The sequence below is a fragment of the Lactuca sativa genome, chromosome 1 (assembly GCF_002870075.4).
Source record: "Lactuca sativa cultivar Salinas chromosome 1, Lsat_Salinas_v11, whole genome shotgun sequence".
NCBI classification, from domain to species: Eukaryota; Viridiplantae; Streptophyta; class Magnoliopsida; order Asterales; family Asteraceae; genus Lactuca; species Lactuca sativa.
Window position 1 is genome coordinate 66,189,511 of NC_056623.2, and position 144,179 is coordinate 66,333,689.

At 35.6% G+C, this 144,179-nt stretch overlaps 9 protein-coding genes across 14 annotated transcripts; 3 read left to right on the plus strand and 6 right to left on the minus strand.

The window, feature by feature from the left end:
• Positions 1-11,245: 11,245 nt before the first annotated feature.
• LOC111915215 (uncharacterized) lies at positions 11,246-12,963 on the minus strand. The gene has a single exon (XM_023910890.3). It carries the CDS (start codon positions 12,843-12,845, stop codon positions 11,460-11,462), a length of 1,386 nt encoding a protein of 461 aa, XP_023766658.1. The 5' UTR covers positions 12,846-12,963; the 3' UTR covers positions 11,246-11,459.
• A 43,371-nt stretch (positions 12,964-56,334) lies between these two features.
• Positions 56,335-57,587, plus strand: LOC122195975 (helicase protein MOM1-like). The gene is made up of 2 exons (XM_042898266.2): positions 56,335-56,948; positions 57,032-57,587. Exons 1-2 carry the CDS (start codon positions 56,478-56,480, stop codon positions 57,209-57,211), a joined length of 651 nt encoding a protein of 216 aa, XP_042754200.1. The 5' UTR covers positions 56,335-56,477; the 3' UTR covers positions 57,212-57,587.
• A 1,294-nt stretch (positions 57,588-58,881) lies between these two features.
• Positions 58,882-60,388, plus strand: LOC111915235 (uncharacterized). The gene is made up of 3 exons (XM_042896681.2): positions 58,882-59,498; positions 59,573-59,780; positions 59,853-60,388. The coding sequence occupies exons 1-3, from the start codon at positions 58,935-58,937 to the stop codon at positions 60,167-60,169; spliced, it is 1,089 nt and encodes a 362-aa protein (XP_042752615.2). The 5' UTR covers positions 58,882-58,934; the 3' UTR covers positions 60,170-60,388.
• A 713-nt stretch (positions 60,389-61,101) lies between these two features.
• LOC128127443 (uncharacterized) lies at positions 61,102-61,803 on the minus strand. The gene has a single exon (XM_052765914.1). It carries the CDS (start codon positions 61,801-61,803, stop codon positions 61,102-61,104), a length of 702 nt encoding a protein of 233 aa, XP_052621874.1.
• A 78-nt stretch (positions 61,804-61,881) lies between these two features.
• On the minus strand, positions 61,882-62,346 carry LOC128127444 (uncharacterized). Its single transcript, XM_052765916.1, has one exon. It carries the CDS (start codon positions 62,344-62,346, stop codon positions 61,882-61,884), a length of 465 nt encoding a protein of 154 aa, XP_052621876.1.
• A 1,410-nt stretch (positions 62,347-63,756) lies between these two features.
• Positions 63,757-65,438, plus strand: LOC111915214 (protein NUCLEAR FUSION DEFECTIVE 6, mitochondrial). 3 transcript variants are annotated; one of them, XR_002858104.3, is made up of 4 exons: positions 63,757-63,951; positions 64,237-64,358; positions 64,633-64,692; positions 64,879-65,102. XR_002858104.3 is itself a non-coding variant. In XM_023910888.3 (3 exons), exons 1-3 carry the CDS (start codon positions 63,806-63,808, stop codon positions 65,226-65,228), a joined length of 288 nt encoding a protein of 95 aa, XP_023766656.1. In that variant the 5' UTR covers positions 63,757-63,805; the 3' UTR covers positions 65,229-65,438. The 3 variants fall into 3 exon arrangements, 2 of the variants coding, with proteins under 2 accessions (XP_023766656.1, XP_023766657.1); XM_023910888.3 differs by lacking the exons at positions 64,633-64,692; positions 64,879-65,102 and adding an exon at positions 65,209-65,438; XM_023910889.3 differs by lacking the exon at positions 64,633-64,692.
• Positions 65,439-65,664: 226 nt separating this feature from the next.
• On the minus strand, positions 65,665-67,961 carry LOC111915213 (isocitrate dehydrogenase [NAD] catalytic subunit 5, mitochondrial). The gene is made up of 6 exons (XM_023910886.3): positions 67,638-67,961; positions 66,878-67,198; positions 66,619-66,780; positions 66,448-66,522; positions 66,181-66,363; positions 65,665-66,102 (listed from the first exon to the last, which is right to left on the minus strand). The coding sequence occupies exons 1-6, from the start codon at positions 67,827-67,829 to the stop codon at positions 65,911-65,913; spliced, it is 1,125 nt and encodes a 374-aa protein (XP_023766654.1). The 5' UTR covers positions 67,830-67,961; the 3' UTR covers positions 65,665-65,910.
• A 23,331-nt stretch (positions 67,962-91,292) lies between these two features.
• LOC111915212 (helicase protein MOM1) lies at positions 91,293-97,368 on the minus strand. 4 transcript variants are annotated; one of them, XM_023910885.3, is made up of 13 exons: positions 97,171-97,361; positions 96,910-97,053; positions 95,672-95,964; positions 95,440-95,506; positions 95,180-95,344; positions 94,826-95,083; positions 94,609-94,749; positions 94,121-94,417; positions 93,874-94,038; positions 92,364-93,300; positions 92,032-92,264; positions 91,755-91,947; positions 91,293-91,674 (listed from the first exon to the last, which is right to left on the minus strand). In XM_023910885.3, the coding sequence occupies exons 3-13, from the start codon at positions 95,926-95,928 to the stop codon at positions 91,508-91,510; spliced, it is 2,880 nt and encodes a 959-aa protein (XP_023766653.2). In that variant the 5' UTR covers positions 95,929-95,964; positions 96,910-97,053; positions 97,171-97,361; the 3' UTR covers positions 91,293-91,507. The 4 variants fall into 4 exon arrangements, with proteins under 4 accessions (XP_023766653.2, XP_042757137.2, XP_042757136.2 ...); XM_042901203.2 differs by having other exon boundaries at positions 94,826-95,344; positions 97,248-97,368; XM_042901202.2 differs by having other exon boundaries at positions 94,826-95,344; positions 96,929-97,053.
• Positions 97,369-101,037: 3,669 nt separating this feature from the next.
• Positions 101,038-107,189, minus strand: LOC111915211 (ethylene-insensitive protein 2). The gene is made up of 8 exons (XM_023910884.3): positions 106,941-107,189; positions 105,717-106,164; positions 105,544-105,630; positions 105,107-105,217; positions 104,799-105,011; positions 104,506-104,691; positions 101,896-104,397; positions 101,038-101,820 (listed from the first exon to the last, which is right to left on the minus strand). The coding sequence occupies exons 2-8, from the start codon at positions 105,966-105,968 to the stop codon at positions 101,479-101,481; spliced, it is 3,693 nt and encodes a 1,230-aa protein (XP_023766652.1). The 5' UTR covers positions 105,969-106,164; positions 106,941-107,189; the 3' UTR covers positions 101,038-101,478.
• Positions 107,190-144,179: the final 36,990 nt, after the last annotated feature.

The window sequence follows — 144,179 nt, forward strand, 5'->3', positions numbered from 1 at the left end:
TGCTCCACTAACGACTTTGAGAATGCAAATATTACAATTGCTATCTAGTTAAAATCTACTTAGTGAAAGTGTTTCCTCACCATCATTTCCATGAATCGAAGAGAAACCTTATGAAACTTAGATTTTATGGTGTATGTTTTCTTATCTATGTGAATTTGTCAAAACCATAATCAAAAGACATGGTTAATGACAAATCCAAACTCATGTGGACTGAACTCAATCTGAATTTCTTGCCACCTGGCAGCTCAGGGGCCTGCCATTGCTTTTAAGTTTCTATGCAACCAATTGAGAACTCTAAGAACTCATATGCAAAGCCAACTTTAACTGGAATGGGCACAGAAATAGAAATATGTCAACACGGTAGGTTATAAACCTCACGTCGTGTGCTAGTGTTAAACTACAGGTTTTTTTATTCTTGATTAGATCTTGAAATTCTTTTCAGGATCTTTAAGACTCCCACTTTCCTCTTGACATATAAGACTATCTTGCCAAATATTCAAGAGATAGTACAACGGATTCTTTATCAAGACAAACACTTCACACAATTGGCCTAAGTTGGTCTTTGTTTTATCCAAAACATCACAACTTACCAATTTCAAATATACAAGAGTATGACACTTTTACTCTTACATTTGACAAGTGTTTTAAACCTTTCTTTAAGATATGTCACTCAACTTACAGTCTTGGAGTATGACTCTAAGACTTGTTTTGGAACGAAGTATGACCGATCTTCTTAATTTAACCATTCCAACAATTCAAGATTCCTCTTCTTAGTCATAAGAATGCACTAAGATTTCCTTAGAGGACTAATTATGATATGATTTCCAAATCATTAAGATGATCACAAAACCTGATACTAAAGTACTCTCCCATCTTTTCAGATTTGAGAAACTTTTATCCTTCTGCCTAATTTGATTCTTCTCATTCGTTCTGCCATACATTGAAATTTTTCCAATGCTTCAGAATTATACTTAAGCCTATAAGTATAACCATATTTTGTGGTGGACTTGACCAGTGCACAAGAATGTGTACTCGATCCCTTAGTCCTTTACTTGACTCACATATGCATGTGAACAAGGAACTAGTCTTAATTTTCCAAAGCTGAAAGTTCTCATTCATCATACTATACAACTTGTATGATTCCAAGTTTCTATCCAACTGAAAACTTGGGTGATGAGAAGCTTTCCTTATTTGGTAAATTTAGACACTACCACAATTGAAAGGATCAAATTCATATTTTCAATATTGCTAGAAACATACAAACACCAAGTTTTCATAAATGCCATTAAAAGGAGATATAAAATAAAGTAAAACAAACTTTTATTTATTTATAAAATGCGGGAAAAAACTTTTCCTTACAATGAAAATTTAAATGAAAACTATGTTATTACATGTTTCCTAACAATCTATCATAACTCCTAAGAGTAGCTCAGGAATCCGATCTTCAATCAAGCGATAGAAATCCATCTTCGCGGTCAGATTCAACATACTCTTTCTTTAAGTTTCCTTCACTTTTCCTTTGATTCTTAAAACATCAACATGTGACCCAGTCACATCATGTAATAAGAATCTCATAATAGAAACTTAATTGAGTTAGATAGTAGACTTTACCTGAAGTAGAGTCAAACTTATTGACTTTACCAACCTAATGATCTTTCAGGTAAATTTGGCAGCTTCGCAACCAATGCCCTTTCCTTTTGTCAATAGAACCATATGGACCCTTTGGGAATGGTGCATGGGACAATCTCAGACTTAGCCTTTCTCTTTACCATTTGGTCAACCGAGTTGACTATGGCCAATCCCTTTCCATTGGGAAGAGAAAGCTTTTACTAGGTATCCAATGCAACCATTGTCAATGTCCATTGAAGGTTTGGAAAGTTGATCTTCTAATCAAATTTGCTTTTCTAGTTCTCAAATCATTTCTTATTCAGCAGCACCAAGCAAATAGATAAGATCATTAAGGGTCATGGCATAGTCTATTTCATAGTAGTCCCAAAGGTAACTCACTATGTGACTTAAAAAGTGATTGAACAACCAACTTTCTTAAGACTTTGACACCCAACTCTCCCGGCTTGTCAATATGTGACTTCATCTCCAAGATGTGAGCATACATAGACCTTGATTTCCATATGGGGCTAGAGTGACCTTGAGCTTGTGGGTTAAGGAGAATAATTGGAGGGGGTGGAGGAAGTGAAGTTCCAAGAGATTTGGAAGATCATAGATGTCTGAACCAGACATCTTTCGGGAGATATTCAAGATAGTTGATTTAAAGTCCTTAATATAACACCCAATATGAAATATTAAGGCTAAGACCCAACATAATACTTTTATAACTTGGAAGATGGATGCTATAATCCAAGCTATAAAATATTTGAAGGTAGGCGAATGACGATTCACCAATTTCCACCATGAAAACGAAATAAATTATTAGGTTTTTTAATTGGATTTGAAACTCCTAGATCTTTTGAGATTCATTGAACTGTTCAATGGCATGTTTCAATCTCGAGTGTGCCCTTTAGGTTTTGTGACTGGGATGCCAAGGATCACAAAACAAGGTGTGAAGTAACCATGCAAATTACTTGGTACCCTTAATATTTACCCCTCAATCGATGTGCCGGTTAACCACACGCGCTCCACCGATACTATGATAAACATTAAGTTACCCTTTGCCGACCTTGTTAAATCAAGCTAGTGTGTCGGTTAACCACACACGCTCCACTAGCCGACTTAAGCAAAGTGCAAAGTGTAATTTCATGGGTTAGCACCAAATTCACATTTTCCTAAGTAACTAAGATTGGGTATTAGTAAGAGTTTAGTTACTTAGTATTTATCATTAACACTTTTAATGAAGGGAGAATTATAGTCCTAGTCCTATCCGTTCGGATAACGACCCTCCACCAGTCAAGGAAGCGGTGGGTGAGAGTGGACACCCATTAAACTACCATTTTATAGGCGGTAACCTTATACCCCCTTATAGACCGGCTTCGTGAATTAGGCCTACTAATGGTAAGACGACTTGCTCTTATACATATATATAAATATTATTAGCTTATAATATTATAAAGTATAAGGGTTGAATTTTAACTTTTAAAATTCTAAGGGCTTAACTTGGAATTAAGTATTCATACGGGAAAACTCTTAGAATTCCAAAACTTGAGGGCAAGTTTTGAAACTATTCAAAACTATTCAATTCCATAACTTATGTGTTTAAAGTAGTTTTAATCCAAAAACTCTTCAAGTTCCTTAACTTGAGGACAAGTTATGGAAGACTTTAAACTATTAAAAGAATGTGACTTTTCTTTATTCATAACCTATGGAAATATTTATGAGTTTTATGAATCTTAAATATGACTTTTCATATAGCTTGAGGACAAGTTACAAAAACACATTTTAGAATCAACTCTTAGATTAATTTGGATTGAAAACAACAATTTCACATAACTTTTCCTATTAATCTAAGCAACTCATAAGAACAAGATAATTCAAATCAAACTTTTTCATGTAATTAGTCTAATCCTTAAACTAATACAAAACATGAATCTATTGACAATTATCTTTGAAATTGGATTAGAATGAACATTACCACATCAAAAACAGGTTTATAAGTTGAAAACATCTTAGGGTAATGTTTCTAGTCCAATTCCAGCCAAAAACATCAAACAGCAAGCTGTCAGCACCCAAAACTCATCGAGTTCTTTGAGGAACTCATCGATTTCATGCCCAAAATGATGAACTCGTCGAGTTTTTTGCATAAACTCGTCGAGTTTTATGGTCTGGACAGTTTCAGCTTTGGAAAAACAAGTTTGCATCAAGTATAAGAGAAAACAAGCCTAGGCTCTGATACCACTGTTGGGTTATGAGCATTCTAACACTCCTAAGTGTACATGCAACCCTAAATACCTTGGATCTATGTTTTCTCTATTATACATGCAAATATAAATATTCAAAGGTATTACCCTAACTAGCATACAATCTTTTGATACTTGGGTAATAAAGTGGATAGAATACATACCTTGTTGATGTAGCTTGACTCCATGAAGCTTGAGAGCCTAGTCCCCCAAATGTGACACCTCAAATGGTTCACACAACATCACCAACACATGGAATAACCATGAGGATAAGACACTCCATGCTCAAATCGGCTAGCCCTCACATATGTATCACTAGTGCCAATTTCTTGAGCTAATGAGGTCCTTATATAGTGTGCACATTAGGGTTACACCATGTAACCCATGACTTTACCCATTCCTTATGCTCCATGGGTTTTAACCTCCATGGAGTATCCATGGGTCACCACATGGGTTAAACCCAACGTAAGGAATCTTGGATCATAAGCCCACATATATAAGAATGAATGATTTACACAATCAATCCCCATATATTTAATTAGTTTCTTTTGATCACTAAATTAAGTCTAAATTAATTCTTGATCAATACTAATTAAATAACATGATTTCATATTAATATATTAGAACTTATAATATATTAATATGTCACAAACGTCCTCTTCTCACAAACGGTCTATCCAAATGTTTCGATGCCATGCAACCCAAATGGACCATGCTGATTCGAGTCAAGTACATACCAAATATAATTATGGACTTAGACACTAATCCAACAAATAGATGATTGTAACATTGAGGGCAACATGTACATTTGCATGGTTATTCATACCCTCTTTGTGATCCTCGGCATCCCAGTCACAAACTTGAGGGGTATATCGAGATTTGCACATGTAACTGATCAATGAATCTCAAAAGATCTAGGAGTTTTCAATACATTTAAAACTTAGCTTTAATTTGTTTTTCATGGTGGAAAATTAGTGAATCGTCATTCACTTACCTTCAAATTATTTACTTGTTAGATTACGGCATCCCTCTTCTAATTTGTAAATAATGTTGTTGGATCCTAGCCCTAATTTATCATTTGGGTGTTTAATTGGGGATTCATTTCTAATCAAACTTTGTTCTTTTTCCTTTTCAGATGTCGAACGTCAACAACAACGCTTCCGGCTCAAATTCCTTCGGCTCGTTCTCACTCATGAACTTGTGTGGGAGAGTGGTATTCATAACAATTTACATGTGTGCTACTTAAGGAAGTTTACAGGAGAAGTTCCCGATATAATTCCAATTTCAGAGTTAAGGATGGATGAAAATAAGAGGCTAATCAAAGAGCCTGAGGCAATTGTTGACTGTAAGACTAAGAAGTTGTGACGCAAGATGATCGACTTAGTGCTTGTGCGATGGAAACATACGAATGGGCTAAACCTCACCTAGGAAATAGAGAGTGACATCATGAGTTGCTATCCACATATGTTTGTTGATGCAAGATTCTCTGACGGAATCATCCTAAAATTGAGAGAATTGTAATGCTCGTGTTTCTAGACTAAGCATTAGTATAAGGGTATAATAGTTAGGGCCAACAATTATAACCTACTTTGAAGTAATAAAGAGAAATTATTTGAATATTATGTGATTTTATGTGATTTTATGTGCACTATACTTATTTATAAGATATAATAAGTTAAGACTAAAAATAAGCACCAAAAATAAACTAATATGTAGACCCAATATCTATGAAGAAAGTTGTAGTGGTTGGGACAAGGATTCTGAAGATATAAAGAACGCCGAAATCTGAGTTCTAACGAAGAAGTTATACCTATCAAAGTTTCGCAATAAAACCGACACGATACCGGGAATCGTAAAAAGTGAGTTTATGATAAAGTATTTTTTAGCCTTAGTGATCTAAATGAAAGTTTTAGAGTACGTCTCCACCTATGCGTGGATAAAAAGAACGTTAAAAACAGAGTACGTATGCAAAAGTTATGAGTTTCCGAAGATGTAGCTGTCTGAGGGCATGACACGTGGTAGAAAGCCTAGCCACCTTAAGTCCACGACGTGAAACTAGTCAAGGAAACAAATCGAGGCTAGAAAACACGTGCTAAGGCTACGGGATTACTCATGGAAACTCACAACGTGAACCTATCATGTTCACGACGTGAAAATGTCATCTGGACACCTTTCGAAGCTAGAACGTAGATGGCAAGTCTACGAAGTGATGCAGCCATGCTTCACGGCGTGAAAATTTCATGTCCACGACGTGAACTTTCGCTGGACACCCTATAAATAGCAAGTTCGACTCTTTCCTTCCTTACACCAAACCTTCTTTCTTTCTCTCGTTTGTTGAAGGCGTTCCTTATCCCGAGCCTGACAATCATGAACCACTGACTGTTTCTACTTAGATTCTATCAAATCGCGCTACTAAAGTGAGTGCATAGTTACTTTCATCTTACACATAAATATGAAGTATTTATTATAAATTACATGCTATGTGTACATATTATCCGTGTTCTTGATATCTATGTTGTGTGAACGATTTATACATGTTTTAAATGATTTAAACTGTATATGTCTTTTATATCTATGAAAATGTTGGGTAAAACATGGGTAGATGAAATAGTCGATGTGTGATAAAATAAGGAGAGGCCTCGATGTTGACAATGATCCATTCATCTAGCGGAGTATAGATGATGACCACGGACTATTCTAGACAGTCTAGTGGAACGCTAGCAGGCTCGCAACCTGTAGGTGTTTGTGAACGATGTGTTCACTGGTGTAATCCATCCCCTCATGGTTGCTTTATGGACATATATCGTTGAGGAATCCCCTTAGTAGTAGTGTCCATCCCGATGAAAATCCTTAGGCTAGGTCCCTTGAATTAGATGCTTTAGGGACAGAAAGTGAGGATAACGGGAATAGGTAACTGGGTTGATTGACTTGAAGAAACTAATAAACTATTTATTGTGGGTTGAAAACCCTATGTGCTCACCAGGCTCCCAAACCTTACCCACTCAGTTTCTTGTATTACAGGTAGTGGCACAAGTGCATAGATGTGATAACTTGATGAGGGATTATGGATTATAGGCCAGTAGATATAAATAAATGTTGTAAGGCCTATGTTGTTCTGTTTATGCTTTTGATATGTATTGGAAATAACATCCCGAGGTTTTAATATAATGAAATACATTTCTTCTGAAATGCTTTGATAAAATCTTTATCATATTTTTTGGAATAAATTCTGCAACATATTTCTTTAAAAGATACTTTGACTTTCAAAATAAAGCATAAACAAATCGGTATTTTCTCGTCGTGATAATGGGGATGTCACAAGTAACGAACTCAAGTCAACTTGATGATTATCCTATATAGTTATATGGTATTTGATGCGACATCGCATCCGACCACCTGCTATGAGGATGTGCTTCTACGCTAGAGACAGATCTGCGAGGTCACAACAGAGAGACGCATTTGAGCCGCCCCAGGGACTGTGCCCCGGGAGCAGGCTCCGACGGTCAAGTTAGATCATCTGGTAGATCTGATACGGTTCTATTTAGCTAGAGAGAACCACCTTGGTGCTGGTGGTGGTGTATGGTGGCTGACGGCGGTGGGTGGCGGTTGAGCCACCCGACCAGAGTATAGAGTGGCGGCTGAGCCAAGGGGAAGATCCCCCTCCATGGAGGAGATACTATTCATTATATAGGGGACAATTAGGTCAAGGGGAATTAGGTCAGGCCTTGGGTCGGCCCAATTCGGGCCCAGCTAGCAAGGAGCTGGGTGAGGCCGCCCGGAGGCGTCGGGCGAGGCTGGCGGCGAACACCAGGAGAGGCTGGCAAGGAAGCGCCAGGCCGGGCCAGCGGGAGAGTCCCCAGGAAGGTTGGCAAGGGAGTCCCCAACAAGGCTGGCAAGGGAGAGCCAGGACAAGGAGCGTCAGGCCGAGATGACGGGAGAACCCTAGCAAGGCTGGCAAGGGAAGGCCAGGCAGGGCTGGCGGGAGCGCACCAGGCAAGGATGGAACGCTAGAGCATTCTGGACCATACATCATCAAGCCCCCCCCCCCCCCCCGGTCCGATGTTATTGGTACGCGGCCAATGACATTGGACTGGACTATGTGTCATCAAGTCCCCCTAGTCCAATCGGACTAGACAAAGCACCAATATATCAAAGAATGGAAAGAAATGACCGAACCTTTCCCACGAGCACCGTGGGGATGCGCAATGAGCCAAATGGTGCTGGCTGAATGACCTTTCCTTGTTAGTTATGATTAAATGAAGTCAAACAATTAGTAGGTAATCGTAAGGGTTATAGGTAATGTTAGATATGACTCGAGCATTTTGAGCATTCTCATGGAGCTTTTGGAGCACTTAGAACTAAATGGGGCACTTGAGTTTCATGGAGCATGTGACAAAAGAACGGATCATATGAGATGGATTTGGATCATCTGACAAAGGAACAGGTCATCTAAAAGGGGGCTTGGAGAAACTTGGAGTGGCTTGGACCATCTTGGAGTGACTTGGAGCAACATGGTCCAACATGTTGAGCCATGAAGATGTTGAGCCAAGTGAAGATATTGAGCCAAGTGAAGATGTTGAGCCACGTAAAGATGTTGGACCAACATGGAGAAGTTGAGGCATCATGCAGAAGTTGCACCACCTGTGGGAGATGTTGAGCCAAACATGAAGGATGTTGCGCCATCCTTGCACAAGATGGGCCAACACCATACATGTTGCGACATCTTGGTGCAAGATGCGTCATCTTGGTTTCTTGATGAGCCATGATATTTTTGATGATCCACGTATACTATAAAGTCTTATATAATGCTCAGAACTTGGTGATGCTTAAGGAATACACCATGTTGTGCCACCATGATGGATGTTGGGCCACTAGTGTTCATGTTGTACCACTATGGATCAAGGTGCTCCATCATGTGTGTTGTTGATGCTCATGGGTTGTATAACATGGATGAATGTTCCATAAGATGATGCATGGCGGAATATGATTGGTTGTCACCTTTCATGGGCCTGTCGACAAATGGGCTTGACCCATTAGGGTTTTAGGTCTAATCCCTCAAGTATAAATATGGATGCATGCTAAGTCATTTGGTGTCTTTTGTATCCTTAGTGAGTAGCATGAATCTCTGGTGAATTATACTTGTAACCTCTGTTTGAGAACTCTAGAATAAAGAATACTCCCCTTCTGCCTGTGGACGTAGGTTATTTTGACCGAACAACATAAATATTATGTCTTGTGTGCTTTTGGTTTTGTTTGTTATTCCCATTACTTCCTAACAAAGAGTCATCATAACTTGGAAAGTGGCATCAGATTTGTTCTGAGTCTTGACAAGTATCGTCTAAGTTCCTAACAGGCAATTTATTCTTTACAATTGTTGCTTAGTTGAGAAATTTAGTAGAAAGTTGTTTCAATAGAGTTGTATAATTAAGGGATTAGTTAGTGTTAGAGTCATTCATTGATTGTATTAGAGTTAAATTTAGGAGAGACCAAGAACTCATTTATATTGCATCATTACAAGTTGTAGTTAGTATCAGATGGTATCATGGTATCACAGCAGTTTCAAACCATGGGAACTTGTTCATCAGCTAACTAAATACATGAAAGGACGAATTGCATTACAAGTTGCAATCAATATCAAATGGCATAAAAAAGTTTCAAACCATGGGAACTCGTTTAGCAGGTACCAATTGCACAAGCCCGATTTTAATCAAATTGTGAATCAATGGAAGGATGCCTTCAAGCAATTATATCCTCTCTAATAAATAAATGTTTTTTTTATCACATGTCATTTTTTTCTTTTATTTGGATACATGACATTTTTTAGAATTTTTAAATTTTTTATTTTCCACTTTTCATTTTATTGTATTTTTTATTTTATTAAATTAAAATTTCACATTTAATATGTAAGGTAATATATATGTAAAATATTTATTAGAAATGGTTTATATATGTAATGTATTCAATAAATTAAAGTCTCATTAATTTTAATAATTCAAAAAATTTCTCATTTTTCTTATAAATTTAAACTTTTCAAATTGTTAAAATTTCATATTTATTATTTTTAATTAAACTCATGTAATACATGGGTCTCACACCTAGTGCAACAACAAACCAAATTATCAAAAATCCAAGAAGATGTAGGAAAGAAAATGATTATGTTAGTGTTAGACAAGTGTGTCAACAAACATTCAGAATCAACTTTATTTTGTGTCATTAAACTAACAATCAACAAATTTTGTGTCATTAACCTAGCAGAATTCTAAAATCAAATTCCATTAAACTTAACAGAATTCATGTTTCACCGATAGAATTCATGGTTCACTATAAACGTCAACAAGAAGAATATGGCAATTATGAGTCAAAAAAAAAAAGACATAATTTCTTTCAAACGGAAACAAAATTTGAGTCTCTAAAGAATATAACGACATTATTATAGATCAAATCAGTTCTTAGCTTGAAATGTTTCTAACAGTGAAACATGAATTCTAAAGTCAAATTCCAAAAAAAATAAATGAGTTTTTTTGGAAAAAAAAGAATATTGAGGGTTTTTCCAAAAAAATATTATTCTAAAACAGGAAGATAAACTTATTAAAATCCTCCGTAATAAATGAAGATTTTTTTGTCACATGTCATCTTCTCCTTTATTTTGACATTTGTCATTTTGTGAGAATTTTAAAAATTTTATTTTCCATTTGTCATTTTTTAGGGATTTCCAATTTTTAAAATAAAATTCCATAAAATTGTAATGGGTTCTATAAGGAAATAAAATCATCCAATTAATTTGGTAATAAATTCTCATAAATAATTCAAACGATTTAGTTTCTTTTGCAAATCTTCAGAAGATTACATTATTATGTAAAATATTACATTATAAAATATTTCATATTTATATATTGATATTAAATTTTATTTTTAATAAACCCGCGTATACACGGGTCTCACACCTAGTTGCCAAATAAAAAACACACACACAAATTAGGGGGAAAAATTGGGGTTTAATCCTTAAAAAAACAATATATAAGGTTTTTTTATGATACTAATCCAACCATTTTGTAATCAATTATTGGAGGTAAAACAGATGATACGGTGAGGTGAGAAGAAGAAGAAATAAGAATCGGAAATCAAGATCAAACTTAGGAAACAAATTTGGTATCACCAATCTTCATTTCTTTCGGGGTGAAGACTGCATTTACTGTGTATGCCATAAACATTATATTTGAAGCTATAGGAAAATAAAGATCGATATTATAAGGCTAATTCTTCCTTGGTTATCAAAGGGCATCGATTGGAGATGACAACTTTCAGTAATGTTCAAGAAATACTAAAACAGATGTAAAAAAGCTAAGATAAGAATAAGATAGAATCGATGGGACATATCACATATGTACAACACAAGATGGCATAAATTACCACTGCAAGGGAGTGTAAAATATACACATGTTATATCTGCCTCATGATAAAAGTACATATGATACAAAACATCAAGATGGTGTCACAAAAACAATGGCAGTGCTAATGCTAAATCACATTTTTTTTTTCTGAAATACAATCAACACACAAAGCACTGAAGAAAATTACCGATTCAAAAGAATTTTTCAGCAAGCATCATCATCATCTAACATCTTCAAGCAACCCTTCAAGCTCTCTTTCACCAAATGGTGTTCCATTTGAATTTGCATCTTTTGATTTAACAGATAAATAGTATAGAAGCCATGCCACCATAAAGTATACCTCCATGAAAGACTGAAATGCAGAAGCAAATAACTTCCCAAAGAATCTTGAAAGCACCCATCTTGCAAATGACCCACAAATAATACCTTCCAAACACTTGAGATTGATTGCAGGATGCAGCATTAAAGATAGCAAATGACACCCTTCTTTTACAACTTCTTTCACGCTCTTTCTGGTGTCCACCATTGCAATCCAAGCATCCACAGCAAAAACGAATGACACTAATGTGTCGAGCAAGAACCAGGATAACAGAAAGCCATAGATTTCTCTCTCAAACCCTTTTACCCAAGGGGATACGATTGAAAATGGCATTAGTTTTAACCTAACGAAGATCTTGAAGAACAGATATTGATCTTCGATTTCTCCAAAGAACCAAACGCCTAGGAGTTGAGTCAATGCATCCCTTACAGCCCATCTCATAACAATGTAGCCTGATAACCTTTTCAAACCTAGATTTGATCCATCCCAGAGAGTTCGAAGAAATGATTTGTGCCCTTTTAACAAATCATTCATGACTACTACAAAAATAATCCCGAGAACCCAAGCGTAAGTAACAACAAATCCAAGAATCGCAAAACCGTATGAAGCAGATAACACGCCGAGAAGAAATAATAAGGCAGTCATTTCATGATGTTCTAGTTCAAACCTCTTGAGAAAAAGCTGCAGATCATCAATGGTATCACTCTCATTTTCTTTAATCATTGGAGGAGAGTTGGTATTACCGGTATCTGTCTTTTCTTCTTTCTCGATTGCCTCGACTGATTTGAAAGAAACCTTAGCATGAGAACGCACAATCTCTGAAACCCTAATTCCATTATCGGATATGAAATTAGAGAACCCTCGTTGGGGATCAAAGAAGTCAACTATGAATGAGGTGGCATTCAGTTGTGGTCTGGGCAGGGTTCCGAAGAATCGGTGATCAAGCTCTTCATCTCCGGAGAAGAAATCATCATCTAGGGTTCCAACACGGGTGAGCTGGAGGAAAGGCCGGCGGCGATGGCGGTGGGTGATGGCGGGTGGGGAGGCGGGATTAGAGGAGATGTGGAGGCGAGAGAGGAGTGATTTTATGGAAGGGTCATGGTCGATGAAGGAAGTAAGGGAGTGAGTGGCGGTTTCGACGTTGGAACGGAGGGAGAGGATGAGAAATGAGAGGAGGATGAAGATGAGGAGGTGGTGGTGGATGGAGAAGATGGTAGTGGTTTGTTTGAGGATCTGAGTGGTGGTACGGAGGTGAATCAGGGGAGGCGGCGGAGAACGGCCGTCCATGGTGGTGAATTTTGCAACGGCGGATCTTGGATTTGTGTACTTTTATTTTTGTTCTTCGACGAAATAATCCCCGGCACAATTGGTTAGACTTGGATGGAGTTGCATATGAACAACATGGTTAGAAAATGAATTTAATTACTAAACTAACCCCAAAAGTAGTTTAACAAAAATTGGGGGCAAAATTGGAACACTAGGTATTACCATAGAAATGTTTTTTAAAATGATTTATTAAAAGTCAATAAATTTAAAAATTATTTGGTAAAAACTAACTTTTTAGACAAAAAAAATATATACATTTTTCCAAAAAGTCACTAAAAAAATTAAAAAGCACTCTCAAACACACCCGAAGAGGATGTTATTCCCAAAACCACGGTTTAAAAGACTAACTCAAAATCACCAAAGAATTCTCCATAAACATAGTTAAAAACACATGTTTAGGACACTAGGTGAATCATTGCGTGTTGCACGAATATAACTATTTAATTAAAATAATAACTTTTAATAAATTGGGGTTTAATATTTATAAATGAAAACCAATGTTAGTAGCAAAACAAAAAAATTATAGTTAACCTGTTAGTTTTATTATATGTAATAATCTTATATCATTGGTTATTTATACTATTAATTGATGATTTTATAGATTGTTTTATTTGTGTAATTTGTATATCAAATGTACGTTGATTTATATATATAACAAATGCAAAGTAGTAAGAAAAAAATAAATACTACAAATTTTGATGATTTGTTAGACCGCTTTAAGTTGTGTATATTTTATATAAAATTTAAGTTGATTTGTATATGAAACAAATAACAAATAGTATTGAAAAATACAACTTTTAATAACATAAAAACACTACAACATCTATTATAACGTTTACATCAAATGAAACTTATTAAACACTTATAGATCATTCAAAATGAATATTTAGAAATCAACATACCATGATATATATAAACATTGTTATTAAAAAAAGACGTTGAAATAACCGTTGATGGGATATAACTCATATTGTAACACCCATAAAAATCACAAGAAATTTTAAGCTTTTAAAGTCAACCCAATTCATAAATTGTTTACAAATCATAGTTTTCAAAACATTTTTCCAAACATCAGAGTCTCCCAAAATCATAAGTCATAAATAAGAGTATGTGTACGGTCACGCCTTTGCCTTTCTGCGGTCATCCGAAGTACTTGAAACGTAACTCAAAACTGTAAGTCAACGCTTAGTGAGTTCCCCCAAAGTACCAACACATAAACGGATAACATATACAATAACAGCATGTCGGGTTCAATCAACCATCGGGTTGGAATACCCTAGGCTCAATCAACCATCGGGTTGAAATGCCAATATATTATGGGTCCAGTCAACCATCGAGTTGGAATACCCCAGGCCCAATCAACCATCGGGTTGGAATGTCAATATACAACGGGTCCTATCATCCTCGGGATGGAATACCCTCGGGCCTAATCAACCATCGGGTTAGAATGCCCTCGGCCTATTGGCTCACGCACAAAGCAATAAAGCCTCAACCACCAACCAAATATGTACACATATAACAAATAAACATATAATAAGTCTACAGACAGTCAGAGATCTACAGATCACTAAGCATAGCATCATCCTATCTACCAAGATACAAATCATAGTAACATACTATCACATAACGAATATCTAATCCAATAGGCAGACCTTGGTGCCTTCGACCCGTAAGTACAGTGAGGGAAAACTTACCTCACAAATTGGACATGTTGACGAGGTCCTGACTCTGAATCTCAGGCCCAACCGAAACCTATCCATCCAAATGACCAATCACAATCAAAATCCCAAAATACCCTTAGGTCAAACTTGGTCAAAGTCAAAGTAAAACTGGTCAAATCAACTGAGTCAACCCAGCCGAGTCCACCCAACCGATTCAACTCTACCGAGTCACCACAAAGTGAGTATGTGGGGCGTACTCCCTATGTACGTTGGGCGTACTCGCATGTTGACCACCAACGGGGTGGTTGACCTCATATGCAGGGCGTACTCCTAAAAGCCCAAAAATCTCAGTAAGTGCTTAATAGCTTAAGCACTCACATCTATTTTTCAGATCCATGGCTAATATACCCTTAAGAATCATAAAGTTTCCAACTTTATGACTCTGCATGTCCATTAAGTGCTTAACTCAACTTCTTAATCCCTTAAGACCTTCTAAATGTTGCATGGAGCAAAACCAACCATTTGGAACCCATTTTTATAACTTAAGACCCTTCCAAGGGTCTGAAAGGACAACTTAATGGGTCAAGAACATGCTATGTTCATGAATCATCATCTTGGGACCAAAAAGTGACTTAAAAGAGCAAAAACCTGGATCTACAAGATGGAGTGGTAGAGATGCAAACTTTATACCTTCAAGATGTTGCAGACCAAGAAGAAATCACAGATCCAAAGTGCTCCCAACTCCAAGATCTTCTCACCACCTTCTTCTTTCTTCAAAACCACCCCAAAACTCTCTTAGAAGCTCAAAATTTACTCTCTCTTGATTTAAAGTTGCTTGAGGGTCGATCTCACAGAAGGAGGCTAGATAAGAAAAGGATATGAGTCCATAAGGATGCTTATATATGAGCCAAATCCCTAAAATTAGGGTTTGCATGCTTTCCACGCACGCTCTGTGTACGAAGTGTACGCCCAACGTACTAAGGAACGCCTTAATATGCTTAGCATACATACGTACGCACATCGTACTCCTCAATTTCAATTTTAACAAAATGCCACTAAGGGTCCTTTTGCACTCTTTCTTACACTTAAGGACTAAAATTCAATATAATTCAATTATAGTGTCAAATTTAGAAGTACCTCATCATCAAGATGTTACAATTCTCCCCCACTTGAACTAGACTTCGTCCTCGAAGTCGACTGAGGCGAATAACTCGGGATAATTCTCCCGCATCTCAGCCTCCTGCTCCCAAGTCCACTCGGAGCCTCTCAGATGCTGCCACTGCACATTTACCAAAGGTATCTCCTTGTTGTGTATGACCTTCATCATTCTTTCCAAAATAACCATCGGTCTCTCGACATATTTTAGGTGCTCATCGACCTGAATATCATCCAACGGAACCACTATCTCATTTTTTTTAACACACACTTCTGCAACTGAGAGACATGGAAACTGTTGTGGATCTGACTGAGCTCGTGTAACGCCCGTGGATTCACGTTAGTCAATTTAGAGATAATAGGGGTCGAAAATGACTTTTTGACAAAACATTATTTAGAATAAATAATCTTAACCAAGTTGTAGAATACGTCTCAAGCGTTCCGTACATATAAAGAACGCCGAAATCCGAGTTATAACGAAGAAGTTATGGTCCGTCGAAGTTTTACGGCAAAACCGGCACGACACCGGGAGACGTAAATAGTGAATTTACGATGGAGGACTTTTTAGCCTTAGAAATATAAACAAAAGTTTTAGTATACGTTAAACCAAGAACATACAAAAAAGAACACCCAAATCTGACTTCGTATGAGGAAGTTATGAATTTTCTAAGATTTGGCTTAGCAGTGCACAGCCCGAAACTCGAATTTTAGATCAAGCGGTTTTTGGCCTAGATGACCTAAATGATAATTGAATATCTCATTAATAGGAACTCAACGGTAAAAAGACGGACGAAAACAGATTCCGTATGTAGAAGTTATGAATTTTACGCGGACATTTAACAGTATAATCTCCTCGTACTGTTAAATTTAAGATCGGTCGAGAATTAGCCGATGGAGTGAAAATAAAAGTTGTAGATATTAGTTTTACCTACGTGTGGATATAAAGAATGTCAAAAACTGAGGTCGTATGTGAAAGTTACGGATTTTAGAAGTCGAAAGTGTGATGTGCGAAAATGGGTGATGTGGCACAATCTTGGCCATTGCTTTCTCCCCAAGTCTTGTCACTAGATGGTGACATGTGGCACAAAGTTCAGCCATTTTCACCCTATATATAGAACCTCTCCCACCCTATTTTCTTCACACCTTTCTCATTCTTTCTTCTCTTTACTCTCTCTATAGAACCTCTCTCTAGCCCCGAACCCTCCCCCCCCCCCCCCCCCCCGAAAAGCCTAGGGAACCTCCCTAACACAAGGCAGAAGCCCCGGAGTGCTCGACGGCTTCGAGAAGGAGAGCTTTTCACCTCGGGAACACTGCTCCAAGCAAAACCTGGTTTTCTATAAAACCCGCTGTAAGTGAGCTACGCCTACGTTATTTTTAATATAGCTTTTATTTAATTATAGTAACGTTATTAGGAACTTATAATATGTACTTGGGCTATTATTATGGGTTATATAAGTATTGTTTAATGCTTATATAATATTAATAATAGCTAGACTATTAATTAGTCTCGGCGAATAATAGACTAAACTCTAGTGATAATAATACTAGGTTTCGTCGAAGGAAATTATTTTTTTTAAGAAGCGAAGCGCTGTCTGAGTTCGGAATCACCACCTTTTCAGGTGAGTGCATGGTCCTTTTCATCTTACACATAGATATGAAGTATTTTATATAAACTACTTGTTATGTGTGCATATTATCTGTATACTTGCTATATATGCTGTATGAACGATTTTATACAAGTTGTATATGATTTAAACTATATATGTATTTATATCTACATAATATGTTGGGTAAAACATGGGTAGATGAAATATGAGTTGGATGATGAGTTCAGAGGTGATATAGACCATGAGGTAAGGGTGAGAGGTGGACGATGTGAGAAGCCTTGTTCTCAAATGCTGGGCCCGTCATCTAGCAGAGTATGGATGACAACCACAGACTATTCTAGACAGTCCAGTGGAACACTACCAGGCTCGCAACCTGTAGGTGTTGTGAACGATGTGTTCACCGGTGTACTCTAAAAACCCATTGACATGTATTGCGAGTGGACTCTCGCAAAAGATACTGTCAATAAACGAGATAACCATAGCAGTTGTGCTCAAAGGACGATACTGGTAGTTGCGCCTCATATAGAATGTCACAATTCTGGCAGCTGCGCCTAAGTGATAAAACTAGCAGTTGTGCTTGACATCTGTGTCATTGACAACGATGGACTTCCTACCTATTCCTTAGGATAATCCTTAGGAATGAATGAATGAGAAACAGGTGATTCTTAGGGTAGACCCTTAAGAGTAAAGAAGATAATGGGGATGGGTAATTGGGTTAACTGTTTGATGATTAAACATAATAATTATATTATTGTGGGTTGAAAACCCTATTTACTCACCAGGTTTCCCAACCTGACCCACTCAGATTATTTATATGAAGTCACGTTACACTGAGAGATTAAGGAGATATAAATCACTAGTGATAATGAATGTAAGTTCTGTTTATGCTTATGTTTCTGTATTGACGATGACATCCCAAATGTTTTAAAATGATTAAAAATACTTTTCTTCGGAAATGCCTTGATAACGCATTTATTGTGTTTTACTGGGAACAAATTCCACAACACCTTTATGAAAAATATTACTCTGATTTTCAAACAAGCATAAACAAAATCGGTCTTTTCTGGCCATGAAAATGGGGATGTAACAGTTCGCTCGGAAAATCCAACCTGTAAGAAACCTTGCCAACCATGGAAATCATCCGAAAAGGTCCAATAAACCAGGGACCCAATTTCCCCCCTCTTCCTAAAGCGTATCACACCCTTACATGGTGAGACCTTCAAGAGCACCATATCGCCGACCTAAAACTCCAACTCTGATCGACACCAGTCGACATAGCTCTTCTGTCGACTCTGAGCGATCTGCAGTCTCTACCTGATCTACTGAATAAGCTTCGTGGTTTGAAGGACTACTTCGGTCCTTCCCATGACCCTATGACCAACCTCTCCCCAACAAACCGGGGTACGACGTCTCCGACCGTATAAGAGCTCAAATGGTGGTGCACTAATGCAAGAAATTTAAGCTTTTAAAATCAACCCAATTCATAAATTGTTTACAAATCATAGTTTTCAAAACATTTTTCCAAATATCAGAGTCTCCCAAAATCATAAGTCATAAACAAGAGGATGTGTATGGTCACGCCTTCGCCTTCCCGTGGTCATCCGAAGTACCTGAAACATAACCCAAAACTATAATCCAACACTTAGCGAGTTCTCCCAAAGTACCAACACATAAATAGATAACATATACAATAACAACATTTCGGTCCAATTAACCATCAGGTTGGAACACCCCATGCCCAATCAACCATCGGGTTGAAATGCCAATATACTATGGTTCCAGTCAACCATCGGGTTGGAATACCCCAGGCCTAATCAACCATCGAGTTGGGATGCAAATATACAACGGGTCCTATCATCCTCGGGATGGAATACCCTCGGGCCCAATCAACCATCGGGTTGGAATGCCCCCGGCCTATTGGCTCATGCACAACGCAGTAAAGCCTCAACCACCAACCAAATATGTGCACATATAACATATAAACATATAATCAGTCTACAGATAGTTAGGCAGATCTACAGATCACTAAGAATAACATTATCCTATCTACCAGGATACAGATCATGATAACATATTATCACATAACGGATATCTAATCCAATGGATCGGCCTTGGTACCTTCGACCCATAAGTACAGTGAGGTCCCGAATCTGAATCTCAGCCCCAACGGACACCTATCCAGCCAAATGACCAATCACAATCAAAATCCCAAAATAACCTTAGGTCAAAATTGGTCAAAATCAAAGTCAAACTGGTCAAATCAATCGAGTCAACTGAGTCAACCCGGCCGAGTCACCATAGAGTGAGTATGCGGGGCGTACTTCCTATGTACGTTGGGCGTACTTGCATGTTGATCACTATCGGCGTGGTTGACCTTATATGCAGAGCATACTCTTGGTACGCGGGGCGTACTCCCAGAAGCTCAAAAATCTCATTAAGTGCTTAATGGCTTAAGCACTCACGTCCATTTTTCAGATCCATGGCTAAAATACCCGCAAGAGTCATAAAGTTTCCAACCTTATGACTTTTCTTGTCCATTAAGTGCTTTACTCAACTTCTTAATCCATTAAGAACTTCTAAATGTTGCATGGAGCAAAACCAACCATTTGGAACCCATTTTTATGACTTAAGACTCTTCCAAGGATCTGAAAGGACAATTTAATGGGTCAAGAACATGCTATGTTTATGAATAATCATCTTGGGACCAAAAAATGACTTAAAAGAGCAAAAACCTAGATCTACAAGATGGAGTGGTAAAGATGCAACCTTTATACCTTCAAGATGTTGCAAACCAAGAAGAAATCCTAGATCCAAATTGCTCTCAATTCCAAGATCTTCTCGCCACTCTCTTCTTTCTTTAAAACCACTCAAAAACTCTCTTCGAAGCTCAAAATTTACTCTCTCTTGATTTAGGGTTGCTTGAGGGTCGATCTCACAGAAGGAGACTAGATAAGAAGAGGATATAAGTCCATAAGGATGCTTATATATGAGCCAAACCCCTAAAATTAGGGTTTGCATGTTTTCCACATACGCCCTACGTACAAAGTGTACGCTTAGCGTACTCCTCATTCCAAAATTTACTAAAATGCCACTAAGGGTCCTTTTGCACTCTTCCTTATATTTAGGGACCAAAATGCAATATAATTCAATTATAGGGTCAAATTTAGAAGTACCTCATCATCGGGATATTATACATAGTTTCAACTCTTTCATATTAGAATCACAAACCTTTTCAAACATATGATTTTATTTATCAAAACATACTTATATACTACTAATATAGCTACAATGTGTATAAATAAATGGAAAATAAAAAGGAATTGCATATTAATAACCATAAGTTAAACAAATTCTTGAATGTAGTGGAAATAAAAAGGCATGACTAATGACATTAAATTTGAAATCATAACTATATTTAAATTAGAAAACTCTTGAGATGTAATGAGAGTTTCGAACTCTTCAGTTGTGCACAATAATGTAATATGAATACTGATAATTATATGTTATAATAACAATATTATCGGCATTTATCATTGAAATAATGATTTTTATACTAAGTTCAGTAAGTTGAACCTAATACTATAATTTTAAGTATACAATAAGATAAACATAATAAGTAGTGTTTGAATTGAATTAAATAAAGTTTTTGATTTAACATATTTTTATTATAAGTATTATAATTAATTTAGAAATAATTTATTTGAATATTTTTTATTTCATTCAGTATTATTATATTATTTCAAATAACAATCATTTTTAATATAATATAATCTATTTTTTTAGTTTTATGTTATCTTAAACTATTATTATTTCTACTTAATTAAAAACTACATGTTTTAAAAATTTTCATTATTATATTAAAAAAAAACTATCGATTTTAGTATTGTATTTTTATTTTTTGTCCTTAAATCTTTGAATTATTAAAAGAGAATAAATGGTCGGAGTAAAATGATGATTTGAATTTCAAAGCTATAGTATTTTTTAAGTACTAAGACCAATATTTTAAAAAAATTAAAAAATAATTTTAAAAATTTTAAAAATAAAAATAAAAATGTTAAAAGTGGGTTAGGGAAAGGGGAAGTGTTACATTTGTTTTATATTTTTATCACTTTATATTTTTTCTTATGAAAGTATTAATATTTTCTTTATTTTACTTTTTTTTATGGTGAAAAAATAATAGGGAAAAATGAAATTGACAAATATAATAAGATATAAAATATCATTTATTTTTATTACTATAAAAACATTTAAAAAATGGATACATCAATATTAGTTTTGCGAGAATATAAAGAATGTATTTTATTAACACATAAATAATCTTTGGTTTTCAACAATAAAGTCATATCATATTTTACTTATGCTTTACGATGAAAAACAAATAAGAAAAAAATGAAATTGACAAATGTAATAAGATATAGTAGATTACTTATTTTTATTACTACAAAAATATTTAAAAAATGGGTAAATCCATATTAGTTTTGCGAGCACATAAAGAATGTATTTTTATAAAACATAAAATAATCATTGATGTTCAACAATAAAGTCATATCATATTTAGAATCATCCGTTTTAATTAGTCCTTATCACCAATAATTTGGAATAATAATTTTAAACTCCTTTTATCAAAATCAATTATCAAAAATTATATCGATGTTATTTACAACAAAATAAACGATAGAATCTAACATAACATGTAATTAATAGCATAAAATACATTTTGAATAATGTTATCTTGGATAAAAAACTAGATTGTCTTAATATAAAGAGAAAGACAACATAATTATACATATATGTTAACAACGTTAATTGTTCTAACCGATAAATAGTTGCAATTTCTCTTTACATGCACCCAACTTGAATTTACTTGTATTTACATTTGGAAAAGTTACAATTGCTCTCTTACATCCATGGAAGCACTCACACAACTTTTCAAACCCTACCAAAATAATTAATCATTTTATGTTGACATACACACAATGTGAAAGCTACAATGTTCTTATATAGGCTAAATATTTCACTTAACGCATCAATTAAATACAATGATTTGAAGAGTTTTGGGAGTTATAAATCACAACATTTCAATTAATCATAAATTAAATTGTATAAGTTGAATAGTGTTAGGAGTTTCAGACGCATGAGGTTCAAGAAAAAATGTTTGCTTTATAAGATACTAGGCGAATGTCCGCGCGTTGCACATAACCAACTTATAATAATTATTAAAAAGAAATTGAAAAGTCATGGGAGTTTCAAATGAATGTGGTGAAAGGAAAAAATTCATGAGAGTTTCAAATGAATGTGGTTCAAGAAAAAATGCAAGATTTATAAGTATATAATGACTAGGCGAATGTCCGCACGTTGCGTAGAAATACATATATAGTTGAAATCTTTATAAATATATGTTTTTTTAAATATAACAATAACATTGTTGTTAAATTTGATATAATAATTTGTATACTAAATTGATATAATATATTGACTATTTTGAATTATATGATAATATATACATCTATTATAACTATATAATCACAATCGTTTGAATGACATCTACCTGCGAGTTACTCATGAATAAATTTAAATATAATATATGGTTCAATGTTATTTATAGTTGTTGTTATTGTTAATTAATTTTTAAAATTTATTTGTTTAACGTTTTAATTTCTATCATTACAATTATTTAAAACATCAAACATTGTTTTTATTTATTTATTTAAAGGTAACAATATAATCATTTATATAGAGTTATTTTTAACTATTGTTATTATAAGTTATTTTAAGCTACTTATTTGAAAACTTTTAACGATTATCAAAATATCTTTAGGAAATATTTTAATTAAATTGAGATTACAATTTAGTTTTTGCATTTAGCACTACAATTTATCACTTTTAACTATTACATAATATTCATTGGTTTTTTAAGTGGAATTGAAATTTATATTTAAATCGACACTATAATGTTATATTTAAATTAACAATTTAAGTATTTTGTCCAAATTATTTAAAAGTTGTAGCCTTAAACTGGAAATAGTTTACATACAATAACATATTAAATTTAATAAAATAAGTATACTATGTTAGAAGTTAAAGTCATAAATTTATAAGTAGAAGTAAATATATTATTTTAATATTGAAATTTAGTTTATTTATCGTTATACTTTAGGTTTGATATTTATTTAACCTTATCAATCAAATTATAATCATTATTAGAAAGAAATTACAATTTATCACTTTTAATTATTTACAAAATATTTTTTGGGTTGTTTAACTTAAACTAAAATTTATATTTAAGTTGACCATGTAATATGATATTTAAATTAATAATTTAAGTAATTTATGCAAATTAAGGTTAACCAAATTATAATAATTATTAGAAAGACATTACAATTTATCACTTTTAATTATTTACAAAATATTTGTTGGGTTGTTTAAGTTAAACTAAAATTTATATTTAAGTTGACCATGTAATATGATATTTAAGTTAATAATTTAAGTATTTTATGAAAATTGTTCAAAATTTATAGCTTTAAAATGATAATGGTTTACATCCAACAATATATTAAAATTAATAAATTAAGTATAATATGTTAAAAGTTAAAAAACATAACTTTATATGTAGAAGTAAGATTTTTTTTAATATTGAAGTTTAGTTTATATATGATTACACTTTAGGTTTGATATTTATTTAACCTTATTAACCAATTTATAATCATTATTATAAAGAAATTGGAAATTCATGGGAGTTTCAAATGAATGTGGTGAAATGAAAAATGTTTCATTTATAGTATACTATGATATGATATAGATATATAGATATAGACAGATAGATACTAGGCGAATGTCCGCACGTTCGCAGAAACACCTATATAGTTGAAATCTTTACAAATATATGTTTTCTTAAATATAACAATAACGTTCTTGTTAAATTTGATATAATAATTTGTATATTAAGTTGATATAATATTTGAATTATATGAAAATATATACATCTATTAAAATTGCATAATCTCGATCGTTTGAGTGACCTTTACCCACGGGTTACTCATAAATGAAAATAAAAGATAATATATGGTTTAATGTTATTTGTTATTGTTAATTGATATAATATATTGATTATTTTGAATTAGATGATAATATATACATAATCTCAATCTTTTCAATGATCTCTAGCCATTTGTTACTCATGAATAAAATTAAATATAATATATGGTTTAATGTTATTTATAGTTGTTATTATTTTTAATTAATTTTTAAAAATTTGTTTGCTTAACGCTTTAATTTCTATCATTATAATTATTTAAATCATCAAACATTGTTTTTTAATTTTAGAGTTAACAATATAATCATTTATATAAAGTTATTTTTTAACAATTATTATTGTAAGTTATTTTAAGCTACTTATTTGAAAATTTTTAACGATTATAAAAATATATTTAGGAAATATTTTAGTTAAATTCATATTACAATTTAGTTTTTGCATTTAGCACTATAATTTATGTGACAATCCAAAAAAATTTCTGTCACTGTATCCTGTTCCCGTCAGTAAAACCGTTTGTCTTGCAATTTTTCCATTAACATTTTGGATTAGGTCATTTAATTTAAGACTTTTATTATGACCTCGTGAGTATCCAAACCCGTTAGAAACACATGAAAACGCCCCAAATTATTATTTGGAAAAATTTTAGTTTTATTCCATCGGGTTACAAACAATTAAATCAGATACGACCAAAAGCCTCGTTTAACGTCAGTATCGGGTAGATTTCCACCGGGCCACAAACTCAAAACTTATATAAAGGATGAGTGAACTTCATTTTAGCTTTTTACCACCACCTCATAACTTTCTCTCTCTACTCTCTCTCATCAAATCCAAGTTTTGATCCAAAATCATCCATTTCAAGCTCCAAATTGGTAAGAAATCCATCCTAGCTCATAGTATAACATGTTTGGCCTTCAAATTTGTGTTTAAATCATGAAAAAGGACCAAAGACTTGTTTTTACGGTCCAGGAACCTCCCCAAACCGTGAACACCTATAAATGGGGTTTTGGAGCCCCAAAACCCTTCCAAATCACTTCTAGTGCTTAGATAAGGCTTAAGGACTTGCAAGTACGAGATTTGAACACCAAAATCTTACCATTCGAGGAGTAAACATGAGTTTACGGCCCAAGAACATGCTTGGACCGTAAACCCTCCTTCATAGACCATAAACACCTTTTAAGGTGTTAAATTGCCCCTTAAACACCTCCAAAAGCTTCCATGAGCTTCCATGAATGCATAGAACCTTATATTCCTTCATGAGATGCACCAAAACATACAAAAATGAGTCACACTTGAGTTTACGGATTGGGAAGGTCTCCCAAAACCGTAAACACCCCTTCTTAGACCTTAAACACCTCCAAAGGGTGTTAAAGTGCCCTTAACACCTTGTATGGCTTAGAATTGGACCTAGAACTTTGTATGCTTAACCTACAACCACCAAAACACATGATTCATGGACAAACATGAGTTTACTGCCGTAAAATCATGTGTTTAAGGTAGTAAACTCACCAAGAACATCTTTATAAACCGTAAACTCCTTAAATGGTCCATATGTTGATCAAGTCCCCTTCCAATGCCTTAGAACTAAGCCTAGCATCATCCCACAAGTGTTGTAAGACCATTTAGCAACCAAGAACACACCACCCATGATTTTACGGCCGTAAACTCATGGGGATATGGTCATTGGACCGTAAACTCTCCTAAGGTCTTACTCTTGAAGAGTAAACTCCTTATCTAGGCCCTACACCCCCTTTAGATGCTACCCGAATCACTCCTAACACTTGAAATGAAGTGTTTTCGTGCCACAGAGTGTATTCTATTCTAAATAGTAGTTAAAAGTCTAATTAGATACAATTATGTATCTCTCCGTATTACATAGGAACCTCGCAAGTGTTCAAGCCCCGAACGGACACTTAGCATCCAGCCGACACATTTCTCGACCAGTGAGTTCATACCCCTATACATTTTTCTGTGTTTTTCAATGTTTTTAGGGGGAATACAAGCGAAAGTACAAGGATATCTTGTACTCGAACTTATTATTTCTTTTGAAATGTTTCATATTTCGTATGCTTTTAACATTGAAACTGTATTGACCAACCGTTTAACTTGCAGAGTTAGCTTTCAGATTAATTGTAGATCTCTTTATAAAATGTTATAATTTATGTTATATTTTATAAATTACGAAGGATTCATGCTAATCATAAATTAGGATTATTACTAATAAAACACGCCTTTGGATAGTACCAGAACTTCGAAAATATAGCTAGTGCACGCCTTTGGATGGCACCAAAACTTCGAAAATACAGCTAGTGTACGTCTTTGAGTGTCACCAAAGTTTCAGAAATAATTCGAAAGTACGCCTTTGGATATCGACAGAGTTTCGAAAATACGTCTAATATACGCCTTTGGATATCGACAGAGTTCCGGAAATACGTCTAAAACACGCCTTTGGATGTCACCAGAACTTCGAATATACAGCTAGTGTACGTCTCTGAGTGTCTCCAAAGATTCGAAATTTCGGATAGGTATAGTAGATATTCGACATACGTGTATAGGATAATCAGGCCTTCAGAATACTTATCTAATACTACAAGAATGGTAGATACTAGTACATTGCATTTCGAACCCAAGAACTAACCACGACTTTTAGGAAAATAAGGGTTTTTCCTAGGATAACATAACTACTCTTAACCAAACTGTGTAACAAATGGATAACAAAACTTTTCTTATAAGAAAATATGGGATTTTCTTGGATAACGACTTTTTCAGAAAATCAAAGGAAACTTGTTCTTCTACGAAAACAGACCGCTTATGAACTCACCAGCTTTATGCAGATTTTCAAACTGCTTGTATTCTCAGGTTCGCATTAGACAGGTACCCTACGATCTTTTGGAGAAGACGGAGCGTATAGAAGACTCGTCTTAGCTTTTGTTCATATGATATATATGTATAACACTTGTAACACTTTGTTTTCAGACAATGTAAATATTTTTATGTAATGTAATGGTTGTGTTTACTATGCTTACTATGTACATTGGTTGCGATACTACATGACGTCGTCCGCCACAGAACGTTTTCGCCATCGGTTTCGGGGTGTGACAATCTATCACTTTTAACTATTCCCAAAATATTCTTTGGGTTTGTCCAGTGGAATTGAAATTTATATTTAAGTTGACGCTGCAATGTTATATTTAAATTAACAATTTAAGTAATTTGTCCAAATTGTTCAAAAGTTGTAGCTTTAAACTGATAATGGTTTACATACAACAACATATTAAATCTAATAAATTAAGTATGATATGTTAAAAGTTAAAGACATAAATTTATAAGTAGAAGTAAAAAAAATATTTTAATATTGAATTTTAGTTTATTTATTATTACACTTTAAGTTTGATACTTATTTAACCTTATTAACCAACTTATAATCATTATTAGAAAGAGACTACAATTTATTACTTTTAACTATTTACAAGATATTATTTAGGTTGTTTAAGTTGAACTAAAATTTATATTTAAGTTGATTTGATAAGGTTATATTTAAATTAACAATTTAAGTATTTTATACAAATTGTTCAAAAGTTGTAAATTTAAAAGGATAATGGTTTACATACAACAACATATTAGACCTAATAAATTAAGTATAATATGTGAAAAGTTCAAAAACATAACTTTATAAGTAGAAGAAAATATATTCTTTTAATATTGAAATTTAGTTTATATATGATTACACTTTAGCTTTTATATTTATTTAACCTTATTAACCAACTTATAATCATTATTATAAAGAAATTGAAAAGTCATGGAAGTTTCAAATGAATGTAGTGAAAGGAAAAATGAATTGGAGTTTCAAATGAATGTGGTGAAAGGAAAAATGCTTCCTTTATAAGTATATAATGAAATGATAATGATATCTATATTTGTATATCTTCTATGTATATCTATATCTATATCTATATATACTTATAAAGTAAGCAATTTTCCTTTCACTAGATTCAATTGAAACTCTCATAATTTTTCAATTTCTCTCTAATAATGATTATAAGTTGGTTGATAAGGTTAAATAAATATCTAACCTAAAGTGTAATCATATATAAACTAAATTCCAATGTTAAAATAATATCTTTATTTTTACTTATAAAGTTATGTCTTCAACTTTTAACATATTATACCTAATTTATTAGTTTTAAAATGTTGTTGTATGTAAACTATTATCATTTTAAAGCTAAAGTTTTTGAACAGTTTAGATAAAATACTTAACTTTTAATTTAAATTTAATATTATAGGGTCAACTTAAATATAAATTTTACTTCAACTTAATCAACCAAAGAATATTTTCTAAATAGTTAAAGGTGATAAATTCTAGTGTCTTCCCATTAATGATTATAAGTTAATTAATAAGGATTAATAAATATCAAACCTAAAGTGTAATCATAAATAAACTAAAATTTAATATTAAAATAATATCGTTACTTCTACTCATAAAGTTATGTGTTTAACTTTTAACATATTATATTTAATTTAATAGATTTAATATGCTATTGTATGTAAACTATTATCGGTTTAAAGCTATAGTTTTTGAATAGTTTGAATAAAATACTTAAATTGTTAATTTAAATATAACATTACACATTCAACTTAAAATACGTAGTATAAATTTCAGTTCCACTTAAAAAAAACCCAAAGAATATTTTGTGAATGGCTAAAAGAGATAAATTGTAGTGCTAAATGCAAAAACTAAATTGTAATATCAATTTAACTAAAATATTTCCTAAAGATATTTTTATAATTATTAAAAAATTTCAAATAAATAGCTTACAATAACAATAGTTAAAAATAACGTTATATAAGTGATTATGTTGTTACTTTTAAAAACAAAAACAATGTTTGATATTTTAAATAATTATAATGATAGAAATTAAAATGTTAAGCTAATAAATTTTAAAAAATTAATTAACAATAACAACAACTATAAATAACATTAAACCATATTTTTTTTCATTCATGAGTAACCCACCGGTAGAGTTCATTCAGACGACGTTATTCAAAATAGTCAATATATTATATCAACTTAGCATACGAATTATTATATCAAATTTAACAACTACGTTATTGTTATATTTAATAAAACATATATTTATAAAGATTTCAACTATATGGGTGTTTCTACACAACACGTGGGCATTCGCCTATAGTGTGTGTGTGTATATATATATATATATATATATATATATATATATATATATATATATATATATATATATATATATATATATATATATATATATATATAGTAGAGTGGACAAAAACAACTTATTTGATTGCTTTGAGCATCTAATTGATTTTCGTTCGATCCCTTTCATCTATTTATTTCTCTTCCATTTACATACTCTCGACAGCATGGACAACATATATTTTTCACCAACTTTGATAACATAAAATTAAAAAATATCTATGAATTTATTCACGTAGTTGTTGTCACATATTTAGACAAAAATACTATAACATACACAATTTAGGGTTAGAAGTTTTACTATTTAAGTATAATATCTTATAAATAAATTAATTTTGAGTTTAAAACTAAATAACAATAATTGATTAAAATTCCAAATATAGTGAATTTAAAATAAATAGATTATAACTTTATTTAATTGTTTTGATAGAATTAAAGACAAAATCTTTTGGGATTAGGAGTTCACTTTTTAACATTATGAATAAAATATGATATTTAACTTAATTTGTTTAGCTAGATTTTGGACCTAATCTATCGTAATATTAACATTTTAAGGTAAGATATAAATAATCATATTAATAATGTTAAACGTAATGCTATCTTGGAAGTTAATTTAAGATTAATGAGTCGAGGAGCCATTCTTGTTTATAAGAGAAAGATTAAATATAAAAGGCCTCAAACTATTTTCTCTTCTTTATTTAGAGTGATCTATATGGGAGATCTCCGATTTAAATGGAGAAATTAAATTCATAAGAGCATTGATAATTCCTTTCTAGTTCTAGCCTTCATTTTACTTGACGAATCATTTAAGATCATATATTTGTTTCTCAAACCTTGAATTTGTATTCTAGTTATGGGAAATCATATAACTGCCCCCAACTATGTTGATTTTGTGGATATAATCAATGATTTGTGTGGCTTGGGGTTGGATTCTAGTGTTTCATACCTATTACATTGAAGTAAAATCATTATGGTGGTTAATGGTGAAGTTATGAAGCTCCTATTGGAGTTTTTTGAGTTCCTTTAATGATAAATTATCCTTGATCCACCTAAATTCAAAATTAGCCATGTAATTGTTGATCATGTGTGGTTTGACATAGTTTATGACTAGTAGTTCCAGTTATGGTTGAAATCCATTCAATTGGCCGTTTTATGAGTTATTGAGTTTTAATGATGAATATGATATGTATCCTCCTATTTGATGATGTTAGTTATGATGTAAATTTATGTTTGAATAAAGTTTTGAACTTTATATATGCACTTTAAGTCATTATAATTCGAATTTTAAGGTTTAAAGTCGAATTATATGAGCTAAGTGGTCATTTTTTATGTTTTTGCTTGTAAGTGTTGATTTGAACAAAGGTGTTTGTCGTGTTTTTCATGCTTAAAAGGAACGAGTTGCATTTTCTTCTGTGTATTTTCATAGCCTTTTCTATTTTTACCATGGGGGATTGAGTGATCATTTAGTTACTCCTATTGATTCCATATGATTATATATTAAGTCTGTTGTTTGTAAACCTGGTTGCCATATCGTAAAGTTAATTAGTCTTAATTATTGTGATCACATATGTGTTTGATATTGCTTCTATAGCTTATAAGAATCCATTGCAAGATAACTTTTGCAATTTTTATGAGTACATCACCATAAAGCATATGTCCCATATTATGATATTGTACTTTGATATGATTTATAGTTCTTGTAATACCATATGTATATACTTGTTTGTAATACTATATGTATTTGTTGATGCATTCATACATTCAATGTCTAAATAAAAGAGTATTTAAAACAGGACAACTTATTAATGGTTCTTTAACCTTTTCAAAACATTTTGAGTTAAATCATCATCATGTGCACCTATTTTGTGGGATTAATACTTATAAGGTCCAAACACTTTTGAAGACTTATTGATAACTTGGATTCCAGTAATTTCCAATCTGGATATCCATTTTACATATGTTTGTGAATGGTATTCTGGAATGCATTCAAATGTGTCAGGTTTTACAATCATGCACATGGTTCATGTTTGATGGTCACATGTACCTTATATTTTTTGTAGACGATATGAAGTAGGACCTCCATTATATGTAGCATTATTTGTGTTTATTACAATATAAAGGTCATGGAAAACATAATATGTATCCATCGGGTTTACCTAAGGAATTCCCTCAAAGATGAGGGGCGACACTTGTAAGTTGCAGATAAATAGGGTTTAAGGTTTTGATTTTGTATCATATATTTCATTTTTACATTGTTTGGTTTCCTTTATTGAGTTTTTTTAGATTACAATAGTGTACCTTGTGTTTTGTAATGGTTTCCTAACATAATTATTGATAAGTATTAAAGAAGTTTTTAAAAAATGTTATTATGAATTTTGTGTTGTTATATTTGCATTTAAATATTTTTTTAATTGATATATTAATTGTTCTTATAATGTCTAACATCGATATGATTCATTAAGGTTCCAAGCCTAACTTACTATTTGGCATGTGCTATAGTTTCCTAAATGAGTTCTTAGTAATATTACAAACATCAAGGAGCTTGAGGATATTTATAAGATTTTGAAATATTAGGTTTGAATTAGTTTGTACACTTTACCTTATATCGTTTATTGATTGTTATGATATAATATAAATTTTTTAACCAAAAAATTGTTTGTTAAATGAATTTAAATTTTGGGAACTTTTCAACAGATTATCATATAAATGGTTTTCAAAATTATTTGAATTTTAACTTAACAATCTATTTCAGACTACATATACAATGAGTGTCTCAAAATGGTATCAGACTTTTGTTTTATATGGACTAGGTACTCAGTCGTGCTTAGAATTAAATCACAAAGCTTGGGTTATGGACTTGATAATAGATGGATGGTTGGCATTTAGGTTATTATCTAACATTGTTCACATACATGCCTTATGCTTAAAGCATGCAATTTAGTGTGAAATGCATTGTATAATGGGAAGTCGAGATATATTGGTCTCCTGTACAATTATGCATGGAAATTTATTGAAATTGGTATCATCAAAGATGTATTCGTAAAGCCAAGTAAAAGCATGCATGATACCTTTACCAGATATCCTAAGATATGTTGTTAGAGCCATTGTAAGAGACGTGGTCTAAAACCATATTAGATTCACTTAAATTTGGAACCCAACTTGATTTAGTGCTCCTAACTCTAAAGTTTAATTGCTAATAACATGCCAATAAACTAATACAAGGTACTATCAGTTTGGTGGATCCATATAAGATAAATATAGTACACCATTTCCCCAAAAAAAATTGAATTCAAACACATAACAAAGTTTTGGAGATGTCTAAACATCGAAAATGTTGTATAAGTTTGTGTATATGAGATAGATATGGCGTTGCCTCAAATGAAGAACAATGTGTTATCCCCAAAGGGTCATGAGAAGGATTTACAATGCATGTTCATAATGATGTTTGACATGTGATATGTCTAGGCAAGTCAAAGACGTCACTAGGCTTTGAGTTTAAATCCATATGATACCACTAAATCAATTCTAATTTTCAAAATTTTTGAACATCAACATTGTTGAAGGCTTTTCTAAACATATATACATGAAAATTAGGTAACATAAGCAATTAAACAAAATCCTAAGTGTACATGCACCATAGCTCTAGGTTTTACGATTATGCCAATATACTTTCAAAACTAGAAATATAAACTAAAGAGAGGGATTGATTTACTAACATTTTGACAAAATAGAATTTGTCACTTAACCACTTGAAGATTTTGAGTTCCTTTTGTTGCTCTTGGAAAGCCTAGCACCCAAACTAGAATGTCTCTAATAGCGCACACCCAAAAGTGTAACAACCCGAAGTTGTTCATCGCCGAAAACCCATTCTACCCGTATAACTCGTCGGAAATCGAAAAGTCCCGATATCGTTTTTGGGTTTAGTTAACTAAAATCATATGTTTATTATCATCCAATGTGGGTCCAAATCATTTAGGAACTCATGAATTTAGCCCAAATAATTTATTTCATAAGTTTTAGAAATATCCTCGTCGGGTGACGGAAACTCAATCGGGTGCGACCTAAAGCTTCGTTTAAAGCCGTTATCGGGTAGAATTCCACCGTGTCCAAGTTTTAGGAACTATATAAACGTGTTTAACCCCTCATTTGAAGCTTTTTCCTTCTCTCTCTACTCTCTCTCTAACCTCTCTCCTAAATCCAAAGATTAAGGGTCCAAAACTCAATTTTAAGGCCTCAAATCCCTAAGGTACCTTCCTAGCCTTAATCTATAGCATATTTGGCTTTCAAATTCGACATTTAATCATGAAATAGGACAACATAAGTGAGTTTACGGCCCAGGAAGCCACCTAGGCCGTAAACACCAAGTTGAAGGGTTTTTAGCCCTTAAATCCCTTCCTAAACTCAATTGGACCCTAGATATGGCTAAAGGACTTCATGATATGGACATAGAACATTTAAAACATGAATTTTGAAGGCTTTGAAGGAGTTTACGGCCAAGCCTCATGCTTGGGCCGTAAACTCATATAATGGGGTTTTCTTGACCTTAAACCCTTCCAAATCACTAATATGGCTTATATATGATTTATAGAATATTGGTTTTAGCATTTGGACACTTGAAACATGATTTTTGGGGGATTTAAGTGAGTTTACGGCCAAGGCATGTGCTTGGGCCGTAAACTCCACAAAACATGGCATAAATTCAATTCTAAGGTGTTAGAAAGCCATCCAACACCACCACAAGCCTTGGAATAAATCATAGGACCAACCAAAAATAGTTTAAGGACCTTAAACACATTATTTGTGGGATTTCTAAGAGTTTACGGACAAGGCTTGTTCTTGGGCCGTAAACTCCTTGATTCATGGTGTTAGAATGCTAACTAAACACCCCTAAAGCCTTTAGATGAATTTTAGAAGCCCTTCCATGCAAGTTTTAGGCCTTGAAACACTTTGTATCACCCTATAGAAGAGTTTACAGCCATGAGGGGGGTCTCATGGGCCGTAAACTCCATAAACCCCTCAAATGTCCCTTGCAAACTCATGTTAGGCCTTGGAAAAATTCTATTAATCACATGTGATTTGTTCTAGCACCATTTAACACCATTTTCATGGAAAAATAGGAGTTTACGGCCATGAAGCCATGCTAGGCCGTAAACTCCCATAAGTGGGTCTATTTTATGTTTTAAAATCATTTCAAGTCTTTAAACCAAGTCTAGAAATTATCCCTTAAGTGTTTGAAGTCATTTAGCACCATAAACCACCCCCACCATGAGTTTACGGCCGTAAACTCATGGGGATTGGGTGTTTTAGACCAAAACTCTTATATTAGTTTACTCATGGGGAGTAAACTCAAGTCCCAAGTCCCTAGTGTCATTTCACGTCCTTAAACGCCACCCGGGTCCCTCCAAACACTTGTATCGGAGTGTTTTCGCGACTTGAAACAAGTGTCCCTAACATATAAATAAACTAAGTCCTAATTAGATACAAATGTGTATATTTACATTATAATTAGGAACCTCGTGTATTTACAAGCCCCGGATCAACCCTTAGCGTCCAAATCGTCATACTTCTCGTCCGGTGAGTTCATACCCCTACCCTTTTTCACTGTTTTTAACTGTTTTCAGGGGGGAATACAAGCAAACCATATATGTTTTCAAATCATAATACTAATATGTTTCATATAATATCTGGCAATTTTATAAATACTTTTACTCCTTATGTATTATGTTGAGCATAAGGAATGATTTATCAATTACAGCTAAATGGATTTTAGTTAAGAAATAACCAAACTAATCAAATTATTATGGGAATAATTTAGGGTTCTATAATGCTTGTTTTATATCTATATAAAGTTATTAGATAAACTATGTCTGATTCAGTTTATCTCTGTATTATTTGAATATATTGTCAGATAATCTCATTGTATGTATCTATTTTCATTGTATCATGTTTCACAATCTTTGTATGTTTGGTATTGTATGAGAATTCTGTGAATAGTTTAATACTAATTTGTGAGATAGTCACTACCCTTTATGAATGATAAGTAAATCCTCTCCGGAAGTGTAACCAGAGTCTCCTGGAGGGAGAGCGAGGAGTTTGTGATTAGATCTATTCGGGACTGACAATCCCACACCATAACTGTTAGCTACAGTTAGGCGGGCACGCCTGGGGTGACAAATTATGTATATCGTCCGACGTCTGACTAACGTCAAGGAGGTCTCGTTGTCGTATCAGCATGGTTACCCGACTCACAATATGTATTAATATAAAATTATTCACAGCTAGGATTTTGTTTTGTATCTATATCTTGTTCGGGATAATAATCCCATGGTTTTGTATCTATATCTTGTTCGGGATAATAATCCCATGGTTTTGTATCTATATCTTGTTCGGGATAATAATCTCATGGTTTTGAATCTATATCTTGTACGGGATGATAGTCCCATGATTTTATCAATCTATCTTATATCAAATTCGGGATAGTGATCCCATGGTTTTATCAAACAATCTTATACGGGTTAGTAGTCCCATGGTTTTTAATCTATATTTTCTAATATATCAAACTATCTTGTAACTGGTTCGGGATGTTAGTCCCAAGGTTTTCAAACTATTTTCTATTTACAATTTATGAATATTAAAGTATTTCATATTTTATTTCGGGATAATAATCCCATGATCTTCAATATATAGTTTTGGGTATTAAACTATACTCTGTGTTATTAAATCGGTCTTGTAATTAGGAAAATATGGGATTTTCCTGGGGTTAACTTATAACGTATAATTGAACTGTAACGAAAGATAACTAAACTAACTATCTAATATAAGAAAATATGGGATTTTCTTGGATATCAAATCTTTTTGGAAAAACTAAAGGAAACTGGTACATTTTCACAAAACAAAAACCACTTATGAACTCACCAGCTTTATGATGATTTTCAAACTGCTTGTATTCTCAGGTCCTCGTTAGACAGGTACCCGGCGTTATCTTTTGATGAAGATGGAGTACTCAGAAGACTCGTCTCTACTTTTGATTATATGATATATGTATAACTTTTGAACAACTTACTTTTGAACCGAATGTAAACTTTCATATATATGTAATGTAATGGTTGTTTACTATGATTACTATGTACATTGGATTTGATACTCAACGTGGAGTCAACACCGGGAACGTTTCCGCCTTTGGTTTTCGGGGTGTGACAAAAAGACTAAAACTTTAGAAGTTTAAGAGAGATAAAGAGGAGAAAGGATGAGAAATCCAAAATTATAGCTTTGGGAGAGAAAATTCGGTCTTTCTAAACCTGATTTGAATTAATTAAATAATCAAATCTAATCCCGATTCAGATCTTTATCATTAATATTTGTTACCCGAAAGATCCTCGAAGCCTTCTGGATGTCCTCCAGAACCATCCACTCTTATGTACTTCCAGAATATGTGTGTTTCTTAACTATTGAACAATTAACATTCAGACCCTATATCTTTTAAATAGATCGAAATTAATTTCAGTTAATCCCATTATAATAAAACATATTTCAGAAACTGTTTCGTTTTATTAAAATATCTTTATTTAAATATGTTGTTTCAAAATACAAAAACTCTAAGGATGTCATAATCAATACATAACATTGTTACGGTGTAAAGACCTAATGGTCTTGAACACTATTACATGTTGTCTCTTAATCATTCGACATCCTAAACAAGTTCCAACGGCTTTAACCTTGTTACATGTGATACATAAAATTTGAGTGACTCGGGTTGGGAAACCTATGAGACACATAGGGTTTTCAATCCCACAATATTATTATGATAATAATTTATAATTATCAAACCTGCCAAACGAATTATTATATATATCATTTAAATTGGATATCTATAAAACATTACACCCATACATACCCATCCCAATCCATTCTCATAAATCCTAGTCCACGATTATCAATTCGCTTGATGAATCGTTTAGAGCAATAATTTAACTACACAACTAGGGGCTTCCTTGGTTGGTATAAGTCATAAAGGCACTTGAGCCATCAGAGTATTTAATGAATATTGTATCTCATTTCATCTATGTATGTGGCTTATAAGCCCACACTAGCAACGTAATTAATAAGACCGTCTAGAATGATCAAGTCTTGTTATCTTACTCTGGGAGATAACCAGACATACCGTTACAATTTCCTAATCTGGACCCACCATATCTGGTCATCTAAAAGAATACTTTATCATACTCCGGTATGTATTTCATACCATTAACACACGATAGTGTCATAGGCCAAAGTTCTAATATTCGTTCATATCGCACACACCCTTAATATGATGCTACCCAAAATTCAAACTTAGTTGAACTAAGCATCGCCTTTAAGTCCTAGTGTATATCTAGACAAGATTACAAAGCCTGTAATCAACACAATTTCTTGTCTATATAATATTTTTATAATACAAGATGTAACTAAACACTATTTTCATTTAACTCGAACTAAGCATCTTTTATAAATCTTATTTTATTACCAGGTAAGACTATAATGCTTATAATGGATTTCCAAACCATTTTCATATTTATATTATACTATCGCAAAATAGTATGTGGCTATTCTTTTATCCAACTTAACTTGATTTAAATATTTTTTTATATGTCTTAGTTTTAAACTTATACAACATTACAATTCTTGCAATCAACTTCCAATACTAACTTTGTTTAGACAACACTATCCTAATTCAGTGTATATGTAACGTCCCAAAATTTAAGATTAAAAATTTCTTTTAGTAAAACAATACTTTAAGCAAATTCATCATTTCAAAACATAAGCAGAGTATTAGTTTCCAAAATACATGTTCGTTATTAGAGTAAACATTCCCATGCTGTCTAATCTATGGTGTGTGCCATGCGATCACCCCGAGCTCTTCCTTCCGCTACCGGAAGTACCTGAAACCAAAACTGAAAACCGTAAGCACGAAGCTTGGTGAGTTCCCCACCCTACCACATACCATGCATAACCATATACTGCACATACTGGGCCACGCCCACTATCCTGGGTGCTACAACGGCCCCGCCGCTCCAGGCCCCGCCTGGCTTCGAGCCCCGCTCGGATACATATCTGTTTCACTTAGGCCTCGCTTGTCACAGGGCCTTGCTCACTAACATATAATAGCACATAAACATATCACATCACATCACATAATCTAAACACATACTAACGGATCTTGTCCTAAGGCCTCGCCTATCTCTGGGCCCCGCCCTTGTCCTGCTACTGATGAGTCATGGAACCTCGTCCATACTCCTGCTGATAGTGAGGTACGGGCCATTCCCACCCTCAATCCTTCCCTAACTTGGGCCTCGCCCCTGCTCTGCTGCTACTGAGATTTGGAACACCATCCGCACTCTACTATTGGTGAGATACGGGACCTCACCCACACTCACCTCCCTACCAGGCTCATACAAGTATCACACAGACAACAAGTATAAACTATCACATAAACCATTCCTTGGGCACCCGCCCTCTATCATTGGACCTCGTCCCGAATATCATACTAGCATACTATGCCTAGGGCTAACCCCCTGGGTCTTCTACTCATAACTACATGGGCCGGCATTGTGGCCGTAGACCCATTCATACAAAGGAAAACTCACCTGCATTGGCTGAACTGGCTGATGAACCCACAAGCTGCTTCCCGGCAACTCTCTGAACTCCTGCTCCACTCGCTCCCCGAGCTACCAATATCAATGCAACACTGAGTCTAACCGACCCCCGAAAGACAACCAAGTCAACTCTGGTTAAAGTCAAGGTCCTGGTCAAAGTCAACCTTCCAGGTCATCCCTACTCGCCGAAACACCCTATTGACTCGCCGAGTTCATATGTTCAGAGTCCTTCTATTCGCGACTCGACTCGCCGAGTTAGTCCATGACTCGCCGAGTCTACCGATTACCGAGTCCTGGCCTGTCCAACTCACCGAGTCTCCATTCGACTCACTGATTCGAGTCTCAACTCGAAGGGTTTGGGGTTTCGCGACCTGACTCACCGAGTCCAAGAACAGACTCGCCGAGTCCAAGACAACCTTCAACAGACTCGCCGAGTTGTTCATCCAACTCGCCAAGTTCCTGCCCAACTTCATCTGACTCAACGAGCTGTTCATCCCACTCGTCAAGTTCCTCCTCATCTTCATGCTACTCGCCGAGTCCACTCAAAGGACTCGCCGAGTCCATTCAGATCTCTATACATGCAGAGGACTTTTGAGTCATGCATGGGCTCCAAACTGTAGATCTACCCTTCCCAAGCCTATTCCTCACGTAAAGTTGCAAACTTTACGTGTAGAGAAGGAGATCTAGGCAAAATACACCATAAACTAGGGTTTAAGGCAAAGAGGCTCCATAATCAACTAAAAGGCTGATACTTTATGCTTTCCAAGACCAAAATATACTTAGATCTGAAGTAGCAACTCCAGATCCGGCTTCTAACTCCAATGGATCACTACTCATGGCTAAAAGCCCCAAAACTCACAACCGAAATAGATCTAAAGGAAGGGAAACGACTTAATACCTTCAAATGCTCAGGAGTATCTTCCCAATCCCAGATCTATAGCCCCCTCCTTGCACCTTCAAGATCCCTCTTCCTTCTCCAAGCTTTAAAGCACTCTTCAAGACAACAATTGGCTCAATCAATGGATATGGCGGCTAGGGTTTGGCATTCTGGGTTAAAGAGGCAGTAAAGGAACCCTAGGGAAGAGAATGAGGCGCTTAAATAGGCCCCAAGTCCCGAATTTAGGGTTTTCTTCGAACAGACCTGACTCGCCGGGTCTCCTTGGCCGACTCGCCGAGTCGGTCACTTACTCCTCGACCCGGATTCCACTTGGACTCGCCGAGTCCCCCCCCCCCCTTAAAGTTAGGGTTTTCTTTCCTTTCTTGGCCTTCAAAACTTTGGGTGTTACAGTATATTTTTAACGTAGGGTATCAGGTATTTGAATATACATTAATCGTTTAAGTAATAATACTTATTTTTAAGATTATCGTGTAATACCATCATATACTCATTTAACACATAATTAACCATATCTAGTTCACACATTATATGTTATCAAATATACATTTAACAATTATTCCATATAATAAACAATTAATTCACAAATAAACTTTCAACATATAGTATTTTTAAATAGGTACTTTGTATTAAATCATGTTTTTGAAAATAACTATGCACTCACCCGGGTTAGGTGGATGACTCGAGGGAAAGTCAAATCTTTGACTGACACTTCGAATTCCCTTTTTAAAACGACCCAAACACGAATATTACTAAGCCTTAGTATTCGTTCGTATTTATAAAGTTCTAATCGTTATAAAGTTTTTATCAGATTTATCAATAATCCCAAAATAACACTGACATATAGTTGATAAGAAGTAACCATGTAAGATCATATTAGAGGTAGGATCCGTTTGGTATATAAAGATATATTGTTTAGAAAAACCACTTGAAACGCCTCACTAATATAGCCTTGTCATCATTCCTGTAAGTAGATCATTCAGTATAACGACTTGTATTACTGATGAACCTTATTTGTCATCATTCCTGTAAGTAGATCATTCAGTATAACGACTTGTATTACTGATGAACCTTATTTATAAGTTCATAGTAACGTTTATGAACTAAAATATAAGTTATACTTAAAGTATGGTAGGCATAACTCAACTTAGAGGTTGTTTGACGAAAATAGGACATTACGCTGGCAGAATTTTGAAACCGAAAGCTCTTTTTTTTCGGGGTTCTCTGGCACTCTAGAACTTCGCTACTAACACCTAAGAAAACTAGAACCGGGCCTCGAGACCTTGGGAGAGTTTGGGAAAGTTTTAGAGTGAATTGGTACACAAAAGAGTAAGAAATCGACCCTATTGATAGCAATTAAGGAGGGTCACGTCATGCCTGGTGATGTGGCGGCCTCTCGTTAAGCGGTTAAGCCACATGTCAGTGTTTAGTTCAAAGGATTGGGGAAGAAGGGTGGCCTGAGATCGTTCCACGTGTTAATCATCCGACGGTCGGATTTTATTATTTTTCTAAAAATCATAACTTTTGCATACATACTCTATTTTCAACGGTCTTAATATCCACGCTTAGCTATTGATGAGTACTACAACTTTCAATTAGACATCATCAGCTAACTCTCATTTTATTTTCCGTGTTTCAGTTCAAGGATGCCTTGACTGTAAATATCGCTGTGAAATTCATAACTTCTTCACACGAACTCCGTTTTCAACGTTCTTTATATCATTGACTTTTTATCGATGAGTACTACAACTTTCATTTAGACTCCGTCGATCAATTCTCATTCTATTTCTATCTTACAAAGTTGAACAAATTTTGCCGCGTTTCGAAACTTAGGTACCAAGTTTCGCTTATATATTTCACATACAAGCTCCGTTCTCGATTGTCTTTATATTGAAAGATTCATATTTATGAGAGCCATAACTCTTGTTTACATTGTTTTGGCTAACAACCAAACAATTTTCATTTCGATTTATGTGTCGCACTCGAAACTTTGAAAAATCGACGCGTTCCTATTTACGAGTATTACGACTTTCGTTTAGATCATTTAGGCTAATAAGCAACCTATCTCCGATTCACTTTTTATGACACACATTATCGTATCGATTTAAACGCGAAACCTAGATAAATCATAACTTTCTCATACAAAGTCAGATTTGATTGTTCTTGATATCCACATAATTATCATTCCGTCTACTACAACATTCGTTAAGATTATTTATCTTAAATAATCTTTTATTTTTAATCTTTATTTTATCGTTTAAATGATAAATTTTATTTTAAGGTTTTCTACAAATATTGCGTAGCCCTAATATTTGTCGACTTAATGTGTATACGATAAATATTTATTAGTTTGCAACACATATGAAGATTTATTCTAATTAACGATTTTAATTATTCGATAAAATTTATAAAGCATAATTATTGAGATAATATATTATAAACATTTAGCCCGAAATTGCAGACATTACAGAACACATATTTCCAACAATTGTATCAACGACTTACAAACCCTAATCTCTTTATTGTTCGTGGTTATGTAAAAGTGGAATTCGTGAAAAGAAGTCGAGTTGTTTAGGAACTTTAATAGTTTTAATTTTATTTATACAATTTATTTGTATTTATAATTTTGTTTTTTCAAACTTTAGAATACTATTGGAGTTTTTAACTTATTTAAGTAGGTGAAATCTTTTTTATTTTATTTTGATACATTTTAAATTTTAAATGAATAATAAACCCATTTATTTTACATGTTGGTTGAGAAAAAAATAATTATGTCAATTGCGTTAACTATCTATTTTTTTTATTGTTTTTATTATTAACGACATGATAACTGAATATCAATATGACTGGATAATTATCTTTTGGATTAATAATTATATCTTCAACCCTTCCTACATTAGTACATTTTGTATAAATTACATCGAGTCTAAACAACCTTACATTCACAACCAACTAAAGTCTCGATATAGTTTCAATATTTTATTCATGTCTGTTTAATTCTGTTTTAAATTTAAATCGTAACAATATTAAGGTAATTCAAGTGAATAATGTTAGAAATTCAAGGTAATAAAAGGCTTCGAAATTTTGAAAATCGTGTGTACACTTTCAGATTAAAGTATTTGGGAGGTACTCCCAACCTTTATTCGGATAAGACTCAGAAGAGTTTCAAAAACAGAGAATATGCAATTATGATTTTCGTAATTTGGGAGGTACTCCTAACCTTTAATCGGATAAGGCAGTTTTCTTTGTCCAAAAACTATTCAAACTGTCAAAACAGATAAACTATCATTAAAATTGAATTATTAATAAGGATCAAAATGAAATCAAAACGGGTTCATTTACAAAAATATTAGATTTCTAATGCATTTTTTATATAGCAACATAGCTCATATAAAAAATTTATGCGCTAACCTGCCAGCTTGACTCCAACCAGGGGTTCGGGCCCTTGGATCCCGTCAGGGGCAGCCGCCCTTTAGACCCCGCTCCCAGGGGTGCTGCCTCTGGATCTCCGTTCGTTTAGGGGTTTCGTCATAAATGACAGTCTACTTTGAATCTTTTAATGAACTTAAATAAGTGTATATTCCGCACATTTCTTGCTTGTTTAATATTCATCAAGATTGATTTTTGATCAACAAATTAATACATTACACAAATACATATTGATAAATCATGTTACAATATCACAAACAATAAGAATTTATGATGAGAAATAGATAAAAACAACACAGCTAGGCGTTGGCCGATATCCATGGCAGATAACCGGCAGTACTCTCGGAATGGAAACGAAGCCTGCAAGCCTGGAGGGCAGTTGTACTAAAAGTTAATTTAGTTTTGAAAAGACTAAACTGCACAAATGGTCCCTGTGGTTTGCTTAAAATTGTTACTTTGGTCCAAAAATGTTTGGACTAGCACCACAGGTCCAAAGTTTTCGTTTTGTTGCAAGTTTGATACAAAATTTTCAAAATTTTTTTTAAAGACAGATTTTCCCTTGGTATTTTGCCTTTTTCCTTTTTTAACTATTTGACAATTTTTCTATTGTGTTCTTTTAATTTTTTGATTGAACAAATTGAAAAAAAAATACAAGCCTCTCTCTCTCTCTCTCTCTCTCTCTCTAATTTTCACATAGAGAAATCACCACCGACCAGAGTTATAAACGCCAACTACCGATCAGTACCACCACTGCCTTCAGCCCCACCGTCGATCTGGGTTACATCTCCTGACCATCGCCGGAGAATCATAACGTCGCCGCCATATGCCTCAGCAAACCCATTTCACGTCACCTTCTCAGGCGACCATCTTCCTCAACAAACCCTTCGATTCCGATGATGACCTGGTGGGTGTTGCAGATCTGTAGGGAGGGAGGCCACGAGGCAACAACGGTTTCAAGGTGTACATAACATAAGGACGATGGGACTGAGAAAGATGGTGATGCCATTGTTCGATAAAAGTGATCTTACCAGATCTAAAGTCCGGCGAACAGATCTGGACTTATGTGATTGATGAAATGTTGGAAATGTAGAACAATGAAGGCGATGATGAGCTAGGGTTTGCTGACAAAGATGGAAATAATGGTGTTCCGATGACATATGTCGGTGACGAACATATCTGATGGCTGAAATCCAAATCGATGAAGATGACGACGCTAAGGTTTTTGACGACCACCATTGACGATCCAGCTCTGATACTAGGGGTTTCAAGATCTGGAAGGGAAAATCACCATGTGTGTTCTTGGTGCAAACTAGACCTGGCAATTCGTGTATTCGTGTCATGAAAACGTGTCAGCCATGAATTTGACACGATACGATTACATGATGAAAAATAAGCTTTATCTCAAATTTTAAGATGTATCTGTGTCGTGTATTCGTGTCATGTCGTGTCTCTCACGGATTCGTGTCTTCGTGTCTGAAATTGCCAGGTCTAGTGCAAACCAAAATCCGATTTTCTGTTGCTGCTTAACGATAAACCCATCTATCATTCTGCAAAATTAGGGGAGATTAGGATAAAAAAATCTGAAGGTGGATGTACAAGGTGATGGGTGGTGCTTTTTGACAGATGATGATGCTTTCCGGCAAATAATGGTGGTTCCTGACTAGTGACGGTGGTTTCCGGTTGGTGGCGGTTGTTTCCGACGACAATGGCAGGTGGTCGGCGATGCTTTCCTGCAGATATTGTAGGGAGAAAGATGGAGCGGTGTTTGTGAAAGAGGAATAGGAGGGGGTGGAATAATATTTTACCTTTTCTTTTTTGTTTAATTGTTGCAAGAAAATAAAAAATAAAAAACAAATTAAAGTGGACAAAACTGCAAATATAAAACATATTAAAGTAATTAAATAAATAAATAAAATAAAATAATAGGGGTAAAATTGTCATTATAAAAAATTTCAAAACAAACTGGACCAAACTCACAACAAAAATGAAAAGTTTGGACCTATGGTGCTGGTCCAAACATTTTTGGACCAAAGTGGCAATTTTTAGTAAACCAGGGACCATTTGTGCAGTTTAGTCTTTTGAAAAATTGGACCCCTATTCATTATTACTCCATTTTGTTTGTTATACATAAAAGGTATAGGTATATGTTACTTTATTTTAACATCTACTAAATTTAAATATTATAAATATGAAAAGGGAAAATGACTCTCGAGGGTAATTAACTTTTGCGTTTGTACTCATTTGGTCCCTTTTCTTTTTTTTGTATTCAATATACCATCGAACTTGTTGTCGGTGTTTACCATAGCCCTTTTGACCGGCTTTTGACCTGTGATAGCCGGTCAAAGGGCTATGGTAAACACCAACAACAAGTTTGATGGTATATTGAATACAAAAAAAAAAAAAAGGGACCAAATGAGAAGAAACGCAACAGTTGGTTACCCTCCTGATTCATTTTCCCTTTACTCATTTACAACAAATCCCACATCATCTCCTACTGATATTAATAGCTTTTATGAGATTCATTCTTGCTTCTCTTCAAAACATAACCTACGAAAGGACATTATTCATACATGTAAAACTTTGTAATGCACTTGAATATTTATTAGGGGAATCTTGACTAAGCAGGCGCATTTCATGACTACATTTACATTTCAATCAAATGATTTATCGTATCATGGATTCTAGACAAGTCTACAAACGAGTGGAATCATAAGTGCTATGATTTTTGAGTTTACTTAGCTTTAAGATCGAACTCATGGGATAAGATACAACATCAATATGTACAATACACCATAATATTGTACATATTGATATTGTATCTTATCCCATAAGTTCGATCTTAAAGCTAAATAAACTCAAAAATCATAGCACTTGTGATTCCACTCGTTTGTAGACTTGTTTAGAATCCATGATATGATAAATCATTTGATTGGATATGTAAATGTAGTCATGAAATGCGCTCGCTTAGTCAAGATTCCCCTAATAAATATTCAAGTGCATTACAAAGTTATACATGTATGAATAATGTCCTTTCGTAGGTTATGTTTTGAAGAGAAGCAAGAATAAATCTCATAAAAGTCATTAATATCAGTAGGAGATGATATGAGATTTGTTGTAAATGAGTAAAGGGAAAATGAATCAGGAGGGTAACCAACTGTTGCGTTTGTTCTCATTTGGTCCCTTTCCTTTTTTTTGTACTCAATATACCATCGAACTTATTGTCTGTGTTCACCATAACCCTTTGACCGGCTATCACAGGTCAAAAGCCGGTCAAAAGGGCTATGGTAAACACCAACAACAAGTTCGATGGTATATTGAATACAAAAAAAAAATGACCAAATGAGTACAAACGCAAAAGTTAATTACCCTCAAGAGTCATTTTCCCATATGAAAAATATGAAATAACATTATTAAAAGCCACTATTCGACAAGTTGGCATATACCATATACATATTTTTTTTTATGAAAATTATATTTGGTCGTTTTAAAAGTTCATAGGAAAATTCAAAATGTTTATTTTACAAGTTAAATTTTAAGTTTGTGGATGTCTTCATTATGTCTAACTGATCGAAAATCACCAACTTCTTTACGGTTTTAGTTACGAATGTTATATGTATTAAAAAAAATCAAGTGGTTCTTAAAGGGCATTAAAGGTATAGTTGGACATCATTTCAATTACTAATATTTACGTGATTTAATTTTGTATGATCATTGAGCTAATACATAGGTTCTCAAAAAGATTTTGATAATTAATGACCTATGACGACATATATAATTAATATAACAAATTATTAGATTTTTATTTTATTATTATGTATTGTGTTTTTATAACAATGGTTTAAAAATATCATATTTCATATAGAGAACAAAGTTTGGAATAACTCTTGTTGCAAAGACCTTGATGAAAAGGTGTGTTCACATCACATCGACCAACTACTGTATTGCAGGCCCGTCCCAGAGGATGGGTGATAGGGGCGACCGTCAGGGGCCCATCATTTAAAGGGGCCCAATTTTTTTATGGAAATTGTTATATTTAGAAGATAATACAAATAATTTTCTTTTAATTATTGATTTATTATAAAATTTTTGATCACATTTGTGTTTTTTAAGGACCCATTTTTTTCTCTCGCCCCGGACCCAAAATATGTTTGAAACGGCCCTAGTGTCAGGAAACTGTGGATCATGTATGGGTGATGTGCATTTTTGTTCGAATGGTACAAGATTTGAGGGTGTTTGGGATTACTTTTTGAATAGAAATGTCCTTTTAAAGATTTTTTTTCAAAAGATTTAGTTTAAAAAGTGTTTGAGATTTTTTTTTTGTTTTTTCAGTCTCAAATCTTCAAAAAGACAAAAAATCACGTAAGTGTAACTTTTGAAAATGCTACTTTTTGTGTTTTGCTAGAAGTTTGTTTGAAAAGTTCTTTTCCATTTACCAAACAACCTTTGGACTTTTCTAACTTTTTGAAAAAGTTAAAAGTCAAAAAGTTGATTTAAAAGGAAAAACAAACACCCTCTTGGATCCTAAGATGGTGCGGGATTTCTCAAAGACAATTCATAGATTTGGTTGAGTTTCTCAACTTTGCAATAAGGTGGGGCAACTATCCAAAAAAATGTAAGCTTCTCTTAACTATCTTATATGGAGTCTTATGGCGAACGATGTAATTTAATGGGTGCACATTGTATAAACATAGGGAAAAGAACAATGTATGTAGATGGACTCATTGATGTTGCTCTCATTTCCTTTGTTTGTAATCTATATTTGTTAGCATCGATTTTTGCCCTGGTCTAGTTCCTTGTATGTGGGCTTTTATTTAATTGATATTCGTTATTTCGAAAAAAAAAAGTTGGATTTTTATGGAATATTCAGGCCGAAGTTTATTGTTTTGTGGTTTAATATGACAATTAAGTTTACTTTTGTGTTGTCATATGGTTAACGTAAGTATCAATGAGGGAGCGTAAACAAGAGTAGTAAATCACGGGGAAAAATATATAAAAATTTTTAAATAGGTTTTTAGTTATGATAGATCACAAGTCTAAACAAGAAAATACATATGCAACATTATTACTGTTGGAGATATGTCGCTGCCCACAACATAAATATTGCATACATCCTAATGGGTCGCATGCAAAGTCCAAACAATATATACAAGATATAATATCTAGTTTGTTAACATCAAGTTAATGGTTAATTTGAAACTATAAATTAAAAGATGAACTATTCTAGTCATATATGATTAGTTAAAGATGTGACTTGTAACTAATCAAACATGAGGGAGCTTAGTGTAATGTTTGCATGTCATAATGAGAATCTTGACTTTGTTGGAGGAATCCTAGAAGTTTACTTGCACACACTTCACTAAAATTAAGTAGAAGAGGTGAAATGCTTACATAAGATTCAACAATCTCTCTCTCTCTCTCTTTATATATATATATATATATATATATATATATATATATATATATATATATATATATATATATATGAAAGCATCCCCTATCTCTTTAATTCCCTCCAAAACACACACTAGGTGTTCTTGAAGAATTTAAGAAGAGAAAATAAGTCTTGCATCAACTTTGGAGCTTTGGGTGTACACTTGATAGAGATGTTTTACTTTGGATCCTCCAACACAAGAAGAAGATACATTTCTTATTCTTCCCTTAATGTTTTATTTAGTTCCTAACTCTTTTGTACATGGATCATCTAGCGAAAAAAGAAGACATACATGTTTGTTTTTATGTATAAGCTTTTGTTACATGTTTATTTTGTGAAAGTGTTCATCTTCCAACAGTGGTATCAAAGCCACTTGTACAACATTTTAACTTCATCTTCTTCTTAAAATCGAGTATGAGTAAGTTGTTGCACTAAATTTAGGAAAATAATGATAAAAGTGCAAAGCAAGAAATAATAGACAATTAAGTTTACTATTATGTTGTCATATGGATCAACTAAATATCAACTTAGGGACCCAAACAAGAATAGTAAAACACGGTGCAAAATTATATAAAAAATTTTAATATGTTTTTAGATATGATATATCAAAAGTCTAAACAAGAAAATCTGTATGTAATATTATTACATCACTAGTCAAAAATGAAACTTGCCAATTATATGTATTTGAATCTTGTAAAATCATTCCTAACTCTTTTGTACATGGATCATCTGGTGGAAGAAGAAGACATACATGTTTGTTTTTATGTATAAGCTTCTGTTACATGTTTATTTTGTGAAAGTGTTCATCTTCCAATAGTGGTACCAAAGCCACTTATACAACGTTTTAACTTCATCTTCTTCTTAAAATTGAGTATGAGTAAGTTGTTGTACTAAGTTTAGGAAAATAATGATAAAAGCGCAAAGCAAGAAATAATAGACAATTAAGTTTACTATTATGTTGTCATATGGATCAACTAAAATGTCAACTGAGGGACCCGAACAAGAGTAGTAAAACACGGTGCAAAATTATATAAAGAATTTAAATAGGTTTTTAGTTATGATATATCAAAAGTCTAAACAAGAAAATCTGTATGCAATATTATTACATCACTAGTAAAAAATGAAACTTGCCAATTATATGTATTTGAATCTTGCAAAATCACATCACCATATAACAAAATTAGCCAACAATTAGTAAATTAGAAAATAAAATAAAATTGATAGATACCTTTTTTTTACAATACACTACGCATTCTAATAATATAAAAGATAAATTAGGGTTCTTACTCATCTTCTTCATCTCAATGATTTAAGCATGGATTTCACTTATAACACTTGTAATCATGATTACTAAACACACAACAAAATCACCATCATGTTTTCTTTCCATGAAAGCATACAATATTAGAGGTTTCGTTATCCATCAATCTTTACCATGAAAACACCAACCAAGATTAGCAGGAAGATGAAGTTTACCTTTAATCCAATACATGGTGTTTGATTCTTGATTGCTTGCAACTAGATTCTTCCTTAATGGTCTGGCTCAGCAATATCGCCCCTAGTAGCTCTCTAAGAGGTTTATAAATGAAATAAAAAGAAAATGACCGATTTAAGCTCTAAAAATTGTTTTTACTGGTCGAACGCACGATACGACATATGTCTTACTTAAAAAGCTTTAGAATAACAATTTACTTTAAAATAATGTCTTTGGGGTGTTAGGAGCTCACACATAGCCTGTGTCCAAGGGGACACACCCCGTGTCTACCTTGCTCTTTTCTCATTTTAGCAACACACTTAACTTCTCAACTTCAAATAGACATGACTTCTTCATTCGTGCTTGGATTTTGATGATCTTTATATCCATGGATTCGTATTCAAGTTAGCTACAATTTTCTGTTAGATTAATTTAGCTAAAATGGATTATATTTTTACTTATGTGTGTGTGTGTATATATATATATATATATATATATATATATATATATATATATATATATATATATATATATATATATATATCAAACATCAAGTAGGAAACATCATTCAAACATCAAGTGTGAAAATAAGATATGGACGTGTACCTTTTATAAACTCACCTTAAAACTTGGCAATAAACAACACCTTCTTTAAAGCTTGATTTCCTTAAATCACCAGCTATTCATTTAAATATATATTACTAATTAAGCAAAACACACACACACACACACACACATATATATATATATATATATATATACATATATATGCTGTAAAAGCCTATTACTTTTCATTCCATCAATGCAATCATTAGTTTTAAATCCCAAGTTATACAACCTGTCAATAACATCTAATTTATCGAGTTATTTTAGATTCATGGAGTTCCCTTGTCTTAGAGTCAACATCATTATTTCAAATGAATTTACATGAACTTCATGACATTTATATCATCCATGAGTTACTTGAACCTAATTTGTCAACAATTCACTTTGGAATGCATAATTTCTATTACTAAGCCTTACCCCATCATACGTAATGACTTTTAGCTTCCAATTTGGGATTTATGCAATAAGAAATCAAGCTAAAACATAATCCATGATTAAAAAAATACATTTAGAGTTCAAACTACATGTTATATGTGTGTACAACTCATACATGAGATTTAGGTTTGAACGACCAACTACCACAACTGATTATGAAATTCTAACCATTTATTGACCAATTGGCAACCTCATGATTTTATAGAATACATTACAAACAATATAATAAACTAATAACAGTTAAATTAATACATAATTCAGATTTTGAAAGCTAGTGTTTGGATCTACCCAAAAACCTCACCTAAACTCCAAATCAAACAACTACATGGTAAGTTGATGAAGTAATGATAAAGATATGGAATATCAATAAAAAACTGTAATGATTCACAAAATAAGACTCAGAAATCGGATTTGAGATTCACACAAAACCCTAACTCATAAACAAGGATGCAACTAAAGAGATTTCACCTTCAAAGCTTCAATAATCGAGCTTTAAATCTTCACTTTACCTTTAATTTTTAACTCTATATATTTTTCAAAATCCCCAAATCGCCATTTGAGAGTTTTCCTTCCTTTCAACCACGTTTTTGTTTCTCTCCAAATGGAGAGAACACTAATTACTTACTCACAAACTTTCATCATCTGGCAAACATGATCCCTTATGTCTTCTAATGCTATAAGTTGACACCATCTGACTAGTCTCTTTTAGAGATGGAAATAGGGTCGGGGAGTATTGGGAACCCCAATCCCCATCCACACCCTTAACACGTAATATAAATGAATCTTCATCCCCACCCCTAACGAAGACTGAGGACCGCAACGGGGAATCGAGTATTTATTTTTTATTTTAATATAAAAACTTGAATGTAAATAAAAACTCTAAATTTTAGTTTTACCAACATAAATTTAAATATTTTTAAAAACATAAAATATTCATAGATTACATAAAAACTATAAACTGTTTTTCTATCCAAATTTAAATACATACATAGAAAATCAAGTTACTTTAGATATAACAAGTTGTTTAATATCATTGAATATATTATAACATGAACATATTATTAAATGAGAATTTTCAACACATGTAAAATGATTTTTTTTTATTATATATGCTACAACATAAACATATGACTGATGTGAGGTTAAGTATTTGATATTCCTTTTTTGAGAGCACAAACTTGGTTAAATTAGTAGGAACCGAACTTTTGACATTAACAAAATAAATAGGAAAAGTAATAAAGAATGAACACTAGATAGAATATCATAGTGATATTTGAGGTAAAATAGATTACTCAAGGATAGATTTTTTATAGGAGGTTAAATTAGATAAACGAAGAAGGAAAAGTATAATTTCAACCAAGTAATTACTAATAAGTAGGAATACTTGGATCATATTTTAGGCATTGTAAATTTTATTATAATTATATGTTTTCTATTATTTTATATATTAACATCTAATGGAGACAAATACAGGATCGGAGACTAGATGTATCCCCATCCCAACTTTTTTATTTGGGGATTCCCGATCTCGATCCTCATCCCCATCCCTGGTCAACTTGAGAATTCTCTAGTCAAATTAGGTCGAGTTGCGAGTTTCTTATCGGGTCTGGTTTTTTAGAACTTATCATTTTCACACAATTTTCCAAAAGTATTAACTTTATAGCCAACAAGTCCAAAACATTTTTAATTTTAGTCCTCAAGTTTGACCAACTTGTCAAATCTAGTCTATCCTTATTTATTTTCGATTTTTAAATCCAAATTGACCACTTTCTTTAAATATTTGATATAAACCTTTTATTAATTCATTTACTTATCATTTATTTCAAGTTTATTATTTTATTAGTTATTTTACTTTATTTAAAAAAATATATTTTCACTATAAAGAGAAAAAACTCTAACCCCTTAGTGAGGATGTTACATCTTATGTTATATAATTATGAATTTGTTAAATTTATTACAAATAATAATTAGAATAATTTGGGTTCAATTTTGCAGAACTAATTGAAAAAACCAATAAATAATTAATAGGGGGAAATAAACAAAGGAAGATGAGTTATTTGTTTGTTTTCAAAAACAAAGTGGAAACTCCCCTGGGTAGATGGTGGGACGGAGATGAAAATATAAAAAGGGGTTACATGTTTGCTTCTTAAAAAAAACTGGAAAAGCTATGAGGATCATGAAAATAAAGAAAATTTCAAAAACTTCTATGAGGATGAAAAAAAACCTACTTGAGCTCTCAATGCAATAAACTTGAATGTAAAACGGAAGTGCTACGAGGATCAAGGAAATAAAGAACGTTTCAAAATGATATGAGGATGAAGGAAACTTATGATATGGTTTAATGTAAAAAAAAGAGAATAAGAGAAGACGAAGATGAAGAATAAGGTAATGTTGTTGAATTTAGGCCTTTAAAAGTCTTACAAACACTAAGAAATAATGACAGCCCCAACCCTAAACACCCATGTACACCATACAATTACAATGCTATATATGGTTTATGGTTTAGTGGTTAGCGAAAGTAGGAAATGGCATAGAAAGTGGTTACCAATCGTGGGATGTGAGGGAGGGAGAGTTTACCAAAAGTGAGTGACGGGGGAGGTGTAGTTACCAATCGTTGGAGGTGAGAAAGGGATGGTTATCTATCGTGGGATTGAGGGAAGACGAAGAACATAAGTCTGATAATGGTATAGTGGAAGTTACAACCAAAAAGGGAAGTTACAATAACCATAAATATCGAAGGTAAGAGGTGAGAGGAGATGATGGTTATCGATCACTGAAAATGGGGGGAATGGCGGTTACTGATCATGGGAGGTTGAGAAAATGGTAGTTATCCATCATAGGAGATGGGGGAGTGGGTGGTTAGTGACCATGGGAAGTGGAAAAAATAGTGTTTACCTATCATGGGGGGGGGGGGGTGTTTAGCTTTGATTTGTTAAGTAAGGCTGTGTATGGGTCGGTTTGGGACCCAAACCCAACCCAACCCATAAATGGTCAGTTTCTGGTTTTCAGAACCCAATAGGATCGATTTCTCGTCGGTTTGGTTTCTCGGGTTCTGAGGTCAGTTTAGACGGTTTATTGGTTTCTTGGGTTCAACCCATACACTCACGGGTTTTGGGTTTAAACCCATGGATTTTAGGTTTTAACCAATTTTCCAGAAATGAAGCAAGAAGTTAAATACTTCAAAAAACACCAAATTGAAGTTAAATACTTCAAAAAACATGAGTCTTACAACCAAATAGTCTATTACAAGTAGCAACCAAAGCATGAAATAGTCTATTATAACCAAAACACAATCAAGTATGAGTCGGTTTCTCGGGTTAGATGAGTTTGTTTCTTGGGGTAGTTTGTTAGTTTTAAGTATGAGTCGGTTCCCCGGGTTGGATGGGTCTGTTTCTTGGGGTAGTTTGTCAGTTTTAAGTATGAGTCGGTTCCTCGGGTTGGATGAGTCGGTTTCTGGGTAAAAACCGAAACCAAACCCGATTTTTCGGTTTTAAAAAATTCAAACCCTAACCTTAGGTTTAAAAAAAATTCAAACCCTAACCTTAGGTTTTGCTTCGGTTTTGGTTTTTTCGGTTTTGGTTTCGTCCGTTTTAGTCGATTTCTCGGTTTGTTTGTTTAGGTTTGCTCACCCCTAGTCTTAAGGATCATTGTTCCTTTTAAAAGTTGAAGGACATAATTAGGGATGAGCATAGGCGGGTACCCGCCTCATTTGGCGAGAACCGAAACCGGAACCGGCGGTTCTTAGAAAGTTAAAACCGGAACCGGAATCGCTCTAGGCAGTTCTTAAATTTGTGTAACCAGTCCTGGAACCGGCGGTTTCAGTTCCAGGAGCGGGTAACCCAGGTACATTAAATTTGTTAACTTTTGTCGATAAAACCACAACTTCGTTCGATCCAAATCGAATAAATTCGGACCAAAGAGGGACAAAATCGGACCAATATATTTTAAATCAGTCTAAGTAACACAAACATATTTATATGAAATACTAATGTGTGTGTGTGTATATATATATACACACACACACACACCAATTTTGTCAGGTACTCAGCGGATAGCTGTTCCGAAAAAATGAAAACCGGAACCGCTTAAGACAGTTCCAGTTCCAAAACCAGCAATTCCGAGACGGTTCCGATTCCAAAAGCGGATTTCAATGCTCATCCTAGACATAATATTGCATATTTCATATTTGCATTCTTGAAAAAAAAAAAACAAAATGTTGTTGCAACCCAAAAATAAAAACTTTACACCTGACAACGACAAAGACTGGCAAATGTACGTGAAAATGGAGAACCCTCGAGGCCACAACGAATTTCTTCGACAGTGACAGGCTCTCTCCATTGTCCGTAAAGCTGAAAATGACCCTTTCATCTCCTTAATCAAATGAATCAATGAAATAGTTTGTTCTAAAAGGTAAAAAAAAAATCCTAAAAACACCTCCAGCATTTCGATTTTTCAGGTGAGTAAGGAAGCTGCCTTTAAAATGGACTTGAAAATGGGAACTAATCTGAACTTAATGCTTCATCTTTTTAGCAAGAAAGCAAATAACACACTGATACATGCATTTCGTCTTCTCTGATCTTTTTTCATTTTTCATTTTGCATATGCTCTGTTTTCAAGAGTTTTGTGTTTTTTGATCACCCTGTCATTTTGCATATTAGGGCTTAAAAGGAGCATATACTTTTCTTAATCACTGTAACTTTACACATACGTGTGTATTTTTTGCACGTATGTGTTAATTTAAGGATTATGTACACATACCTGTGTACATATCTTCTCTATGTATACACCAAAAACCCTAATTTTAACACTTTATTTCATATGTGTTTAGGGTTTTTGATGTTTCTTGGTTTACCCCTTTTTGTGGAAACTATTATGCATGTTTTCACATTCATGTATCTTGTTATATATATATGAGTTGTATATATGTATGTATCTTCATCTATAGTTTTGTAGGTTGAAGAAGACCCAACAGAGCAAATCGAAGAGGGTTCCCTGGAAAATTACTCAAATGAACGAAGACAAATCTTTTTCGAATCTTTCAATGTCAGAGAAAAGAAAGAGGCTTATGGCGATGGTGGATACGAGGAAAAATTCAAAGAGGAAAAAGCTTGAGATGCCTTACATGCTTGAAAAGGGGGAAAAGACAAATAGCAAGAAACCCATCAATGGAGGTACTAAAATGACGAAATCAAACTCAAGCACATTAAAAAAAAAGCTCCAAAATAGCAGGCGGAAAGTGAAGAAGACGAAGAAGGTATCTCAAGTAGGTGATCATAATCATGTTGCTGCATCTGCATCTGATGCTTCAAATGAGCGCAAGTTTAATTCATCTGAAATCGAAGAATATTGGGTCCCAGTTCATCTTTCTCATACGCAAATGGAACAATATTGTTCCTTGTTAAATTCCAACTTTGAGTCACTTTCATCATCTTTAAGGGACAATTCTTCGCTCAATGGCATTCTCACACAAACCCAAAAGGTTTGAATTTCTATTGTGTTATTTGGTAAAAATGATTTTAATTTAATTTTTTATTTTATTTTAATTTTTTATTTTTGTTGCAGTGCTGTGATCACCCGTATCTTGTGGACCCCACTTTACGTGAATCGTTGAAAAAAAATCTTCTCGTTGACCAATTGGATGCTGAAATCAGTGTGAGCGGGAAACTACAGCTTCTTGACAAGCTTTTGTTAAAGATTAAAGAATGTGGTTTGAGAGTAATTGTTCTATTTCAGGTAGCCTAACTTTGTAATTTTTGTATACTTAAAACTTTAAATAAGGATTATAATGTTAAAAATAAGTAAATAACACTTTTTTTGGTAACATATTACAGTCAGTGGTTAGTTCTAAAACTATATCGATTGGAGACATTTTGGATGATCTTGTTGATAAAAGATTTGGTCAAGATTCTTACATACGTATCCATGGAAAGATTCTTTACAACCACGAACGTGAAAAGAGAAAACAAGATTTGAAATTGTTCAACAATTTAGAAAAGGGATATATACAGTAAAGTCCCAATATTTTCATCGATTTGACAAGAAAGTCCTAAACTTTATTTTTTTGACAGTAAAGTCCAAATTACCGGCAGTTTTTGACACTTTTACCCTTTTTCCCCGGTTAGCCGGTAATTAGGACTTTTTTGTCAACCAAATAAAGTTTAGGACTTTCTTGTCAAATCGTCAATTAGGACTTTACTGTCAAAAAAAAATAAACTTTAGGACTTTTTTGTCAAATCGTTCAAAATATTGGGACTTTAGTGAATATATAATTTTTTTTGTTAGAAATTTAATGGTATGATACTCTTTAAGCATAAGAGTTATTGAAACATTCTCTAATCAGCTAGATCCTATTGAAATCCTTTACGTTTGCTTCTTGTTAAATCGTTTTTTTAATCTCAACAAACCGACATTGAAAAAAATTGAGATAATCAAGAAAGAAAGAAAGAACCAGGGTTGTGTTGGCTTTTTGTAGTCTCAAAAATGGAGAAATTAGAAACCTAAAAAAACGAAATTACCCTAGCTTTATACAAACACAAACAACACATGCCTAGTCAAAAGGGTGTGAATGTGGAGAAGGGAAAGAAGGGCAATTTCGTTTTTTCGGTTTCTTATTTCTCCATTTTTGAGACTGCAAAAAGCCAACACAACCCTGATTCTTTCTTTCTTTCTTGATTATCTCAATTTTTTTCAATGTCGGTTTGTTGAGATTAAAAAAACGATTTAACAAGAAGCAAACGTAAAGGATTTCAATAGGATCTAGCTGATTAGAGAATGTTTCAATAACTCTTATGCTTAAAGAGTATCATACCATTAAATTTCTAACAAAAAAAATTATATATTCACTAAAGTCCCAATATTTTGAACGATTTGACAAAAAAGTCCTAAAGTTTATTTTTTTTGACAGTAAAGTCCTAATTGACGATTTGACAAGAAAGTCCTAAACTTTATTTGGTTGACAAAAAAGTCCTAATTACCGGCTAACCGGGGAAAAAGGGTAAAAGTGTCAAAAACTGCCGGTAATTTGGACTTTACTGTCAAAAAAATAAAGTTTAGGACTTTCTTGTCAAATCGATGAAAATATTAGGACTTTACTGTATATATCCCTTTAGAAAATGGAAAATTTGTTTGCTTACTAGATTATCGCACGTGTCATTCCACCATTAGGCTTTCATCTATAGATGTGGTGATACTTTTCAACAGTGATTGGAACCCGTCAAATGACATAAAAGCCCTTCGAAAGCTCACCCTCGATTCAAACCGGTTACGAGTTTTGAGGTTATATTCGTCATTCACCATTGAAGAAAAAGCGCTGATTCTTTCTAAGAAAGGTTCGATTTATGACCACAATTCGGCTGGTATTAATTACAATAATTGCCACCGGTTGTTAGCATGGGGTGCAGCTTATTTGTTAAAAAAGCTCTCTGAAGATCCAAAGTCAAAGTCAAAATCAGAAAACACTTGTTTCATGGATGATTTGGTTGATGAGTTGTCATCTCTATTGAACAAGAATGGGGATACTGAATGTTTAAAAGGCTCGATGATATCAAAAGCACAGATTCACAAAGGAGTTTATTCTAAAAATATGTTGTTGTTGGGTGAAAGTGAAGCACACATGAAGGAAAGTTGTTCATACTTGATTGAAAATGGAGCACTTTTGTTTTGGACGAATTTGTTAAAAGAAACTCCATGGGAGAATTCATGTAGCAGGTTATCTCGAAGGGTACAAAAGTCATTTCGACATGAACCTGAAAACGAAAGTGATTTGGAAAATTTTCAGATCAATACAACAATTACTCCTCCTTCTGTGAGAACAAGGGTGAGAAGTAAAAGAAGAGTGTGTACTCAAGTCGAGCAAAGTACAAGTTCTGCTGCAGAATGTACAAACAATCAACCTCAACCTCAACAACCACAAAATCCGCCTGTAGTACCATCGGTTTCCGATCAATCTTGTAACGATGCCCCTTTAGAAACGGAATTAGAAAACATCAAGAAAGAGCGAGAAAAAATCAAGAAATTACATGAAGAAAAGGTAATATATGATTATATATTATATATTGCTTTCTGCATTATTTAATGATAACGATTATCTTGTTGATTTTGTAGAAATCGATGCTAATTTCTGAATGTGAAAAGGAGATTTTAGAGGTACGGAAGAAGTACGATGGATTAATTGATGAATCTGAGATGTGTTTAACGAAGAAGATGAATGTTCTTGAACAATATTATGATCTTGTGTATGCGAATAAAGTATTGGCTGACACTTTGACACGTACATGTGATGATACTTTTGATGAAGAGAACTGTGATAAAGGTATGCAAGTTGAAATCTTTCTGCCATTTTTATTCATCTCATCTTTCAAGGTCTTTCTTTTTTTTATTGCAGAAATTGGTGTGATGAGAGTTCTTGAAATCCCTGCATCAACTCTTATACAATCAGTGAACCGATGTACAAGTACAACCAGCATTCCAACTTTACGTGCTCCAGCCCCTCATTTAAGGTCAAGTTCTTCATTGTTTCCATCATTGCCCACTTTGTCAACTCCCCAAACACAAACAGAATTGAACAATGTGGATTATCAAGTAAACACTGAAAAGCTTCCTGTGTTTCAATCTTCAAACTTATGGCCTGAGTTGCTTGTGGAATTTGACACTTTTTATGATATGGGTTTTCCAAGTTTGCCATTTTTGGATTCAAATTAGGGGAGATCTTGATCTTGTAAGTGTTGAAGTTCTAGTTTAAAAGGGGTTCATGGTGACATTTTTGGAGGTAAGGTTTGTGTTCATATGAAGTAGTTGGAAGCGTATAGACACGTAGTATGTGTAAAGAAATTTAGGATAGAAACATATCATGTGAACATCAGTATTTGTTGATCTAGCATGGTGAAAAAAATCACCAAGTGATTGATATCGTCTCAAAAATGGTTTTGTAGGTCTTAGATTGAATGTTATATTTATATATATTGTTCAAGTAGTTACCTATAAAGGTTCAAATTTAAAAAGAAAAAGAAATTTTGTTTGCGTACTTGAATCTCAAACTTAATCATTAAATACACAAATAACCAAAAAAAATGGATTAGGGTTTTAAGTTGGTTGAGAACTAATAATATACTTCTCTCACTACTCATATGCCCAATGTACATTAATCTTTTACTCATAATAGCAACCTAAGTATGTCTTTACACCCACGTTTGTGGATAATTACAAAGTAGTCTTATGGCTAAAAGAATATAAGGCTAAACGGAAAAAATAACAATATAAGACCATCCGTTATACCCACCACATACCACATATGTGGTGGGTGCCACATCAGCACCACATTCCATTACCACTAACATGGGATACTTACCACTAACACACCACTCCACATCATTATTTTTATTTTTATTTTAATTCAAAAATACAATAAAATAACTTTTTTTTTTTTAATTCAAAAATACAATAACATTACTTTTTTTTAATCCAAAAATTAAAATAAAATTACAATTTTTAAAAGTAAAAAGCATTTATTTTTTTAAAACTATTTTTTCATTAATTATAAAAATAAAATAACAATTTTAAACTACATTACTTAGTTAATCTAGAAAACAAACATTACATTAATAAGAAAACGAACAAACATACATATAAAAATCCTAATCGTCGTTCATGCTATGTTGGTACAAATGTTCCGCGACATCTTCTCGAAGATTGAAACACGTTTCATTGTTATGGATTTCGACAACTCGCTCCAAAAAAGCATTCGTTCCGGGTACGAACTCCTCAATTGGAACGACAACGTCGTTCGGATCATACGTGCAAATCGCTCGACCTTCATTTTCAATAATCATATTATGCATTATAATACATGCTAGGACCATTCGCTTAATTCTTTCTTTATCCCAAAGTCGTGTAGCATATTTCACTACATGCCATGTTTGCTTAAGGACTCCAAATGCCCTCTCGATATCCTTTCTCGCTGATTCCTGTTTTTTTGTAAACAATTTTGCTTTTTCACTTCGAGGAACTGAGTATGCCTTCATCAATGTAGAATAATCCGGGTATATCCCATCACTAAGGTAGTAACCATATTTGTACGCGTGCCCGTTTACCGTGAACGTCATATAAGGTGCTTTGCCGGTCCAAATATCGTTGAAAAGTGGAGACTGACCAAGAACATTAAGGTCGCTGTTGGACCCCGCTACTCCAAAAAAGGCATGCCATATCCACAAATCTTGAGATGCAACAGCTTCTAGGATGATAGTTGGTTCACCTATATCTCCTCGAGTGAACTGACCACGCCATGCAGTTGGACATTTTTCCCAAGCCACATGCGTACAATCTAGACTGCCAAGCATACCGGGAAATACATGCCTCTCTTCATGAGCCGAATATAATCTCTCAATATCACGTTGAGTAGGTTTACGCAAATATTCTTAGTGAAAAACCTCATAAACACATGCAGAAAACCAATCTACACATTCAACCGCGGTCCTCTCAGATATTTTCAAGTATTCGTCAGATGCATCAAATGCTATACCGTATCCCAAATACCTAAGAGCAGCCGCACATTTTTGTATACTACTAAAACCCATTCTTCCTCTAGCGTCGGGTTTTTGTTTGAAAAAATCATAACGAGATTCTAAAGCATTACTAATACGTAAAAATATAGCCTTATTCAGACGAAAACGACGTTCGAACGAGTCGTCATTATAAAGACAATTATCGGCAAAATAATCACGTACCAATAAGTCGTGTGCGGCTTGGCGATCACGATTGACGACCGTCCTTGTACGCGCTGCATTCGAACTTTCTTCGGCGTGAACGTGTTGCACAACATTGAAGAATGTCTCGACAAATTCTACGTCGTCATCCGAGTCAAAACTTTTTAAAAATTCCATATTTATCGAGGGATCCATAGGTGTAATTGAGTGTAGAATGTATATGTATGTGTATGTGTTTTGGTATTGAGTTTTGTAATTGAGTTTTTATAATTGAGTTTGAAAAAAAAAAAAAAAGGAACGGCCACAAAATAGCCGTTCAACGGCTCAAAATATTCGACCAATAGCAATCCTCGTTTCATTTCGTTGTCCCGAGCACATTTTGCAACGACCACGGTCGACCACGAACCACCGGGACGGTGTGCACGTCCGTGGTTCGTGGCCAACTAGACCACGGACGTATCCGTGATACCCACACCGGTTGGCCTAAGAGAATATACATTTGTATAAGGCTAGTTTGATCTAAGAGCATCTTTAATGGTTAACTCATGCTAAGACTCAAAAAAATTGCTAACTCATCATTCCTATAATTTTTAAGCTATAATAAAATAACATTTCCAATGGTCGACCCCTTTTAATAATTTTTTTTTCTTAAATGAACTAATATATCCTTATCTATCTAAAATATTCTATAACCACCCTCAATTAAATAGACGTTTTTTAAACACGCATTATATCCAAAATGTCACAAACATAAAAACATATAAATACAATTATGTCGGGTGTTTATTTTATATACATAAAATATGAAAAAAAATATTATGTTATAGTTATAAAAAATAAAAAATGCTTTAAAAACATTATAGATATAAATTTTATATTTTGTAAATAAATTTATATTATAAATAATATAATGAATTATTTAGTAAACAAATAACAAATATTTAAAACTAAAATATATTTAAGGGATAAAATGAAATACTACTAACGGATAACGACTTAGATGTAGGAAGTGGAAAAATATATTGATCATTCAATATATATAGAACAGTCAATAAAAAAACCAAATAAGCTATGTTATCCAATGATATCGACCACTTAATTAAAAAAAGTAAATAATAATAAGCTAAAAAAAACTCACATTAAAGATGATTTAAGACAAAATGTGTCAGGAATGAAAAATTGTTGTTAGTGATCAAGCATCATCGAGTGATGATGATATTTGTTGTGAACTGTTTAAAACCATCTTATAATGGTTCTAAATTAACATCATGATACTTTTCCGTTTTGGATGTTTTCACTAGTATATATCTGATTAACATGAAGAAATACAATTTTTATCAAGTTCAGACGATTGTTGAACTCCAGATTTGCTTGTCTCTTCTGGTATACACAAATTCTCGACACATAATATAATCCCAAAATACTTCATTTGTACAACTAATACATATAGAATGTCTTAAACAAGGAATAATTTAAAAATATAATGTTGTATTCATATAAAATAAAAGGATAATGTTATAATAAAAAAAATAAGTACATTGCTATTTGTTGAATACATATTTTGGTTTTAAACCCTTGGAAGTTGGAAGGCACATAAATTAGGCAAAAACCGTAAAACCCTCACATACGCACAGAAATGGCGACTGCAGCGGCCGCAGCTCGATCTGCTTTCCGATCAACTTCTCTCCGTAACGTGGCGGCGAGGGCAGCATCCCAGCCCAAAGCTGCGCCCTCTGCGTTTCGCATCCCTAGTCGGAATTCTCTATCTCAACGCATTTTCCGGTAATTTGTTATACGCATTCCCTCTCATATACGCTCCTCCGCTCCCATGGATATGCTACTTTTCAAGTCCAAATTGATTTGAGTTTTGAAACTTTTGGTAAAAACAAACTTGCCAAATGAATTGAATTTCTGTTCGCTTTTCAGTTAAATCGATATTCACTTTGTGTATACAAAGTACTAGATCCAAGTGTATCCGGAATGGAAAAAACTTTGTGCATACATACATAATTACTTCATCCGTTCATGTATGTAATGATTGGAACTGTTATTGGCGATGTATTGCAGTTGTCCAGTAGAAATGAGTGCTTGTTTGGAGTCAATGCAACCTTTCCACACTGCTACTGCTTCGGCCTTGATGACATCCATGCTTACCCTTTCTCAAAACGGCTATGGTTGGCTCCCCGAAGGTGATAATTCAGTTCCTATTTATGTGCTTATTTACATTGTTTAGCCTACAAATTCATTCATATCCTGTTAAAGTCAGATTGTTGTTAGTATGTGTTTCTGTATGAGGTGCTGAGTGATGGGATATGTTGTTGTGGGTTTTGCAAATTTCATGCTATTTTCGACTTCCTTTTCCAAGATTGGATGGGTAGTTTTAGGGTTCATCGATCCAAAAGCTCCTCCTCTAAAGTCTTCTCCTAATCATTTGGATATATTTTTTTTTTTCTTATTGATTAGGTATCTAACGAAGCTTCATAGGTCCCTCAATGTTGTTACCTCTTACCTCATGAGTTTTAGGTAAGTTTATGGAAATGGATAGACCTTATTGAACCCTAGAAGCAACATTCTTATATTCATTTTTCTTACCAAAACTTCCCAATACCTTTTCCATACCCTATTTTTACACCCATCACAAAATCTCTGTGTCTTGATAAATACAAGTTCATTTTCCTTAATAAAGTGGTGTACATGCTTCATTTGTAGGCGTTGACAAGACGAGATGAAGATGGAGAGAAGCAAAGATGGAATGAGTTGGACTTGTCTTTTTTTTTTTTTTTTTTTTGAGTAGGGAACATTTAGGTCCATTAGAGTTATATTTCTTGAACCAATAATGAAATATAAACTTTTGAAATGAGTTTACTAGTTTGATATTGTGTTGAATTTTATGACATGGCTCACATTGATATTGTAGTTTTCAAATTCAAGTATACCATTATACGCGTTAAATATATGCATGAATGAATGTAGTTGTTTATACACAATTTGGTTTAGAGAGTGTGAAAAACAGACACTAATTTACTGTGTGTTGATCAGCTTGCAACAATGATGCATGATGGTTGAAGGAAGTTGAGAAAAGAATGGAAATGAAGAAAGACAGATTGGAATTGGATGGATGGATAAAGTTGTTATTTAGGTTCTGAAAGATATGAACGATTTAAGGTTGTGAGAGATGCATGCCATTGCTATTTGATCTTGCAATATATACAGACAGACTTACACTGTTTTTATGGCTTTCAATCCAATGATTTTGAATCTTTTAGTCATGGGTTGACAATTTATGCAAGTTGGACTTCATTTTGCTCTTTGGTAACTATTTATGATACTTGTGTTAAAAAGAATTAGCGTGGTTAAATTGGGGAATTACTAAATGAAGATCCAAAAAAATCCAATTCTAATATGACCTTGTTTTTAAAGTAAAGAAAGAAATGAAATAAAAAAGCAAACATGATCGATCCATCCATCAAGTGAAAGTGAAAGTGATGATGAGACTTATTGATAAGTTACAAGTAATAATACCAAGGAATAAAATCATGCCAGCTAGTACAGCTTTCTCTTTTGAGTTTTGAGCAGTATGTTTGTATCTTTATCGCTCAAATAAAATCTTCACAAAAAAAAAAAAAAAAAAAAGAAAAATCTTGTTCTGGGTGGGTCTAATTCATTCCCTCCTTACAAGTTACAACTCCAAATGTTTACATATATAAATGCAAAATTGGTGTTATTGTAAGAAAAAAAAAATCAAAGATGATCAATGATAGCTTTAGTGAAGTCAGTGGTTGTTGATGATCCCCCAAGATCACCAGTCCTGTACTTCCCTTCTGCAATTGTTTTCAAGACAGCCTCCTGAATCTGATCAGCTTTTTCATTCAGATCCAAATGGTGAAGCATCGACACAGCACTCAGTAACAATGCAGTTGGGTTTGCCAAATTCTATAATAAATTATATAACCATAAGTCAATAATAATATTATTAAGTCAAAGTCAAACACAAAGTCAACCAATACCAACCTTTCCAGCAATATCAGGAGCTGAACCATGAACAGCCTCAGCAAGAGCAATACCACCCTCTCCAATGTTCAAACTTGGTGTTAACCCTAATCCTCCAATTAGCCCAGCACAAAGATCACTTATGATGTCACCATAAAGATTTGGCATCACTAAAACATCAAACAGTGTTGGATTCTTCACTAGCTGTCATCATTTATAATGTTAATGTCATATTTGAGCAATGAAATATATATTTTTAAATAAAGAGATAAGAGGTTATATTCATACCATCATACAACAATTGTCAATGACAACTTCCTCGTATTTAATCTCAGGGTATTTCTCAGCAACTTCACGACAACACTACAAGTGATACAAAAAAAAATCAGTATAATCCACTGTAAAAATAATTAAGTTTTTTTTTTTTTTTATATATAATTTATTGGAAAATAGTAATACCTTCAAGAACAGACCATCAGACATCTGCATGATGTTAGCTTTGTGTACAGCAGATACTCTCTCCCTTCCATGGGCTTTAGCATAATAAAAAGCATATTCAGCCACCCTTAAACTTGCTTGACGTGTGATGATTTTAAGACTTTCAACAACTCCTCTCACCACCTATTAAAATCAAAAGGTTTTGTAAATAAATGGGAATAATCTACTTTTGAACTCATTTTATTATGATGATGAAATGAATCAAATCATATATGCTTACTTGATGTTCAAGACCACTGTATTCTCCTTCTGTGTTTTCACGAATAGTGACAAGATTTACATCATCATAACGAGTCTTGTAACCAGGTAGACTGTAGCATGGTCTAACATTGGCATATAAGTTGAGTTCTTTTCTTAGGGTGAGGTTTAATGAACGATGACCTTTACCAATTGGTGTAGCCATTGGTCCTTTTAACCCCACTTTGTTTTGTCTTACTGATTCTAGACTTTCCCATGTAACAAAACTTTGAGTTCTTGGATCAACTTCTGTCCCCACGAAATGCTCTTCCCATTCGATTGGGACATCTGCAGCTGTGAATACCTGCAAATTGTTGAAAGGAAAAACTTAACATCACTATAGAGTTAACATTCTTTGTTGTTGAATCGAATTTGTAGCCATTTCACCCCATGAATTTAACAGGTTCATAAGTCTCACCTGGTGTAAACATACAAAATATGGTTTTCCTTTTTGTAGTTTGAAGCAAACTAGATATTGGCGTAAAGTTCCATTGTTAGCTAGAACTATATCAATTGGTACAAAAGGGATCTAAAACAGTTATTAACTTTTGTGGAATCCACAAAGAAAACAACGTAAAAGTGTAAAACATTGAAACGCTTAAACCCTAAGCATAATAATATAACTATAGAGAAAGACAAATGACACGATGGAATCCTAAACAGAAAAAAGTCAAAACATCACAACAGTTCTACATATATAAGCAATAATCTGAGCATGAAATAGAACTGTTTGAAGTTTGGACCTGTTTCACGGATTCGGCGATCTCGGGACCGATACCGTCGCCGGGGAAGAGAGTGGCGCGGATCAGATTGGAGCTGGAAGAATAGTTCCGATCGATCGATGAGAAAAGTCCTAAGCTAGGGCTTCTCGACATCGTGAAGACTTCATTTGTTGCGCGGCTGCGAAGGAGGCGTTTCGCAATTTGAAAAGCCATCGTTAACAACTCGCTGACTGAAAACAAGATCGGAGGTGACAAACTCAAATTACAGAGATTTTGAAGAATTGAGATGAAAAGAAAAGGAGGAATATAATTGCATTATTGGGGGAAGAAGGGTCTAATATGCTGCAATCGGGTCCACTGTTAAAATATTGTAATTGGGTGTTTAGATATTTGTTTTCAAAATTCCAGTTTTAGGAAACTACATCTGTCTAAAAGGTAACTGCGATTTCTTTATGATTCAATCATTTAATTTCAGTTTTATTCATTTGCCAACAAAGATTTATTTACAGGATATGGACAAGGTTGATTGGTGCTTTACATATTTCATTATTATTTAATAAGTTTATGAAATTGTGAGGAAAATCAAATATATATATTTTTTTCATATTGACATATTATATTTTGTCACATAACCATTAGAAGACAATAACCATCAACATACATTTTGGATTTTGAATGGATACGAGAATTATGTATGGATCTTACATGTTTCCTTTTCACACATTTGAGGAGTTGTGTTTCAATGTTGGATAGACAACTTTAAAATTGATTAAATGCAAAATGGCAAAAAAATATAAAATGTATATGAAAATTCAACATGTATTTATATAATTTGCATTTGATGGTTTTGGTTATCTATGTAGATCCTTAATAGAATTCAGCAGGTGATGCATATTAATCTCAGACTCAAGATCTATGAATGTAGTTTTTAAAAGAATTATTTTTACGACCTATAAAAAATTAACAACACAACTTGTTGTCTATTTTTCTTTCATCTCTATGAAATTAGGTTCATTACAAAATATTATCTTCTTAGGATGATTTAATTTCTATTTTGATGTTTGTGTGGAAATAATTAATCCCATTAGGCCCAATTTTTTGTTGGAGACGAGATGTTAAGTTTGGGTGTCTTGATCCCTTAAAGGTGAGTCTTCACTCTTGACTACGAACATTCTAGTTACATACACCCAAACTTTGAACCTAGTCAAATTTTGGTCTTAATAAGTTTTTTCCCTATAATTTGGACCAGATTTCATGTTAATGAATCCACACTATCTTTGATGGATCTTGTTCCTTTAAAGGGTAGGCCTATAACAAGTCCTAACCAAGCTTATGGCTTCGTTTTTTCCTATTGTTTTATTTATTTTCCAATTTACACTTCCCTAGTAATTTAGTAGAAAAGATATATGTATCTTTAAGAGGCCATCTTAGAACGATCGGATATGTGTTTGTATAATATCACTTGTGCTTTAGAATAGTCAAATATATACAAATATGAGTACATACAATAAGCCATGTGCCTTTGTGCACATGGAAACATATGTATATACAATTACATAGAGTATTTGTTACTCTTTTTTTTTTAAAGAGGTTTGCTACTCTTATTATTCATAAAAATGATTTGACTTGACCTGCAGACTTGCCATTAGTTAAAAAAATAAAATTGAACCAATCTTAAATCCCTAGAAATTGGTGACTTGTAGTTTGACAATTTGTCCATGAGTCCAAACTAATTTGACCCTTATATAATGTGTGAAAATCAGATAATTCTAGTGGGAATAGGGTTGAAAACTACTTCTTTCTTTGGTTCTTGAAGAAAAGGGCATTTCCAAAATATCAAATTGACGATATAGTTGTAAGAACAACCACATCAAAACCTTTCTTTTTCAATGTAATAAACCATAAATCAATTGTCTGACAAATAAATCTCCAGCCAGTTCAAAAGACGAAAATCAACCCCCCAACAAATCCAATCTTCAACTAGTTCAAAAGAAGACGAAACTTGAGGTCGCCATTTTGGCGCAATTGAAACTATTTTTTTTCTTTTTTATTGAAAAATAAGATTTGAAACGTAAATCCAATTAGACGAGTGAAATATAGTATTTATTAAATAAATGAGTTAAATATAGAAAACACATTTAATAAATAACAAATAACAAGTGGATGGTATAAAAAGCAAAATAAACTATGTTTTTCAATAATAATAACACAAGGTTATTTCAAATAGTAATTAATAGTAAAATGAGGCCCGATTAAAAATGATCTAAGGTAGTTAATGCATTAGAATGTATAACTATCCAGGGTCAGACTATTTAGTTATTGTATTAGAATGCATAATCAATGGCCATTTTGACTTTTACCCTTAAATATATGTCAAAGGTCAAACTTGACTTTTACCCTTAAATATATGTCAAAGGTCAAACTGATTAGTTTATATAGTGCCTCTTTAAGGTTTAAAAAACTATACTCGAGATTACGACATTATACATATTCAATAAAAATTAACTCATATATATAATAATTGAAAATCAAAGGCTATTATATTATTATCGGCAGTCGGCACCATCAAACCATACATTATTCTTAATCAATTTATAAGGTGATATAATAATTAATGCGTCACAAATCTATAAAAACGATCGAACAAGCCTTCCAACATGCAGGATCCATAACCCATAAAGATAAAAACTATTGTAGTGTGAATTTTCATCTAATAAGGGCTAGCGATCGGCTGAGGAGGTGGAGAGAGTTTAGTGGTGGCCGGAGCCCGAAGGAGGTGGAGATTGAGGTGGTGGTGGAGGTTTTTGTGGTGATGGTGTTGGCGGTTATGGTGGTGTCATAGTGGGGCTAGCTAGGGAACGGGAAAAGGGAGTGTGGGTACCGGAAAGTTGAATGGACTGATCATGTCGGCGTGAACTTCATCGGTGTCAGAAAATAAGAGTGCAATAAGTAGGAAAGAAAAGACGACTAGCTTTTTTTGGTGTTAGGTATCCGATAGATCTTATCCCTATTGCGATGGGAGATATCTTTGTGATGTATGGATTGGTTGAGCCGGTTTGGTGGCTCTAATTGACTGTGAACGGAAGATGGTGACGGTTCGAGATCCTAATGGGGGAGTGCTGACCATTTTCGACAAAGGAACTAGGTCAGGATCAACTTTTTGTTCAGCCGTCAGGGCGAGGCAGAGTTTACATCATGGGTGTATGGGTTATTTGGCATATGTAGTGCATACCCGGGTTGATAAGAAGATATATGTTTCCATTTCTGATTTTCCTGTTGTGCAAGAGTTCCTTGAGGAATTGCTTGGTGTGCCTCCTAAGAGGCAAGTGGAGTTCCGGATCGATCTGATCCCGGGTGCAGTGCTGATTGGCAAGGTACCGTATCGTCTTGCACCTCCTGAGATACAAGATTTATCCTCTCAGTTTCAGGAGTTGTTAGGAAAGGAGTTTATTTTCCAGAGCAATTCTCCATGGGGAGCACCGATCCTTTTTGTCAAGAAGAAGGATGACATCTTGGTCTATTCGAAGACCAAAGAGCAGCATGAGGAGCATTTGCGAGAGATTCTCGGAGTTTTGAGGATAGAGAGGCTCTATGCCAAGTTCTCCAAGTGTGACTTCTAGTTGCACGAGGTTCAGTTTTTGGGACACCTTGTCAACCAGAATAGTATCTTGGTCGATCCAGCCAAGATAGATTTGATGATGCGGTAGGAAGCGCCGAAGTCTCCATACGAGATTCAGAGCTTCCTCAGTTTGGAGGGATATTATCAGAGATTCATTCGAGACTTCTCCAAGATTATTGGTCCTCTCACTTAGTTGACGAGGAAGGATGTTGTGTTCCGTTGGGGGCCTGAGCAGTAGGCATCATTCGAGACTCGTCGTTAGAGACTTTGTGTGGCACCTGTACTTGTCCTCCATAAGGGACTTGAGGATTTTTTGGTCTACTACGATGCATCCATTGTAGGGTTGGGTGTTGTGTTGATGCAAAGGGGGCATGTGATTGCATACGCTTCGGGGCAGCTGAAGCCTCATGAAGCGAAGTATCCCAATCATGATTTGGAATTGGGGGCAGTGGTTTTCGCTCTCAAGATTTGGCGTCACTATCTTTGTGGTGTAGGGTGTACCATTTACACGGACCATAAGAGCCTGAGATATCTTATGGATCAGCCTAACCTGAATATGAGGTAGCAGAGGTGGTTAGATGTAGTGAAAGATTATGACTGTGAGATTCTGTATCACCCAGGCAAGGCCAATATGGTGGCCGACACCTTGAGCCGGAGGATGGTCAGTACCCCGATTCAGGATGTGTGTATGAGGATGAGTGTGATGGCCTAAGTGTTGGAAACGATCAAAGAAGCACGATTGGATGCCATAAAGGAAGAAAATCAGAAAAGTAAGCGGGTGATTGGTCAGATTTCAACATTTTATATCGACATCAGGGGGCTTTTGACTCTTCACGGGCGGGTGTGGGTGTGTTATGTTGGTGGGGATCGACGGGTATTGATGGAGGCGGCCCACAACTCGAGATTTTTCATTCATCAAGGGGCTATCAAGATGTATCTTAACCTGAAGCATAATTACTGGTGGTCGTGTATAAAGAGGGATGTGGCCTAGTTTGTAGAGCGACGTTTGACCTTCCGAAAGGTCAACACTGAGCACCATCACTCTCATGACAAGTTGCAGCCCTTAGAGGTTCCACTGTGGAAGTGGGAGCAGATCGCAATGGATTTTATTACAAAATTACCAAAGACTGCGAGAGGTTTTGATGCTATGTGGGTGATAATGGATCGTCTGATGAAGTGTGCTCACTTCCTAGCCATAAGCGAGGGCTCTTCTGCAGAGAAGTTTGTTGAGATTTATGTCCGAGAGGTGGTGGCTCGGCATGGGGTGTCGGCTTCCATTGTATCAAACCGATATGTTCATTTCACTTCCAAGTTTTGGAAAAGGTTTCATGAGGAGTTAGGTACCCAGTTACATTTCAGTATTGCATATCATCCGCATATCGACAGGCAGAGCGAGCGGACTATTCAGACACTCGAGGATATGTTGCTGCATCATTAACATTGGTGGGAGCTAGGACTTCTATCTCCAGTTGGTTGGGTTTTCTTATAACAACAACCATCATGCCAACATTGGCATGCCTCCCTTTGAGCTTCTGTATGGGACGAGGTGTCAGACTCTTATTTATTGGGGTGAGATCGGCCAGAGAGTCATGGGGAGCACGGAAGATAGTGTTCAAGACGGCCGAGCTTATCCAGCAAGCTAGACAGGGATTGCTGATGGCCCAAATCTGTCAGAAAAGTTATATGGATCGGCTACGCTCTGAGCTAGAGTTTAAGGTGAGAGATTTGGTGCTTCTGAAGGTATCACCCTAGAAGGGTGTTATCCGCTTCAGGAAGCGGGGCAAGCTTGGCCTCAGGTAACGACGTCTGGCGCCACTCTGGCCTCCTCTACCGATTTAAATAACACAAGAGCAGGCAAAGAATTCACTAAGAATGTACCTATCAGAAACATGAACACAAGCATATCATAATATAATCGACAGAATAATAAATGGAAACATACCAGTAACAACGTCTGGCGCCACCCTGGCCTCCTCTGCCGTGAGCTGAAAAATGCGGTCTCGAGCCCTCAGGGGCTCCGCACTACCCTGTCGCCCATCGGTGATCCTCAAAGTAGCTAGTGCTAGAGCCTGCACCGGTCCTGTCGTGAGCAAAGGACAGTTGGACTTAATATGGCCAACCTGCTCATAATGATAAGAGATCCTGATGGTCGATGTGGGGACATGCTAGCGACAGTCCTTGGCATAATGCCCATCCTTGCCACATTTTTGGCATCTAGATGTAGATCGACAAGAACCCTCATGAAACTTGCCACACTTGCCACAAGTGCAACCCCTTTGACTCTTAGAACCTACTGAGTGGTCACCATACTAAAAATAAACCATGAAAACTATCAGAAAACACTCGAAAGTTCCACATTCTACAAGCTTCTTAGTGTCATCGCGACTTCCCTGGTCTCGAGTATGGATCTTAAGCTTTCATATTACGAACCCAATATTACATTCCACACATATCCGTACCTTCCTCAAAGATCACCCAGAATCCTCTAAGTTACTTCCTTACTACCAAATACTTGCCCATCCGGCTAAACAGTACGCTCGACATGCTAACATATTATTGAATTATGGTGTCTAAGCTCATAACTAAATTGGTATAAACTTGAAAATAGAAGCAAAATCATTTTTGGGTTGTCATCATAACCAGAAATAGATAAAAATGATTTTAGAAAAGAGAGATAATGTAACACTTCAAAAATCACAATAAATTTAAATTTTTTAAAACCAACCATGAATCAATATTGTTTACAAAAAGATTCATTGTTTTAAAGCATTATTTCAAATCAGAGTTTTCCCAAAACATGAAAACTGAAAGTTGTTTACGATTATGCCTTCGCTTTTTTCACAAAAAACTTTATAAAAATAATTCACGAGTTGTAAAAAAAAAATACAGTTTTGAATGATTCAATTTTGTTAAGTGCAGATTTCAAATAAATGGACAAAACATCAAAAAGTTAAGATTAAATAATACAAATGAACATAACGTCAAAAAGTTTAAAAAAAACAAACAAAATGTCAAAAAAAATAAATAAATAATAACATTAAATCTACATATTCGAATAAAACGACAAGAATTTTTTTTTTAAAAAAAATTGTAAAATAAAGATAAAGAAAATAATAAATCATAATATTAATAAATAATTATTATTTTAGATAATTAATTAAATGATATTAAATAAGTTGATCGTTTATTTTTTGCTAATTAAAATCTCAAAATATAAAAAGAGATATAACAAACAATAAAAATAAGACACATATCTTAAGAGAAGAAAAAAATAGAAAATGGCAAAGAAAAAAAAAGAAGAAAAGAGGTAGCAAACGGGTTTACAAAAAAAAGTATATACTTATTTATAGTTTGTGTATAGTAGAAAGTAATGATTTTGTACATAATTTTCAAGATTTAACTATTTAAAAAAATAGATCAGTGTGTGATAGGGTGGTGTGTAAAAAAATACTCTTGTATTGTTAATCCTTCATCTTTTTGACTTCTATTGGAAATGATGATTATAATTGGTTCCATGATTTGTTGAAAATTCATTCTGATCAACTGAAACGTCAGTTGTATTTTCAGGACACTATTTTGTAAAATTTGGACAAATACCTAATGGTGTTCACTCATATTATTAAAAAAAAAAAGATAAAGATTTATCTTGAAGTAGACTGATTTGTAATTTATATATATAGAGCTAGGTTTAAATGTGGATGACCATCTATTGTGCGGACGTGTGGACAATGGTATTCTGTGAGAATGACAAAGAAAATATGTTGTTTGATAATATGAATACGTTCAATTTTACATAAATATTATCATTATCACACATTCTCACTAATTAAATTGTCTATAAGGTTATTATAGACTTTTTATTATTATTCTCATTTTGTCAAAATGTTGTCAGAATGTTTATTGAGTCTTGTTCTGTCAGAATGAAAATGAAAGAAAAACGATTGTGAGAACAAAAATGAATAAGAATTAATAAGAATGCATGAAAATGATGATATTTTTGTAAGGTTAACGTATTCGCATTACTAAACAACTTATTCTCCTAGTAATTCTCATAGAATCGCACTGTCCACACGTCCGCACAATAATTGTCCATCTACATTATAACCTATCCCTATATATATATATATATATATATATATATATATATATATAAATATATATATATATATATATATAGAGAGAGAGAGAGTTAGGTTCAGGTATTCAAAGTAATTATTGTGTTATTGTTTGCATAAATGTGGGTCAATCAAAATTTAAAATAAAATAAAATAATTAAATAAATAAATAAGGGTAAATAGGTAATTTGATAATTAGTTTCCACAAATAATATCCTATAATTATGGTAACCATTGACTTCAGCTACCTAGGTTTTCTACATCCATCGTCGGCTTTTTAAAACCACCACTTATTCGATCCCAACACCATTACTGCCGAGGTTGAAGGGCACATCTGACAGCACCCAGCCATCGGGGCATCACTATCAACCGGTGATGATCTACCACCGCCACAACCTATCTCCGTGGCAACCCGGAATTTCTATTATGTACAACATGTCAATTCAATAGAAGTCAAATCAGTTGTGAAAACTTTCAAGCTTTTTGGAATAAGTTTGAGTAATTTAGGATTAACACTTTAGGAGATATCAGGAGAGAGGATGACCTAGGGTTTATTATGCAATAATAAAGTCCCGCCACATCAAAAGTTTAGAGGTTACGGCCTAAACAAGGAGTTTACAGCCGTAAACCCTAAGGAAAGAGGTATAAAAGTGACACTTAGTCATTTTTACCATTTTTCCACATTTTCAAGAACAAAGCTCAAACTCTCTCAAGTATCATCCAAAAACTTCTTCAAGATCTTCAACTAGTAAGTGTTTCTAGCCCTTTTAAGTTGATACATGCCTTAAACTAGTGATCTAACACCCTTCTATCCGTGAAATCATTCCAAAAGGTTAGATCTTCAAGTTTCACCAAGAACACACACTAGTGTTCTTGGCCTTTTGGTACCTTTTCAAGCTTCTAACTAGTAAGTACTCCTACCCTAGTGTATTCTAAGCCTTGTTACACTTCCATATATCAAGAAAACACAAAGAAACACCAAGATCAAGGTGTTTACGGCCCAAGATGTTCTTGGACCGTAAACCCTACAAATGGTGCCAAGATGTCCCTAGTCCTTTCCTATGCCTTGGTAACTATCATGGATCCCTTCATTGATATGTTTAGGACTTGAAAACATCAAAAATACCATAATCCATAGGGGTTTACAACCGTAAACCCAACGGGAAATGGTCTTAGGACCATAAACTCCATTTAGGAGTGAAATGGTGCCCTAATCCCTTCCATAGGCTTAAACATGAAGAGGGAATACTTCTAATGGCTTGTAGAGCTTCAAAACAACAAATGGTCAAAAGAACATGAGTTTAAGACCGTAAAATCATGTCTTTACGACTGTAAACCCATGGGGTTATGGTCACAAAACCATAAACTCCAAAGGAGTTTACCCTTGAACCCCAAACACAGTAGCAAGGTCCTACCACCTTTAGATGCAATCCTTATGACTTATAGCACTTAAATCAAGTGTTTTACATGTCTTAGGATGTCTTAAACTTGGTAATTTAGTTGTTAAATGTCTAATTGGATACATATATGTGTGATTATATGTTAACTAGGATCATTGAGTGTGTACAAGTCTTCACTTGACACCTAGCAATCCTACATCCTTCAGTTCATCCAAACCACCATCTACAGGTGAGTTCATACACCTTAATCAATCTTTTAACTGTTTTTAAATGCTTTAATGGGGGATAATACAAGTAAGAAACAGGAAGTTATAGAATCAATCACATGTGATTTATAACTGTGTTTTCCATCAACTGATTTCACATACTTCAAAATGTGTTAATCACAATGGTTTTAAGTTGTTTTTATACTGTGTTATCAAATGACTTACTTTGAAATGGTTTTATAAAAGACATCAAGTCATGGTTATTTATTGTTCAAAACTCTTAAAATGTTTTACAAAACCTCTTTCATTCTTCCTTCAGTTCCAACACTCTTGGGTAGCAAGGGTGTATAAACCTTCTTAGACATCAATTACACTCTAGTAAACTATTATAGGAATAGTTTAGGGGATACAAAACATTATTCCTATTACAAGGAATTACACCAGAGTCAGTTCATTCATGAGTCTATACTAAATGCTATATTAAGAGATACACTTACATGAATCCTCTTACATGGATACACTTACATGGATACACTTACTGTCACACCCCAAAACCAAGAACGGCGGAATACGTTCTGGGGTGGAGGACGTCATGTACAGTATCATAACAATTGCATAATAGTAAAAACAAGCGACAACAACCATTGTATTAATATAGTAATTGTAAATACAAGCGTGTTCTGAACAATTTGTTAGACACCAAAAGTATAATAAAAAATAAAGAGGAGTCTTGTATTCGCTCCGTCTTCTCAAAACTGCATCTGTACCTGTCTAATTCTGACCTGAGAATACAAGTTATTTTGAAAACGAGTATCAGCATAAAGCTGGTGAGTTCATAAGAATTTATTGTCGTTGCTTGTATAAAAGTGTTTACAATCATGTAATGTAAAGCTGTGATTAATGTTTGAAAATAGTAAAATCCCTTGAAAATCCTATATTTTCCAGATGTGCATATTTGTAAGTTTGATCCTTTAAGTGCGTAAAAGTTTTCCCATTGAGACTGTTAGTCAAGAAAATAAGATTATAGACTTCATTCATGTAAAGTAAATGAGAAAAGATAATATCTTATTTTAGCAGTTTTACTGCCGGCTGGATATAGTAGTATTACAAACTTCAATTTAGTAATATATGTATATATATTCACTTTGGGAAGTTAGTTTAGCCTTTAATTCTTAGTGTATTAATTTGGGTACGAATGTAATTTCTCATGTAACCAATCTTAGTGATAGTAGAGTATCCGATGACCTTCCCGGTCATACGTAGTGTAGTGATGTTTCGTCACCCCTAGGCCTAGTCGGCTCGGACTGTAGTTAGCAGTCGGGATGTAATAGTGTCTGTCCTGTATAGATCTATACATGTAGTGGTTGCTTTCCCTTCGGGAAGCTCTGGTTACACGATGTTTGCACAGTAGAGTGTCGTATAGAGGGATAGTGTGTCTGATAGTTAGTTTTGTTTACTTCTTTTTATAGTTTATTTTAGCATATTTCATTCATAATTTAGATAATTTCCATGCATATTTTCCCTTTTGTTATTTTATGACTATTTCGGGTACTTTCGAATCTTGTGAGCATAATTGCAGGTTTTCGGGTCTAGCGGAGCGGGAGTGTTTGGGACGTATGGGAAGCGATGAGATTTAGTAGACAAAAATGATGTTAGGCTTGGTGATTGTGGAGATTATGCATGGAGCGAGCTTGATGGTTATTTGAAGGCTTGGAGAGAAATAAACTTTAAATTTGCAAGATGCGGGAGTTTATTCAAGCATACGTAGATTTTTAATCAGGAGAGTGCACGAGCTTTGGAGGATTTGGAGAGGTCAAATTGGGCTTAAAATGAAGAAAAACTTGAAGAAAATGGGCTAGGAGGTGATTGGATTCGATCTAGGCTAAGTGGGCTAAGCTATGGAGGCCCAAAACCTCAAAGATGTTACATCCAGGGACCACCCGCGCAACCCACCCGCGCAACAGCACGCGGGTCGCGCAACCTCCTGCAGGGGCAATTTCGGAAATTCTTCTTTTGAGCTATTTGAGGAAGGTTGGTGCCCATCTTTTGGACACTCTTGGACATCCGATTTTTGAAGATTCTCTCTGGAGTTTTGGAGACTTTTGAAGGCCAAGAACCCTTGAATAACATCATATTTTTACCTCTTGATTCTTGCTTAATGTTTGGTACAAATTTCTCTAACTTTGTTTCTTTGTGTTTAGCCATTCTTGGCTAAACTAATCTTGGTTGACTTTTGGTTAATCCTTTGAACTTTTGTTGAATGTTGAAGAATCCATGAACATGTTCTTAAATCTTTATGGGAATGTTTTGTGTTTTAACATCTTATCACTACTTGTATGTTTTAGTTCATGAGTTTAAATATGTTTGTGGTGATTAGTTGGCTAATTTCTTGATTAAGTAAAAGATCTTCAAATTAGCAAGCAACAAATGATTTTTGTGTTGTTTTTGCTTCACACAATCATAAAAACATTTCCTCCAACATGGTGGTGAAAGCATTTGACCCCTCTTGGATTTGGTGACTTTTTGGTTCTTAATGCTAGTTGACTTTCACTAATTACATGCTATTTGGAATTAGTGACTTTGACTAAGGAAATTGTTATGAGCTTCTCTAGCCATTTCAACAATTAAGAAAAGTCTAGGTAATCTCAAGCTCCTTGGATTACTATAGCCAAATTAAGGATTTAAATCAAAGTATTGCACCATTGGATTCTAATGATATGTTCATCAAAAGTCAAAGTGAGGAAACTTTAAGTCAACCATCTCTCCCTTATTGATTTTACATCAAACTCTTATTTTTGTTGCATTTGTCTATTTAAATCATAGTTAATTCTAGTTTGTTTCAAGTATTTCAAAACACCAAAACCCCCCATTTTATTTTTATTATCATTTTACAAGTATTTTTACAAAGAGATTTTTCATAGAGTTATAAATTGAACCAATCTCCGTGGATTCGATCCCTTTACCACTATACACTATTTTAGTGTGTAATATTTAGGGTTATTATTTGTGTTGGCCTCGACAACCACCAAATTTTTAGCGCCGTTGCCAGGGATTGGTTTTGATTTAATCAGTTTGTTTCTCTATGCCTACATCTCATTGTGCAGGTACTCTAATTTAAAACCCGGAAATTAAAAAAAAAGTATGATTTGGAAATGAACACTCCTTGCACTGAAGACCTACTTTCTGAGCTAGCTCAGTTAGTTATGATGATTGAAAGTAACCAAAGTGTGCAACCCACACCTCTTCTTTGTGATTTTTGCGCCCAAAATGGACATCATTCCGACATGTGTCCATATTTACAAGGAGAATGGGAAGAAGTGCAAGAGAAAGGAAGCTACTACCGGTCAAACCAATGGAGTTATGATAAGCCTCAACATGATCAATGGTGGGACAACAACCAAATTGGGGAAAATAACCATTACCAAAATCCATACCAAACATGGGGAAATAACCAATACCAACCAACTCCACTGTTCCTAGAACCCTATCCTTACCCTCCTCAACAAACTGAAACGCCAAGCATGTCCTTAGAGGACATTGTGAAAAGCATTGCCACTTCTACCCAAATTTTTCAGGAAACAACTCAAGCTAGCCTCAAAAGCTGAGAGCAACAAATAACACAAATTGCTCAATCATTGAGTATAGTGGAAGCTCAACACAAATTACCATCTGAAGAGAGCCCATGTCATAACGCATGTTGCATTCCTTTGAAAGATGAGAAAACTTTTGATGGCTCAAGAGTGTTATATGAAGAAGAGGAAGAAGAAGTAGAAGTGGAAGAAGTTATCAAAGAGGAAGAAGAAATTGAGAATGTTGTCAATGAAACTATAAACGAAGTAATAAGGGTTAACGAAAGAGAGATTGAGCCACCCACTACCAATGAGAAACTAACTCTAGTGGTAGAACAACCACAAGATCCGGAAACGATAAATCTGTCGGACCCTTCAAAGGATACCTATCCCAAGAAAGAAGACGCCCAACCGGTCACCTACTCAACCACCATGTCAAAGAGGGAAGAGTTGGTCACCTTACTGAACATGTACAAGAAAGAATATGGTTGGATGATTGCTATTATCAAAGGACTAAGTCTGGTATGGTTCTCCCGTAAAAAGAAAGTCAAATATAAGAAAAAAGTCCCAATGGAGGTGTGGAAATTAAAAAATGCAGACACGGGGAAATTTTGCAAGGTTAATGGACATCGATTTAATCCATTCAATGAAGGTTTTGATTCAAATGTCCAAGATGTCATCCATTTGGATGCCCCAAAGTGTTAAAGTGAAGTTTGGAGGCGTCTCGCCAAAGACGTTAAAGAAGGGCATTTTTGGAAAGCATTGTGTTTTTGTGTTTTTAATTTGAATAAATGAGTTTTGAAGATGTTTTTGGGATTTAAAAGAGTTGTTTTTTAAGAAATCAAGAGTTTCTGGGTGTTTGGGGCCTTCCAAAGCAAGAACGGATGAAAAACGAAGAAAAATGAAGCAAAAATGAAGATCAGGATCAGGAGGTTGCGCGACCCGCGTGCTGTTGCGTGGGGTGGGTTGCGCGGCCAGGTGTGATGAAGCGACATTGGCCCAAGACTTAACTGCAAGGTCTGCGCGACCCGCGTGCTACTTTGCGCGACCCGCGCACTGTGCTGGGCAATTTGGGCTATTTTTGGCTATTATTTGACCAGGTGTTGACCAAAGGTTTTAATGAGTTGACCTTTTGACTTTTCTTGACCAACATTGACCGAAATTGACCCTTTTTGACCCATAGATTAAAATGTTCAGCTTCTCTTCTTCTTCATTTAATCATCTTGATCTCCCACTCCATTCCTTTCATATAACCTTCCAGCAACCACCTCGCCGGAAAATTCAAGATTGTCGAAATTCTACCGGTCGTAATTTCACGAAATCACCGCCACAGACATCTCCTATCATCCAATCCTCCGATTTAGGTCATTTTTGCCCTTACCTTAAGCATTGAGGACAATGCTTGTTCTTAAGCTTGGGGTGGGGCATTTCATTTTCCTTTTATATTTTTTTTTCATGCATTTTTAATTAGGTTGCATAACATTTTAGTTTTAAGCTAATTTTCATTCATTTTTTTTTAAATCCAAAAAGATTTTATTCTTTTTCTTTTTCACCTTTTATATTTTTGCATAACATTTAGCTTAGGCATTAGCATTCATGCATTTTTGTTGTCTGTTTATTCTCACCCCTGGATGCCATGGAATAGGTTCACAGTTATTGTATCATTATTGGTCCAGGATCTTGTTGTTATCTCACCCATCGAACGGGGACCATTAGCTGCAGTTTGGGATCTCATACTTGGGATCAGATGCTGGTAGCTTAAAGGGGTAAGTGATCATGGACATGTAGTTTTCATGAAGAATTATGCATACAATACTAATGACTGTAGGATATACTATAGCAATGGATGTCTTAGCCTTGCGGTCACTACCGCCGAGAGGATCACACTTGATCATGTTTGAACCGTTAGGATGAAGCACTAGTGCTTGTCCCCGAGTAGAATCCATATCCGGTCTCTTTACATCACCATATCTTTTTGCGATTTTCTTAGGATTTTGGAGAAGTCTTTTAGTCCGCATGTGGACATTTCATTATTTTTGAAAAAAAAAATCACAAATTTGAAGAGGAGCTTACATTATATCTTTATGCTCCACACATGGTCATTTTCTCGCTTAGACCATTTGGATTATATTACTACCCTTTCGGTTCCACTTACACACTTTAGGAACCAAATTTTGAGTCAAAGGGTTGTTATTACATTACCTTCAAGTATAACAAAAAAAAAACAAAAAACAAAAAAAAAAACAAAAAACAAAAAAAGGGGGGCAGGCAAATTCCCAGCTGCAGAAATCTGAGAAGGGTGACCGGTTCAATTATTGAACTAAATCTTCCAACATTTTGGTCACCCGGCGTTTGATATTCATTTATTTAGGTATGTTTTATTGTATATAGATCGAGTTGTTTTTCGCAAATTGGTGATGTTAGGGAGACTGTCGAGTCGGATACTACGGGAGGTTTGGGCCAACACCAAGTGAACCGATTCCTACAACGGTGCCCGAGCGATTAAACCTAGTTACACATGAGAGAAACCGGAAAACGTGAGATCAGAGTGTACACTTAAAGAAGAGCTCCACCCGAGCCCATCCAGCTGCTTTCTCCCTACTACAGATATTCTTCATTGTATGCATGTTCCATTGAGGCTGCGACTGCTCATCCCTCCTTACTCACCTAAAGGAGTTATCCTGGCTGTGGTTTATGGTACCATTGTCATCGGATGAAAAATTCGTGAGGTGATAGCAAGATCAATTCTGACCATGTTGACTAACGGTGATCAGGTTCTGCGGCTCTATCCATTCTTTTTATTTTCTCTAGGACAGTTCATCCCAAGTTCATTTTAGTCTTGTCTTACTTGAGGACAAGTAAGCTTTAAGCTTGGGGTGATTTGATAGTTAGTTTTGTTTACTTCTTTTTATAGTTTATTTTAGCATATTTCATTCATAATTTAGATAATTTCCATGCATATTTTCCCTTTTGTTATTTTATGACTATTTCGGGTACTTTCGAATCTTGTGAGCATAATTGCAGGTTTTCGGGTCTAGCGGAGCGGGAGTGTTTGGGACGTATGGGAAGCGATGAGATTTAGTAGACAAAAATGATGTTAGGCTTGGTGATTGTGGAGATTATGCATGGAGCGAGCTTGATGGTTATTTGAAGGCTTGGAGAGAAATAAACTTTAAATTTGCAAGATGCGGGAGTTTATTCAAGCATACGTAGATTGTTAATCAAGAGAGTGCACGAGCTTTGGAGGATTTGGAGAGGTCAAATTGGGCTTAAAATGAAGAAAAACTTGAAGAAAATGGGCTAGGAGGTGATTGGATTCGATCTAGGCTAAGTGGGCTAAGCTATGGAGGCCCAAAACCTCAAAGATGTTACATCCAGGGACCACCCGCGCAACCCACCCGCGCAACAGCACGCGGGTCGCGCAACCTCCTGCAGGGGCAGTTTCGGAAATTCTTCTTTTGAGCTATTTGAGGAAGGTTGGTGCCCATCTTTTGGACACTCTTGGACATCCGATTTTTGAAGATTCTCTCTGGAGTTTTGGAGACTTTTGAAGGCCAAGAACCCTTGAAGAACATCATATTTTTACCTCTTGATTCTTGCTTAATGTTTGGTACAAATTTCTCTAACTTTGTTTCTTTGTGTTTAGCCATTCTTGGCTAAACTAATCTTGGTTGACTTTTGGTTAATCCTTTGAACTTTTGTTGAATGTTGAAGAATCCATGAACATGTTCTTAAATCTTTATGGGAATGTTTTGTGTTTTAACATCTTATCACTACTTGTATGTTTTAGTTCATGAGTTTAAATATGTTTGTGGTGATTAGTTGGCTAATTTCTTGATTAAGTAAAAGATCTTCAAATTAGCAAGCAACAAATGATTTTTGTGTTGTTTTTGCTTCACACAATCATAAAAACATTTCCTCCAACATGGTGGTGAAAGCATTTGACCCCTCTTGGATTTGGTGACTTTTTGGTTCTTAATGCTAGTTGACTTTCACTAATTACATGCTATTTGGAATTAGTGACTTTGACTAAGGAAATTGTTATGAGCTTCTCTAGCCATTTCAACAATTAAGAAAAGTCTAGGTAATCTCAAGCTCCTTGGATTACTATAGCCAAATTAAGGATTTAAATCAAAGTATTGCACCATTGGATTCTAATGATATGTTCATCAAAAGTCAAAGTGAGGAAACTTTAAGTCAACCATCTCTCCCTTATTGATTTTACATCAAACTCTTATTTTTGTTGCATTTGTCTATTTAAATCATAGTTAATTCTAGTTTGTTTCAAGTATTTCAAAACACCAAAACCCCCCATTTTATTTTTATTATCATTTTACAAGTATTTTTACAAAGAGATTTTTCATAGAGTTATAAATTGAACCAATCTCTGTGGATTCGATCCCTTTACCACTATACACTATTTCAGTGTGTAATATTTAGGGTTATTATTTGTGTTGGCCTCGACAACCACCAGTGTCACATTATGGATTATTGTATTCTCTTGTATCATAGTATAACGAACTTTTTAGTATAGTATATAGAGTGTTCTCTTTAATATGTATTACTCGTAATAGTAGTAATTATAGTGAGTATCATAGTGATAGAGGAAATGAGCAGTAGTCTTAACTATACTTATTATAGTTAAATAGAGTGTGGAATTGCATGCCTTTGATTTACAAAGGTAATGCATAAGATGAAGACTTTCATATCTAACACAAATCTATATGATATATAAACTAAGAATTCAACGACAATCGGACGGATAACAGTATACCTTAAGACCCCAATCAAACAAGAACAGGAAGTAAGGCGAGCTATCGGTCCTAAGTCCTTCAAGTATTACTTATATAAATATATTGGTGTAGATATAGTTTAACAGAAAAGTAGTTTAAAAACAGTTTGAAAATAGTTTAACATCAATTTAACATAGAAAATGTGTTGATAATTATTTAAAACAATTTTGTTGACAAGTAGCTAAAAGTATAGAAAAATCCTTTTTGATTTCAAGTTATAAATCACATATGATTTGATACTATAACTTGTTGTATTTAACTTGTATTCCCGCCCCCACCCCCCTAAAACATTTAAAAGAAAACATTAGAAAGGTTAATTAAGGGGGTATGAACTCACCTGCAGCGAGTGGAGTGGATGGAATGTCGGGTAGGATGCTAGGTGTCAAGTGAAGACTTGAACACACACTAGGACCCTAGAAACATATGAAGACATATGTTTACATGTAATTAGTGACTAAACACTAATTAAACAAGTATAGACATCCTAATGCGAAGAAAAACGCTTTGGTCAAGTGTTAGGAGGCCATTAGGTTGCAAGGAAGGAGTGTAAGGCCTCACTATGGAGTTTACTCCTCAAATACTCACCCTAGGTGAGTTTACGGTTGAGGGACCCTTTCCCCCATGAGTTTACGGCCGTAAACTCATGGGAGAGGTGTATTTGAGTGCTTAAGGGTTTCTTATATCACAAGGAAGAGTTCTAGGGTTTAATCCATGGCTTGAGGGGTGTTTAGGGTTAAAAGGGGGCACTCCCTTGGAGTTTGCAGTCCTAGGACCACTCCTTGGGAGTTTACGGTCGTGAACCCCATGGTTTACGGCCGTAAACTCTTGGACACCCCTTATACTTCGATTTTGAGGTCCTTAGCTCACTCCTAAAAGTTTCTAAGTGAAGGTCCAAGGCTAAATAGGGGGTTTAAGGCTCAATTTGCATAATTAGAGGGATTTTACGGCCTAAGAATGTTCTTGGGCCGTAAACCCTCTTTCAAGCCTCCAAACTTGATGTTTAAGGTCCAAGACACTTCAAGGTTAAGTTCTAAGCTAGCCTCTAAGCCTAAGGAAGGGATTTGGGGCATTTTTGGCATCCTTTTAGGGGTTTACGGCCTAAGAGGGTTCTTGGGCCATAAACTCCTTGTTCTTGGCCTTCATGGATGATTTTTAAGCTATATAGACATGTAATAGACATGTAATGAGATTTAGAACAATTTAGGGTAAGAGAACTTACAGTTTGGGAGCTAAAACTTGCGGATTTTTAGAAGAATCGAGCCTTGAAGAGAGAGTAGAGAGAGAGAGAGAGAGTGTGTGTGACTAGAGTGGTAAAAAGTCTAAGTTGGTGACCACTCAACCCTTATATAGGGCTTGATTTGGTGGCCAAGTGGGGATCCACCCCATACCGACGTTAAACGTAATTTAAAATTTTACCCGATTAAATTGTTGTAACCGGGCTTAGTTGTAAACTAAAAATTTATCCCAAATAAATTTGAGGGCATTACACGTATTTTTATTTATTTCATTTCGACACTAAAATAAAATAAATCATTAGTTGATTTTTCTAACCCAAATGTTAACGGAAATCTTAATAATAATAATAAAATAAAGTATTTTATTAACAGAAATGGGATATCGCAACGGAATAAATTTCGAGTTGTCACACTTACTTGGATACTTTTACTTAGATACTATATGATAGATACAATTACATATTATATGTGTAGATTATATCTGTCTATCCTAGTACAAAAGGATACTATAAGGGACTAACCATTCCTACACCCAGCTGTTAGCAACAAAGGTAAATGCACATCTACGGATGCCTACGGTTAATACTTTTATTAAGTGTGCCTTTACGAGACTAACCATTCCTACACCCTGCTGTTAGCTACAGAGGACAATGAACGTCTACGGATGCCTACGGTCAATACTTTTCGACATTTGAAATGTCGTGTTTATCCTAGTACAAAAGGATAATACTTAAATGATTATATTTTTCCTATTACCTTTATTTTGTGATATATTCACATAAACGATGAGGTAGACTATATATTTATAATAATAGTAACACAAGGGAAAAACCATATTTGATACAGAGTTACATCTTTCAAAGCATTCGGGTCTTAGTAGAAGACTACTTTCAAAACATTCGGGTCTTGGTAGAAGGCTACTTTTATACTAGTAGGAAATATGAGATTTTCTAGGGTTTTCACACTTATATCAAATGTTTCATTCAAAAATTTACATGGCATTCATAACAGCTTTTTAAATCAGGGTAATGACACTAAAATACTTATGCTGATCTACGTACTCTTTCAAAATAACTTGTATTCTCAGGTCACCAGTAGACAGGTACGATGACCAGGTTTTGAGAAGACGGAGCACAGACAAGACTCGTCTTTTATTTTGATTACATATTTTGGTGTCTTATTACAATGAAAGAACACTCATGTATTAAAACTTTACTTTTATTGCAATGGATGATGTTGTTGCTTGTTTACTACTTTGCACTGTTATGCTACTTTCCATGACGTCCTCCGCCCCAGAACGTTTCCGCCGTTCTCGGTTTTGGGGTGTGACAGATTGGTATCAGAGCATTGTTTATAGTGAATTTTGTATATCAACCCATAAAAGATATACTAACTATAAATACATTGGGATTAAAACACTTCTAACAAAGAGTGCATACTTTTAAATAATAAAATATTTAATTAAGTATACGTACATGCATTCATACTAAAATCAGTGTCACTAAGACAGTACAAAAGTATTACGATTGTTGAGCAGCACAAGTAGACTTAGAGACATATAGTCAAAACTGGGAAGATATAGCCTGATCAACTATATTATCTGGGGGTTGACTAGCATGTGCCTAAGTGTGTTTGTAAGGTTGCAACAAGTCTAAAAACTTACCCATAATACCACAATGAGAACAATAGAACCTAAACCTAAAAATACTATAGGAGTATTTTGTGTTACTATAAGTTACTTATGTGCTAGATTCTTATACCTCTCTTCTCGTGTAGTTAAAATGGCTGGATTCCATCTTCCCGGAGACCCGTACTACCCCAACCACGACAATGCAGGATGGCTGGAAGAAGAACCAGAAGATGATCACCCAATCCCTTTGGATGATCATGAAGCTGAAGGCTTTTCTGATGGCTCTGACTCAGATCCAGAAGTCAACAACCTACCTCCAGCTGCTCAAAACCCAAACCTGAACCCGCGCCTAGCATTTCAAGGACCCACACCCCTGTGGGCCACAAACTTGAATAGATGGAGTCAGGAACAAGGTCAACCTATCCCCTACAACGGAGATAGAAGTTTCTACAACCTCACTGAGGGAGGTTCAGCTGACAGGGTCCTGGCCATCATGGTTCGCAGGATTTCTCGGAATGACATTCAAGGTCGAGCCGCTATCGACCGAGTCGTAGAGATTAATGCCAACTCTGGCGTAAACACAGTCCGCATTCGCCAACTAGAGTATGCTCATGAAAGGACTCTGGTCCACAATGCAACTCTGCAGAGAGAACTTGCCGAAACCCAAGATGAAGTCCGAGAACTTCGAGCTCAGCAAGTAAGATCTGACAGGCGTATGAGGGACATAGAACGCCTGCTATCGGGACCAAGAACTCACTCTAGTAGTTCTCGTCGCCGATAAAATCTCATCGAATTCTCTTTTGGATATAACCTAGTTTATGTAAAACTTTGGTCTAATTTCCTACCTTTGTAAATATTAGACCTATTAGGTCTCGATTAGGTCGTAGTTCTGTCAAAATTTTCCATCTTGGTTGATGTAAGGCCTCCTACTAGGCCATTTTTCCCGAACTTGTTACATCTGTAATTCCAATAATATTGAAGGCCATGCTGATGAGAGAGTACTGTCCTCGAGGGGAAATTCAAAAACTCGAGCAGGAACTGTGGAGTCTCGAAATGGTTGGTACCGACATATCAACCTATACTAATAGATTCTGTGATCTGGCAATTCTATGCCCTGATATGATTGCTCTTGAGAGCAAGAGAATAGAGAGATACATTTGGGGACTGTTGCCCCAGATCCAGTCAAGTGTGTTAGCCTCCAGGCCTGTTACTTTTGACAGTGCCAAAGAGCTGGCACAATCTCTCATAGACCACAGAAAACATCAGAACCCAACAAATCCTACCCCCGAACCACAAAAGGGAAACAACAACAACAGGAAGAAGGGGTGGAACAAGAGGAAAGGTGGGGCTTCATAAGAATCCTCAAAGAGGCAACAACTAGTGGCAATCAATGCTGCCACGGTAACCCCTGTTGCCCCTGCTAATCCCTTACCAGCGAAACCTTACGCTGGTAATCTTCCGAGGTGCAACAAATGCAACTTCCATCACCACGGACCTTGCAAGGAAATGCAGTGCCTTAACTGCAACAGAAAAGGGCATACCGCCCGTTTCTGCAAAGCTCCAGCAAGGCCGACCGCTCAAGTTCCTAACGCCGGTGTGGGACAAGCTTGCTACAACTGCGGCGAAGTGGGTCACTACAAGAGGAATTGCCCTAAGGCAGGGATAGCAGGCGGGGTAGGAAGAGTTATGGCCATAGTCCACGAGGAAGCCGTAGCTGATCCTACGATAGTTACTGGTACGTTTCTCCTCGATAACTCTTATGCTTGCATACTCTTCGACAGTGGAGCGGAGAAAAGTTTCGTAAGCCAGAAATTTGCACACCTTCTTAAACAAAAACCTCGAACTTTAGATAAATCATTCACTGTAGAAATGGCAAACGGGAAAACAGAAAGTACTAACTGTATATATGTAGGTTGTACTCTAACTTTAGATGGTCATACTTTCAAGATAGACCTCATGCCGGTTCCAATTAAAAGTTTCAGCGTCATTATCGGTATGGATTGGTTGAGTCTTCTTCGCGCCGACATCATGTGATTTGAAAAAGCAATTCGTCTTAACCTCCCTAACAACGAAAACTTAGTTATCTACGGCGACAAACCTAGTACGAACTTTCGTATCATCTCGAGCATTCAAGCTCAGAAATTCTTGCGAAAGGAATGTCGCGCATTCCTTGCTCATGTGGTCGATGTGAGCCAAGAAACGAAGGACATTCAGAACATTCCAGTAGTACGCGACTTTCCCGACATTTTTCTAGAAGAACTTCCAGGATTACCTCCGCAACGCCAAGTCGAGTTTCGAATAGATTTAGTTCCAGGGGCTACCCCATAGCCAAGTCGCCCTATCGTCTAGCACCTGCAGAGATGCAAGAACTGTCCAGTCAACTTATCTCTCTCTCTCTCTCTCATATATATATATATATATATATATATATATATATATATATATATGAGAGAGAGAGAGAGAGATAACCTCTATTATATTATTATATTAAACAATAATACATAATCATATTTAACACTAATAAATTATAAAAAAAAATGTTAAGAATCCATTCAACCCGATTCCATTCATTTCAAATTACCAAAAGAATGAGTGTTGACCCGAACCAATCAATCAATTATAACAATATTTGTTATGAGTTAGAATGATTAGGACGTGACTAACCAAACTAATTCAGTAGGCAATTGTTATGGTTTAGAGATCCATAAACCAGGTGAACCGAAACTAACAAAAGACAAGATACGATTCAATTCTAAGATCCTAGCTATAAGTTTTTTTTTTACAATTGAGTTGTTCTCTCCTTTCTTCAACTTTAATGACATGGTGACCTATATAATACCAAGATAGATAGATCCCCCAAGAATCATCTAATTACTTTAACAACCCTTCTAGTGAAGAATTATATAGATATATCACAAATTTTTATAATCACATAGACTAATCTCTCATATCAACACACACTCCAAAGATTTAACTCACATTTTTATACTCTAAAACAAGAGGAACGAACAAATCAAATACTTATAATTAAAGTGTATATTCATTTGTCCTTTCATCTTAGCCAACAAACCTCATGAAAATAAAAGATAATCACAAACATAAACACATGTAGGAAAAGCAGAATTTATATTTGTAATGTTCATCTCTTTACAATAGCAGATAATTAGAAACAAAGATAGAGTATATGTACTTGTAAACCTTGTCCTCATTTACCTTGTAAAGTAACAACCTATGATAAGATAATGTTGACATGAAATGTGTACATATGTATGTGTATATACTATACTTCCAACTAAAAGATATAGCTCTAAAAATGCGAGTGCCCTAATTTGAACCCAATACTGGCATTCTTTGAAATGATGCAAATAATGACGGATTTGACCTTAAATGAGGAGCTGGAGCACGCAAAGTATGACCACTTGTTGTACATCGGTTCTGTGATTGTACAAGTGTCGATGCAGGGATTTCAACAATCTTCACTCCCCTCATTTCTGTAATCAAAATTCAAATACAAAACAATGATTAAATTGATGTTTAAAAAGACGAATAAAAAAGATTCCAACTTCCATACCTTTATTAAGATAATCATCACAATCCTTTGTCAAAGTCTCAGCCAATACTTTATTGGCATACACAAGATCATAGTATCCTTCTAGAACCTTCATCTTCTTTGTTAAACACATCTCAGATTCATCTATCAAACCATCGTACTTTTTCCGTATCTCTAACATCTCCTTTTCACACTCGGAATTTAGCATCGATTTCTACAAATAAAATAATAATCATTAGATTATAGAAAAAGGCTATGTATCATGTATCATGTATGTTCAATTTTTTTTATAGGAAACCTTTTCTTGATGTAGCTTTGTGACTTGCTCTTGCTCCTTCTTGATGTTTTGTAGCTCTGTTTCAAGAGGGGTAGTAATGGAATTTTGATCAGAAACCGATGGTATCATGGGTAAAGTTTGTGGTTGTGGAGGTTGATTGTTTGGGGATCCACCAACATTATTTGTACTTGAAAATGAAGGAATTGAATTTGGTGATTGTGTTGAATGTTGTATAAAAAAATGTTTGGATGCCCCTGTATGAAAAATGTCACCAAATTAATAACACTAAAAAGATATATAAAAGATAAAAATCAAACATATATTGTTTTCTAAACTCCAATTTTCTTGTATACCTGTCATTTTGCGTGCTTTTCTTTTACTCCTCATTTTTGTTCTCACAAAAGTTGAAGAAATTACATTCTTCTCAGTATTCTCTGTATCGCTTTCACTTTCAACTTCAAATCTTCCAAACCAGTAATAAGGGTTGCGGAATGACATTTTTACCCTCCGAGGCAGCCTGCTAGACGATTTTTGCGGTGTATGGATACGATGAGATTCTTTGAACAAATTACTCCAAAAATTATTTGTTTCATTTTCCATCAAGTACTCCTCAATTGAGCAACTTTCGTTTGTGTGTGCTTCAGTTTCACCCATCAATAAGATATCTTTAGAATAAACTCCATCGTGTATCAATGCTTTTGAAATGATTAAGCTTTTTAAACGATCAGTATTCTCAGTTTTATTCAGAAACATAGATGACAACTCGAGAACCAAATCATCTAAACTAGTGTCTGAATTTGACTTTGACTTTGAGTTTGACTCGGTGGAGAGGTTATTGAACAAGTAAGATGCACCCCATGAAAGGAGCCGATGGCAAGTATTGTAATTAATGCGAGCTGTTCTGCTGTCGAGAATCGTGCCTTGTTTTGAAAGAATGAGAGATTTTTCTTCAATGGTGAAAGAGGAATAAAAGCGGAAGATTCGTAAATGAGAAGAATCGAGAGAAAGCTTGTGAAGGGCTTTTAAGTCATCTGAAGGGTTCCAGTCGCTGTTGAATAGTATGACTATATCCACTGATGAAAGCCTAATCGTTGATTGACAATCGTGATAATCTAATAAGCAAACAAACGCTCCACTTTTGATGTTGTTGAACATGTTTACAGCCTCTTTTCTCTTTGACATTGAAAGAATCTTTGGTTGGATACGTACGTATGAATCTTGCCCAAATCTTCTATCAACAAGATCTTCCAAAATATCTCCAATTGTTATCTTTTCTGAACTAACCACTGACTGCATCCCATGTTAAAAAAAGATTATTAATCTTATATTTTTGACTGGATAAAACAATATAAAAGTTGGTATGCAAGATTACTTGTGTAATCTAAAAGAGATGAAATAAGTAATTATAGAAACCACAGTGACCAAAAATGTAATTTAGTCTTCTTCAAAGAAATATGAAAACCTAGACCAAAAGTGCAAAACGTTGCAAACTATAGGGAACAAAAGTGTAAGTCACTCATTTCTTGCAAATTAAAAACTACATGGACCAAAAGTGTAATTTTGGAAAATTAAACCAGAAATGTATTTCATGCAAACTAAAACTTCAGGGACCAAAAAATGTAATTCAGGAAAATTATAACTATAGGGACCAAAAGTGTCTTTTTACTTATTTCCTTCTAGTAGATTTAAAGTACATTGACCAAAAGTGTAATTCCGGAAATTTAAAACTCTACAGGGTCCAGAAATGAGATTTATGCAAATTAAAACTACATGGACCAAAAATGTAATTCCGGAAAGATAGAACTACAGGGACCAAAAGTGTCATTTTATTAATTCCTGCAAGTTAAAAGGTACAAAAATTACCTGAAAAAGAACAATTACTCTCAAACCATATCTTTTGATTTTTAACAAAAGCCTATCAAGAAGTTGAAGTTTCCCACTTGCATTAATTTCAGCACCCAATTTGTCAACATCTTTCTTCAAAGATTTACGCAGAGTGGGGTCCACGAGATACGGGTGATCACAGCACTGTGAAAATAAATAATTATCAACGGAGCGAATTAATTTAAGAATTATTTACAAAAATAGAAAATTCAGAACAAATTCAAACCTTCTGAGTTTTGGTAAGAATGTCATGAAGTGTAGCATTGTTCCTTGAAGATGATGAAAGTGAAAGTGACTCAAAGTTGGAATTCAACAAGGAACAATATTGTTCGATTTGCATATGAGAAAGATGAACTGGGACCCAGTATTCTTCAATTTCAGATGAATTAAACTTCAATTCAAATGCAATAAAAGGCGATAGTTTTTCTTTCAATGTGTTGGCGTCCATGTCAGCATCCGTGTCTGTCTCTTCATATTTGGAATCAAGCAACGAAAGAAAATTTTGGTAGCTATGCTTCACATCCTGAAATTACACAAATTAGCTAATGATAATATGAAAATAACTTCTGAAATAAAATATATATATATATATATATATATATATATATATATATATATATATATATATATATATATATATATATATATATATATATATATATATATATATATATATATATATATATATATATATATATATATATATATATATACCAATATTTCACTAGTAATTGTTAGCAGCTTCATATCTGACACAAGCAATTTAATTTCCTTGAAATGTTTTGAGATTATGGGGCGTTGACATTCATCTATTACTATCAATCCCCATTTTATGTGATCAAGCTTTTCAAAATCCTGTAACAAAGTAAAATTAAAATCCATATAAGGTTATATGAATTGATTTATGTATTTCTGATGATTAGTTTTGTACCTCAACAATGGCATCAGGAGAAGATAAAATGACTTGAAACTTTAAAGATCCATTTTCAGTGTAGAGTTGTGATGATCTAATGGCATCCTTCACATCTTTGTTCTCTTTGTATGTAATTACAACATTTGTTGAATTTGACCATTTGGAAAATTCAGATTCCCATAATGAAAGACATCTTGAAGCAGTTAAAATTAAAATAGGTTGTTTCACTTTTTCCAGCAATGATAATACAAAAAACACCACTTTAATTATCCGATCCTGTAACATCCAAAATATAATGTTTTTAAAGCATAATATGAATGAATCCATTAAGGAAATAAGTATAATATATAGATAAACAAGAAATTGGTTCACCTGTCCATCAAAGAAGACAGAATTCTGACCTTTTTTCCAATAATCACAAAGTTTGTTAACATGATCATGGACTTCACTTGATACCTTCAATTGAAACTCTGCCAGCTCAGCACTGTGTGTGGGTGTAGGGCCCGTTTTGAGCGTAGTATCATTCTCATCACAATCCTAAGTCAGAGCATGAAAAAGAGAAAATATCATAAATTGAAATTCTAGATTAATAGCTAATTAAGATTGAACAAAATCTACAGGAAATAAAATACCATTTGGGGATGTTCTTTTGCAGATTCTTGATTGTCAAAACAAACTTCTTTAGAGTCCAATGCAACCCTGAAAAATGCAATGTAATTCATATATGGAATAAAATTGAAAAGAAGAAAAAAAGACATTAATATGTTAGCTCTAATTGGTTTATGATCTTAAGATACTAAATCTATCATATCAAAATCAGGGCAAAAAACACATTAAGGTATTGCAAGATTCAAGATATTTTACCTATGCTTTTTTTCATGTTTAGAATCTGAGCAAGATTTCATGACAATTGTTCCATCAACTTTCATTGAAGCATCAGATGTGGTAATATGATCACATCCATGAGACATCTCCTTCATCTTTTTCCCAGCAATTTGGAACAACTTTTTGTATGTGTATGCATCTAATCTCTTCCCTTCTTCAAACCTTTCTCTTTTCTTTGGCATTGAAATACTTGAAAACAAATTCTCTTTGTTCATCTTAGTAATTCTTCTACACATGTGTTGGTTGTTTTTCTGTATTAGATCTTCTTCAACCTACACAAGTTGGATATTGTTACGTTAGCAACATTGTTTTCAATACTCTATTGAATATCCATATTTACTATACTTTATCAGCCATAGATCTTTGTATATGTCATGCTATAAAATGGCATCAGTTTTTTCCCCACAATTTATGAACAATAATGCCAAAATTTAGTTAGGAAATGCAGAAAGCTTCATACAGATGCATGGAATTTCATGCTTAAAGTCACAGGGCTTCTTGGTAAGGCCACAAACATGGACTTACATACATACATACATAACACAAGCATATACAGATGAATAAACATGTATATATAGCATATAGATTCGTACATATACATAACATATATATGTATATATGTATGCCTGTGTAAACTCGTATAATAGTTTATACAAAAAGGGCATAATCAATAAAACACCAAAAACCCCTAAATTAACACACATATACATACATAGACAACATATACTGTTTTCTACAAAGCGAAGAGAGAGACATATAAGGGATATTCAGGCTGTTAGGCATTTGCTAATAAACCCTATTACCAACTAATACAACTCACATATCAATATATCACTATACAAAAACTGTGATATCCCCTGCAAGCGAAACATGAAGCTTGGACTGAAGATAAACAAATCGAGTAGAGGAAAATCCTTGGTCTGAGTCATAGTAGGGATAGATCGCACCTATAGCGTCTGTGATATAGGAGCAGCCGCCGGTGGCGGAGGTGGTGATGGAATTTGGAGGGAAGAGTAAGAACCGTACGGAGATAGTGATAATTTGGTATTTGTAGAGTTTTCAGTTGGATCACTGCCGCTTTTTATGATATTTGTATGATCTAAACATGAATCTATCAACTAGTAAATTGATTCAGCAAAACAGAGAGAAGCAAAAAGGAAATATAAATAGCACAGAATTGAGACAGAACATTGTGCATATAGCAAACATTTACTCACGAGGTCAGTTTGGTTTTACCACAGAAGATGGAAGAATTTGATGATGAAGCTGTTTCTGGAAAGACTCAAGTAACTCGAGCAATCATCTGCTTCAACATTAGCGACTAAATCATTCGTGGAGTATTTTCGATTCGAAAACAAGTCCTGATACCATGTCAAACGAGTTAGAACTCTTATGAACAGCCCAAATACGAAACTAAAAGAAGAATCATTAAGTGGGAATTGATCACTATTTTCGAATTGATCACTATTTTCACGTACATTCTAATAATTGCAGCTTCCTCAGTCCTCACCCATCAGAAAATTCGAAATGCTGGAGGTGGTTTTAGGGTTTTTACCTTTTAGAACACTTCCATTGATTCATTTGATCATGGAGATGAAGGTATCATTCGGTTAACAGAAAGAAGAATCTCTGGCATGTCAGTCAGAGAATTGCGTCGTGGCCTTGCGGGTTTTCCATTTTAACATACTTTTGCTGGAGGAGAAAATCCTATTTTCAAAGTTAAATAATTAAATCAAATTAAATACTATTGTATAATTTTTTTTAAATATAAAAAAATACTAATAAGTTAATCAAAGCTCTGATTTATTTAAAAATTTTGGGTTTAATTAAAAATTATATGAGTACAAAAGGTTTATCATTATGACATTATTTAATTTCACAATGAAACAAAAGATTTTTTTTCATAAATTGAAAAATAACAAGTACAAGACAATTATCACACACACGAAATGTGTCACTCTATATTTGTATGCGGTTAAGAAAGAACTTTTTTATTTTATTTTATTTAAATCAATGTAATGCACTAATGCTCCAGCCTCCATTACAATAACTTTGAATATTTTATTATTGGACATTAAATAGTATTACTTTCTGCTTACCAAATTAACTTAAAATTAGTTATACCACAATTTCATTGTATATATATAAATAAACATCTCTTATTAATTAATCAACTATAGAAGTTTTTTTTAATTGATCAACAATAAATTAGATTATTAGGTTGAAACTATATCCAATTAGTGCCATCATTTTGTAATTATCTGTTACTTCATCAGCTTCTTATTAGTATTTTCAATAATAATAAAAATCAGATTTTGAACCTTGAGCTCTAGCCATACAAATGGTAATCTTGCAACTTTACATTCCGTCACACATTTGCAATGTTCTAGGGACATTAAAGTTAACCCCTACCCCATACATGTTAGATTTGTGGATGTTCAACTTCAATCGGGATGTCAAGCAAAAAACATCGCAACAGCCGAACCACATTGGAGATGTTTTCTTGTGACCATTCTCACATGAAAATAACATGCATAAAATTGTGGAAATTGCAAAATCTGATTCCTAACTTTAGCTCCATGAAAGAAATTTATATCCACAACATCTTCAATGGTGACACGTAACCTTTCTATCAGTGGCGAATCTATAACAAAATATCATGTGGTTCCCGAATTAAGTGAAGCCGATAAAAAAAAATCAACAACACTTGTGGGGGATCGGCTCGGGTCGGGTCGTGTACGATTTAATGAAATATAACGGAAAAAACCGATCAGACACCACCGATTAATTTTTTTAAAAACAACTGAAATATAACTGAAAAAAAACCGAACATTTTAATGGAAAACTAGTTGATTATTAATGTATTGATATCTTATTGTTTGATAAAGACTATATATATATATATATATATATATATATATATATATATATATATATATATATATATATATATATATATATATATATATATATATAACAACACAATTGCCCCTTGTAACTTTTTTTTCTTTTTAAAATGGTTTTTTAAGATATTTTAAAAAACAAACAAACTCAAGATAGGTCATTTATTTTTTTTTTTAAGGTAGTTCCTAATTTTTGTGGTATATGTTATAAATGAAATTGAAATTTTAGGTAAATCCTAGGACCTACCTCTTCTTTATGAGATACGCCCTTGCTTTCTATCCGAGAATAAATAAAGCCCTTGCTTTCTATCCGAGAATAAATAAAAACATAAAGTTAATCTCCTTGTCTAAGGCATCTTTGTAATTAAAATTCATTTGTATGAGTTTCATTAACAAGAATAGAAACCCTAGCCAGAAAGGAAACATAACTAGTCCATCTCTAATCAAAACCCATAAACTCATTAATCTGCTTCAGATAATCTCAACTACAGAATCATATGTCTTATTTAATTCAACATTAAAAATCATAAGTTGTTTTCTTCTCATTTTTATACTATTCCACCGTCTCATTTACAATAAGTGATTTGTCAAGTATTCGGGGGATAATGACTTAAAAGGGTAATATATTTTTCGATTTGTACACATTTGGTCATTGAGTTTTTTTTCATTCACATTTACCCCTTCAACTTGTTAAACTGTACACATTCAGTCTTTATGACCGGTTACTCCAGGTTAGCCAGGAGAAATGACTTAATATTGTAATATATTTCTCATTTTGTACACATTTAGTCTTTAATATTTTTGTACTAATTCAGTACTTATGAATGATTTCTTTAGGTTTCTCTCACGACATCTTACGTGGGACAATCATTGATGAAGTGTGTGAAGATGTTGATGTTTATGTTTAACGTTTCATTTTCACAACCAAAAAATTTCATTTTTAAATAAGGCAAAAGTTCCTAATTATAAATCCATTATTAAGAAAAAAAAAGTTTATTCCAAAATACATTTATCGAAAATCAGAGTAATATAAGAAATGCGTATTCCTCAATATTGTTGATGAGTGTGTACAATCATGTCTTCGCCTTCCTACGATCAATGATAGAACCTGAAAACATAAACAACTGGGTAAACACAAAGTTTAGCAAATTTTTCCCAAAATACTTGATACAACAAACATATTATCATACATAACGAGCCCACACTCATCAGATTGGAATACCTTGGCCCAATCAGTTATCGGACTGGAATGCCAACATGCAATAGGTCCAATCAGTCATTAGACTGGAATACCCAGGATTTGTTGGCATGTCGCCTTAACCCAACCGCTCTTCTCGAGCCTCCGTGCCTACACCTTTCAGCCGGCCCGCACCAGGTATCTTAGCCTACAACGTATAGCAGGACCACCTCAACCTATCCCACCACCATATGACTATCACACGTAAGATGTCGTGAGAAAAACTTAAAGAAATCATTCATAAGTATTAAATTAGTACAAAAACAAAAATGACTTATTTTGCAACAAAAAAATATTAATGACTAAATGTGTACGAAAATATTAAGGACTAAATGTGTACAAAATGAGAAATATATTACTCTATTAAATCATTTTTACCGACTAACATGGAGTAGCAGGTCATAAGGACTAAATGTGTAAAGTTTAACAAGTTGAAAGGGTAAATGTGGAAGAAAATAAAGTCAGTGACTAAATGTGTACAAATCAAAAAATACATTACCTTTTTAAGTCATTATCCCAGTATTCGGCGTTCCTTAATAAACATTGTCGGCTCTCTACTGATAACAATATCAACCACTTGAGATAAAATAATTGGCAAATATTTTGTAATAATCTTATACTATACCAATCAAACTAATAGGACGGAAATCGGTAAGAAGAGTTGGGGTTGCAACTTCTGGAATCAAAGGGATAAAAGAAAATTCACATGACATTTCGCCTTTAAAAAAAATAACATAACTCAGATATCTTTTCAACACTTCCTAATATCTTTTTATAAAGAAAAAGTTATACACGTTTCGGTTTTTCTCGAGCATTCTTCTGGTTTGGAGTGTAAACCCAACGAAAATTATGAGCTTTTCACTAAAATATCAAGAAAAACATGTTTAACCTTCGCCGGTTTGATCAATCAATCTCCGACACCCTCAAAATCCAATTGCATGCTCTTCCGATTCAAAAGAAAAAAAAATGGTATATGAAATTGAGTTGCGTGTCTTTTTAGCCAATGTACCAAATTGTTTGTGAAAAATACGCCAAACTATAAATCTCTTTATTTTTATCTTTATAAAATTCTCTTCAACCATATTTAACCCAAACAACTTTAAAAAAAAATAAAAAGCAAAAGCATACAAGTTTTCCGAATCAGCCCAACATAAATTGATAATACTTATCTTTTTGTTAACGAGTACCATGACTCGCTTTAGAGGTTATCAAATAAAGCAAATAATTTATTAAAAATCACGTTGAAACATCCGACTCAGTTTATACTCGTTTCTATGTGAGAAAAACAAACCAAAAACATGTCTCGTTTCGATAGTAGAACATCATGTCGCTAGCATAAAAATATTTACACAACATAACGACATCGATTCAGATCTACCCAAAAAAAAAAACCTTAAAAAACATTCCATTATTCTACTTCAAACCCAAATCTAAAAACCACCAGTCCACCACCATCTTCATCATCAACCTCCTTGCTTCCCATTCTTCAACAGTTACAGGCTTTTACAGCAACATCCACCATTCCACGTGTACTCATGCACAAAATCTAAAACCTGGAAGAAGCTAAATAACAAAAGAGTAGAACTTCGAGCTGTTCATCAATATCAAACAACTCAATAAACCAACACACAAAAGTCGCCGGAGACTTACGGGCTCCGGCTATACCCGTCCGGAGCCACCGCCATCAACCGCCGCTTGTATCTTTTGAGAACAGACGCCAGGTTTTCTTTCCCTTTCGGGAACGCCACGTCACCGGCGGCAGTACCCGGTCGGCCTTTCCGGCAAGAGATGGCGGTCTCCACGTCTTTTACTATGTCCAACAGACTGGCGGCGGTGGTGGTTTTCCCTCTGCTCTGTTTCACCGGAGGCGGCAGACTGGTGATGGATTTGGGCGGAGATGATCGCAGGTGGTATGCTTCCGGAAGCTGAAGACAGAAACACGGACTTGATGGTGTACGAGGTTTCGAGAATGACGGCTCAATTATTCCCTACAAAAATTAAACAATTTAATCAATTCATATTTAAAAATAATAATAATAATAATAGTAATAATAATTTTCTACCTGAAGACGATTGAGAACATATGTGTATTTCCCCCAAAGTTCGGGCCTACTTTCCATTAAAGAAAGCTCGAGAATTCTATGTATACACCAAACACCAAAGCTTTTTATCAACTCAATTCTCCATACACAACCCTCACCACAATTTGGAACCGATGTCACTAAATACTTATTGTATTCAGCTTCATCAACTTTGGCCCCACCACCACGGGCAGCTGCCCGGGTCACCTCATTGCCCTCAATTTCATACAGAAATCTCTCCCGGGCAGCCACCCGGTCAACAAGATCCTCATCTAACCCACCATTCTGCTTAAACAACCATTCAGACCCTTCAAGCTTCAACAGTTTTACAATACACAACCTAAATGACTTCAAAAGATTTGCTTCAGCATCTACTCCAGATGTAATAAAAGCTTCTTGAGTGTTCAAATTAACCTTTTCAGCCACACCAAATTGTTCAGACGGTTGTTTTGACCACATTGACCACGTGTCTGACCCCGACCCGAACCCTAACCCTAACCCAATCCCTGGCCCGTAACTGGAAACGGGTTGGTAAGCAGCAGCATCCCGGGACAAATTAGAATAAGACAACCCGCCATAACCCGAGATTGTCCCGGACCTGTACAACGGGCCTGGGCCTGGGCCTGATCCTGGGCCCGGATACACCAATTGCCCATATCTCGACCCGCTCTCTCTTTCGGGTAGAACTTTAGACTCCCGATTAGGAATCAACCCGGAAATATCTGGCATACTGTAATACTTCTTCTCGTGCACATTCTCAACCGGGCCCGCAGGCTGATGATTGTAATAAGTTCTTTCAGGCTGCATCGAGGTGTTTCTGGACACAACCGGGTCGGGAAAACCTGGCGGCTTCGCGGGTCGTAACCCGTTTTGTTGGGTTCTTGTTAAAGAAACCGGAGATTTGTAGTTCAATGAGGCATTCCCAATTGATGGTGATTTAGGAGAAACCGAGTCCATTTGGAAGTAATCGGAATTTCTTTGTTTAGTTTGATTGATTAAGGATTTAATTTGGTACCCATGAACAGTAGCGGGTTGATCCGTATACCCACCGGAAGCTTGTGGTAGGCGTAAACTATGGTAACGTTTCTCCGGGTCCATATTGAGGCCCGGGTTTTGAGTATATGCATCGAGTAATTGTTGATAGTTTGACAACAGAGAAGACGACCCACGAGGTACCACATAAACCGAATCGGATAACCCGGTTGACACATTCGGGATAAACCCGTTAAATTCGGTTTCCGGGTTTACCAGTTTGGATATAACCGGGTTTGGGTTTGGGCCTGGGCCTGGGCCTGGGCTGGGCTTCACTTTAGAATCTATCCCGAGTAACTTATCGAGTTTATTCGTTTTAGCATCTTGTGTGGCTTCACCATGTAAATCAAAAAGAAGTTTCCAGAAATCGTCTAAATTTGTAGCCAACTGTCGTCTAGCGGCCCGGCCCAAGCCCGCTAGCTTTGAAAGACTTCCAGGCCCACTTCCCATATCGTCTGTTTTGACACTAAGACTCCTAAATGAGCCCGGCCCATTAGAAGTTGGAGATTGATTCAATTGGTTTGATTGATTCAATACAGTTACAGACACGACTTTTGGTTGTTGTTCTTCTTCAGGCTCCCATGGGTCCCGCTCATGATCTTTCAAAATACTTGAACTTCCATCAATTATCAATCTCTTTTCAACTGAATCATCATCATCATCATCATTGTCTTCTTTCTTCACTGTTTCCACAATCGTAAGATCCGAAGAATTTTCTTCAATGGTAGTCAAATGGGGCCCGTTTTCATAATCCAGAATCTCCTCGGGCAAATTAAAATCAGAATCACATTCATTCTCACGGGTCAAACCCAAACCCGTTACCGTTTCTTGCTTTTCAATCAAATCATCGACTCTTGTAGGCCGGGTTTCTTGAATCTCGACCCGTTTTAAATCGGGTCGGGTGCTTACAGATTTCAATGGGGTTACAACAAGCCAAAGCATAAGTGAGATGGAAAAAAAAGCAGTTACAAGAACTGCAATATATGGAACCGACATCCCGGGCCCCATTGTCCACCTCAGATTACTCGCCCAATCACTGTTTCCAAACACGGTTTCCACCACAAACACAACCCCCAAAACAAGCATTCCAATGTAGGTGATCCAGACTAAATACTCAACAAATTGAGAGATTTTGTTGACACCCATTATTGATCTTGATGAAGCAACACGAAAAAGTGGGATCACAGATGATGGAAGTAAAAGGGCGACTATAATTTGAGTGAACACCATGAGTTGATATGACCCTTCAGCTCCCAAATGATATGAACACAATAAAGCGGGAATTATTGCGATTAATCTGATTGTTGAGTGATGACACCAACCCGGAATGTTGACTTTGAAAAAGTTTTGAAGCACGGTTTGACCACTGAACTTCCAGGTCAAAGCTGTTGTGTGATTTGAAAGTAGTAGAACCAGAATTAAAGCAAATGGCGCCATGAGTGTCTTAAATACCTGGAATTTATTAATAAATGATAAACTATTTAAGAAGAATGTTTATAGTTTCATAATATTTAAGAGATCTTGAGAATTGGGATGATGTTATTTATAAAAAAACGTAACCTGATCCATTAAAGACAACGCGTCTTGGAAAGTAAGTAAATCGAGGCCAGTGCTGTAGAACACATTCGCTGCTGAATTCATGAGAATATAATTAATTACGAAAATGCCACTGAAACCACAGGCTATGGCGAAAAGATGATCATGACACAAATCTTGCTTTGAAACTCGTGTGGGTCCCGGATTTTGCTGCAAAACGTATGAAAAAAGAGAAACTCAATGAAACTATATAAAGAAAAGAAAAAAACAAAATGCATTATTTAACAAATAAAGGGTAAAAAAGTACTTTTATATACCTGAAGGATTGATGAATGGAGATAAAAATTATGAGGCATGATGCTAGCACCAAGAAGACTCATTAATGCAAACACACTTTCCCCATTTAACCTTGTAGGCATTCCACCCATGGAAAGTGACGTGTCACGTTGACTCATCAACACTCCAAAAACATATGAAAGTAAAGCAACGGTTGCTAAACGTATACATATAAACTTTGCTTTTCCAGTCTCCTAAATAATCATTATAATTATCAAATCAAAAGTCAAAACATGTCCAAAAAAGATATACGTTATAACATTTACAACTAAAAAAAGATTTAACTTACCAAATAACTCGAGAAAATCGGAAATAGAAACGCGTCAATTGAAGTCAAAAGAACACAAGAAAAGAGACCGATTCCAAATGTAAGATTTAACGCATGTGCTGTGCCCAAAATCTTTCAAATTTGAAAAAGTTTATATGTTAGTAAAAAGGAAAATTACAAAAACACCACTACATATTCCCATATCGGGCTAATTTGCAGTTTAACTTTAACCAATACTTTATTTATTCCAATCAAACCATAAAGCTTCAAACTTTTTTACAAATGAACCATTATTTTGACATGATATAACAGGTCAAAACGGTTAATTTGGAAAAAAGTCTGAAACTTTCACGGTTTGATTGGAAAAAGATAAAAGTTTTAATGGTTAAACTGCAAGATTTCCGAAAATATATACGTTTTTCTATAAATTGACCTAAATAATTTAATAAAAAAGCTACCATAGATAGGTCTAATGCGATCATAGATAGTTCTGCTTGAATCCCTAAGAACACACACGTTGCCATGTCATACTCCATACTGCAAATCTACATCATCATAAACAAATTAAAAAAAGTGACCTCATTAACAAAATATGAAATTTGTAAGATGTAATATTATAAAGAAGTTATACCTGTGCAAGATCTTTTCCTGTGACAATGGCAATAGAAGCTGAAAGGTAATGACAAAGAACAGCAGCCAAACTAAAAATAAACATAAGTATGATAAGATCATAGCCAAAACGGGCTCCTCCTTCAATGGTTGCAACCCATTTTCCTGGATCTATATATGAAATTGCTATAAAAAGAACGGGTAAAACAGCTGGAAGTAATCTTTGTGTCATGTTTGATTGCTGTTTTATGATCATTGTGTCTGTTGTCTCCATTTCTGAATCAAGTTTTAATAATGGTGAAACAAGATTGTAGTCATGTCAAGGGGTTTCAATTCAATCACATGATAGTTGTTGACATAGCAAGATTTTGACACTTGTTGTGGTCACGATCATAACCACCTTCATGTCAAGTTTGAATGATTATTGTTTAAATTTGACATGAATCAATCAAATCAAGTGAATGTAAATCCTGATTCATGAAAACAAAAGGAGATGTTATAACTTATAAAACAAATGTAACGAATAATAATAATTATAAATGTATTAGGTTAAGCAAGGTTAAAGGAAATATCATGATAAACAAAGCATATTGAAAAGACGTGGATCTTTGAGTTTAAGTTTGTTTAGAACATCTATTCATCAAGTTTGACCGATATGAGAAGAAAAAAGCCAATGAGAGACAATTTTATATTCCAAATTGCCATTCTTTTTTAAAGATTTCAAAATTAGTCAGCTAGGTTGTTTGTGGCTGATCGTGTGCAAAATTGATTAAAAAAGTTGTCTTTGAGATTCCAAATACTTTTTTCCCGGGAAGGATGGAAAGAAATTTGATATCAGAAATTAAACGAATTCATATAAAGTTACTCAAAGTTGTAATCTTTTCAAATTAACTTCATAAAAACCCAAATCAATTCGCAAGAATTACATAATTACTCGAAAACAAATAGCGAAAGCCATAAGACCATAAAAGTTAATAAGGAAATCAGATCTTCATCGTCACCGTAAACCCCAAAACCCCAAATTCAAGAAAGATAATCAGAGCCGTAAAGAGCTTAAGCATTAAGGCTTAAATACCGGGATCTGATAAGATTTGTGTATCTATATCTATTCTTAGAAACCCAGAAAACTACGTGAATACAAGCAAAAACCCATGTCAGATGACTTGAAGAAAAAAGTCAAACTCGGTGGATTGTTAACATTGATCAATCTGTATCTAGGGTTTTGTTGCCGTGACAAAGCCGTTACCTTTGTTGCTGATGGCTGTTCTTCCAGATGTTTCGTTTTGTGGGTTTTGTTGAATGAAAGCTGAAGAAGATCAATAATATGTCATCTGGTCAGAGTTAGATCAGATGGGGTCTAATAAAGATCGTAGGTGCGAGAGAAAACGATCTCTCCAGGAGAGAGAGAGAGAGAGAGAGAGAGAGAGAGATGGGGTAATTAACTGTGGATATGGCTATGGAGGAGAGAGAGAATACATACACTATATGAACGAATACTAAATGGTTGAATACTAATAAATGGTGTAATAATTGTTTTAGCAGTGGCCGACGGAAGCTATCTTTGAGTCAGAGAAGGCAAGTGACTACCGGTAAATAAAAATGGAAGAAAGAAAGCTTCTTCACTTTGGTGGTTAAAAACTTGGGATAATATCATTTTATAACAAGTAATTTTGTTTTTTCTTTTGTATTGGGGTGTTGGCCACAAAATATTTTGGAGTGTTGGTAAGTTTCTATCTTATAACGTTTAATAGAACGTTCCATTTTAAATAAAAAATTTCGTTTGACAATGCCGTCTTATTCCAGAGTTTTTTTATAAATTCATTAAATGAAATGAAAAGACAATTTTGACAGAAAGAAAATAAGGTGAAGAGAAATATTCATTATTCCGTGGTTTCAAGTTTGAAGAAAATAAAAAATAAATAAAAAAAATTAAGTTTTTTGTGTTCACGAGTTAAGAGGCAAAAGAAAATAAAACTTAACATTTTCCTTCCCCTCACTTTCTTCTCAAATCCATCCAATTTGGGAGAAAAATTTGGAAGGAAAATATGGCTCCAAAATCCTTTCTCTCCCCCTCACTTTTCTTCCATTAATGAAACTCGAGAACATGATTTTCCTTCAACACCCCTCACTTTCCTTCGGTATCCTCCTATTTCTCTCCTTAAGTAGAACTCGGGAACAAGGCATACAAGTTTTTAACATTTAGCTTAAATAAAACGTTCCAAATTCAAAAGTCATCTCATGTAGCCTTTAACAAAACATTACTAGCTACCAACTACCCGCTATCTGCTACCAGTTACCCACTACCTGTTACCCGTTACCCGTTACCAACTAGTTTTGCCGAAAACACCCTAAGTCACTAAACTTTCATTTTAGCTGTCAAATAAGTCATTTTTGGAAGGGAGAATGGGACAACCACTTACAAGATAATTTAGCATGCCATTTTTTATCCTAGTCAATGAATAAGAGCCCAATTAAGACTACTAGGGAGATTGTTAAAATACAGAAGGTAGTTTTAAGATCTAAACAAGGCTCTAATGGTGTTGGTGGCGGTGGAAAGAGGATAACATGTAAATCTAATTGTAAGGAACAGAGTGTTTCCATTGATGAGATTAAGAGAAGTCCGGTTTAGAGAAACATATCAAACTCGATCTTTATCAAGAAAAGGGAGTACGAGTATTGATTTAAGTATTGAAGTGGAGAAAGTGAAATCATTGTCAAGAAAAGGAAACAGAATCAGAGATGAATCCAACAATGGAGTTGAAGAAATTAAAGGGGAACCAGAGATGATAATGAGATAATGAAAAATAGATTTCATTCAGGTCAAAGTTTAGACGAACTAGATGTTGTTTGCGAGAAGAAATTGATGACAGGTGACTTGGGAAAAGTCAAATCTCTTATGATTTTTACTGAAGATTATAAAGAAGATGAAGAAGGTTTGAAGATATGATTCAGGTGTATGAATAGTCTTATTAGTAAATTACATGACTTTGTTAGTAGCATATTTCCCACCTCCATATTTTTTAGTGAAATCCTCCTTGACTCCCTTAAGATAAGCCATGGGACTCCTTAAATCCATCTGCAACAAGGTAGTTGAAGGTGTGGCCATCCCAATTAATTTCCTTGTATGATTTACGAAGCATTCAAGTTGATGTTCTCTTTGTTGAAAGTCAAATTGTATAACCCTTAATGTATCTTATACAAGCCCTGTATGCATCTTTTCCCCATGTGATGAACAAATCAAACCTAAATTCTAGATGTCGGTTTGTATTTGCTCCATTTATAAGCCTCAATTTGACTATGCCAAGCAGATATGACACTAGGCAACATTACTAGCAAAATTCCTTGTAAACTTTGTGTACATGGAGATAATTCAACAACTGTTATCACATCCTTCCGGTGAAATTAGGGCATAGTGCTAGATTAGGAGTGATGAGCACTTGTTTGATTTTTATGACTTGTGTTTGATTAAAGGAAAAAAATTATGGTTTTGTTACCTAGCTGTGATTTGTTTGGATGATTGCTAGACAAACTCACATCCAAAGGAGGAGGTCGGAGGAGGTGAAACCTGTTATAGTGGGTAAAGTGACCTTACTAACAAGTAAAAACAGATTTTAATCCCTAAATTACCAAAAAAAAATTTAAGACGTTTTAAAATAAACTTGAAAATTTTGTTGGGCTAAAATGACATTAACCCTAAAAACGTAAAGTTTCTTTATATGTTGTCAAATATAAGGAGATCATGGTATATATTAAGCATGAGAAAACACAACATCATTCATATTTTTATATCCCATGCTAAAATGCTTATTGAGGATATGTATGATGACATTGTTGGGTTTTTATTAAAAAATAGTCTAATTATAGTGACAAATTCGACATAGTTAGCAACGAAAACATTTTATAAATTTAAATAAACTAAAACCTTTTTACCCATAAATTATCATTTTGCAATACTTAGAAAGATTAAATAACCATAGAAAATAAAAGGCTACAAGCTTTGAAGTCTTTGGCTCATTTGGGCAACTAGGAACTTGACGAAGATAACATTCAACTCCAAAGAAGAAGTCATCTATAATGTATCCACCAAAGCAAGAATTAACAACTAAAACATGTCAGTCTTCACTTGTATTAAGTTGTTCTTAATCCATTAAGACATATACTAAAATATGCTTAAGGAGAAGCAACTTAATCATCCAAGAACATACACTAAAAGTGTAAGATACGGAGAGGGAGGAAGCCCTTTAATTCTCGGTAATTGGGAGGAAAAGAAGAAGAGAAGTGTTTCAAAAATTAGCTAATTTTTATCACCCTTTCTTCTTTATATACTAAGAAATATTGCAAGAGTCAGACCAAGTCATAAAGTAAAGCATGGCCTCTTTTTACAAGCATGGGGGAAGCAATAAACAAAGCAAAATCATTCTCATTCCATCCTCTAGCTTTTTGGCTTTCATGAAAAGAAGACAAAAGGTGGAGTACTTAATACTTAACACATAACTAGCTAGTTAGATTGCAACTTAATGGTTACTCAAATAGGCCAAAATATTATACACAACATTTATAATCATACCTTATGATATTTAACTAGTTTTTGTTCTCTTTTATTATTATTTCCTAGAAACAATAATTCTCAATATGTTGGAAAATATTATTTTCACAAAATAATGTTTTTTCCAATTAAATACAAGTGTTGAATATTTATTAATAATCAAAATTACTCTAGTAAATAATCAGTTAGTAGTAATTTGTAATAAGATGTGACCTTATAGGGTCATATGTTATTAGTAAAATTATTCTATAATGACTCTTGGGCATATAAAAATTTTCAACCTCTCACTTGCACATCGACTCATCATAGATTGATATAGACAGTGGTGAACGTCTAGCAATATTTCACTGCTCCCAATAACATGCGACGAAGAATGTCATTCATCAGCATCCAATTCCCAAAATCTTAAAGCTTCAATTGGTATATAAGGTAAGTGTAACCTCTCAAAAATTTCAACAATTTTGAACTTTTCAAAACGATCCTTTTACTACTAAAATGTTTGCAAAATGGTGTTCTCAAAACATTATTTGAAAATCAGTGCCTCCCAAGATCAATGACATAAAATCAGGATGTGTACGGTCATGCCTTCGCCTTGCCACGAATCTCTGAAACACTTGAAAACCATAAACCATAAACTGTAAGCACAAAGCTTAGTGAGTTCCCCTAAAGTACCAACACACAAACAGATAACATATACAAATAACATCATATTATGGGTCCAATCAACCATCGGGTTGGAATACCCCAGGCCCTTCAACCATCAGGTTGGAAGGCCAACATATCATGGGTCCAACCAACCATTGGGTTGGAATACCCCAGGCCCTTCAACCATCGGGTTGGAATACCTTAGGCCCTCAACTATCAGGTTGGAATGCCCCGACCTATTAACTTACACACAAAGCAGTGAAGCCTCAACCACCAACCAGACATGTGCACATATAACAGATAATCATATAACAATCTACAGTCAGTCAAACAGATCTACAAATCACTAAGTATAGCAACATCCTATGTGCACATATAATAGATAATCATATAACAGTCTACAGTCAGTCTACAGTTAGTGAAACCGGCCTGACTGATGTTCACGGCTGTGAACCAAATCACGGTCGTAATCCCGATCATGGCCGTGAACCATTCACAGCTGGACCCCGCCACCGACCATAAGCCCCCCTATAAATACATGGTTCCTACCCTCATTCATATTTTATGGCAGCAAACACACTTTCTCTCTCTAAAAACCCTCACTCGAAAACCCAAGAAAAACTCGAGATTTCTCTTTATCTACCATTCTATCCACCTTGGAGAACGTTTGGGAGCATCAAACAGTAGCCTTTTCATCAATTTAAACATTGATGTTCTTGAGTTTACAACCAAGAACCCTTCAAATCTTCAAAGACCGTGAACCCTTCAAGGGCAGTAAACCGTTCACGGTCAAGATCTGATCACGGCCGAGAACAGTTCACGGCCATAATCCCCTTCACAACCGCAAACCCTTCCTAAGTAGTAAACTTGGCTGAAAACCCGCTTTTTCCGATTCAATCGAGTCTCGGTAACATTCCTAAACCAAAAGCAAGTGTTTTTCCAACACTATAAATAATGGTTTCACTAATAAAATGCATGTATGTATTTAAATTGTTATTAGTATCTCGTTAAGTGTCGCGTACAACAACCCGAGGTCCTTCATTTCCAGTTTCGTTGTCCGACACGTTCACACAACTATCTGCGAGTTCATACCCCTACGCTTTTACTATTTTAAACGTTTTCAGGGGGAATACAAGCTAAACACAAATGATTTTGTGAACGTATACAAAAGAATTTCGACTATTCAAACTTATGAAATTGAGATGATCAAATGATTTCCACATTTTTATAAAATATTTGGATATTTTATCCCTTTTGTAACATGCTGAGCATAAGGGGCGTTTTCAAATTTACAATCATAATTGCATAGCTTTCGAATCAAAACACCAATCAAGTACAAACATTTATGCAAACTATAATAGGTATGGTTTGGGATTTCCATACACGGAATTACCTTAATAAACATATAAATTATAACTGATTTAGTTTATGATATTCAATGCTATACTTCAGATATCAAGAGTACCTTACTAAATAATTATTTACTACTCAACAAAGTATACAAATGAATTCAAATACAAGAGAATGATTCAGAACCACACGTAAACTTGTTAATACATGATTGTGAGACACCTCTTCAATTGTACCTTTCGGGGTACAGGTTAAATCATCTCATTTAGTGTAACCAGATTTTCCTAGAGGGAGAGTGTGAGAATTATGAATAGATCTATTCAGGGCTGACAATTATCATACCGTCCGATGCCTGAAGAACGTCGTAGAGGTCATCAGTCATATCAAACATGGTTATACAACTCCTAATAGTATAAACTAACTATTGTTTACGGGATTTCATTCTTCATTAGTTTTATTTTAATTAGTAGAATTACTATACATTACACTGGAAGATTCCAGGGGATACGATACATGGTTTTATTTTAAGTAATGAAACTTCTATACATACTGGTGGTAACCATGGTTTTCAAACAGAACATTTCATACATTACTGGCAATAGCCTTGATTTTCATACAAAGGATTTCATTCAAGGCAACAATATACAATACAATTGGTAGTAACTAGGCATGCAAACTAATACTATATAAAGCACAGTAACAAACTTATATGTTAGAAAATATTAGATTTTCTTGGAAAGCATACAAACACTTTTATACAAATTTCAATGATAGGTTTTCATTACAAAATATTCTTATGAACTCACCAGCTTTATGTTGATACTCTTTTCAAAATCGTTTGTATTCTCAGGAAATCAGTAAACAGGTACTCCTGCAGCATTTTGAGAAGATGGAGTGTATAGTGTCACGTCTTTATTTTTTTGTTATACTTTTGATGTATATAAACTATGAAATGAACCGATGTAATTATCTATATTTTCAATGTAATGGTTGTGTTTACTTTGATTATTATGATGCAATTGTCTTGATACTATACATGACGTCCTCCACCCTCGAACGTTTCTGCCATTTCGGTTTGGGGGTGTGACAGATTGGCATCAGAGTTATTGTTTATAGTGAACTAAGTATATACCAAACCTTACATGGTATACAACTATAAACGCTAAGGGGCCGAATTGCTCTGAAATAAAAGTATACTTTTTAAAATATAAGTATCTTATATGAAGTATACAAGTATATATATACATACCATAAACAATGCCATAAGTAGAACAACACAAAAGTAATTGGATGTTGGACACTACAGACCTAAAACTTACCCAAATTTATCCAACAAGAGATCGATAGAACAAAACATACCACTTTAAAATACTATAGGAGTATTTTAGCTAGAGACAAATTCAATATAGAAATTTTATTCCAAGTGTTGCTACTTATCTCTTTTCTAGCGATATTTCACTTGTGTTGATAGCTTTTAATTGTATATCGCTTAGTAGAACACCATATCTATCAGGTTGAGATATGACTTGTTCCATATCATTTGATTTAAAATTCTAGAGGACTTACCACCCTCTTCTTCTTGATTCTTCTAGAATAAGATGCCTTTGAGGAAGAGATCCAACAGAAAGAACAACAATCCCCCGAAAGATCCGACACCGCTACCTCCTCAGTATGACCCAGATGTCTTCCAAGCAGCTGTGACAGCCGTTGTGGCTACTGCAATGTATCAGATCAACGCCAGTGGCACAAGTGGGGCAGGTAGTGGTGCCCCAACGTCCAATCTTGGAGACAGCCATGGTCACACCAGGGAATGTATATATAAGGACTTTTTGAATGTTAAGTCGCGGTCCTTCGATGGCACTGGAGGTGTCATTACCTTGACTCGATGGTTCGATAAGATAGAGTCAATCTTCGAGATATGTGCTTGCCCAGAAGCCAACAAGGTGAAGTTTGCAACATGTACCTTCACCGACAGAGCACTAACTTGGTGGAATGGCCAAGTCAAATCCCTAACTTTTCCGGTGGCTAATTCCATGAGTTGGGAGGATCTAAAAGAACTAATGTTCGCTGAGTACTGTCCAAGAGGCGAGATATAGAAGCTGGAGGAGAAACTCTGGAATTTAAAGATGAAAGGCTTCGACATTACTACCTACACTGAGAGGTTCAGTGATCTTGCTTTTCTCTGCCTGGGAATGGTCACCCTGGAGAGCAAGAAAGTAGAGAGATTCATATGGGGATTGACGCCCCCAACTCAAGGGAATATCATGGCTGCAAGACCACTGGCGTTTGACAGTGCCAAACAGTTAGCGTGGACTTTGATTGATGACGGAGGTCGCCAGGATCCCGTGCCAGCCGCCCACAAACCACCCAAGGAGAGTGGTGGAAAGAAAAAGTTATGGAACAAGCACAAGGGCAAGTCTTCACAGGAACCCTCAAAGAAACAACAAGTAGTGGTTGTGCATGCCGCTACTACTCCTGTCGCTGCCCCCACAACTCAAGCACCTGCCAGTAGATATGTTGGTACCCTCCCAAAGCATGACAAGTGTAACTTCCATCATCACGGGGCGTGCCGTGAAATGTTGTGCAATAGTTGTGGCAAAAAGGGGCACACATCTCGCTTTTGCAAAACACCAGCCCAACCAACCAATCAGGCTCCTGGAGCGGGAGTTGGTCAAGCCTGTTATGGTTGTGGTGAAACCAGGCACTTCAAGAGAAACTGAACAAAGGCAACAACTGGCAACACGGGGAGAGTGCTAGCTATGGGCCAGGAGGAGGCTGTCGTAGATCCCACCATAGTAACGGGTACGTTCCTTCTCGACAACTCTTATGCATGCATCCTTTTTGATTATGGTGCAGAGAGAAGTTTTGTTAGTCTTGCATTTAAGCATCTACTCAAGCATAAATCCCAACCTTTAACCGAAACATTTACCATTGAGATGGCTAACGGTAAGAAAGAGAGCACCGACGACATATTCATAGGCTGTACCCTTACCCTAAATGATTATTCCTTTCCAATCGATCTCATGCCAGTTTCCATAAAAAGCTTCGATGTCATTATCGGCATGGACTGGTTAAGTCTTCATCATGCCGATATCCTTTGTTTCAAAAAACCCATTCGCCTCAATCTGCCTAATGACGAAGCCCTCATCATTTATGGCGATAAAGCTCAGCAAAGACCTCTGTATCATATCATGCATCAAAGCCTAGAAATATCTTCGAAAAGAATGTCAAGCGTTTCTAGCCCATGTTGTTAATGAAAAACAGGAAGTTAAGGATCTTGGGAGCATCCCCGAGGTCTGCAAATTTCCTGATATCTTCCCCGAAGATCTCCCCGGAATCCCTCCCGAACGCTAAGTCGAGTTCAGAATCGACTTAATCCCCTTACCGTCTAGCGCCGACAGAAATGCAAGAGTTATCCAACCAGCTCAATGAACTGCTCAACAAAGAATTCATTAGACCGAGCTTCTCACCCTGGGGAGTCCCGGTCTTATTTGTGAAAAAGAAGGATGGATCCTTTCGGATGTGCATAGATTATCGCAAACTGAACAAGCTCACCATCAAGAATCGCTACCCTCTTCCCCGAATTGACGCCCTCTTCGATCAACTTTAGGGATCCAGTTACTTTTCAAAGATAGAACTAAGATCAGGGTACCATCAGTTGCGAGTCCATGAGGGTGATATTCCCAAGACGACCTTTCAGACTTGATATGGTCACTAAGAGTTTGTAGTGATGCCCTTTGGCCTGACCAATGCACTTGCGATATTCATAGATCTGATGAATCGGGTGTGCCTCCCCTTTCTAGACAAGTTCGTGATAGTATTAATTGATGATATACTTGTCTATTCTCGAAGCGAGGAAGATCATAGGCAGCACTTGAGATTAGTGCTAGAAACCTTGCGGGCAGAGAAACCGTATGCTAAGTTCTCCAAGTGCGAATTTTGGATAAGAAAGGTAACTTTACTTGGTCACGTGGTTAGCGAGGAAGACATACACGTGGACCCTTCCAAAATCAAGGCGATTGAAAATTGGTCAACATTGAAGTCGTCCAGAGAGATCTGTCAATTATTGGGTCTCGCTGGCTACTATCGCAGATTTATCCAAAATTTCTCCAAGATTGCTAAGCCTCTAACCACCCTAACTCAGAAAGGTGTACCCTTCTGTTGGGGAGAAAAGCAAGACACTGCAATTCAAACATTGAAGTGGGCCTTGTGTAGCAAACCTATCCTGTCTCTGTTAGAGGGGACGGAAGACTTTGTTGTCTATTACGATGCATCCAATTAAGGCCTAGGCTTTGTGCTCATGCAACGAGGAAAAGTCATTGATTATTCCTCGAGACAGCTGAAGGCACACGAAGCCAATTATACATCTCATGACCTGGAGTTGGGAGCAGTAGTCTTTACATTAAAGATATGGTGACACTATCTCTACGGAACCAAGTGCACTGTCTTCACCGACCATAAGAGCCTTCAACACATTTTTAATCAGAAAGAATTAAACATGAGTCAACGGAGATGGATGAAGCTACTCAATGATTATGAGTGTGAAATACGCTATCATCCAGGCAAGGCCAACGTGGTAGTAGACACCCTCAGCGGGAAAGAGTACTCAGGTCGTAGAGTGAAGGAACTGACAATGACCATCCATTCCCATTTATCCGCTCATATAAGAGAGGCTTAGTTGGAAGCCTTGAAACCAGAGAACATGTCAGACGAAGATTTGATGGGAATGGAAATAACCTAGAGATCAAGGGAGACAGAGTCTATCATCTCATGAACCGGATTTGGACCCCAAAGTTCGGCGGTTATAGACAGGTTGTCATGAACGAAGCTCACAGGACTAGATACTCGGTTCACCTAGTTTTGGATAAGATGTATATGGATCTCAAAAAGCTCTATTGGTGGCCAAACATGAAAGCAGAGATCGCTACCTTCATGGGCAAGTGCCTGACTTGTGCAAAAGTGAAGGTGGAATATCAAAAGCCTCAATTCTACTTCAACAGCCTGAAATACCTGAGTGGAAGTGGGAAAGGATTGCGATGGATTTTATCACCAAGTTGCCCAAGTCTTCGAATGGGTACGATACCATCTAGGTAAGTGTCGATCGATTGATTAAATCCGTCCACTTCTTGCCAATCAAAGAAACCTTCAAGATGGAGAGACTAACACGAATCTACATTCAATAGATAGTTTATCTACATGGTGTGCATGTGTCTATTATCTCCGATCGGGACAACAAATTCACCTCAAGATTTTGGCTGTCACTGCAGAAGGCTCTTGGAACTAAGTTGGATATGAGCACAACTTACCATCCATAAACCGACGGGCAGAGTGAGAGGACCATCCAAAAATTGGAAGACATGTTGAGAGCATGTCTTATAGATTTTCGTAAGTCGTGGGACACCCATTTTCCCTTACTCAAGTTCTCCTACAACAACAACTATCATACCAGTATCAAGACTGCGCCATTTGAAACCCTTTATGGTCGTAAGTACAGATCCCCTTTGTGTTGGGCTGAAGTTGGCGACACGCAGCTGGCTAAGGGTCAAGTCTCCGACAGCACTCTCACAGGCCCGAAAATCATTTGCGAAACCACCGAAAAGATTGTGCAAATTAGAGAGCGACTAAAAGCATCCAGGGATAGACAAAAGAGTTACGTTGACAGACGGCGAAAACCATTGGAGTTCCAGGTTGGTGACCGTGTTATGTTGAAGGTCACACCATGGAAGGGCCTGATACGCTTTGGGAAGCATGGGAAGCTGAATCCGAGATACATTGGGTCGTTCGAGATTCTCGCTAGAATCGGTCCCGTCGCATACAAACTTTTTTTACCCCAAGAGCTTAGAAACATTCATCCTGTCTTCCACGTATCGAACCTTAAAAAGTGTCTATCCGACAACACTCTTGTGATCCCTCTTGATGAGATCGAGATGAACAAGAAACTTAACTTCGTGGAAGAACCAATCGAAATCATGGATCGGGAAATCAAGCGAACAAAGCAAAGTCCATACCGATAGTGAAGGTCCGCTGGAATGCCAAGCGGGGACCTGAATTCACTTGGGAGCGAGAAGATTCAATGAAACCGAAGTACCCTCATCTTTTTCTGAGTCCGTGATTTGTACTCTGTGTTTGAATTTCAGGACGAAATTCCTTCTATCAGGGGGATGATGTGGCAACCCGAATATTTTTCCGTTAACATTAGCCGATTCCGCTAAATAAATTTGAATTTTATTTAGTTTCGTCAAATTCTTATGATTTAGAAAATCATTTAAGTTATCTAACTAAATTTTTGTATAAGAGTTGGAACCGAAATCACGCGAAAACCCGAGATACTTATAAAATAAGCGAAACCGGCCTGACTGATGTTCACGGCCGTGAACCAAATCACGGTCGTAATCCCGATCACGGTCGTGAACCATTCACGGTTGGACCCCACCACCGACCATAATCCCCCTATAAATACGTGGTTCCTACCCTCATTCACATTTTCCGGCAACAAACACACTTTCTCTCTCTAGAAACCCTCACCCGAAAACCCAATAAAAACTCGAGATTTCTCTTCATCTACCACTTTATCCGCCTTGGAACACATTTGGGAGCATCAAACACTAGCCTTTTCATCAATTTAAACATTGATGTTCTTGAGTTCACAGCCAAAAACCCTTCAAATCTTCATATTTCAGGCCGAGAACCCTTCAAATCTTCAAAGACCGTGAACCCTTCAAGGGAAGTAAACCATTCACGGCCGCAAACCCTTCCTAAGTAGTAAACTTGGCTGAAAACTCGCTTTCTCCAATTCAATTGAGTCCCGGTAACATTCCTAAACCAAAAGCAAGTGTTTTTCCAACACAATAAATAATGGTTTCGCTAATAAAATGCATGTATGTATTTAATTGTTATTAGGATCCCGTTAAGTGCCGCGTACAACAACCTGAGGTCCTTCATTTCCAGTTTCGTTGTCCGACACGTTCACACAACTATCTGTGAGTTCATACCCCTACGCTTTTACTATTTTTAATGTTTTCAGGGGGAATACAAGCCAAACACAAATGATTTTGTGAACGTATACAAAAGAATTTCGACTATTCAAACTTATGAAATTGAGACGATCAAATGATTTCCACATTTTTATAAAATATTTGGATATTTTATCCTTTTTGTAACATGCTGAGCATAAGGGACGTTTTCAAATTTACAATCATAATTGCATAGCTTTCGAATCAAAACACCAATCAAGTACAAACATTTATGCAAACTATAATAGGTATAGTTTGGGATTTCAATATACAGAATTACCTTAATAAACATATGAACTATAACTGATTTAGTTTATGATATTCAATGCTATACTTCAGATATCAAGAGTACCTTACTAAATAATTATTTACTACTCAACAAAGTATACAAATGAATTCAAATACAAGAGAACGATTCAAAATCACACGTAAACTGGTTAATACTGGATTGTGAGACAACTCTTCAATTGTACCTTTCGGGGTACATGTTAAATCCTCTCATTTAGTGTAACCAGAGTCTCCTGGAGGGAGAGTGTGAGAATTGTGAATAGATCTATTTGGGGCTGACAATCCCACACCCAGGGCCAGTCCCGAGTTATCTTAGGCCCGATGCAAACACGCAAAAAAGGCCCCTTAAAAATAAGATTATATAAAAAGAATTATATATATATATATATATATATATATATATATATATATATATATATATATATATATATATATATATATATAAACAAAATAGTTTATGATGAATCGTACGAGTGAAAACGAAAAAAAAAATTGTTTAATAACTCAAAATGTGAAATTATAAAAGTTAGGAGGACCAAACTTGTAACTTATGGAACTTGATTTATTAAATGGAATTAACTACTAAATTTGAGGGGTTGATATGTAACTTCTATATATTTAAAAAAAGAAAAAAAAATTTGATTTAATAAAAAAGTTGAATAGGGAGAGGATGGAACCCACATCAAACAAGAAATAAAGTTGAATAGGGCGAGGATTGAACCCACATCAAACAAGAAATAGCACGCACAGGGAGTGAGATTTTGCCGGTTGAACTAAGTAACATTTTATGATTTCTTATTGATGAAACAAATATATATATATATATTTTAAGTATATAATATTAATTTTGTTAAATCCGGGCCCTATTTTTTCCGAGACCCTGTGCGGATTCACACCCTGCACACCCTTATGGTCGACCCCGCCCACACCTAAACTGCTAGCTACAGCTAGGCAGTCATGCCTGGGGTGACAATTATCATACCGTCTGACGCCTGAAGAACGTCGTAGAGGTCATCAGTCATATCAAGCATGGTCATACGAGTCACAATAGTATAAACTAACTATTGTTTACAGGATTTCATTCTTTATTAGTTTTATTTTAATTAATAGAACTACTATACATTACACTGGAGATTCCAAGGGATACGATACATGGTTTTATTTTAAGTAATGAAACTACTATACATACTGGTGGTAACCAGGGTTTTCAAACAGAACATTCGATACATTAGTGGCAATATCCTTGGTTTTCATACAAAGGATTTCATTCAAAGCAACAATGTACAATACAATTGGTAGTAACCAGACATGCAAACTAGTACTATATGAAGCATAGTAACAAACTTATATGTTAGAAAATATTGGATTTTCTTGGAAAAGATACAAGCACTTTTATACAGATTTCAATGACAAGTTTTCATTACAAAATATTCTTATGAACTCACCAGCTTTATGCTGATACTTTTTTCAAAATTGTTTGTATTCTCAGAAAATCAGTAAACAGGTACTCCTGCAGCATTTTGAGAAGACAGAGTGTATAGAGTCACGTCTTTATTTTTTTTGTTATACTTTTGATTCATATGAACTATGAAATAAACCGATGTAATTATCTATATTTTCAATGTAATGGTTGTGTTTACTTTGATTACTATGATGTAATTGTCTTGATACTATACATGACGTCCTCCACCCTCAAACATTTCTGCCATTTCGGTTTGGGGGTGTGACAGCCCACAATTGGCCCAAGCCCATTGGGCCCAATGGAGGCCCAATTCGCCATGCAAGGCCATTAGGGCAATCCCAACCAGAAGTCCATTATTCTAAAATCCTTAGTCCATTATGAGCCCAAAGCAAAAGATAAGTCTAAGACCAAGCTAGCCAACAATTAAAGAGCCCAAAACTTGCACAGGAGATGCTCACGTTGTGAGCACCTTATGCTCACGTCGTGACTTTTGCCCAAAAACTTCCTTGAACACATTATCACGTCATGAGGCCTTATTCCTCACATCATGAGGCCAGATCTGACGAAAAATGAGTATTAAGCTCTTAATCCATTAAGCCTTAACATAGGAAAGTCTAGAGGGTCCTCCTTGACCCCAAGTACCATAAAACCGAAGTTTTTCTGTCATGCATGTCCAATGCATGACTCAAACTCCATCTTAGGTCAAAATGAATGAAAAAGGGCCAAGACTCAAGCATGGAGTCCAAAACCATGACCAAAATCCAGATCTAAGAATTATAAGACTTAAGATACCACCATGATCCATAAATTTGCCAACTTTATGGATCCTATGCATGCTAACCAACATAACAAGCCATAAAATGCATGGAAACTTAGATCTAGCAAGCAAGGAAAGGAAAGACACGATCTTGAGGACTTATAGAGGTTTAAAAGATCCACAACTAGCTGATGATGACGCTAAGATGCTAAAAAACGCAGCACAAATGATCTTCTTCTTCCTCAAAGGGTTCCAAAGACTCAGAAGCTCCTGAATAATACTAAGAATGGCCAAGAACTTCAATGGGGGTTGAGATTAGGGTTTCAAGAGGTCTGAGGAGTGAAGGAGGCTGAGGAGGAGCAACCCTAATCATCTTATACCTTTAAATACCCAAAAATTTGGGTTTTGGGGCAACAGGTGCCTGTCACGTCGTGAGCACTTCATGCTCACATCGTGAGCCTTTAATGAGCGTGGTCAACAAGTCAACGATCACTAACCCAAACCACTCCAACTTCAAATGGCCATAACTTCTTCGTTTTAAATTCGCTTTCAATGTTCTTTATATCCATAGAAAGGTGACGAGAATCCCTACACTTCTAGCAACCCTTCATAGCTTTGAAGTTCCCCAAACCAAACCCAAAATTCATAAAGGACAGGGATAACAAATTATGATTATGCCTTTGGGCTCCGAAACACCATCGGACACTCAGATCACTTAAAATTTAACATCCTCATCCAAAAAGGGCCAAATCCTTTCTTTCCCAAGCTCCCAAGCCTTATGATAACTGATGATCGGGCCGCAACCCCGAATAATGAAGTGATTCGAAACCGGGTGTTACAACTCTCCTCCATTTAAATTCGATTTCGTTCCAGAAATCATTCCTGGCGTGCCCAACACCATGAGGGACACAAACACAACCTTGAACAAACAATTGCCTTCCCAAGACAACTGAACCCAACATAACTTGCCACTCGAAGAAGATGAATCCACAATCCCATGCAGACACTTAAACTATTTTATGTGAAACCTTAAGTCTCGAACTGGTCTGACTCCCTGACAGACCGCCCAAACTGAACCAATGCTAAATCTATGACACTTATCCATCAAATTATCTATTCAACTCCCAATGATAAAAATTCCATGAACATAAAGAGATACAAGATATAAATTTCCTTAATCGTCGGATCGACATGCTGCTGCTAAGATGCTGAAACCTCATCGCTTGCCCGACCTTCACACAGATAAAACCATCCCATAACACAAAAACAAAAGCTAAATCCTGAACCCTCCAGTTGATGCCTTGACATAAAAATTTCTTAACCTACATCTCTCTGGATACAGACCTTGCACGGATTCACTCGCGATTCCTAACACGAGTTTCCACCAAAAGCCTACTCGAAAATGGCCACTCATAATATCTTCTCGCAAAGCCTTCCCTAAAACTGATGAGTATCCACTTGAATCTACCCCCAGTCCTTAACTGGGGACACTACCAAAGACATGTAGAAATGATCCTCAAAACATACCGACTACAAACTTCAACCAAAACCAAACCATATGATGTACCACAACCTTAAATAACCCTTGATTCTTTGTCATGCCATTACCAACCACTGCTCCGACGAGCAAGGACGCTCAATCAAAGAATTTCCACATTACATCCAACCCATATCCGCTAAGGTGTACCCACCTGAAAAACCACTTGAGATGTTTATAAAAGAGATTTATGATTGCGAACTTATAACCAAGTCCCAACTTGATAATCAAACCCCTAACATCAGCTTGTGAACCATCGAAATTGTAATGCACACATCCCACATAGACTTCTGATACATGACTGATACTCCTCACAACCCTTACTGCTCCCTTTAATCAATCAACAAATTTGTGACTCGCCCGACTCCCATCAACACGTCAACATCGAAAATACCACAAACAGGAGAAATGAACAATCATGTTCACTAGGCCCACAACCCATGACTAGAATACCTATGCAAGGTTCTCAGCATAGATTTGGATTGCCTCCGAGCCCACAACATGAGTCTGGAATACCCTCCCTGGCGCTCAGCCCATGCTGGAATGCTCCCGGTATCATACTGACCTTGTTGTCATCGCATCATTTGCCCATGACTCCAGGCTTGAAGATACCTACCTCATTTGATTCGCTTAAAGGGACCTAATACACTCCCTCACAACACCAACTGAGCATGATCGCGCTGCTACCGAAGTAAAACCTTATGAAAACACGGTCGCACACGACCCGAGAATAGGATAACGGTTGCACTATTGGTCCAACTCGAAGGCTATAACCCAAAAGAACCATGCACATAACTCGAACCAAGTGCTCCAATGCTATCTTGCCCAACTCACATGAAATACCCCCATACATATGCTTAGGAAACCCATAATCTCATCCAAGGAGAGAAGAAATACCATAGATAGTAGAAATAACACCCCAATCAATAACAAAAAACATCCTCACGATCAGTTGAAACAAGATCCCATACTTGATTAAGACTGAATGGATTCCACCATTATGTAACTAGCTCGAAAAGACTCCCAAGGTGATCATGATTGCTACCAAACTTGAGTCTGCTATGAACCAGGTTCCTACTCCACCATTGAGGGTAAACATACCTAAAGACCAAGGAAACATACAATATAATGAACTTGATGACAGATTAGCCCGACCACTGTATCTCTGCTAACACAATTAAACTTTCGAGTGAACCTCCATTGAATGATGAACCCCATAACCAGTGGTCAAGGACACATTGACATTAAATCTAGGGAATCAAGACTCACATGGAACTGAACATACTTGCTTCTGGAAAAGATCCACCGATCAACATCTGCCCAACTAATCTGAAAACAACAATCCAAAAAATGAATTAGCAAATCCCTCAACGGCTAAAATACTCAACCCAAGAATCCCAGTTCCCCCCTCCCCACTTAGGGCTCAAACTACCACCCATTGGTGCTGAAACCAAATCATAATTTAAACCAGCATAAGCAGGTACTACCCTTCCTAACTCTGGAAGTTACGAGCCTGATCACTCCTTCTCCGAACTCAGAAAAACTGAAAGGGCATAACCCTTTCCATAAATAAAAACATTCCAATCCATCAATCAACCATCCCACTTCCAGCTACAAAACCCAAACCGATCATAATCATCGCCCCCTTCTTGAGTCCCGCGACTCGAATACCCGACCTCGAGCAAAAAGTCTGAGGCCTCAAACCAATAAGCTCACTAGGTCTACACCAAACCACCCAAATCAATAACGACACTACGGCTTAAAACACTTACCAGATCCATCTGCATGCCTGAGCAGCCATAACCAAAAGATTAACAGGAACATAAACACTTTCGCGGATCATGGTATCCAACCATGCTATCTTCCCCGACCAGCCCTTAGAATCCCCAAAACCTTCCTTGATTCGAGTATGGATCATGTGCTTCCAGTAGTACAAGCCCAATACTACCTTCCACACCTATCCATACTTTCCTTAAGAATCATCTCGGGTCTTCTAAGTCCTAGTCATGAAAATACTCTCAATACCCGCTATACAACGAAACAACCGCACTGAAATACTTCCCAGACTCTCCTCGGACTCACCCACACCTCTTCCATCAGCTACTGAAGAACCCCCACCAATGCTAGCTAACTACTTCACGAATACAATTACATGCAACCAAGTTTAAACAATCCTTCGACTAAAGGACTTAGCCCTACAATGATTGGACTCAAACGAGAGTTGCGTAATAGGTCCGATTCCTTCATTCTAAGATTATTTAACCTTCATAGCATGTAATTTATTGTATTCATTTGATGGTTAACTCTCATCGACATGGGTCCTAAAAAGCACAGAGCAAGAAGCATTCGAGCAGAGAGCCGATTGACACTAAAACGCAATAAAATCTGACAGATCCTCAAACGAAATCCTCAATCTCAAACTGCCTACACCATGGGTGCACCTTCTCCCTACTCTCACTCTCTCCAAAGCGGCTAATCATTCCCCGCGCTGACCCGCTATACATTGCACCCACTCATGAAACTCCCACCAACCCTGCAACACTCGTGTATGCTAGTCATACATTACATTAGATCCTATAGACAGTTATCAGATCCTACCTTAAGCCCTTCATCAAACAAGAACATGAAATAAGGCCAAACCAAATATTCTCAGGCTATAGAATCTTGATTATGTACAACTATGATGATACACTAAGAAACTACAATAATGATGTCAATTTCATATAAGAAAGAACCCTAGGCTATCAGGCATCATATAATCAGGCAGTTCTATCATGCAATTCCCGAAGATCCGTAGCCTATCACTAGCATGTTGTTCTAACATATCACAAGATCAAATAATAGTGTGGTAATCTGGGGTCTACTTATTGGCTCCGACTCATCGTACACATCACATCCTCTTTTGGTTATTTCAAAAGTAACTTTCAAAGTTATATTTAAAATCTTTTTTCCCCTTAGTTTGAGTCTGGATTCACACGAGTGTTCCTCCAATTAACTCGAATCAAGGATCTGATACCAAATTGTAACATCCCAAAAATTTCATCAATTTTGAACTTTTCAAAACGACCCTTTTACTAATAAAATGTGCACAAAATGGTGTTCTAAAAAAATTATTTGAAAATCAGTGCCTCCCAAGATCAATGACATAAAATCAAGATGTGTACGGTCACGCATTCGCTTTGCCGCGAATCTCTAAAATACCTAAAAACCATAAACCATAAATTGTAAGCACAAAGCTTAGTGAGTTCCCCCAAAGTACCAACACACAAATGGATAACATATACAAATAATAGCATACTATGGGTCTAATCAACCATCGGGTTGGAATACCCAATCCCCTTAACCATTGGGTTGAAATGCCAACTTAGTATGGGTCCAATCAACGATCTGGTTAGAATACCCCAGTCCCCTCAACCATCAGGATGGAATGCCAACATACTATGGGTCCAATTAACCACCGGGTTAGAATACCCCAGGCCCCTCAATCATCGGGTTAGAATGCCAACATACTATGGGTTCGATCAACCGCCGAGTTGGAATACCCTAGGCCCTTAACCATCAAGATGGAATGCCCCGGCTTGTTGGCTTACGCACAAAGCAGTGAAGCCTCATCCACCGACCAAAAATGTGCACATATAACAAATAATCATGTCACATTTTACATCTAGTCAAACAGATCTACAGATTACTAAGTATAGAAACATCCTATCTACTAGGATACCGATCTAACAGATCCCAACAACACAAAAACGTGCATAACAAGATATCAGTCCAATGGGACGACATTGGTGCCTTCGAACCACAAATACAGGAAAACTCACCTCACACTGTCGAAACATAAAGACGATCGTTGGATGCTGGCTGCCAGATCCCCAAACCGCCAATATCAAGACTTACAAAGGTCCAAAAGCTCCACAACTAGCCGATGATGACGCCAAGATGCCAACAAACACACCACAAATGACATTCTTCTTCCTCAAAGGGATCCAAATACCCAAAAGATCTTAAATAATACCAAGAATGGCCAAGAACTTCAATGGGGGCCGAGGTTAGGGTTTCTAGAGGTCTTGGGAGTAAAGGAGACTGAGGAGGAGTAACCCTAATCATCTTATAGCTTTAAATACCAAAAAGTTTAGGTTTTGGGGCATCAGGTGCCTCTCACTTTGTGAGCCTTAAATGAGCGTGGTCAACAAGTAAACCCGGACCACTTCAACTTCAAACGGCCATAACTTCTTTGTTTGAACTCCGTTTTCGATGTTCTTTATATCCACAGAAAGGTGATGAGAAGACCTACACTTCTAGCAACCCTTCATAGCCTTGAAGTTCCCCAAACCAAACCCAAAATTCATAAAGGACCGAGATAACAAATTTGATTATGCCCTTGGGCTTCGAAACACCATCGAACACTCGGATCACTTAGACTTTAACATCCTCATCCAAAAATGGCTAAATCCTTTCTTTCCCAAGATCCCAAGCCTTAAGATAATCGATGATCGGGCCACATCCTCGAATAATGAAGTGATTCAAAACCTGATGGGTTTTGAGCAATACATCAATCCTATGGTGCTCATGCAAACCCTAAAGCTTTGGATCTAGGTTTCTCTATTGTACATGCAAATCATCCAAAGCTTACATACCCTAATCTAGCACACAACAAAACTTGCAAATAACATAAATAACCCATAAAAATGTTACCTTGATTGTTGCTTGAAGGTCTTTAGCTTATGAGAACCTAGCACCTCAAATGTGATGCCTCTTATGGATCACAAATACCAAAGCAAATTGGATGGTCTTGGAGAGAGGGGACGAGAGGTTCAAAATCGGCTCTAAGACTTCTTAGGGTGTATGAGTGCCGATTTCAAAAGCCCTAGGGGTCCTTATATAGTGGAGTTGTTAGGGTTTCAATCAAAACCTTAATTGGATAGCTTAGGCCTTAAGCAGTCCAATGGAACCTTCTGGAATAAGGCCTTGAACGATTTCAAGGTGGGCTTCCACCCTAATTTCGCCCACCCCTTTATCTATATGATCCATAGCCTAAAATCCAATTATCTTATAATTTTAATTCTAGTCCCCTAAGTTTAATTAATATCTTTTGATCACAAAATTAATTTGTTAATTAATTCTTGACCAATATTAATTAATCAATATGATTTCTTTTTTAATATATTATTCATATAATATATTAATAATCCATAATATCCTTTTTCTCCACTAATCATCCAGTCAAGTTGCTCCGGTGAAGGTAACCCAAAAGGATCATGCTACAACCAGGTCAAGTACATACCAAATATAGTTATGGACTTAGACACTAATCCAACAGTCTCCCACTTGAATATGTGACAACCCGAAATTTCCATTCTGTACAAACTATATCACTTCAATAGAAGTTATAGCAGTCACAGTTAATTTTCAGACTTTTCGCGTAAGTTTGAGTAACTCAAGGTTTACACTTCAGGAAATATCAGGAGAGTGGGTGCACTAGGGTTTTGTGCAACACTGTTATTCCAACACTCCATTATATTAGAGATCAGTTCAGGAATAAAAATATTTTCTGCCAAAAATATTTCAGGACTATAAATAGATTTCTGAACCAAATTCATTCATTATTCACATTTCCAACTACAAAAAAGCCATTTTCTCTCTCACGAATCTTCGGGTTTTTATACCAAAACGTGAGTAACTCTTTCTAGTAATGTTAGAATGCTTATTAGGTGCTTATAACATGATTTAGATGGCTAAATCATTAGATCTAGGAGTTTACTCCCCAAGGTGTTCTTGGGCGGTAAACTCCCGAAACCGAGCCTAGCGTGTTCCTTATGTTATGCTACTGCCTTAGACTCAATTGTAGGTGTATGAAGGACAAGAAAACAATCAAAGAACACAAACACATGGGAGTTCACGGCCCAAGAGCAATCTTAGGCCGGAAACTCCATGGAAATGGACCAAAGGGTGTTATTAATACACCTAAAGCCCTATACCTTTACATAGAATTGTTTCCCATTTAATCTAAGGCCTTAAACACATAAGAATCACATTTCAAAGAGAGTTTACGGCGATGACATGGTTCATGGGCCGTAAACTCACTAAAGGGGCACCAAAGTGTGCCTAATGCCTTCATATGCTTGGAATAAAAGCCTAGAACCTATACCACATGTGCAAGAGACTAGAAAGCATCAAAATCACCTCTTGAAGTGAGTTTACGGCCTTGGTAATGCTCCCAGGCCGTAAACACCAAACAAAGGCACCAAAGTGTGCCTAGGGTCCTCATTAGCTTTAAACAATTGACTAGAACCTATCCTTCAAATGCATGAGGCTTGAAAACAACAAAAAACAACACCCCAAGGGAGTTTACGGCTGTAAACTCCAAGGGGAATGGCCTTGGGGTTGTAAACTCCTAATTGGAGTATTTCTAGACCTTAAACCCCTTCAAGGATGGAACCACCAAGTTAGAATAATTCTAGAAAGCATTTGGGACTTCAAAACACACAAATACCCCATGGTTGGGAGTTTACGGCCGTAAACTCAAGAGTTTACAACCGTAAACTCCATGTGTGTTAGTATATGAGGAGTAAACTCATATATGGGGTCCTTTGGAACCCTAAACACAAATACCTTGTCCCACAATAGCTTAGATGCAATCCTTAGGGCTTAAAACACTTATATAAAGTGTTTATTATGTCTAGGATGTCTTAACTTTATCATTTAGTGATTTAAGACTAATTTAATGCATATATGTGTGATTATGTGTTCATTAGGATCGTAGTGTGTGTACAAGTCCTCACTTGACACCTAGCAATCCTATACCGTTCAGTTCATCCCAATCACCAACTACAGGTGAGTTCATACCCCTTAATCAATGTTTTAAATGATTTTAAATGCTTTAATGGGGGGGGGGGGGGGGGGGAATACAAGTAGAAAACAGTATGTTTTTAAATCAACCGTATGTATTTTATAACTGTGTTTTCACTCGGTAGATTTCACATATTTCAAAAGGTGTCACATGAAATGATTTCACATATTTCAAAAGGTGTCACTCTTAATTATTGTTCAAAACTCCTAGATATCTTGCAAAACCATTATTTTACCTTCTTGAATCAAACTATACTTATGCGCATATGTTCATATATATGTTAGAGATTATAGTTTTCACCCTTCATTTAGTTTCCAATACTCTTGGGTAGCAAGAGTGCATAAACCTACGTAAACAACCAATTACCTTCCAGTTAGCTATCATAGGGATAGTCAGAAGATATCAAACATTATTACTATTACAAGGAATCACACAAGAGTCAGTTCATTCATGAGTCTATACCAATACCTTACATGATACATGAGTACACTTACTTAGGATTACCTGATACATGAATATGATTACATATACTTACCTGTTACATGAACACACTTACATGAATACCATACAGGAACACTGTTACTTAGGTGCATTATCCTGTATTTACTTACCTGGATACTTGTACTTAGAATTATGAGGATGATTTATTAGTATTTACTGTGTAAATTATCTTTCCTGTCCCAGTTCAATGGGATGATTCGGCGGGACTTACCATTCCGAATCCCACTGATTAGCACCAGTGGTCGATGAATATCTACGGATGTTTAAGGTTGTTACTTACTTAGTAGTCAGTGACGGGACTAACCATCCCTCTGTCCACTGTTGCAACAGTTGATGAGATGTGAATCTTCGGAGGATCATTAGGTTGACGATCTGTATTAAGAGATCGATACGGGGACTAACCCTCCCTCCACCCTGCTGCCGCTACAGAGGATGAGGGGACACTCTTCGGATGTCCATAGGGTCTATCTTTCGCTTCGGCGATGTCGTGTTTTTCCTGGTAACCCAAGATAATAACACTTACATGATTATATTTTTCCTGTTTACTTTATTTTGTGATACTTTCACATAAACGATGAGTTAGACTAAGTACTCTAGTACTAGTCAATAGAAAGGAAAAGCTATCATATTACTTACAGAACATTCGAGTCTTGGTAGAAGACTACTTAGCCATAACAGAACATTCGAGTCTTGGTAGAAGAGTACTTAGTCATAACAGAACATTCGAGTCTTGGTAGAAGACTACTTAGTCATAACAGAACATTCGAGTCTTGGTAGAAGACTACTTAGTCATAACAGAACATTTGAGTCTTGGTAGAAGACTACTTAGTCATAACAGAACATTAGGGTCTTGGTAGAAGACTATCATATCATTTTCCTATTTTACTTTATTTTATGAGATATTCACATAAACGATGAGTTAGACTAAGTACTCTTAGTACTAGTCGATAGAAAGGAAAACTATCATTTTACTTACAGAACATTAGGGTCTTGGTAGAAGACTATCATATCATTTTCCTATTTTACTTTATTTTGTGAGATATTCACATAAACGATGAGTTAGACTAAGTACTCTTAGTACTAGTCGATAGAAAGGAAAACTATCATTTTACTTACAGAACATTAGGGTCTTGGTAGAAGACTATCATATCATTTTCCTATTTTACTTTATTTTGTGAGATATTCACATAAACGATGAGTTAGACTAAGTACTATTAGTACTAGTCGATAGAAAGGAAAACTATCATTTTACTTATAGAACATTAGGGTCTTGGTAGAAGACTATCATATCATTTTCCTATTTTACTTTATTTTGTGATATATTCACATAAACAATGAGTTAGACTAAGTACTCTTAGTACTAGTCAATAGAAGGGAAAACCTATCATTTTACTTGGCCATAACAAAACATTCGGGTCTTTGTAGAAGACCGCATTTCCTACTTATATCAACTGTTCTATCTAAGGATTTATACGACATTCTTAACAACATTCCAAAACAGGACAATATCACATAAATACTTATGAATTCACCAGCTTTAAAGCTGATACTCGCTTTCAAAATAACTTGTATTCTCAGGTCATCAGTTAGACAGGTGCGATGGCCATGTTACCGGAGAAAATGGAGCACAGACAAGACTCACCTTATTTTGATTATTCATTTTATTGTCGTACATTATGAAAGAACACACATGTATTAAAAATCTAATTATAATGCAATGGATGATGTTGTTGCTTGTTTATTATATTACACTGTTGTGATACTGTACATGACGTCCTCCACCCCTGAACGTTTCCGCCGTTCGTGGTTTTGGGGTGTGACAGATTGGTATCAGAGCATTGTTGATAGTGAATATAGTATATCAACCCATAAAAGATATACTAACTATAAATACATCGGGATTAAAAACACTCTGTCTAAGATTTATACTTCTAAATAATATAATATTTAAGTAAGTATATGTGCCTGCATTCATACTAAAATCAGTGTCACAATGACAAGAACAAAAGTATTATGATTATTGAATATCACAAGTAAGCCTGGGGATATATAGTCAGTCTTGGGAATGGCATAGCCTGATCAACTATGCCGGTCCGTGGAGTGATTAGCATATGCCCAAGAATGGTTGTGATATGGCAACAAGTCTAAAAACTTACCAACACCACCATAAAGAAATACCATATGGGTATTTGGTCTTACTGTAATTATCTTAGTCAATTCGTCTATATAGCTGTTTCTTATATCTCCAAATTCTCGCGTAGATAACATGGCTGGATTCCATCCCCACGACAACCTGTTCCTTCCGAACGAAGTGATTGCTGGATGGTTTGGAGAAGAACCAGATGATGATCATCCAATCCCTCTGAATGATCACCATGCTGACGACCTTTCAGACGATGCCATCTCCGAACCCGAGGTTGAGAACCTACCCCAGGCAGCTCCCTTCCCGATTCCTAACCCTCATCCGACTTTTCAAGGCCCGACGCCTGAGTGGGTGGAATGTTTGGAAACTTGGAGCCAAGGACAAGATCAGCCCATGCCATTTAATGGTGACCGAAGCTTCTATGACCTGAGCAATGGGGGCTCAGCAGACAGGATCATGCCAATTCTGATCCGAAGAGTTGCCCGAAACGAAATTCAGAGCAGGACAGCTCTACAACGCATCGCAGAAGTCGATACAAATGGAGGAATGCATATGCTTCGCACCAGTCGCCTTGAACATGCTCGTGAGAGGTCTGAAAGAGATCATGAAACCCTGCTGCAAGCACTGGCTGAATCACGAGCTGAAGTCATGGAACTCCGGGTATGCCAGAGGATGTACGAAAGACACCTACTTGAGGTGGAACGCCAAATGGCTGAACTGAGAATTCACCAGAGAGATGACCGTCGCCAGTAGTAGATGCTTTACTTTATATTCCTTGTTAGAAAGGAATCGTGTTCCTATCTATGCCCGATGTGGCATTTACTATGAAACTATCTTGTACTATAAGTACTCTAGTTAGGTCTATATGTTGTCAAGAACTATCTCCTCTGAATATGATGTAAGACCTTTTTATAAGGTCATTTTCCCAAACTTGTACATCATGAATATCAAAGATATTGACAGTCGGCTAACTTCTGTGTCGTTCTTTATTCGAATACTCTTATCATACTTTCGTTAGAGTCTATTTGGAACATGCTCTAGTCAAGTCATTGGACTATAGCAATTTAACTTCGGAGACATCTACAAGTCTCTGGTAATAGTTGGATCATGTTATTCACCAACCAACAATACCTCGGCTCGAACGACAAACATCTTGAGACCATTTTAAGAAACTTACTTCCGATCTTTACCAGGACTGCATCATATGGATGTAGGTCGAACTTTCCTGAACATACTTCCATTCCATACTAGGACTGCATCATGGGGATGTAGGTCGAACTTTAGAGAACATACTTCTATTCTAATCATGAGCGATCGAACTACGTTCAGATTCAATCATTTTCGCTCACAAATTCATTTTCTTTCAGTAACAGAATCATGGCTCCCAAGAAGAACGATCAGCCCATCAACCAAACACCAACTCTTTAGATTGATGCAGCTACCTTTCAAGCTGCAGTCTCGGCTGCCGTGTCAGCTATTCTGACCCACCTGAACGCTAACGAAGCAGGTGTTAGTGGGATTGTTAACAATCATTCCAATCCAAGTATCAAGCGAAAGTCTTGGACTAACTCTAAGGACAAGTCGCTTCGAAGGGCAAACAAGAAACAACCACCAGTAACAACCTTCACAGCTACGACATCAGTACCTCCTACTACCATCCCTTCGGGCATCCCAATGGTCCCCAAACCAGCCAAACTTTATGCTGGAAAACTCCCAAAATGCATCAAATGCAATTATCACCACCATGGACCTTGTAGGGAGATGCAGTGCTCACACTGCAACAGGAATGGACATACTGCTAGTCACTGCAGGATCCAGATCCAACACATTTCTTCAACCACCAATGTCCAAACCTCTCAGATATGCCATCTATGTGGTGTCATGGGACACTTCAAGAGGGACTGCCCATCGGAGAAGGACAACGGCAAATCCGGATGAGTTTGACCTCAGAATGCAAAAAGGCAGTTAAGGAACCTAATATAGTGTAGGTTCCCTCCAAATCGTCAGTATTTTGTATGTACAAAAAAACATGTTTAAAACTAGTGCAACCAGAGTCTAATCTTTTGCGAGATTCCGTCCGTTAAGGGACTCTCGTGCTGTATATACTTGTCTTTTGTAGTATACCTTATTTCGCAGCAATAGTCTTGTAATAAATCCTAAGTACAGTAACTCTGTTAATGGTTGCACTGTTGTGTTTTGTCTGTAACGCCTTATGTTCAAATCTAATGTCTTTAGTTTCCATATGTTTCCGACTTTATCATACGACTCCAGTAAATTAATCTTCGAAATACCAGCTTCATAAGTACATCTCTTTCTCAGAAATCGCCTTTTAGCAAAGCCGTTATATCAGAACACCGAAGTACTCATACAAGGAGTACCTTATAGTTCTTTTCCTTTCCGAAGGAATCCCCACATTATTGCTCATGCAGTATGTCAAGTTCAATTCCAGGATTCATACGGGTGATCTATCACTGAAGAATGTATACATGAGAGTGATATATAATCAATGTTCTACAGGTTTAGAATTGATGATTCCACTTTAACTTCTTTTCCCTCGGTGGGATGTGAGATTAAAGAAGAATCAGTTATTCGACTACCTTTTCAGTCTTAATTATATACGACTCGTATACACGAAATTGTGATCGTTGAATCACGTATGAATTCTAATATGAACTTCAAGACGGAGACTGTCCAGGAGTACGAGTAGTTGTATTGGCATAGGAACAAACTTAGAACCCAGTTTGAATCTTATAACCAGATCACCTTCAGTCTAAACACCTATGGAAGATACAAGAACAACCCAGACAACACAACGAACTACTCAACCATAGAATTAGAAAACCAGGCTTCTCACCCTTGAGAGCTCCGACCTTAGTCTTACCAGAAGTCGACGGAGTGCATTTTATGTACCTCAACGACCGGAGACTTCATTTAGATTTCCTTTAGAAATTGTTGTCTCTGCCTCGCATAGACGAATTGATCGGGAAAACACAGGGAAATAATTTCTTCAGAAATGGACCTTAGATCCGAATATCACCAGTTCAAGTGTAAGGGAAGGATGTCCTAAAGACTACCCTCCGAACTCGATGCGGACACTTCGAGTCCGTAGTGATACCCCTCAGATAGGATCAGTATGTCCATAATATACATGAGCTAAATGAGTGGAGTACGCCTTTCTTACTGGGATCAATTCGTCATTTCTCCATGTAATGACTTACTTATCTACCCTCGTAGTTAGAAAGAACCCATAGAAACATTACCCTCGGAGATACTTTCCGCACAGTTCTCTGAACAAGAGTTTTGGAATTTAGAGTCAAATTTCCTGAGACACACTTTTAGTGTTGTGGGAATTCTTGAGTACTCTGTCAAATTATCCAAAACCGTTGGGAATTTGTCGTCACCATAGTCACCGACGGAAAATTCGCCAAATTCTAGGTCTTACAGACCTATTGATAAGTTAAAAACTAACTTGAAGATCGATTAGATCTTAAACAGGTAAAATAAAGAGTAAACAACAAGAACACGAAAACAGTAAACAACTCAAGAATGGATCGAACAATGTCGAATGATTATAAACAATCCTCAGAAGAGCTCGATGAAGAACTACAACTGTAGAGGATTAAAGGTTTACAAGAACGATAAAGAAATCTGCAAAGCTATCGGAATTCTGTAAATCATATTCTAGATCGTTAACCTAATATGCATGCAAGCACATTATTATATAGTAAACCCTACAAGCTCACGGTTGGACAGGCCTAAACCGGAGTGCAAAACTGAACTATAAATCGAGCCCAATGACGCAATACAAAATAATTCCTACGCTACCCAACAACTATCATAGTCCATTCGGAACTCCCCGTAAACTTCAGGAACCCTTTCGACTTTGACCCAGCAAGGGATGGCCCTTGACTGGAAAGTAAGCGAGAGAAAGAACATTTGGAATTCCAAGTGAGAGACCAAATTCTTTAGGAAACCTCACTCTGGGAACGGCTTAATACGCTTCGTAAAGCGTGGGAAGTGAAAATCCAATATAGTTAGGACCTCTGAGATTCTTACTAGAATCGGTCATGCGTTTCACAAACTAGACCTACTCCGCGAACTCAGTAACGTACATTTTCCCCTTCGCGTCTCGAACTTGAAACAGTATCCTTCCATTAGGACTTTCGTAATTTCTCTCGACGAGATCGAGATTTACGAGATCCTTGCCTTCGTATTAGAACCGTAGTGACCCTCGACTGAGAGGTCAAGCGGACGAAGCAACACCGTCGCCAGTTAGTGAAGGTTCGTTGGGATACCAACCGAGAACCCGATTTCACTTAGGAGTGCGAGAACCAATCGACTAAGAAGTTCACATAACGACTCGATCATTCGTACGTACTTACTTGTCTAAATTCTAATTTCGGGACGAAATTACCTTTAACAGGGGGATGATGTGACAACCCGAAATTTCCATTATGTACAAACTATATCACTTCAATAGAAGTTATAGCAGTCAAAATTAATTTTCAGACTTTTCGCGTAAGTTTGAGTAATTCAGGGTTTACACTTCAGGAAATATCAGGAGAGTGGGTGCACTAGGGTTTTGTGCAACACTGTTATTCCAACACTCCATTATATTAGAGATCAGTTCAGGAATAAAAATATTTTCTGCCAAAAATATTTCAGGACTATAAATAGATTTCTGAACCAAATTCATTCATTATTCACATTTCCAACTAGAGAAAAGCCATTTTCTCTCTCACGGATCTTCGGGTTTTTATACCAAAACATGAGTAACTCTTTCTAGTAATGTTAGAATGCTTATTAGGTTCTTATAACATGATTTAGATGGCTAAATCATTAAATCTAGGAGTTTACTCCCCAAGGTGTTCTTGGGCGGTAAACTCCCGAAACCGAGCCTAGCTTGTTCCTTATGTTATGCTACTGCCTTAGACTCAATTGTAGGTGTATTAAGGACAAGAAAACAATCAAAGAACACAAACACATGGGAGTTCACGGCCCAAGAGCAATCTTAGGCCGGAAACTCCATGGAAATGGACCAAAGGGTGTTATTAATACACCTAAAGCCCTATACCTTTACATAGAATTGTTTCCCATTTAATCTAAGGCCTTAAACACATAAGAAACACATTTCAAAGAGAGTTTACGGCCATGACATGGTTCATGGGCCGTAAACTCACTAGAGGGGCACCAAAGTGTGCCTAATGCCTTCATATGCTTGGAATAAAAGCCTAGAACCTATACCACATGTGCAAGAGACTAGAAAGCATCAAAATCACCTCTTGAAGTGAGTTTACGGCCTTGGTAATGCTCCTAGGCCGTAAACACCAAACAAAGGCACCAAAGTGTGCCTAGGGTCCTCATTAGCTTTAAACAATTGACTAGAACCTATCCTTCAAATGCATGAGGCTTGAAAACAACAAAAAACAATACCCTAAGGGAGTTTACGGCTGTAAACTCCAAGGGGAATGGCCTTGGGGCTGTAAACTCCTAATTGGAGTATTTCTAGACCTTAAACCCCTTCAAGGATGGAACCACCAAGTTAGAATAATTCTAGAAAGCATTTGGGACTTCAAAACACACAAATACCCCATGGTTGGGAGTTTACGGCCATAAACTCAAGAGTTTACAACCGTAAACTCCATGTGTGTTAGTATATGAGGAGTAAACTCATATATGGGGTCCTTTGGAACCCTAAACACAAATACCTTGTCCCACAATAGCTTAGATGCAATCCTTAGGGCTTAAAACACTTATATAAAGTGTTTATTATGTCTAGGATGTCTTAACTTTACCATTTAGTGATTTAAGACTAATTTAATGCATAATTGTGTGATTATATGTTCATTAGGATCGTAGTGTGTGTACAAGTCCTCACTTGACACCTAGCAATCCTATACCGTTCAGTTCATCCCAATCACCAACTACAGGTGAGTTCATACCCCTTAATCAATGTTTTAAATGATTTTAAATGCTTTAATGGGGGGGGGGGGGGGAATACAAGTAGAAAACAGTATGTTTTTAAATCAATCGTATGTATTTTATAACTGTGTTTTCACTCGGTAGATTTCACATATTTCAAAAGGTGTCACATGAAATGGTTTTCTATCTTAAAATACTTTGATAACAAAAGTATTAGTTTTGAAATGTTTAATGACATCAAGTCACTCTTAATTATTGTTCAAAACTCCTAGATATCTTGCAAAACCATTATTTTACCTTCTTGAATCAAACTATACTTATGCGCATATGTTCCTATATATGTTAGAGATTATAGTTTTCACCCTTCATTTAGTTTCCAATACTCTTGGGTAGCAAGAGTGCATAAACCTACGTAAACAACCAATTACCTTCCAGTTAGCTATCATAGGGATAGTCAGAAGATATCAAACATTATTACTATTACAAGGAATCACACAAGAGTCAGTTCATTCATGAGTCTATACCAATACCTTACATGATACATGAGTACACTTACTTAGGATTACCTGATACATGAATATGGTTACATATACTTACCTGTTACATGAACACACTTACATGAATACCATACAGGAACACTGTTACTTAGGTGCATTATCCTGTATTTACTTACCTAGATACTTGTACTTAGAATTACGAGGATGATTTATTAGTATTTACTGTGTAAATTATCTTTCCTGTCCCAGTTCAATGGGATGATTCGGCGGGACTTACCATTCCGAATCCCACTGATTAGCACCAGTGGTCGATGAATATCTACGGATGTTTAAGGTTGTTACTTACTTAGTAGTCAGTGACGGGACTAACCATCCCTCTGTCCACTGTTGCAACAGTGGATGAGATGTGAATCTTCGGAGGATCATTAGGTTGACGATCTGTATTAAGAGATCGATACGGGGACTAACCCTCCCTCCACCCTGCTGCCGCTACAGAGGATGAGGGGACACTCTTCGGATGTCCATAGGGTCTATCTTTCGCTTCGGCGATGTCGTGTTTTTCCTGGTAACGCAAGATAATAACACTTACATGATTATATTTTTCCTGTTTACTTTATTTTGTGATACTTTCACATAAACGATGAGTTAGACTAAGTACTCTAGTACTAGTCAATAGAAAGGAAAAGCTATAATATTACTTACAGAACATTCGAGTCTTGGTAGAAGACTACTTAGCCATAACAGAACATTCGAGTCTTGGTAGAAGACTACTTAGTCATAACAGAACATTCGAGTCTTGGTATAAGACTACTTAGTCATAACAGAACATTCGAGTCTTGGTAGAAGACTACTTAGTCATAACAGAACATTCGAGTCTTGGTAGAAGACTACTTAGTCATAACAGAACATCAGGGTCTTGGTAGAAGACTATCATATCATTTTCCTATTTTACGTTATTTTGTGAGATATTCACATAAACGATGAGTTAGACTAAGTACTCTTAGTACTAGTCGATAGAAAGGAAAACTATCATTTTACTTACAGAACATTAGGGTCTTGGTAGAAGACTATCATATCATTTTCCTATTTTACTTTATTTTGTGAGATATTCACATAAACGATGAGTTAGACTAAGTACTATTAGTACTAGTCGATAGAAAGGAAAACTATCATTTTACTTACAGAACATTAGGGTCTTGGTAGAAGACTATCATATCATTTTCCTGTTTTACTTTATTTTGTGATATATTCACATAAACAATGAGTTAGACTAAGTACTCTTAGTACTAGTCAATAGAAGGGAAAACCTATCATTTTACTTGGCCATAACAAAACATTCGGGTCTTTGTAGAAGACCGCATTTCCTACTTATATCAACTGTTCTATTTAAGGATTTATACGACATTCTTAACAACATTCCAAAACAGGACAATATCACATAAATACTTATGAATTCACCAGCTCTAAAGCTGATACTCGCTTTCAAAATAACTTGTATTCTCAGGTCATCAGTTAGACAGGTGCGATGGCCATGTTACCAGAGAAGATGGAGCACAGACAAGACTCACCTTATTTTGATTATTCATTTTATTGTCGTACATTACGAAAGAACACACATGTATTAAAACTCTAATTATAATGCAATGGATGATGTTGTTGCTTGTTTATTATATTACACTGTTGTGATACTGTACATGACGTCCTCCACCCCAGAACGTTTCCGCCGTTCGTGGTTTTGGGGTGTGAAAGAATAAGTCTAATAACTATAGATGCAAGCATGACTTCAAAATCCTATTAGCAATCGTAGCTCTCAAAAGCCGTTGTCGAACTCTGACTCATCCTTTAGATAAGGGATCGTATAGTCCTCCGTTTTCAAGATATCGTGTGAACATTTACATGGAACATAGTTATACTTATTGTCCATCAGTTTGTTTCTTGATCTATGATTTTTCTGACATAGGACTTAATTGAACATATCAACTCAGTCCTGATCGGGCCCGACACATAAGTCAAACCAAATCATCGAGGGGCCCAAATATTGCTTTTACCCTCTTAGGATAAAAGAAACAGATAAACTTTGACTTATATGCATTTACTATTCACTCATCAAATTATACACAACAATGTGTTTTATAACATCAAGTTACTTATGTGTTTACGCATTATCAATGCATAACCAACTCGCATACAATAAACCATATATCTAGGTTTAAAGACTATATGATATTATCGTCTTACGATCACTCATGATAAATTCCATGAAGTGATACAAGTAAGCGTGCGTTTAATCCAATGCTCAAATCTTATTTCATAAGCATTCATGAACGTTGCAACAAACTTTTACTATGTCTAATACACTTTAGATAGTCTACAAGCCAATTCACGACGGTCTTCTTTCATATCTACTTCCAACATATGAATGACTATGGACTGTTTGAATAATCTTATTATTCAGGAAGTCAAAACATGTAAAGTGAAACAATAGGTAAATAATTAACACAAGACAGTAGCTTTACTTATAAATAATACTCCTTTATTTAATCATCAAATGTCAATTACAATTTATCTATTACACGTTTCAAAACTATCTAATCACTAAAACTTATATCGTCATTCAGCCCAATGCTCCTAGTGTGCTGCAAGTGCTTAACCCTACTTAGTCCCTTCGTAAGGGGATCTGCTTGGTTCTCTTTTGATGATACCCTCTTTACTACGAGGAGTCCCTATTCTACCCAATGTCTAATAAAGTGATATTTCCTGTCAATATGCCTGGATCTGCCATGATCCCTCGGTTCCTTGGTTTAGGCAACCACACCTTCGTTATCATAGAACAATTCCATAGGCTCCTTTATGGCTGGTACAACTCCAAGATCTCCGATGAAGTTCTTCAACCATATTGCTACCTTCGATGCTTCGCTCGCTGCTATGTACTCTGATTCGCACGTTGAATCAGCCACGGTCTCTTGCTTGGAACATTTCCAAGTCACTACTCCTCCATTCAGGGTAAAGACCCAGCCCGATTGAGAGCAGAAGTTGTCTTGGTCGGTCTGAAAATTGGTGTCAGTATACCCTCGTACCCTTAAGCCATCACTCCCATCGAGGATAAGAAACCATTCATTGGTCCTCCGAAGGTACTTAAGAATATTCTTGACCGCGGTCCAATGCGCTCTACCAGGGTTCCCTTGAAATTTGCTGACCATGCTTAAAGCGAAGGCCACATCAGGGCGAGTACAAGTCATAGCATACATGATCGATCCAACTACGAACGCATAAGGTACTCGATTTATCTCTGTTATCTCGGCTTCAGTACTCGGGCTTTGAGTCTTACTCAACTTGGTATTGCTTTGGATCGGCAACTCCCTCTTCTGAAAATTCTCCATACTAAAACGTTTTTGTACCTTATCCAAGTAAGTATTTTGACTAAGTCCTATTATCCTTTTACTCCTGTTTCTCACTATCCTTATTCCCAGAATATAGGAAGCCTATCCGAGGACCTTCATAGCAAAGCACTTCCCAAGCCAGGACTTAACTTCCTGCAGGATTGGGATGTCATTTCCTATGAGCAGTATGTCATCAACATAGAATACAAGGAAGCTAACTATACTCCCACTGGATTTGACATATACACATGACTCATCCTCGCTTCGCAGGAAGCCATACTCTTTGACTTTCTCATTGAAACAAAGATTCCATCTATGAGATGCTTGTTTCAATCAATAAACGGATTTCTCAAGCTTACACACTCTATTAGGATGTTTCGCATTGACAAAACCCTCTGGCTAACTCATGTAAACATCCTCAGCCAACTTCCCATTAAGGAAAATGGTTTTAACATCCATCTACCATATTTCATAATCATGAAACGCAGCTATGGCTAGCATAACCCTAATGGATTTTATCTTCGCAATTGGTGAGAAGGTCTCATCATAGTCAACTCCAGGAGTTTGAGTAAATCCCTTCGCAACCAATCGCGCCTTATAAGTGTGTACCTTCCCATCCATGTCGGTCTTCTTCTTGAAGATCCATTTGCACCCGACCGTCTTACGACCTGGCACATTGTCAACCAAATTCCAAACTCGGTTGTCATACATGGACTGAATCTCGCTATTCATATCCTTTTTCCATTTCACAGACTCCGGGCCTGCCATTGCTTCCTTGTAGCTGCTAGGTTCTTCCAAATCTACTAGTGTACTATCACTAATAAACGTATCACCTTCAGTAGTGATATGAAAACCATAAAACTATGGTGGAACAGTAACTCTACTGGAACGTCTAAGAGGTAGGGGATCATCAACATGTTCAACAGGAGTTTCCTCCTCTGGTTAAATGCCAATGTTAGAGGTTCCTTCGTCGTTCGATTCTTGAAGCTCTTTAAGATCGATTTGCCTCCTACTGTCCCCTTGGCTTATGAGTTCTTGCTCTTGGAAAACCCCTCTTCTCGCAACGAAGACAACACTGTCACTCGGTCTATAGAAGAGATATCCAAAGGACTTATGTGGATAGCCGATGAAAATACACCGCTTACTACAAGGTTCGAGCTTTTCGTGAGTCTCTCGTCGTACGAAAGCCTTGCAACCCCAAACCATGATATGTGCCAACAAGGGAACATTCCCTGTCCACATCTCGTGAGGTGTTTTGGCAACCTTCTTTGTAGGGACCAGGTTAAGGATATGGGCGAAAATCTCTAATGCTTACCCCCAGAATGAAATAGGTAACGAAGCACGACTCATCATGGAATGAACCATGTCCAACAAGGTTCGATTATGCCTCTCAACCACACCATTCAACTGCTGTGTCCTAGGTGGCGTCAATTGCGAAACGATTTCGCATTCCTTGTGGTAGTCATGGAATTCAAGACTAAGGTACTTACGACCTCGATCGGATCGGAGCATCTTAATTTTCCTGCCCAGCTGATTCTCCACTTCCTGCTTAAACTCTTTGAACTTTTCAAAGGTTTCTGACTTGTGCTTGATT

Excerpts from the sequence above, each read along its gene's own strand:
- LOC111915211 (XM_023910884.3), bottom strand. The coding sequence starts at position 105,968 with ATGGAGACAACAGACACAATGATCATAAAACAGCAATCAAACATGACA. Across the intron at positions 104,398-104,505 it reads CGTTGTCTTTAATGGATCAG|GTATTTAAGACACTCATGGC; the intron begins GTTACGTTTTTT and ends AATAAATTCCAG. Across the intron at positions 101,821-101,895 it reads ATGTTCTCAATCGTCTTCAG|GGAATAATTGAGCCGTCATT; the intron begins GTAGAAAATTAT and ends TAATTTTTGTAG.
- LOC128127444 (XM_052765916.1), bottom strand. The coding sequence starts at position 62,346 with ATGGAATTTTTAAAAAGTTTTGACTCGGATGACGACGTAGAATTTGTC.
- LOC122195975 (XM_042898266.2), top strand. The coding sequence starts at position 56,478 with ATGAACGAAGACAAATCTTTTTCGAATCTTTCAATGTCAGAGAAAAGA. Across the intron at positions 56,949-57,031 it reads TTCTCACACAAACCCAAAAG|TGCTGTGATCACCCGTATCT; the intron begins GTTTGAATTTCT and ends TTTTTGTTGCAG.
- LOC111915214 (XM_023910888.3), top strand. The coding sequence starts at position 63,806 with ATGGCGACTGCAGCGGCCGCAGCTCGATCTGCTTTCCGATCAACTTCT. Across the intron at positions 63,952-64,236 it reads CTATCTCAACGCATTTTCCG|TTGTCCAGTAGAAATGAGTG; the intron begins GTAATTTGTTAT and ends GATGTATTGCAG. Across the intron at positions 64,359-65,208 it reads CTATGGTTGGCTCCCCGAAG|CTTGCAACAATGATGCATGA; the intron begins GTGATAATTCAG and ends TGTGTTGATCAG.
- LOC111915213 (XM_023910886.3), bottom strand. The coding sequence starts at position 67,829 with ATGGCTTTTCAAATTGCGAAACGCCTCCTTCGCAGCCGCGCAACAAAT. Across the intron at positions 66,523-66,618 it reads CTGATGGTCTGTTCTTGAAG|TGTTGTCGTGAAGTTGCTGA; the intron begins GTATTACTATTT and ends TATCACTTGTAG. Across the intron at positions 66,364-66,447 it reads TTGACAATTGTTGTATGATG|CTAGTGAAGAATCCAACACT; the intron begins GTATGAATATAA and ends AAATGATGACAG.
- LOC111915212 (XM_042901203.2), bottom strand. The coding sequence starts at position 95,928 with ATGTGTAGAAGAATTACTAAGATGAACAAAGAGAATTTGTTTTCAAGT. Across the intron at positions 95,345-95,439 it reads CAAAAGAACATCCCCAAATG|GATTGTGATGAGAATGATAC; the intron begins GTATTTTATTTC and ends GCTCTGACTTAG. Across the intron at positions 94,418-94,608 it reads CAATTACTAGTGAAATATTG|GATGTGAAGCATAGCTACCA; the intron begins GTATATATATAT and ends GTGTAATTTCAG.
- LOC111915235 (XM_042896681.2), top strand. The coding sequence starts at position 58,935 with ATGGATGATTTGGTTGATGAGTTGTCATCTCTATTGAACAAGAATGGG. Across the intron at positions 59,499-59,572 it reads AGAAATTACATGAAGAAAAG|AAATCGATGCTAATTTCTGA; the intron begins GTAATATATGAT and ends TTGATTTTGTAG. Across the intron at positions 59,781-59,852 it reads TGAAGAGAACTGTGATAAAG|AAATTGGTGTGATGAGAGTT; the intron begins GTATGCAAGTTG and ends TTTTTATTGCAG.
- LOC128127443 (XM_052765914.1), bottom strand. The coding sequence starts at position 61,803 with ATGCTTGGCAGTCTAGATTGTACGCATGTGGCTTGGGAAAAATGTCCA.
- LOC111915215 (XM_023910890.3), bottom strand. The coding sequence starts at position 12,845 with ATGGACGGCCGTTCTCCGCCGCCTCCCCTGATTCACCTCCGTACCACC.